The sequence below is a fragment of the Leptosomus discolor genome, chromosome 3, assembly GCF_034619465.1.
Source record: "Leptosomus discolor isolate bLepDis1 chromosome 3, bLepDis1.hap2, whole genome shotgun sequence".
Taxonomy (NCBI): Eukaryota; Metazoa; Chordata; class Aves; order Leptosomiformes; family Leptosomidae; genus Leptosomus; species Leptosomus discolor.
Window position 1 is genome coordinate 17,920,401 of NC_141393.1, and position 112,471 is coordinate 18,032,871.

Here is a 112,471-nt window from a genome sequence, read left to right on the forward strand (position 1 = left end):
CACCCGTATGTTTATCTTGCTAATGGGAATTATCTGAATAGAAAATGAGCACAAGCAACACTCATTTACCATGAAAAAAGCAAGCTGGAAAGCATCAGAGAGATGCAATGAATGAACTCCCCTTGGTAATGGCTGGCTGCCCTTGTTATTAATATAGATATAATGACGTTAAGCTTCTCTATTAAGTCAGCAGACCAGGGTTATTGGTTACACTTCATTTCTAAGAAACAGGCTCATTTTTCAATTACATTGTAATTCACGGTGTCTTTAAGTGCCTGGAAAATGCAAGAAGTTCAACAACATCTCACTGAGGATGCTGCAAATTTTCACTCAAACAAAAAACTCAGTACAGAAAGACCACATTTCCTGGCTTGTGATTCACTTCTTCCCTGTTCCCAGATGAAGGGAAGAAAGTGATTACACCCATGCAAATTGGGAACCAAAATTTGCAATAGATAAAACCAAAAGTAAGAGAAGGACATCCTGAGGACATGGCTAAAGTTCTCTGCTTAAAACCCTCTGCCAGAGCCCTCCAAACACTGAGTTGCCTGGGTGTGCTCAGCAGTCACACATGGGTGTGCAGCTGCAATTTTGCAGTGCCTGGTGAGGTGAGGTGAAAGATGTTAGAGCATCTTTATCTCTTCCTCATGCCTCTGTGCCCCTGATGCAAGCGCGGAGTCCATTTTCATTCCCACAGACCCATTGGAGTCCCTCCTGGGGCTTCTGGCCACCCATGGGGAGCAGGGCAGCAGCACCTTCATGTCCCTCAAATTTCTGCTTGTGCTGAGAAATAGTGTTACCCCAAGGATGCTCTTGGACAGCGATTAAAGCAAAATGCAGCCCATGCTGTTTGCAAGTGGTTCACTATAAATGCACACTGCACGCATCTGAAGACCCAGCCTGGCCCAGGCTGGTCTCAGCAGCGCTGTTGCCCTCCCTTGCTGTGTACACAGCTGCAGGAGGCTGGCTTTCAGGTACAGCCTATCTCACAAGGCCCGTTCAGGAGGGAAGCAGAGTCTTTTTCCCTCTCGGTGTCCTTGTTGTCGTCTGTTCAATTTAGTAGTGATGTTTTGGCATCTAGGAGCTGGGAGTTCCAGGGGACACTGTATTCTCTCAGCTGGAAATCTTGTGCAAAGGAGAGGGTTAATGGTTGCCCAGGAGGGTGAAGCATGACAGTGGAGGGAACAGTTGGCTCTGATTTAAGCAGTGAAGACAGATATAATGGTGGTTGGCAGGAGGAGAGCATTTCACTTGCCAGCACCCTCCCTTTGCCATTGCTTGGGGGCACCAGACCACACAAGAGGCCTTGCTGGGCCTCTTCAGACCTCTTGGATATGCGTATTACCAGGGTGTTAAGGGATGCCCTCCTCTCACTATTGCTGGCAGAAGAGCCTGGCCCAGATCCTCACAGTGACTGACTTACCCTCATTTAATTTCAGTAGCAGTAGCTCCCCATGTACCTTTCCTGTTTTCTCTCATCTGAAACCCAGGCCACATTAAACTGCTGCAAACCCCTTAAGTGCTTTTGGGGTTCCAGCGTCTAGGGCAACCCCCACAAAATACTTCTGCCTCTCCTGACACTTGCAATAGCGGTTTGCCTCTCCCTCATGCAGCAAAAGCGATGTCCTGTCCTGCTGCCCTTTGGCTGCTTCAGGGACCTTCATCTGGCAGAGCTACACTTGCAAAGGTGCCCTGGTCATGGGTTGCCATATTCTTGAGCAGGAGATCCCTGTTGCTGTCTGGTTATCATGGGTTATCTAGTTCAAGCCAGCTTTAAGTAAAATATAAATAAAAAATACACAACAAATTTACTGTGTTTGCAAAAGATGTAGGAGAAGAAGATAAAGTTAATTTCCTACCTAATTTAGATACGCTAATATTAAATCAAAATAGTTTCTTTCCATGGTATCAGTCTAGAGATATCAATCAATCTCTAATACAAATCACCCTGGCAAGGTGGTCTTGAGGGACAATACCCCCATGGCTGCCTCCTGCCCAAGCCCTTTCCTGCCCTTTCCCACACAGTATGGGTGGTGACACACCAGAGAGCAGCCAGCGTCCAAATGCACAGCAAAGGCAGATACTCTGCAGCCCAAATAGGAACATCTTCAGGACAACCTACAGGTTTCCACAGCTCAGCATTTACATTTTAACACCTGGGGCTCTTAGAAATATTGCAGATCAACCATGGTAGCTTGAAGTGACAGAAAATGGACATAAGCAGGAAAGATTTTTAAGGACTATGATCTGTGGGCTGAATCAGGGCAGGGCAGGGCAGCATACACACCTCTCTACCAGGGCTTGCACCAGTGCGGCAGTTTGGCTTCAGTTCAATGTGATAGAGGTTTATGGCTGCTGGTCACCTCTCTCCAGTCTCAGTTTGGGCTGGAGGAGGCTGCTCAGATGCAGAGCCCAGGGTGCTTTAGGTCAGAAGAGCTAATGATCTCCACGCTCTCCCTATTGCACACACTGCATTTGGATTTCCCATTTGAAATCCATTTGGATTTGGATTTCCTTTCTGCACAACTTCAGGCAATGGAGTTGAAGCAGGACAAGCTCTCAGCTGGACACAGGCTGCAGTGGCTCTAGACCGCAGCACTAGACCGCAGACCTGGCTGCCACGGACCCTGCCCGGCTCCCAGCCCATGCCCCAGCAGCCTCCTAGCTGTTGGGAGAGGAAAAGTGTGTCAAGCAGAGAAACTGCTCACACTTCACATGTGGGAAGCAGCTGTGTGTGATCAGTTCATCTGCATAAAATTCAGAACCTGGTGGTACTGCCAAGGTCAGGGATACCTGCTTGGCTGCCTTGGGCTGAGCAAGGGATGGTCAGGCAAATGAAAACTGCATCAGGGCACAGCTGAGTGCTGCACCTACTCTTTGCAAGATATAAAACAATACTAATAATACAACTAATAATATGCAAGAAAACTAATAATATGCAAGCAGTATGTGCTTTCTCTTGCTGAGGGAGGTCCACGTGATTTTCTGTTTGTGAGTTCTCCTGTGTGTGGCTGCGCATCGCCTGCTCTTCCAAGACACACGCTAGCCCCTGAGAGGGGAGAAGTTGCTTTTAGTCCCAGCCAGGAAACAACAAAGATCTATAACCTAGTTCCCGCTGGTATAAACCCTCTTCCAAGGGCCTATTGGAGGTGCTGAGCAATAGGGAATAATCCCCCTTGGAAACAGGGAATGCCCCCATGATAGCAGAGAGAGAACTCCAGTGTTTGAGCCAAACTGATCTGTGGAAGTTCCCAGCACTCAGAGTCTGAGGAGAAGAAAACAAACACGTTTTCCCTAATTCCCTTTTTCTGAGTCTCCTGAATCCCACTCCAGTTGCACAAGTAGGCTTTGTTCTTATACCTACCCCAATCTTTCCAAGACAGCCAAGTCCTTGCTAAAGCTAAAGCTAAAGCTAAAGCTGCAGTTACTCCCCCACAATGCGGGAGGAAGACACTGAACTTTGAGAAACTGTTGGACAAGCTGCAAATTTAAACTTGAAGTTGATCCACTTGCACAGCATGTCCATCAAGTACTTATTCTTTGCAAACATCCACTGCAAGTAGAAAAATTAAATATCTGCTCCACACTATTTGGGAGACCCAAGTGGTCAGTCTTTGTCAACCCTTGGCTGATGATCAAAGGTGATTCTGTTTCTCTCTGACTCTTTCTCGCTTGCTTTATATTGCTCCAGTGAGACAGCTCAGGTCCTGCCAGCAGGGCAGTAGTTATTTAATGATCGCATTGTGGGTCGGGACAGGGCCTGAGGTATGTCCGTTATTCCCCCATCTCTCGGTCTTTCAACTCCAGTGACTTGCACTACACTGCGGACATGAGCACACCTTTGCCTAGTGTCCAGCTCAGCAGGACTTCGGGTAAGAGATCTGGTCCCAGGCAGTGGGGGCTGTTGGTCAGCCAGTGATCCCCTTTCATTTAGGGGTGTGGGGTTCTCTGTGATAACACTGAGCATCTCTGACACTCTCAGAGCAAAGCACTGGATTCAGAGAACAGCCAGTGACATTTCACCTCCCAAATTAGGAAGAAGCAGCCTTTTGAATTTGAGAGTGACTGATATTCATGACCTTTTCCTCTTAGAAGTGAAGGATTGTCTTTAAAGCACGCTCTGCCTGCATCTGGGGATGTGCAGTTTGCTTAGCTGCTCTTGAAAACAGGACTTGAAAGGACTTCACTTCCCAGGGTCTTGGTCTGGGACCAAGAACTCAGCCTGCGAAGGGAGGAGAGCTGGGGATTTTCTCAGTGAGGGGCAGAAATAACACATGAGGGGTCACAGGTAGGCAGTTGCTCTTGCTATCTTGCTCAGCTGTGCCCCATGCTGGGGCACCCAGCAGCACAGGCTGGTGAAGCAAGAGGAATGACTGGCTGGAGGAGACCTGCCAGACACCGCATGCAGGTCCACGGGACTATAGGGCAGGACCTGTCCCAGTGCCAAAGAGCTGATGATAGCGTGTAGCTTGTTGTCCTCCCAGTGTGCCTTGTGCTGGCATTTTGTGGTGGGAAATGTTTCACCCACTGGGAAGGTTTGAGAGTTAATGCTGACATCAGCTTGTCCCACTAATGGACTGAAACTCCCATGAGGGTTTGGAAAGCTGAAGCCATGTTTTGCAGATCCACCAAACTGTTGCAGTCTGCAACCTGTGTCCTGCATGAGGAAGAACACGTGTGCTCAGTACTGGGGATGAAAATGCTTCCTTAGCACAGACAAAGAATGAGAAGAGGATATGTTATCTCCGTGCACAAACTTATAAAGACAGCATGCACATCTGAGCAAGGGGGTGGAGATGTTTCAGTTACAGCTACGGGGCTTTTTCTTGTTTCCTACATAGCTGTAAGTAGACAAATATCTGACAGACTGGGGTCTGATTCTGATTCCTTGTAGCAAATGGCAATGCCAGGATTGTGGCCTGCAGCCTTATCAAAATTACAGCAAGATAAAATTCTCTATTAAAGGATTAAAAAAAACCCAACCAAAACCCGACAAAAAATAAAACCAAAAAGTCAGAGAATATGATCATAGAAATCTCATGATCATAGTGAACCTTTTAAACTTCAAAAATATGATGCTATAGCAAAGTTATTGTTTTCTCTGCAACATAAAAATTCCTGCTCATTGCTACAGCATTATTATAATCATTATCACTAGTAATGCCTAAACCAAGGCAGAGTTTATTTCCTGTCTACATAGTGGAGGGGAAGTCCTGAGAATTGTAGAGCCATAGCTGAGAGTTAAATTAGGCTGAAGATATTTTTACAGCTTTTGGCTTCTTTTAGTGTACCTCCTTCTGTGTGGATGCTCTTTTCAAGCTGGAGCTCTGCAGCTGTAGGTAGGCACTGGGAAAAATCCAAGGAAACTTTCTCAAATACATGCATTAGCAGCTAGTCCTGAGGCTCATCTGAGGCTGTTGTACCTACTTAGGCCGTGTTTGAAGAGCTTTCAGATCATAATGAATTCATGTACCCTACTTCATTTAAATACACAGAGACACCATTTTTCAGTGCATAATCCTGAGCTCTCCCATTTCATTTTGCACATCAAACAGGAAGGTGTTGGGGATCAGCCTGACCCCATTCACACTGCCATTATGAGAGAATAAAAACTCCTACTCCAATGAACTCACGCGGGGGTGACACCTCAAGATGGGCTGTTTGGTGTAGCGAGCAGCATCTAAGGGATTAATCCAGGGACCCTGGTGCCCAGCCAGGTTGGGGGGCAGCACAGCAGAGGGGCAGGGCATGGCTCTGACTGCAAGCCCCCCACCCCAGTCTGTGCCACAGCTCCCCAAGGGCCCCAGCCCTGGAGTGGAGCAGGGTGGGGCTTTCTGAGCTGCATCTCTCACTCCCTTCCTTCATCCATCCACCAACCTTATGCAAACAGAGGAAGGGATGATGGACTGTTTAGTGTAGATAATATAGATAATACAAAACAATGGGATGGAGGAGGACTTTTGCAAACATGGAGGAAGTGTGTGTATTGATAGACACAGTTGCTGAGATTCACAGCAAATAATGGCCCTTACTTCCAACATCTTCCCATCTGGCTACTTTTTAATGTAAATAAGTCTTTCAGCATCATCACCTCCTCGTCCCAGAGGTGGACTTTAACATGTCCTCGTACAGCTTTTGGGCACATACTGCTTTATGGCTTACATGGCAAGAAAACTGTCCCTGCCTGTGCAGAGAAGCTGTATGTGAACACAGAAAGTTACACGCTATATACACATTCTGTGCTTACTTATACCTAGACCTAAGCTTTTTATCTCCCTTTAGTTAATACAAGGGAATGTCCACAGGCATGGCTTGATGCACACACCCAGCTTGCGACATAGGGCTCTCTGCGATATAATACTTGTCTCCTCCATGGCAGGTGCATGGAGTTTCCTGTAATGCCAGTGGCAGCAGCTTGGTTTGGTGCAAGAAGCTCTGACCACTAGTTATATGACCCCAGAGATCTTCCTTCCTCCCTTTACATCTGAACCTGGCTCAGTCCAAACCTCTGCTCAGTAAAGAAATGAAAGAAACACAGGAAGAAGAGATGCCTGGTCCAGAGGAGTTGCAGATGGCCATGGTGTATAGCAGAGAGCTGTCTGCAGATGTAGAATGAGCCTTGAACTGGCCTAACACTGCTCCCATCACTGGCTGGGAGTGGTGGGAGTTGGTGGCACCTAGTCCACCCTCAGACTCAGGTACCAAGCTCCCTACCTCCAAAACACTTTTGATGCTCAAAGTGCCTCTCACCAGACCTTACTGCTGTGACAACTGCAGGCACTTCAGACTCACTGTTGCCTCTTCACATCTGCCATGGCTGCTCTGGTATGCCAGCACACCCCAGACCATGGCCACCTCCTCTCCAGGACCCTATCTCCTGTGCTCTAGCCCTGCTCCTGCCTCGGCCAGGCTTGCCAGTTGCCAGTCTGGGGTCACAAGCTCTGTTCTGGGGTGCTTCAGAAAAGGGAAAAGGGGGCAAGCCTGCTGCACACTGTGCCAGAGGTACATGAGCAGGTCCAGCAGGCACCTCACTGGCTTTTTGTGGCCCTCTCTGTGCAGCAGCTAATTCACAATGCGGATAAAGTAGTTGTGGATGATGGAGAGCTGACAGTACTGCCCTCTCCTGTGCCAGGGGGATTGTGAATGGTGAACTGGCTGGAAGAGGTGGCTCTAGAGCAGCGTCAGCAGGGCCCGTGCACACTGCTGTCAGCAAGACCACTTCCGATCATATACGGCCTGTGGCTGTTTTGCAAGAGTAAGCACAATGGATGCAGCCTGGCTCATGAATCACAGAGTATGCCTTCCCGTGTGATTTTACCAGCTGTAAATCATGAGTCACAACCAGGTGTGCCAAGTACTGAGTTCTGTGCGAGCCCACAGGCAGTGCCCACACCTGGAAGACCCACGGTTTGGAGCGTTTTGAACATAGTCTCTAAGCCACATTGTCCACATCTTGTCTTTTAGCTTCGGCAACCTGCTTGAAGACGTCTTCTCAAGCACAGCAGATCTCTGTTCCTACACGTGCCCTATTGCTCTTCTTTTAAGCCAGTGGCATCCAAGCCTTACCAGTGTCTTTCAGAACCCTTTTTCCCATCACCAGGATGAAGAGAGTGCTATTTTTCTAGACATTAAGCAAAGCATGTGCATTCCTTAAACTCAGGCAGATTAGTCACCATGCGCTTCAGGTGCCACTGTCCATCTCAAAGGTGGACAGATCAAGCCTCACCCATGCAGTTGATGCTAACAACTGCCCTGTCATGTGAAGGGAGAACAAGGCCAGGAGATCTCCTGCAGCAGCAGCAGCAGGAGCTGGCAAAGTAGCAGCAAAACCAGCTTGCACAGAGGTCCGCTTGGTGGCAAGCTTGCCCCAGCAAGCTGGTTTAAGCCACCTTCAGTACCCCTACAGTACAGGGTGGGCAGGCATGCTAGGATCCTTCAGTCTCTTTTGAAAGTGCCGTGGCCTCAGCTTGCCCTTCAGCCCATGCTCTGGTTGCCTCCTATCTAAAGGAGAAAGTAATTTCGCAACCCCTGCTCCCCTCCCTGCCACCACCCCTTGCCTATAATTAAATAATAATGGACTAATGGAACATGGCATGATGATAAGTGCTTAAAAGATTTATCTTAGTGTCTTCACTTAAGACATTTTAGTATCAGCCAGCAGTTTCCAGCCATCATGGTAATTTATTTAAATTATTTATGTGGAAAAACTAGACATTCCACAATACCTCTAAGACGGCTCCTGGAGCGTGGCTGTTGCTGGCTAACACTGCCTCTGGGAGCCAAGGTACTCATTTACACCTTGTAGCTCACATCTCTGCAGGGGGGTGATTACCCCTGATAACAACATCCCTTGCCAGGGATTTTAAGCATTTCTGCTTGAACAAATATGAAGTTGCATGGAATAATTTAAAAAGCACAGTACACAGGAACAACATGGGAAAGAATTGTTTGAACAGTGCTCAACACTGCAAAATGAAATGACAAGAAACCCCAGAAAGAGATTTCCCCAAAGTAAAACCAAAACATATTTAGGGACTTTAGAACAGAAAGTGTGTGGAGAGGGGGACTGATTAATCCATGGGAACAGTCAGACACTAGACACTACCCCATTAAAGCTTTCAGAAGCATTGACTGAGAGCAGCTGCAGAAAGTACATTTTTATTCCATAAAACAGTGGTAAGCCATTCTACAAAAACAACTACCAATTTAAAGGATCGCCATTGCCTCTAGAGCTGCCTGGTTTATCCATTTGCACAGAAATATTGCCAGCTAAACAAGACTGCAGTGTACTGAAGGCTGATTTACCCCATTTTTGAAGCCCTTCAGTGAGAAGTGCCACCTGTTCCTCCCTACACTCAGAGTGATGCCTCTGCACGTTACGCCAATTTGCAGCCTGGGAGTCCAATCCCCATTACCTTCAGCTTTACTGCAAATGTCTTCCCAATACCAATGACATGATATATGCAGCCATGTGACTTCTTAGTCTACATGCATGGGGCTGAGGGGACTTTGAGACTCATCCTCCTGCCAGTCATGTGTTGCCCGGCTGTAATGAAAGCAGTGTTCGGCCATTTCTGCCTTGCAGAGACAGGGCGCAGGGGCGCAGGAGCACAGTGTGGCAGGCTAGCTTGCCTGCCTGAGCCTGAGCAGGGAGGGAGGCTGAGACGAGGCAAGGGACAGAGCCCATGGTCAGGATGCTCTGCTCACACCTAGGGCACTAGGGAGCTCTCCCATGCATCCTCAGATAAGTGAGCACATGAGCATGCTTCCAGTCTAGTTGTGTGACACCTCAAATACCACATCAGAGAACTTTGGACGGAGCTTGCTGAGCTCTCCTTTATGCATATGTGTTTTCTACCCTCATTTCATAGAGACAGTGAGTAAATTAAGACCTTCAGAAGGTGGCTGTGGCTTTGTTAGGGCCTTGAGCATGTGCTGTTACGGTAGAAAAGGGACAGAAGAGAGACACTCGTGCCTGCATGAGGCACTGTGCATCCCCACTGACCCTCTTTCCAGAGCATCAGTTGCCTGGCCACTGGCATACAATAGGTTGAGTAACAAGGCAGAAGAGAGCATTCAGCCTTGCTTTGCATTTGCAGTTGGAGGCAGCTAGCAGAGCAGAAGGACTAGTCGGAGATCTTCCAAGTATTCAAATGTATTTGCACTTATTAAAGAGGAGTATTTCCAAGATTAAATAGAAAGTTGTTTTCTCCCAGGGACCACAAGGCCTGTTAAGCACTACAGAGGGCACGGCATGTCAAGTAAATCGGCAGACACCATGTCTCGCTGCAAACTGTGCCCAAGCAGAGGATCTCCAGGCCAAGGACAGAGAGCAGAAGCCTGATGGGGGCCTGTCCTTGTTCTCCTGCTCTCTGCTGGTTTAATGGGACTGCTGAAGCTTTACTGCTACAACCTGAGCAAGCCCTGCTCATGCTGCCTAGGGGGTAATGTGCCCTGAAACTGCTGCAAGAGTTTGCCATGTGTCTGTCTGCGTGCCCCACTGTCCCAAATCCCATTTCTCCGTCTCTGAGAAATTTCAACAGAACCAGCAGCAGTAACCTTGCTAGATAGTATCTGCTTCCCAAGGCCGCTGCTGATGTGAGCACAGTTAAATAGCCTTCCTTCTGGCTGGGGACCCTGTCTCTGAAACGCTCAAGCTTCAGGCATTAGTTCTCATTACACTGCGTAACATATTCCACCAGTGCAGGCTTTCTCAAAAGCAGTAAGTTTTCATCAGACTCCCTGGCTTTGATGAAGCCGTGCGTTTTGATAAATAATAAAAAACTCAACTCAGAAATAGCTATTAATTATTCACTAGAATAGCAACTACAACCTCAGTCACCTCATGTCCCAAACCAATGTCCCTATCAAGGGGGAGAATGGGGCAGGGGAACAAAATAAAACAAAACAAAACAAATTTAAAACAAACAAACGAACAAACAAAAAAACCACAAACCACCAAACCAAATTTGTTTCACTCTTTGCTCCACAGTTCACTAAAGCTGTGGGCTCACAATACTACTTCAGCTTACTGGGAGCAGAGCTATGTGTTTACCTCTGTTACATCCCAAGGAAATGACCATGCTGTTACCAGGTAAATTAAACCAGTTTTGTCACCAGGTCAAGCCAGTGCAGGTCCTCCGTGATTAAAGAAGCCATGTCAAGGTGCATCTGTTGCAGTCCAGCCTATATTACTTATATTAGCTCTTGCAAGAAAGGAAAGCTCTGAATAAGCTCTAAATTCACTTGCAGGGACTCTAGGACTGCAGTCAGGCTGCAGTGTTACTCGAGACAAGTCAGCAGAGGACCATCAAAGCACACAAGATGAATTACTAAGACAGTAGAGGCACCTGACATTTCCGGACAATTCTCCTAATAATATCTCGATGCCCACCATAGGCATGAATGAGCAAGAAACCCCCACACCCTGTATCTAGTTAAGCTCATGCCCATAAAAGAAGTCAGGATTTGCCTTCAATTTATCAAACCATGGTAGTGACAGGTGACACCTGCCACCAGGCATTGATATTTTTCTTAATGACCTCTTCTGCATGAGCTGTTATCCCTAGTCTAGAAATAAGGAAATAAGCACTGTAAGGTGAAGTAATTTGTACAAATTAACTCAGCTATTATGGAAAGAAACAACAAATGAAAAACACACCATTTGGTTTCCAGGCTCAGTGTGCCGGTGAGTTTTGCTCTCTTACTCTCCTTTCTTCCAAGTACAGGAAAAATGAAGGTGGTTGAAGCAGGGAGACCTATATTCCCTTTTTTCATAAATTTGTTCTGATAAGAAGGAAAGTTTATCTTGGAAAGTAAACTTTATCACTGATTATTGATCAAAAAAAAATTGCAAGGTATATATTTGTTTTAACAAGTGTTGTGTGTTATTTACTAGTGCATGAAGAGGGGTGGGGGCGGGGTGGGGGAAGGCCTTTCTCTTTGCATACAAGGCTCCCATGCAAGCCATGGAGGAAGACTTATGATAATTAGGTCAGAGACAGCAGATAAAACTGTACCAGGGCTCTGATCATGTGGTTCCTGCAGAGGCAGCTGGCCAGCTACAGCAGCACCTTTGGTCTCCTCAGCTTCCTCCTACCTCCTATATATTATATGGAGTTATTTTCATGATATACTTGAAAGGACATTGGTGCCAACTTTCAAGTCTTCATACCCATAAGTCATTCCTCTTGACATAGGAGAGGGCTTTTGTTTCTTATTTAGGGCTTTGTGCTTAAGTTTTTATGAACTGGTGCTAGGAATATTAAAAACATATTTTTAGCACATGGGACCAAAACGTTGAGCTGTGTGGTTGAAAGCCAATAATAAAAGGAACCATGGAATGTAAATAAATACTTGTTGGGGGAAAAAAAAAAGCAAGGAGAAGAAAAACCCACTCAAAAGTCTACACACCACTGTACTTTCTTACAAGGAAATATACAAACCCATTTAGTGGCCTTTCTTTCTCTCTGAAATCTGATCCTCCTCTCATTTACACAGCTGTAAATCCAGACTAATTCCTTTAAGTCAGATGAGTTTGAGGAGTTCAAAACATATGAAATAAGAGAAGAATTGACCTCTCTATAAACAGAGACTCCCCAGCTGGACAGATCTTGATCCTGTTGATTTAGTGGGTATTTCCCATTTTGTTTAACAAGAGCAGGAGGAGCCATTTTATTCAGTTAAGTTATACTTGCAGCTAGATCTTGTAATGACTCCATGGAAGTTACCTTGGGCTCCAGTGCCAGAAAACTGGGGGTTTGATTTTGTGCATGCTGAGGTAACTCAGCAACAATCTGGATAAGTAGGTGGAGTGCAAGTTAGGTCCATTATTTGTAATGATAAATACCTGTGTTATTTGTCATCAAAACACTGGTTGCTGTTTTATAGCTTCATTTGGGCAAATCACTAGCAATAAAATATCATTAGGCCTCCAACTGAAAGTTTGATAGCTGATAGGCAGTTTGGAATATTAATTGGTGCAATTAAAAGTTAAAGAATACTTTGAGGATATGTGCTAAGGACAAGTCTGGCCAGACACCAGAATGAAGTTAATAAATAGGTGTCAAACCGATACTAATAAAAGGCAATGGGCCTTGCTATTAGCAGAGTATGTTGATTCAGATGCAGTAATAAAATGACACTGTCAAGAGGCTGGGTAAAAACCTAGAGTTCTGGAAAAGAGTATCTTAGGTATCAGAAGGGCCGTTGACTCCTCTAAGTATTATATTCATCTGTAAAATTGACTGTCTTTACATTGTAACTTTTTTAAGAAACACAAATGTTTTTTTACCTGTTTTAAACAGAATTAATCTTTTATCTTAAAGACTAATAGCTGGTGGAAACCTCAGTGATCTCTTGGAATAGGGCCTGTAGAAAAGGTGCAGAAGCTGGAACTAAAACCATGATTTATAGAGACGAAACTGTGAAGTGTTGTTCTTCTGTTTACACGCATGGCAGTAACTGACTTTATCTCCTTTTAACACACCCCAGCCTATAAGATACAGCACTTCCCTCTCACCATGCTATCTTCTGAATATAGACAATACTGGAAATGATGGCTCTTAAAAACTATTGACCTGGCCTAAATAATGTGTCATATTGTCTTTTTGTTGACCAAAGCAGGCAGAAAGTCAGGAACGAAGCAAGCTGGTGTGTCCGGCTGGGATGGGATGTTCCTGCTGATGGAGTCTGGACTGACACGGCCACTAAAAGGAAGCCCAACTAGGAGGCATATGGTAAATTCATACCCAGAAAATCATTATAAAATAACAGCAGCACTGCCATATTGTCCAGTTTGAAAGGAAACAATATAACCACAGATTTGACTGAGCTTCTGCTGGGAAGTCAGTGTAATCATCACCTTCAAAAACAGGTCTGTTGTCTGTAACATAGAGACAAATTGCTTATGATAGCTTTGAGCAGTTCAAATATTCTTACCTATAGCAAGATTGAAAAGAAATTTCTCAGGTGCTTTTTATCACTTTCCCTCCCTTTGTAGCACTACCAAGGGTGCTTGGCTTTAGCAGGTCTTTTGACTCCCCGAGTTGAGGAAATTACCCTTTCCAAACAGCTGGGTCCAGGGCTCATTGTATCTCATGTTGCTCTACAAGCATCTTTCGGACCTAGCCACAGGCAGACCAACATGAAGAAAGGTAGCAGAGATCTACAGGATGTCATTGGCTTCAGCTATTTTATCAGCACATATTACACAAAGCAGAACTTGCCCTTAATATTCTTTTGTTGTTCTCACATCAAAGGGCTAAATTATGCCCCCTAATATGTGTAAGAGGCTTTTCAGTTATCTTTCTGATGCAAATTATATCGTTTTGCATTATCCACTGATTATCTGCAGTTTGAAAAGTACAGCAGATGTTGAGCAAAGCCTATACGTCAGTTCTCTCCTCCTCTGAGAATAGCTTCCAAGTAAGCAAAGTGAAACAGCCCCGTGGTGAATTCAAGTTTAGCTGTAGCTCTAGGGTAGAATCAGTCTGGGCTTTAGAAAATTTGTCAGGTATTTGATGAAACTGAGATTAAAGGACCAGGTGTGCCCAGTTCAGCACCTGGATGTATACCTGGTCATCTCCAGCACATACATACCCTCCCCTTGCTAGATGCCTATATTTAGGACAAGTATGTCATTACATTTAACAGGCGCTTCAGGTCCATTAGACGACAGCCCAGTGTGAGATCTGCCCTCAGCTCTCATTGCACAACATGGAATAAACTGCATTTGATTGTGGCAACATGCCGACAATGCCAAGGTTAATGAATTAAAGATGTAAACCAAAGAATTCTTAATGAAGTCAAATTATGAGTGATTGTTTTACGAGGTGGCATTTAGTATTAAGAATAATCATTACAAAGTAAATTCTTTACCCACCTCTGGACTCTTGTAGATGTGCACAGCATTTAGAAACACAGTGAAGTTAAGAAAAAACAAATACTCGAAAGGTCTGCAAAGAAACATCAGTCAAATATGGTGTTACTTACTGGTTTTAAGGAGCAGTGATAGTAATGTACAGGGGCAAAGAAAGAACAATATTGTGACTCTTTGCCTTGTACATTTTATTATCATAATGTGGATAGACCATCTTTCTGGTTTTGCCTGTGTTGAATCTCAGCAAACTGGCTCCTTTGCAAGTTCAAGCTTTTGTATGTCTATACCATAGCCTGAGACTGTAGTCTACATTCATTAATTTAATGGTGGTTCTGAACTATATCTTATTATCTAGTCAGATATATTAAATTATGACAGAAGACCTCTCCAGAAGTACATGAAGGGCATTTCCTCAAAATGAGAACACTGCCAGATGGTCAAACATCTGAGACAGGAAGGATTGAGGAGCTTTTTCACCCGGTCCCATCTAGCCCTCTGGAAGTCTGAAGTTTTATCAAACTCAGCTAGTCCTTAACTCACGGAAGTTAAGGAAGGTGTGGCTCTGTAGAACTCTCCTTCATCCTATGCTGAACAATTTACAAGGTTGTAACAGGACCACAACATGCCTAAGACAGGCCTTGACCACATGTCAAAGGGCAGAGTATGAAAGGCAGCTACAAGAGCTGGAAGAATCAATGTTGACTCTTTCTCTTTGCCAAAAACACTATTGATCCTCTATACTTGCTCCTGTAACTTGGCTGACAGGTTCATAGGACAGCAAGAATCTCAGCTAACAACAGTGCTGCTTCAGCCAGTTGTTCTTAATAATGCTGCCAAGGAAAGATTTATAGACAGGAGCTGAACAAGGCAGGAGGATATATCTTTTTTTAATGTAAGAACATATCTCAGGACAGTTTTCTTGCATACCAGTTGTCTCATATTCTTTTCCACAAAGCTGCAAGAACACAGCCTCTCTGGAGTGTTTGATGGGTAAGAGGTGATATATGAAGCTGGGGTAAGAGGATATACATAAAGCTGGTTGCTCTATGTGTTCCCTCACACAGGAGCAGCAGTACAATAGCATGGGTTCTTAAATCGTGACCTTCTAGACTGTGGACTAACCCTTTCCCCCCTGAATTTAATTTAAAAACTCTTGTTGATCTATGTGGAGATTATATGCTTACCACAGTCGAGATCTGGCCCTCAGTGTGTCCTCTTTCCCTAAGGTGATCAGCTTGTTCAGCTGTTAGTGCCATGTGCACATATTCTTCTTAAAAATTAATAACCAGGCCCTTCCACACAAACTCTCTGCTTTGTCAGACATCTATACCATGACCTTCTGTTTGAGATACGCTACAAAATCTGGCACAATCCACTGGCAAATGAAGGGAATGCAATAAAAATGGGAATGAAGGTAATTGGCTAGATGCTTACTGCTGTGGTAGAATATACGTCAAAAGAAGGAATAAGCCATGCTAAATATAGGATAGCTCTGATTTACTATGCTTTCAAACCATACCTTAAATACCCTGTGTTTTTGAGCATGGTCTGTAATTTTTTTTCGTCTTGCCTTAATGCAGTCCTTTCTATCCCTTATCTTTATGTACTCCCTGTCCTTCAGAGAATATGGATGGAATTCTGGGTGGAAATACCAACGAACACAAAGCATCGTGCAGGCTGGCAATTTGGGCTTTACAAAGCTTTTATGGGAGCTATAAAGAAGACACCTAGCAAAAATTGGTTGATATCTGAGATAGTGTCTGCATATGACTGATATGTGACTGACTGGGACAATGCTATGAGATGGAAATAGATGTTTCTCAAGCTTCACTCATCAAAAAGAAGCAGAGAGACATGAGCTTCTTTTGTTCTGTTTTCTTTTTTGTAAATCACCTTTCAGTAAAATACATGGGTGAAAGTCATGTTTATTTTGAAATTTATGTCTTGGGTATTTTGTTAGGCAACATCAGGCAGGTAGTGTTTGTAGGACTTTTGAGGACTTAGAAACTCTCGCTTTGGTGTTCTATAGCATATATTTAATACTGGAACAAAAAGTCAGCATTCTTGACAACAAAACTTCTCAATCTTGTAAAAAACTTTAGTCCTTTTGGATTCTGGCAATGCAGTGAATGGGGAATGAGCTTTGAACTCTGACACTACAAGGAGTGCCTGGTTAGTTTTAGTGCCAGGGTGAGGAATTCCCCTGGAGACCAAGTATTGCAGGAGGAGAATTCAATCACTAAGGTGTTTCCAGGCTGGATTAGGCTGAAATACATTCACAGAATGTGCTGACAGGTTTCTTCCAAGCAGGAACCAATTATAAAAGAAAGGCCATTTGTTTCTGTAAGTGCAAATCTAATTTCTGGTTATTCTTCTGGATATACAATATAGAAATTATCCTACTTTAATAGATCGGGATGGGTCCTAAATCGTGCCTGAGCCTCCCAGTACTAAGCAATTATTTCTCCCTTTTACTCAACCAAAAGTCTTAGGCCAGTATGTTAAAAATAACAATACCATTCTAAAATATTTGACTGTCACTTTGCAGAACAATGGTTTCTGGCTAATAGGGCACGGTTCACATTCAACCTTAAGAGGCCTGTGGTAGAAACTATTAAATACCCCAATTAGGAATGAGATGGAGCTGTCCCCTAGGGACCTTTGCTCTCTGATGTTCTCACTGCCACTGGAAGAATAAATAAATGTGAAGCCTGTCATCTTAGCTAATAACTCCCAGAGACAGAGGTTATAGTTACGCAATGGAAGTTAGCCCATGTTTCAATGATGTTTTGCTATTAGATTTGCCTCTGTGAAAGGCTTTTTATGACTGTGAGAAAAAAAGAAGTGCCAGACTCAAAGCATATGACCCAGCAGTCTGGGTTTCATGAGAGCCAGCACTAATTAAGCACAGAAGATATCTTTTATCTATAATGTACCAGTACCTTTCCTTTGGAGGGGAATATGAATCAGAATTGACCAGTCTACAGGGAGTACAGATGTTCCTTGACCAGGCAATGTCCTGGAGTTCACAGGACCCTCCAGGGCGTCATCAGATCCCCAGTAACCACAGCAAGGAGGAACAAGGGGAAGGACGAGGATCCAGCATTGCAGTGCCCCGTGGCAGCAGACCTCACATGGGGCATTTGAACCTGTACTCCTTTTATTATTCTTCATGCCACAGTCTTGTACTGCTACAATTTTGATCACTGCTTTATGAACAGTCAGATTAAAATCTGATCTCTCATGATTAAAAAAATAAATTTGCATGCTTCAAACACCATGGTTAGATAAATGTGAACAAAACCCAATGCTCTGAAGATATTTTTTTAAGTGGAATTAAATTTTATATACATTACCAGAAGATAATGTGTGTAGCAATTTGACTTCAGAGATACAGAACATTTAAGGTGGAAATTTTGTGATGGGAAAGTCAGGAAAGGTAATTATAGCTGAAGCCTGCAAGGCTGGGAAGGGCAACATGTTAAAAATGTTTTATGCTTTTGAGGATTGTCTGTATATGGATGAATCAAAGTCAGCTAATAAGGCAGACGGTGTTAAAGTCACTAGAGCCAATTACTAGTTCAAGGAGTTAAGAAACAACAATGGAAATGAATGATTTAGGGCTTTTATAATGCAACAAGAATGAGTAAGCTACAGTGTTGGTTAGAGCAGCCAGTATGATGGATACACTGGGAGGCTGGTTTAGGCAAGAATGGAGAAACTGGTTTTCTTACAAAGATTTTCATTCTTTACCTCCACCATATGTCTTCTATTAACTTTCGGGTTAAAAAAAAAAAAAAAAAAGGAGCTGAATGTTTCTGTATGGATCAAACTGCAGCAGAAATAACTAGAGAGGCAGCTTTACGGTGTGTGGGGATCCCTGCTAACTGTGCTATGAGGGCAGATTTACAATCTCTTTGCAACACAGATGCAACCTAAAAAGGCCAAATCTGAGGATCTAACCCCTGCTTGAAAAAAGAATTAGAAATAAGTGAAGTTATAACACTTCTCTGGCACCTTTTCCATTTGCCACCGTCAAACTGTTTTGCAAACATTAACTTATTGCAGACCCCAGGAAAGCTTCATTACTTTTCCTCTGGTCTTTTTTTTTACAGGTGAAAAAGCAATGCAGAGGTGAAATGTCTTTCTCAAGGTCACATACCACCTGCCTTGTAACCACCAAATTGTACAGTCCTGCTCATACCACCAGATTAAACTGACAAGTTAATGTGCGCTATCCCAGTGTGGAATGGTCTCCTGGGAATAAAATCTGTAACCTGTTAAATATACAGCTTGCTTACATTTGTTTACGTTTAAAGAACATCTTTAAAGAACATATTTTCAGTGAGCAATTTGAACTTGAATTCATAATTTGAACAGTAAATCATGGTAAGGTGTTTTTTCAAACTCAAATCTAATGAAATGACTGTTAATTTCAAAAAAAGATGTTGAGCCTGTGATACATTGAAGGGTTTATCTCTGTCAGATTTGCAGTTACACATATTAAAAATTGATCCACTTATATTTATTTTGCTGTAGTTGAAGATATCAAGGTTATAAATTCTGAACAGTTCCCAAGTTTGTGGTGAGTAATACCAATTTCAGGATGACAATATTTAGAATAACCTCTCTTTTTGGACTAAAATGCATTTTTCTCTGCAACCTGCATCTTTAACCTCTGATATTTTGTCCTTCACAAAACACAACTATTTCTGTTTTACTTGGGTTTTAGAGATCACTGAGAAGTAGTATACTTTCTTTTTCTTTTCTTCAATGAATGATTACCTTTGAAATCACTTTAAGTGCAAGACATGAAATATTTCTTTATGAGTTTGCATACCACTTCCAAAAGCAGTGGAAATGCCAGGCCAACACACTCAAAACAGATTTGATTTGGAGTTGTTTCCATATTTAGGTGTCTCATTCGGGGTGTCTGAAAAGAGCCTGATTCAAAGGGTGGATTTTCAGCTTGATGCGTGTTCCAAAAGATCATGTATATTTATATACGCAGTATGTGCTCCTCTCTGAGCAGGTGACTCAAGTTTCTGCTGTGAATGTCCCCAGCCCCACTAAATGGAATCAAAAGCCCAGACTCCAAATCCTATATTTTGGTGGGAGGTCAGCTCAGGTGTCCCATCTCATCTAGCCATCACAGTGTCAAGCAGTACTGGATTACCTCCTAGGCCACAGCTTCTTCCATTCAGAAGAAACAGCGTCATCCACTTGAGCATCCTCCACGGGAGCTAAGATTTTTCTCTTGCTCCAAATTCCTCTCAGTCTTCTTTCTCCTAACTGTTCATCTCAAGCCTTCAGATTTTTCTCACTCTTGGATCTATTTTTAAAACCTTTTTTTCCCTACGATATATAATCAGCACTCACCTGACAGGAGAGTGTACTCAAGATTTATGAAAAAGCTGCTTTAAGACCACATGATAATAAATTCTCCTTAATCCCAAATATGTACGAGATACAGAGCAGGGCCCACAACAAGTTTTATAGAGAGCATTAGTGTCAGCAGTTTAAAGAGAATTAAAAGGAAAAATAACATTCCATCCCTGAGGAAAAATCCAAGTAATGCATAAGACTAGAAGGAACATTTCTATAGGGAATTGCTTACGAAATATATTTTTAGTTCAAAATAAGGAAATCACTAGGCACTGCAGAAGGATTATATCGATCAAAAATAGTCTTCTGAAATATCAGTATCCAAAGAAGAGCTCAAGTAAAAGACAGAAATGAAAGGAAAATAAGCAAGTCCAAATACACAAGAAACTCCATCTTTTGTTTGCAGCAAATGTTGTTTGTGATCAGCCTCCCAAATAAGACAGATGCTACATGCAGTTGGGAACATTTGAAAACTGACTTAGAGCTATGATCCATAACAGCGCTAGATTTATTGACCACTTGCTGTGAAAACAGACCTTTTCTTTGCAGCAAAACCTCAGTTTGCCATTTGTGAAGTATTTCCTGTGTCATTTTCACAATTTCCTAGAAGACATGATTAACCAAGATGCCAGTGCTGCTCCATTCCTGCACACTCACCAATCAGTGCAGTATTAATAAGATGCCAGGTGAGCACACTGAACCTCCTGTTGAGCTACTGAAAGGGAAGTGAGCATGCTAAAAATATTTAGAGAGATTTATTTGATTTCTCCACATGAAGTCCTCTAAAATTTATCACTTCAGCTCATACTCATTCTGTTTTCTACTTTGTTTTGTTTTCGAAGGGGGACTCTCTCTCCTGGCTCTTACTGTAAGTACATCAGAGGTTTGGATCTATGATGGTTATCAGTGCACTTCAGTCCCTGTGTTTAGCTATTTGTCCTAGCTGGTAATCTAGCAGACTTCTCCAGTTGTTCTGCTGAGCACAGAGAGGTTGAAATGATATGTATATGTATTGAGCAATAAGGTTACAGTATTCTCTTCTTTGCAAGTATGTATGGTGTCCGTAAATACCCAGAGATATGAATGGGCACGGTGATGGGGCAAGCAGGAGGTTGATTCTTATTGTTCTGAGCTGCAGAAGAAGCCTGCTCTGCTCTGCTATATCACAGTGAAACAACCCCCTCATATAATGGTTATTTAATTTAATCCAACAGGTCCCCTCGGAACAGGCAGGTTTTCTGTGAGAAGCTGAAAGCAAAATCAAACATGACATTTTGGGATATTCATCAAAAGCAGTTGAAAGAACGAATGTCTGAAAATAAACACCAGTTTTTATCCAATATTTCAATACCCAGGATTGGAGACATGACAAATTTTAGAAATAAAAAGATCGTCATGTTTCCATTGTAAACTGCTGACAAATGCAAGTCATCTGTTAAGTTTTTTTGAAAAGTTGTGTTTACTTTACTTTATAATGGAAAGTTTTCTAAGCATAGCAACAGCCCCATGGAGTTGTTGGATGCTGAGTATGCAGTAACAGCCGCTATTTTTTGCACGAAGATAGATCACAGTCAGTACAGACTGCAAAGTGCCAAAGCAAAATATATACATGAACATACAGGTGGTGGATGAAGCTGCCATTTTGGATGGCCCAGAACTGGGTCTCTTAAGCAATTTACTAAGCAAGGTAACAAGGCACATTTGTTTCTGACACTTCTAAATGGACACCAAAACTGATTACAGTACAAACACAAGGAATAGATTGGCTGATAATAGAGAATAAATTTAAGTTTTTACTATAAAGCAAGTCCAAAATGGCCAATCCTACCCAGATTGAGATGCCAATGTATATCTAGCTACTTCACAGGTGATAGTGAAATAGAGGAATGGGTAGATTCGTATGTGCTTGGGTGGAAAACTTTCTGAAAATGTAAGCAGTCAGGCTGGTACTGCCTTGATGTAATACAGAAGGCATAAATGATATTCACAAAAATGTTTTGGTGAATGGACTCATCACCGTTTTGAGATATATGCCAAAGATCTCAATGAAGTTGATGTTGTTGTCTTGGGTTGAGCACTCAACAACGCTTCTCAAAATCATTATCTATCATGTCTTTGGATATCTTGATCCTTGTATGTGAGGAGCCATTTGTGCGTGAGTGGGCTTTTTTAAAACAACAATGTCGATATATATCTATGTAAGTAAATGTATAAATGAATTAATTTATTCCATTCAAGAGAGGGCTGTGGACATGTTATATTTGTCTTCACTGAGCATAGAAAGCTTAAAAGCCTGTTCAAAGAAGTAAAGGGTGACTACTCCTGAAAGAGGGAGGCAGGCATTGCCTGTCCTGTGTATCTCTTACTGCCTTTCACCACTCAGTCCTAGTTTCACAGGACTTAACCCCAGACAGAGATTAAATGGCAACTTTTTTAAGAGTTTAGACAAAGTTTAGACTTGTTGAGCCCATTGCATGCAACAGGACATTTTCTTTCAAAGGTGATTTATCTCCTCTATGTGGCTGGAGAAATAAATACCCTGCAAATGAACCCCATACTCGCTCATAAAATAAATTCCACATTAATCTCAACTATCAGAGACAGCTATAAATTGAATGAAAGTGAAACATGGTAAAGAGGGTTTGGAAACAACAGCTCCATCACTGGCAACACAGCCCTGGGCAGACATCATGGCAATGCCGGCTGAGTTCAGCTGTCAAGAGGGCTCAGAGAACTGACTCTTGGGTCACCTTTGACAAGGTTGAACATGAAACTTCGGGTCTCCATGAGCTACATGCAAGTCCTGGAGACCACTGTGGGGAACAATTACCTCTGCTCCAGGAGGGAAATAAGTAGGAAAGCTGATTTTTTTTTGTCAACAGGAGGAGGAGCAAGTCATTGGAGAGAAGGAACAAGGATATGGAGAACGTAGCAGAGTCTTTAAATTTTAACACAAGACACTATCAGTCCTCACAGGTCAACCGAACCAAGCAAATTCACCTTGTCCAGCTGATGATGTGCCTGAGTCATGGCTGTGTATACACCTTGTCTGAGTTATCCTAGCTCTATCTTTCTGCAGTCAGCCTTCTGGGAGAATCACATTATTTAATCTTCTATAAAAAAATGGTTCTAAATGTCCTTTCTTGGGTTAAAGGTCAACAGTGTTGTTTTCGAGCTAGCTCTGAGGAACATCCCGTGTAACCAAACATACAAGATTCCCTACAAGCAGTGCCTCTGGCTGATGACAATGGAATGGAGCAGGGGTCATTCCAGATTTGAGAGCTAAAGTTAAAGAGGAGAGGGAAAGCAGAATATATTGCTAGTTCAGAATTTGGGAGCAGCTATTTTTACTGGATTATGAAATGTTGTGAAATTCCTATAGTTTTCTTAGCCTGAATAAATGTATTCATCAGGGCTTCTTTTCATCAAAGAACACTGTGTGCAAGTATCTGTAGGTGCATGGGCCCGTACATCCTATAGATGATGCACAGATTCAGTGTTAGATATACACTTTATAAAGCCTTCTGAACTGCCATCTAAACAAGCATCATTTGCTACCAGATTTCCAGCAATCTGATAGTCTTTGCTCCAAATCAGTCCTGGGCGAATTCCATCCCCGCAGCTCACCCATTTTTCTATTACAGCTAATCAAATTACCTCAGACTCTTATCTTCCTACCAGTGAGCACATATGTCATCTTCCTTATGCAAGTCATCCTGTCGAAAAGTTAATGAGCATATTCATGTGAGAGAAGTTATGGACCGAAGTGTTTATGGGCACAGGAGTCTATTATCTTTATGGTAAGCAACGCAATGTATTGATGGACAAGATGGATGAGTGTAATTTAAACAAATGAAAAGGAAGCATGAATGAGTATCTGAAAAAGGCTAAACCTGACCCCCACTTCTGACTGGAAATAGCACAAAGAGAAACGTTCTTGAAAGCAGATGGTTCACACTGGAGAAAACTTTTGGACACAAGTTTCCCCCTTTCCAGAAGGAAAGTATGTAGAGTGCCCATTGCTGATGGAGTTTCACACTCTGTAGGCGCCAGCAGGCTCTGACAGTGCTCACCAGAACTAGAACTCTCTGCTTGAATCAAGCTGAAGCTAAAACTTGCCTAAAATCTGGTTCTAGCAAAAACTGGTTGTGAAGAGAGGAGAATAAGTCCTTTCTTGCACTTGAGATAGTTACAGAAATTAGTTTGAACTGTGAGAGACAGAGGATGTTAGCAGAGCTGAAGGTGCCTGAAAGCCTCTATACGCAGGTGGCTCACTGCAGGCAGGCTACTACACTGAAACCGGCATGTGAAAATGTACCCAGAGAGTTTGTCAGCTTACCCCAAGTAATTCCAAACAAAATCATTCTAGTGCAATTATTCTTTTTCTGCAGCAGTGTGATGGATTATTTTACAGTCTGGCAGTGGCAAGTTCATCTTCCCAATTCAAACAGTGAAATGGGATAGAATAACTGCTCATATGAGATGCTTGCGAAGAAGCCTGATGACTGAGTTACATTTGAAAAGATGAGGAGGGTGAGACCTGTACTAGCTGAAAGTTGATCACCCTCCAGCACCATAAAATTGGAAAGAAAAGGACTAACACACACCTGAACAGTACTGCCAGACTCCACCAAGGGGGGCAGGGGTGAATGCCCTGGAACTCTGGAGTTGCACTCCAGAGAGTGCCTCTACATCACCACCACCAGCAGGGCTGAGGAAAGGGTGAAGTCAGCACTGGGTTAACCTGTAGGAGGAAGGAAGAAGGAAAAAAGGGGAAGAGAACCAGCCTGTTTGCTCTGGAACCCAAAACAGCTCTTAGCTGCTCTAAATAGCTCTGTGTAGGATTGTCAGCATAGCTGATGCTGGATTATTCCAGTAAAAATGAGCATTATAAGAATATATTCAAGTGCAAGAGAAGGATGGGGCAAAGGTTGGACTCGATGATCTTGACGGTCTCTTCCAACCAAAACTGTTCTATGATTCTGTAATTCTAAAACCATCATCTGGTAAAACAGGTTTGTGATGAGGCAATTCTTTTCCCAAGTAAATATTTGTTCCCCCAAGAAAGAAGTCATCCCAACTAAAATCCCACATAATGAAAGGAGCCATAGGATATACCATCTTCAGGACCCTATTTCCTCTCCCAATGGGAGGACACATTGCAAAGACTTCCAGTAGGACAGTAGGGGTTTGTTATGGAAAGCAGCATCGCAGGCCCAGGGCTTCTCCTGGCCAGGAAGGTCCTAACTCTGGTCAGGTCCCTTTCTGAAGGCAGCAAAGACAATAGGCTCCTGCCTGCAATATCCAGTATACGATGGCAGAATTACATTCCCATACATCTAGGACAAGTGTGTGGAGCTGGACTCTGGATTTCCAGTTCACTGGACAGTTCTCTACAGGCATGGGCACACCCAGGCTGCTGCAGGCATTTCAGCCCCTCTCCTACAGCTGGGACCCTGCAGGACAGCTGCTGTCACCTGGCCGATTTATTTAGGGGAAACCAGAAAATGGCAGCTAAGGAGCTGATTAGATAAATAGCATAGTGTTTCCATGAAAAATTAAGCTGTCCTTTGCAAACAAAAATACTTCAAAGACATGAGAATTACTTATCACTTTCCATTAATGCTTGCATTTTATACCTTTTCTTTGGCTGCCTATTCTGCTGTTTAAGACCATAAGTGCACTTATAGGCACCACTGCCTAATTCTTAGGACTTGACCAGGGCCTTATTAAGTGAAGCCCAAATATTAGCTCATCCCTTAGCACTGCAGTAGTGAGCACAAAGAAATAATATTTGTATTAGACAACCACTGTAGCTTTGGATATTAAAAAAACCAAAATGGATGCACTTGCTCATAAACAGAGAAATGTTTCCTCTGATTGTGGGTTTCCTCCCTGCTCATTACAAACAATTCTCAGCTATTCCTGCCTATATGTACATCAAGATTACTCGTCACCAAGTTAATAACAAGGCAATCCACAGTTGCTTCTGTAATTCAGGTTTAGAGTTATTACAGCAGCACGAGTCAGAAGGATTAAATGAGGAAGAGGGTATGCTGAATACAGGAAAATATTATATGCAAATTGTGATTATTCATGACTGAGTCACAAAAAATATGTATTCAAAATCTGACATGATTTAAAGTTTTAACAATACAATGCTTTGCATTTATGTAATGACTTTCATTGGACGATCTCAAAACGCTTCAGAGGCGCTGAGATGAATGCAAAATAATGTCAGTCTCACAGGGGGGCTTTGGGTGTGTTTCTTTTCAAATCAGCAGCTAGTCAGGGGTGATGCACTTGGGATTTGAAGCAGTGGATAAGGTAAAGGGCATAGGAAGCAGCAGCAGAGGCCTAACAGTCAGTTAAACGAGGTTGGACCTTCAAACACGGGGACAGACGAATCAGTGCGAGGGGCAGTCAGCAGCATGAGAAGTACCACACGTTAGCGTGTTACCTTCCAAGGAGCGAGTGTCCCCAGCCAACACTTCTGAGACTGTGTGCTTGTGTGCTTAGGAGGACGCAGTACCAGGGTAAGCTGAAATGTGTCATCATTAGCAAAGATCAGGTACTGTTGCCTCAATTATCTCCTCATAACACCTTGGGCCTTGCAGTTATCTCCCACCACTGCATCATAGAAATGAATGGCAAGGTTCCTCAAAACAGTGGCTCCCAGGGGTTTTCAAGACATCAGAATGTGAAAAAAACAAATCGCAAACTTAAAAAAAAAAAGCACACAGACTCTTCCCTCACCTCCTGCACAGACAAGTGTGACTAACAGGCAATAAAATGGAAAAAGGGAAAGCATCAACACTCAAAACCTAGCCCATTTTGAAATGAAAACCATTGTCAAAATATGGCACAGGGTGATACGTGTTGGTCCTGGGAACAAAAAGGGCTGACAAAGATAGATCCAATCTATCCTCTAGTCCCCAAACAGGTTCAGCCTCTGTTGATCCTTACCAATGCATTTCTAATCTCCTTTAAAATATCCAGTGATAGAGTACTTAAAATTATATCCAACCTCTTTTTTCTCTCTGATTATATCACAGTGCCTACAGGTAAGCAGCAAACAAATACGTTGCAAACACAATAATACCCCAAAAACATACTCGCTAGCTGAGTATTATTAGTGACAGTGAAAACATGGTGTGGTCGATCACGCGTCACAACAAGAAAACGCTTCCCAAAAGATAGCATAGGAATTTTGCAGCATATTCCTTCATCCCTTTTCACACAGGCTGAGCAGGGATGCTAGAAGTTTAAAGCAAGAGAGATCAAGGCACACCTCAATCTGTGTGGAACAGAGTGTGGGCACTGATGTTAAGAGACGTAGTGATGGAAACCTTAACCACCACCTTCCTGGGACCTCCTGAGAGCTCTCTCACTGTTTGGTGAGACAAAGCAGACTGCAAGATAAAGACTACTCCAGGATGGAAGTCTTCAGCTGGAGGAACTATATACTGCCAGGACGTATATAGAGAGCTTCCTTCTTCTTCCTAGTGCACATATTTGTTAAGATGAAGAAGGAAAAGTAACAGATCAAGGATTTGAATGTTTCCAATAATAATGAAAACGAGAACACTATAATCTTAGAACGCTAAAGATAGGAACTGAGATTTTATTGATAGGAGATAATTTTTTTAGAATGCAATAAAATCTAAATCCACTGTCTGATCCAGAGCAAAACCAACAGTGTGTTGAAACTGCAGAGTGATAAAAGCCTGCTGATATTGCTGCCCTTAGTAAGAGGACATACTAGCACCCACACATTTTGCATGAGATTCTGCCAGGGAAGCAATTTGGAGTTGCAATGACAACTTGTGACAGAAGAGTTACAGACAGTGCACTTTGTGTTTGATTTCATGAAAACACCCACAGCAGAGGCTCAAGGTAAAGTATTTCAGAGTAGCTGTAGGTTTGCATGTTTGCTGCAGCCTGAAGTGCCCTTGATGAGGGATCTCTGTGGAGGAGGCTACAAACCCCTCTGAAGGGACAAAGGTGGTACTGTAAGTGATGGAAAGGGGAGGGTGCTGACTGGTGGGGGGAGTTCTCTCGGGCGCACCATTTATGTGCACATTCAAACCATGGTTGTAACATGTACCACAGTGATTCAAACCTGAAACTCCTTTTACTGCAGCTGTCCACATAAGGACACACACCTGCTCTTCCTGAGTACAGGCTACACCTCACTTTGACATCCAAGCATCTCCAAGTCTTCCTGATGGGGCTTGTGGGGTAGGTAGGATGGGAAAAAGTGAATGAAAATATGGCACACGCATCTCAAAAAAACTCATAAATTTAAAGTCACTCTCTTTTCTCTTTTCAGTGACTGTCCGTGTGTGCACATAAACGTGGGTAACTCTCTCCTTCCTCCCTGCACATGGATATTCCTATCTCAGCCCCTTGCACTGTGGGGTAATTCTCAGGTGAGGGAGCGTGCCCGTGTGATTTTGCACAGGATTTTCACAGCCAATGCCCTCTCCAACAAGATGCAGGTCTGGTGTGCTCTAGCAGTAGAAGAACTGAGGGAGGCAGACCACCAAGAACAACTTTCCATCCTTTCATTCCTAAGTCTGTGTTTACACAGAAGTGAATGCAGTGGTGCTGTGTTGCTCAGTTCTTCAGTGAATACAGTCACTCCCTTCCTTCTGTCACCCCGTGTTAACTGCTTGCTTGCCAAGTCATCTGCTTGGCTTCCTGTGGCAGATTTCAATTTTTTCCCGCTCACCTGTAACAGAAACAGCTATTGCCCGTCAATAAGTTAATCCTTCACATCTATTCCCCCATACATTAATAGAGGCTAAATCAAAACAGAGGGACTGCTGCCATCGTGTTTCAAATGTATCCCACAGACCAAAATAATAAGGAAGGAGAAAAAGAATGGTGAGAAACTGTTTGCAAAGCTTACTTTCAATGGAGTGTTTCTGATTAGTTTTACTAATTATTGAATAATTTCACACATGATTCAAGCTTTTCCTGTAGTTTATATTATCATCACTCCATGGGCTGGCATCAACTGACCAGCACCTTGTGCTCCTGCTTCCTGTGTAAGTGGTGTGCTTGCATGCAGGTCGAGAAGGAACCTCTGTGCGCCAGTGCTTTGCTCTGCTGGCTGCTGTTTCTCCTGCTACCTTGTGTCTGAGAAGATCTTCTTGGATTATTTCCAGTCACTATCCTGACCCCACACAGCAGCACAACGATCTGCATTAAAATGCAGAAGATGTAGGTATAAATCAGCTCTGCTCTGCTCTCTTTCATCCTCTGAGGATTTTGTACTGAGTCCCTCATCCTCTCAACTGAGCACTCAGGTTGAAGCGTCCTCACAGCTTGGAACCCAGATATGAACCCAGGTGGTCTGTGTGCTCACAGCCACAAAGGCAGGTTGGACAACCCACACCTGAGATCTGCAGATCGACAGGTTTCTAAAATCTGGTTCCTAATTTTTCAGACTGGGTCACTTCTCATGAATGCGTAACACTTCAGAATCAGGTCGATTAGAAACAGAGGTAAGAAGCGAGGGAGAGAGAGGGCAGAAAGAGAAAGCCATGTTCTGTGAAATGGACCATCTTTCCAGCATTTTTTGATGAAACATTGTCAAATATACAAACCTACAGACAGTGGGTTTAGCCACCAATTCAATCATATTTTTGCTGGGCAAACTCTTGGACTTGTAGTTTTGGGGAAGATTCTGATACTTGGGATTCATTGAACTAACAATCAAAATTAGATCAGTCAGACCAAACAATTAGACCAAAATATGTGCAGTTTCTGCTTGCAGGGGCAGTTTAAAAAAGAAGTTATATTTTTTTTCTTAGAAATAGTGATTCTTCATCCTTGCCTTTCAGCTGGAACTACTTGCACTCTCATACGTTTACTCAGCCTTGTCCTTGCCATTTATCCATTTGGTCTGGGCAACCCTGGTTCTGGGCTTATTTCATTCTTCATCTGTATTAGCCTCAAAGATAGTAAAGAAACGCATCCTTAATAGCAGTATGGAATAAATGACGAGGTATCTTTTCAGGGTTTACTAAGGTTTGATGAACTTTTATCGCCTGCTCTGCCATTTTCCAGTGGAGCAACTACAGACCATAACATATTAAGCAATTGTACCAGATTTCCATGGTAAAGCATATGAGGAATTCCTCCTGGAAATGTGTAACCGGCCCTGCCTTTTACATCGGATCCACAAGGCAGCCAAACAGAGTCCAAGAGTAAATGTGAAGGCAGTGTTTTCTTACTGTCTTTTACACATTCAAATAACAAGTATTCAATCTTCTGTAAAGACAGATGAAACCCAAGCAGCAATGAACATTGAGTGTAAAAGTGATATAGCACTTAAGTGATTCCTGCAACTTGCAGTTCACTCAGGATGTAGGGACTTCGTTATAATAGCCACAAGGGACTGAGAATGTAATATCTGTAAGGAGAAGCAATGTGTTGTGTGAGCAATTGATAAACCTAAAAAACCCAGACATGTTTGGGACATGCAAGCCCTTCCTCACATCTGGGAGTTTCCTGGACACTTTAATAATGAATCCCACACATTTTACCTTTACATTTATAAACAAAGAACAGTGATACTGCTGAGCAAATCGATTGGCTGAAGAGAACAAATTGTGAGAAACTACTGAAAGTGAGTAAGCAGGAGGCCTGTTTAGCACTGAATGCAGAATTTCAGAGCTAGAAAACTGAAAAGGCAAGAACAGGCTTATATGATCTATAGCCATAGCTTTTCTGGCCATGAATACAAATCTGCTGTGTCCTCTAGTTTCAGGTGCTGGAGCACAAGCTAAAGATTGCATGATGCAACTTTCCATGTTGGTCCTATTCATTCCTCACTCAAATTGACATGGTTCCATTGATTTCAATGAAGGTATTACTGATCTATACCAAGGGAGAGGAGACACCCTGCCTTTGTTTTCCAGATGCAGTGCAATAGCTCATATATATCTGGGTGAAAACTTGAAAAGCATTTCCTGAAATTTGTACACTTTTAAAACCTAAAACCAACACCAAATATTTGATTCACTATTAATTTAATATAATGAAAATGAAAGAATCAGTTGTTATAACAACTTATTCTAGGTGTGCTCAAAGTTGGGAATCTTTTCCCTCAAGCTGGAATTATCCAACAATTGAATGATCAAGTCTTCCAAAAATCAAATCTGTAACTTGTATGTGTAAATACAATTAAGGATCCTAGTGTTGTTCTGTATTCTTTAAAATAACTGGGATCATCAAGAAGAACCATCTCCCCTCCCTGAGAACTGATGACAGTGTTTGGAGAACTGCAAATTCCTCCACTGTTTCTGCTGCTATGACTTTTATTAATTTGTGATCTCCTAAAAACTTCCCAATAAGGTGTGGATTCCTGGGTAGAGACTTTAAATCCATAACCAATAAATTTGCTTTCCACATGTTGAAAGCACTGCTTTAGATATATGGAGCAATAAAAATATCTTTAAAAGAACAGCAACAAAAATATTTTCTGTGCAAGCCAAAGTGATGCTGTACAGTCACCAGCCTGTTGATTGTATTCCAGACTCAAACCTAAAAATTAATCTGACAGAGATGGCGCTTTCGGGCTGCAGAAGGCTTTGAAATCTCACTGCTGAAATGTTTTCTGTTTATGTTTTGGCTAGCATTTCCCAGGTCGGACACTGTTATTGAGTTCATTGACTCACATCCAGAAATGTCATTAGCAAAAAAAAAGCTTAAGTGGATTCTTCCTAGGCCCGACTGACCACGAAGCCTAAGAAGTGGTCTGCTTCGCTTCCTCTGCTGCTGGCTCCAGCTAAAAGCCCACTCGAATGTATGTGAAGACATAGGGACAAATTCTGCCTGGAGTCAGATAGGTGAATATCTATTGTTTTTAATGAAGTTTTGACAAGTCAACCTGGAAGAGAACCTTCTCCTGTGCCCTTTGAACACTTGAATACATGTTGTAAACTCAATCTATACTGACAAAATAAATAGCCTCTTAGAGTCCATTATAAGCATTATGGCTACTTAGACTGAAGGAGTACAACAATATTTGTTTGTACAGCTAATCAGCATTGCAGTTCTTACTAAATTTTCCTGAGTAGTTGCTGTATCGGAGTGTTAATCATGATTGTTCTGATCACCAGTAATTGTTTTAAAAAAAGACAAAACCAAAACAAACAAGATAAATACCTTTCTCTGCTAGTCAAACCAAAGGTGAAAGAGAAAATGAGTAATGGTCATCATTTTATTGAGTGTTAATATTCGTCTTAAATTTTTGCTAGATTGCTTAAATGATGTGAATGATGCTCTTTGTGCAGTCTTTTTCTGAAAACAAACAAAAAGCCTTTTCAAATAGCTTAAGTTATTATTTTGAGCTGTGACACTGACTTGTAAAGCACTTTTCATTTCCAGAGCACTAAGCCAGAGCATGGACCTGTATTGCTCACACCAGTGAAGGGTCTGGGCTTGCTTCTGATTTCTGCAATGTGCTAAACACATCTTGGAGGACAGGACCCCGCTACTGCCTCCACCACCAAACACACCTTGCGGCCTTCAGGTAGCTGGATTCAGCCACGGTGTTTTGACAGGCAGGGAACCTGGTGCAGGTAATTTTTAAAATGTGCCCAAGTTAGCAGAGGAGGTTGTGGCTAGTAGTAAGACTACAACCCAGGGAATCCTGGTTCTGGTGCAGGGATCGTAGCACTAGTCAATATCCATCTCAACACTTCAGTGGTGCGACTGCTGCAGACAAATCATCATGTTCTTCCTCACACCAGTCCTGGTGCTACTTAATGTGTTATTAAGCAAAACATATTCCAAGCCTGCCATTGATTCAGGGCCTGCAGTCTTACAAGCACTATATCATTTATCTTCCTTATAAGTAGAAAAAATTCCTGGGCTCTATTTTCTCTCCATAGAAACTACAGAATAGAAGCCAATGCGACTAATGAAAAGCGCTGGTATCATGTGGACAAAAATAGGGCACATATTCAGCCCTTTCTTCAGCCATTCAGTCTAATGGGAAATATGCCTGTGTGCGGACTGCACAACTGGGGCCAAAGACTGGATTTAATATATCTGCAGTCCAATCATTTCCCCAAGGGAACTGTCAATTACCAGTGCAAAACAGAAAAGATGCTGATTACCTGGGCCAAACTCTGCTCTTGTTTGTGTCAGAACAATATCCCTGATTGCACTTGCTTCCGTGCGACTGTGGGTCGAGTTTGGCTCTGTGTCCTCAGTTCCCTGGGTTGTCTTTGAACCACAGGAACAACGCTTCGAGACAGCTACTTGGACAATTGCTAATGGCAGGAAAATCCACAGTTCTTCTGACATTAAGGCATTGTAAATACTGAAAGAAAAGAAATCTGTGTTGTATTTTTTTTGGTGTACAACGCCTAAAGCCTTAGCTCTCATTCTGTCAGGAACCAAGAACTATGTACACAGATGGTGCAATTTATTATGTTCTGTACTGTGACCAAGTGCTGAAATACCTTCAGGAAATCACCAGAAAGCCTGAAAAGCTTTGCTGTCTCTTGTGACTCTGGCTCACTAAAACTATAATTGAATGAGCACAATATATTAAGCACTGCATGTTATACAGTAGACTTACAGAAAAGGACGCCATCTTTTTCAGCATCATTACAGAAAATATATTTGCTGCACAATTATTTCCTATACCCAAGGTCGTAACGTCTCTGTCTCTGTATTCTGCCCTTACAGACCCACAAGATGAGGATTTACAAATAAATGTCTAGGCTCAAAGAGTCTACCTCAACTCAGGTGTAACTCCATTAATTTCCGCTATACTGTTCTCATTTGCAAGATGTTGCTGGGCCTGGTAGTCCCGGCATCTAAACCAGTGTCTGTTGGGGTGGAAATCAATGGAGACATGTTGGTGTAACAGTGGTATGAAGAGACTTTCAGCCCTGTATCAGCTGAGAGATTAATTTATTTCCATTCCTGCTTCACTGAGCAGATTTTTATGAAACTGATTATTAAACTTGGCTCAGTGGGTGCCAGAAATACAAAGAAAAAACCAAAGTCGGTATCCTCAATCTCATTCATCTCTGGGCATGAAATGTAAACCCTAGGCCCAACATTTTGTTCAAACCCATTTGCTTACTGCATTTGAAACACTGAAAACACGACCCCTGTGCTGTTGACCCAACAACAGATGTTTGTGGTCATCCTGATACACACTACGCACAACTTGCAGCAACAGCCGTCATTCAGAGAGCAGCTGTTTTGCTTATTAGCTGCTTCACTGGAAGCAAAACCATCTTCATCTTTGATTTTCTACTGTTTCCTTTGGGGGGGGGGGGGGGCAGGTCACGACGTCTTTGATATTGGAGATGCTTTATCCTCTTCCCCACAAGCACTGTTAAACATTTCTGTGTGTTTTGTTATTACATAGAAACACGAATGCTACGAAGCATCTTCCTTACTGCATCCCTGAGATACCGGGCTGGGGACGCAGACCCGGTAACTCCCGCCTGCCACAGGACAAGCCCTCGCATCGCTCTGGGGAAAAAAACAAAACAAAACAAAACAACAAAAAAAACCCCAAACAATCAACCAACCCAAAAACCCCAAAACCACCAACCCAAAAACCACCTGGCTGAAATTTGGCATGAGGCTCCTCCAGGACACGGGGGTGCCGGTAGATCCCTCGCCCCCTCCTTGGCGCTGTCCTGCTCTCGGACGCGGGGAGGGCGCGGGGGGCGGGTGAGGCACCTCCCGGGCCCGCCGGAGCGCCCCGAGCCGCCCCGGGGGCCGCCCCCGCCCTGGGCCAGCCTCGCCGGGGCCGAGCGGAGGGAAGCAGCCGCCGGGAGGAGCTCGGGCGGGGAGGGAGAGACGATGGGAGCCGAGCGCGCAAGGGACTGCCTCGATGGGCTTGAAAAATCACTGCAGCAGCGGCGGGCAGGGGGGAGATGCAATCCCCGGGCTGCGCTGCCACGCCGCTCTCCCCGCCTCTCCCCGCCGGCTCGGGCTCCGGCTCCGGCTCCGGCAGCGCCCCCGGCAGCGCCCGGCCCCTCTGCCCCCCGCGCCCGGCTCCAAACTTTTTCCGCCGCCCGCTCCCCCCGCCCCGGGGTGTGAGGGAGCCCCGGGCTCAGCGGTGAGCGCCGGCCGGGGAGCCCCCGGCGCCGGCAGGCTGCCGGCGGCGGCCGGCGGAGCATCCCGGGGAGGGGAAGCCGGCGGGGCGGGCAGGGAGGTAGGCGGGCAGGGCGGGGGTGGAGGCATGTCTCCCTGTTGAGGGAGCCGGGACTTGCAGGGCGCTGGGTTTTCCCGACCACCCTTTCCCCTCCCCACCCGCCCATCTCCCTGCCTCCCTCCCCCACCCCCACCCCCCCTCCTTCCCTCCCTCCCCTCCAGAATTAAAGTTGGGACAGTCGCGCTCCGGGGATGGGTGCGAGCCAACGCCTCTGCTGCCGGCTCGCTCTGCTCCCTCCCCAGGTCGCCCGGAGCCCGCGCCCCCGCCCGCCCGCCCAGGAGGGATGCTGCTCCGGGAGCTGCTGGGGCTGCTCCGCTGCTGCTGGCCCTCCCTGCTGCTGCACTGTGCCCTCCACCCGCTCTGGGGCTCCGTCCAGGTAGGGCCGCCCGCGCCTGCCCGGAGCCGCAGGCGGGGAGCGGGGGGCGGCGGGGCCGGGGCGGGGGGCTCGGGGGGCGGCGGGCAGCGCCCCCGCGGCGGGCAGCGCCCCCCGGCCGGCAGCCCCGGCAGCGCGGGGCGGGCGCTGGCGCAGGCGGGCGGTGGCGGGGCGGTGGTCGCGCAGGCGGCCCCCGGCGCGGGGAGAGCTGTTGCTCTGCCGGGCGCCGTCCCCGCCTTGTCGGCTGCGGCGGGACGGCCGGGCGGGCGGCGGCGGCGGGCCCCCGGCGGCGCTGAACTCGGTGTGGCCGGGCTGAGCGAGACGTAGTTGACTTTCTTCGGTTCGTAAGCGCGTTTTGCCGTCGGTGGCAAGATGCGCGGAAAGAAGCGATGCCCGGAGCGAAACATGTTTTGCCGTGGGTTTTTTTGCGAATGGAGGATTCTCTGGGCAAAGGGCTGAATCAGCTTTTGCCAACTCCGACGCTGTGATGTTGCGTGACCTTGATTGTAATGTGGGGCGACCAGCAAGATGGATTGGGAGAAATCGGTGTGCGGTGAGGGAGAGCGCCCATCCGGTTCGGAGAATCAGAACGGCAGCAAAGCTCAACTCAAATGCGTCACTTTGGTATTTTAAAGTTTATTTATAATATATGTCTTCAGAGGAGTGATTGATGAGCCAGCCAAGTGCTGCTCAAGAACAGAACAATTACAGTTTCTTTCTTGGAGAAAACACAGTGGAGACTCCACGTCTTTTACTCCCTGTTCTAAACTTAGTGACTCCCAAGAGACTAAAGAGAGATGTTGTTTGGTTTAGCATCTTGTCTCTTGTCGTGAATGACAAAGAGGATTTGCGCTCCTTACAGATTAAAATGAGCAGAAATACAACAAAACCAACCTCCTTTAAACCAATGCCCCTGACATAAAAATCTCTGCCAGCACCACCTTCCTGCTGTCCTGCTCAAGTACTCAGGTCGCTAAGCTTAATCTAATGTAACTGCATTTTTAAGGGAAGCACAATTCTGTAAAAAGAGATGCCTTCTGCAACCTCTCTCCTGTAATCCGTCAGTCAATCAAGCAGACCAAAAAAAAACTTGCATAAACATCTTTCTGGCAAACTACTCAGATGATCTAAGCCAATCTTTCAAAAATAATTACATTTATAAGAATTGAAACAAGCTCTGAGAAATGCAAAAGCCAAGGGGCCCAGCCTTTCCTTGCAATAATTTGGAAGTTTTGTTGTCCCATTCATCACCTGTACTTGTGCTATTGTCTGCTGTTCCATGGAAAAGCAATCAATGAATCTGCTCATACTCAGGCTTTTTTCCAGCTCTGCCAAAACCTCATGTGTCTAAAGCTCCTATCAGCAGGTACCAATGGGAAGGGCAGGTGTGGAGCGCTCACCAGCACGCCGGCCTTCCTGTGACCAAAACTCCCTCATCTTTGAGTCCCTCCCATGGCTCTCTTCCCCCTGTTGAGTCATAATCCTTGCTCTTATCTTCAAAGTCTCTCAAGCCGTACTCTCCTGGACTAATTCAGTAATGTTGCATCATGTCGCTCCCCTGCCCCTGCTCCATCTATAGCAGCCATCGTGTTTTCTCATGTCTCTTCTCCTAGCCCCTCTTCACTCATTCATCCATGCGATGACTTATGTGTGTCATGGCCTTCCCTCCCACATCTTTACATTCCCTCCTTAGGCCCTGCCTTGAGGCACTTAAGAGAATCAGTCAGATGCTAATCAGAGAAGAAGCATTTATCTTATTAAAAAGAAAAATAAAACCAAAACTAACCCCAAACCCACAATCTTTTCTTATTAGCGTCGTAGCCAGCATTGTGATGAGAAGGAAGGGACGATTCTGTCTGAGGCTTTTGACATAATTAAAAAAAAGAGCAGTAAGCTTTGTGATAAATAGCAGGGTCACGTTTTTTCTGGTTTCATAAACATGGATCTGGATTAACTCTGATGTGAATTATGCAGAGCCATCCTGGGATTTACGCAGCAGTGTTGAGACCTCATCTCTGTAGACTGCTTCCAAGAGACAAAGCTCTTGCCACATCAGCAAGCTTTTAGAGGTTTCTCTGCCTTTTCAGTCAACTGCACTTTTCTTTTCAAGCTTTCCTTCTTTTACCTGGTTCAAAAATTCACAAGAGGGCCACCCTCCGGGGACTGTATTAATCCTCTTTTCCCATCCCACTCTGTAGAGCATGCTCATGGACTGCTGCAACCCCATGGGACTCTACTGACATACTAAACAGCTCTGACCACATGCAGATTTATGCTTCCACTCAATGCAAAGCAGAAGTAGGACCACTGTTTCTGAAGGAAATCTCGGATTAAAAAGAACTACGTCACAGGGATGAATTTCAACAGAAAGGCTGCAAAAGGAAACTACCAGTTACCACTTTCTGCTTGATTTTCCCTGGACATTTGTGGATCAGATTTTCATTTCTATGAATATTTAAAAACATTTATCCTTTTGCAAAGCATGTTCCTATGAAATGCACAGATCCATAAAGTCAACTCTATGTATTTTCAGAGCAGAGCAATAAATGCATCAGCTTGAAGTCGAGGCAACATATATGTCTAAACTGGCCAACTGCTGAATGTGTTGAGAAAGACTCATGCTAAACAAGCAACCAAGTTTTAGACAGGCTGAGGAGACACATGTTCATGGCACCTCCAGCACCTGGAGCAATCACTGGAAAGTGCAGAAGCAACAACTAGGGAGCAAGCCCCTGTGTGGTCCGTCTCTGGAGATGACCCCTTGCCAAGGCAACCTCTGTGCTACGAACTGCCTGGCAACCTGGTGGGTGTCTGGTTAGTCATTATCTGCGAAATGCTTCCGAAGCCGTTCTGGGGCCATGGTAGTGTCCAGCAGAACAAACAAGCAATAAAGTTTGAGGTTGGACTCAAATTAGCAGACCTGGCCAGAGAAAGATTAGGCTCTTTCAACATGCCTTTTTTTTTTCTTCTGCCTTCTCCTGTAAAGGCAGCTTACCTTGAATTGTGGACAGTAAGAAAGAAACATGGAGTAATTTATTTCATCATCCTCTGCCAGCGCAAGATTGTTCCCTAAAGCATATTTTCTACTGATTTGTTCTGCTTACCATTAGAAGACACAAGTAATAGCCTTCATTCCTTTCATAAGAAGACTAACAGACATCAACAGTGGGATTTTTTTTTCTTGAAAAGAAGCCAAATGTATTTTCTTTTTCTCTTAATTATATCTTGCTACTGTTAGTTAATCTTCTTGCAGCAGTCCTTGCCTATTTCTCTCCTTGTTGAGGCCCTCGGCCTCCATTCAGGTCTTTCCTTCTCCTGCCGGATTTCAGCCAACTTATGGTATCTTTTTCATTTTAAACTAACCCTCTAAGACCTGGCAAGGTTATATCTGTGTTCCTACAGGTATCTTCTAACAACCAGATATTTTACTGAGTGACAAGAGAAGGGAAACAAATAGGTGATAAAGCCTGTGCTTTTAAATGTCAGTTCTTTCCCAACCATTTAAAAATTATCATGGGGAACTTTGATAAAGGTTCAGACTAAGGTATTGAGAGACAACTTTTTTTTTTTTTCTCCCCAGAAATAATATTTTTAAAGTACACAGGAGCAGGGAGTGGCTGGGCATGTATAGGGTTAATCTTGTCTGCAAAGTAATTGAGAAAATCCACTGGTTTCTGAGGACACTCTATTACTAGCCTCAGGTAAGAGAGCCTCCAGGGATTTAAAAGCAGTCAATAGCTCTAAAAAAAGACACAGCAAGCCTTTGGTTCTGGTTGATATTAAGTTAAAGCAGTAAGTCAGTGTAGCTTTTCCATACCAGCACTGTCTTTGGACTTAAATACACAAAGCTGCTTCTGGTCTGAGAAGCTGGCTCCTACTCTGCTCAGTATTATTCTTCTCTGTCTCTATCCCCACCCATTGCACTGACTCCTGCAAGACTGTAGTGAGCCATAGGACTCAGCAGCCTGGGAACTAGGCTGGGGACAGTAATTGTAGCTAAGAGTTAATAGTTGCTTCCTAATCATCTGTTGGGGCCAGTGGAGAGATGTTACTCTACCTCCCCTGTCAACACAGTAAATGTTACACCAGTACAACGAAGAGGTACCCCAGGTGTGCCACTGCCACGGCATGCAGCAGGCACTTTTCCTACAGGCTTCTCTTGGGAGAGTCCCTAACACCCCAGCCCAGCGTGTGAACAGCGTTGGAAGAGCTGAAGCAGTATGGAGGATATTCTGCTGCCTATGATCACTTACTTTAGAAATAAATAAGCCTGCTTAGCAGAGAGATTTATTACGAGCCATAAGGGATTATGAAGCCGAGTCACTTTGATTCATTAGAGCATTCAGGGAGTTTGTGTAAGTTCCTGGAAACTGTCTGGGGTGGTCTTTAACCACACTTTTACTGTTACCTGATGGTGAAGGGGAAAATTGGAACGCACTTGTGCTGAATTTGTTTTTCCCTACGTTTGGTAATAGATTTTGACAAGCTGTTTAAAGGACTGAGCCTTCTTACTTGTGCTGTGCCGAGCCATCCTTCCAACTCAGCTACACGTAGCCTCTTCTATTCTTTCCTCCCTCTCTATAATATTTAATCAACAAAGCCCTACCTCCATTTCCCTGAGGCCAGAGTAATGCATCTTTCTGCATTTAGAAACCTCCTACGCATGTGAACATGTCCTTTGTGCAGTGATGTTGTTTTAATTAGCCACATCTCTCTTTTTGGCCAGAAATCCATGACATGACTGTGTACAGCTTTCCTGCAGACAAGAGGCAGCACAGCACCCTTGGTGCCTAGCTGTGGGTGGTGGGCTGGGGGCTAGGGTTGAAAGGGGAGAGGAGACAGGCTGTGTGCCTGGGGCTGGCAGGAGAGAGGGGGTGAGAGAAGGCAAACCTGGTGACCCTGGGGATAAGCAGGGAGGCAGAAGAGCCCTGTGTAAAACAGATCGGAAAGCATGGCATGAGACATCCTCTTTGTAATGACCAATGTGTTGTGGAAAACAGCTAATTAGAGAAGATGATATTAGGCCAAAACTATTAAGACAATAACCCTCCCAAGACCAAACTACACAAGGCAACAGTTGAATGCTAGCATAACTATCCTTAGCTGCAGCAAGCCACAAGTCTGTCCCAGATGGTCTCATCTCGCATTCAAAGTGCTTGTTAGATAACATGCTTATTTGTATTTTAGGCTTTCTGTCCTTAAAATTGTGTCCAGTATTTTCCACGTGAGTATCAGTCCATTCAAAAAGAGCTGGCTTAGAGACCTCTAAAGTTAACGCCTTTCAGAAGGTCCTGCAATGTTCAGCAAGTTTCATTTTCATTAGGGACTTAACTCCTCTTAATTCCATAGCGTCAGATTAGGAATTTTACTGAATATTCCTTAAATCCCTAGTCATGTAAATATTACCAATGGTAGGAAAAATATGCTGTTAATAGATGGTCCTTGTCGTGTCTAGATCAAGCTATGGAATATATTGTATAGCAATACTGGCTAAATCAATGTCCATAGCCAAGCAATGCCTACACTTGGGTTCTCAAATGCCTCAGCTTCAGCTTTATTACTAGCCAACACCGCATGTTAGGGAGGCTACAAGCCACAGTTTATGGCATTTCCATTTTGACCCTGTCATTGCTGTGGTCTGCAGATGAGTAAAATGTGGGCTGCCTCTCCTCTTGGTGGGAAGTAAAACACTCCGTGAAATGCTCTCTGAACATCAAAGCAAGGCTGGCAAAGCAGAGGAAAGATCTCTTCTGGTTTTCAGTTCTGCCATAAGGAAAATGAACATAATCCTGACCCTAACTGTCTTGTAATTTTTATTAGCTCGCTTTGGCTTGCAGCAATGACCCGGTGAATAATGCATGCTGCTAGATGGCTTTCCTAAGGAAAGAAGGCTTACGCAATCGTATTGTCTGCCACTACCCGCTTTCTCCTTACCCCATAATAACTCAGAAACCAACTGGCCAATTTCAACCAAATTTGACAAGGGAAAGAGGTCTTGAAGATATTGTGTTAAGTAAAAAAAAAAAAAAAAGGGGGGACCACATAGGGAAGAGACCTCCTTGTAGTGGCGTTACTGAGGGATGTGAGCTCAGTTTTCACTACAGGTCTGAGGTGCTACTCGGCAACTCAGGTCCAAGAAACACGTTCATGGAAAACCAGATTTCACTGTTTGTGCTGCTCATGCAATGACTTGTTTCTTTACAGGTCACTCAGGGTGAGCCCCAGAAGTCATGTTCCAAGCCTGTAGCAGAGAAAGTCACAGAGAGCTGCCAGCAAATTTGCCAGTGCAGGCCACCTCCACCATTACCACCGCCTCCTCCACCTCCACCGCCCCCGAGGTTGCTAGCGGTGCCAAGTAAGTAGCTGCTGGTATGATTGTGGTACGCTAAGGGAGGGTGAAGCAATGGGGACACCTGGACAGACGGAAGGAGAAAGGATGTGGGAGAGGGCACAGCTAGCTCATTTGTCATTTTCCACTTAGCAAATGGAGGAAAAAAATGTTCTCAGTAGAGACGGAGATCTGTTTTCTGATCAATGAATAATGCTTGGCTTTTGGAAGAAAGCCAGAGAAATTCCCTCCTTTCATTGTATTATATATGATTCCCCAGCTTTAAATGGTTCCCTAACACTCTGGCCTTGGGAAATACTTTCCTACGGAGACATAGCACTGTGCTTCCCCTTGCATTATGCGACCTCCTGTCTTGCCAGGTGTGCAGCTTGGATGTCTGGGTGCTCCAAGGCAAATTCATTTATAAACAGACAAAAATTCAAGCACTCTGCCTAGACCATCTTGCAGGTTTGGCTGACTTCAAGACACCAGAGCTCTACTGGTTTACCATAGCAGTGAGTCAGGCTCACTGGTTTTAAATTGCTTACAACTGTAAAAAAAGTGAGAGGTATGTCAGGCGTCAATGGCAAGTAAGCAGTTTTCTCACTAATGCACATACAAGCTAAGATTCATGCATTTCTTTTCATACAAATCGGTGCTCCCAAACCTTATCCAGTCCATCCAAGCTCCTCCTCATTTCCAACCGTGCATCCCCATGTCGGGCACACCTCGTGCCTGCAGTTCCTGCTGACTCGCTCTGCCAGCTTCCTTCCACATCAGTATTCCTGTGATCCCTGCTGCACAGATCCTTTCTGGAGAGTGATAGCCCTGCCAGTGGTCCCCAGAGAGGTAGTCCCTCTGCAGTGGGACAGAGCTCACCAGCTCTGCCTGTGATGGCTGGGTGCAGGGACATGGGCTGGACCCTGCGCAGACACTTTTAGGTCCCATGTGTTTGGTGTTCCAGCAAATGCTTCTGTATTTTCACAAATTTGTCTCTCCCTGAAAGGCTGCCTATTAATTCTTCTCGCTGCTTACATAAACTCCCCTGGGAACAGTGTTGCAAAGTATATCTAGTATCCTCAGTGCTTCGCCCAAGGGAAAAGAAATCATTGGGTAGCATCATTTGGCTGTTTGTCTTTATCACCACTATCTCCAGATGTGCAGAAGACACAAAGACAGTTTCTACGCAGCTTTTAGCCAGGTAGAGGACAGGCAGAATTTTGCAGTGTGTTTTCTGCCAGGAGCATGCTTCGTATTTGTGCCACACTGCAGAAATTTAAGGCGAAGGCAGGAAAAAACCAACAGTGAAACACTTGGGAAAGGAAGTACAAAGACAGCTTGGAAAGCAGACATGAAGGGTTTTTATAGCAGGAAAAATCTCTTTCAATGTTCAGGAAAATGTCATGGACGGTAATATTGCAAATTCCCTTGATCATTTTCTCACAGTCAGAAAATAAAGTACTTTGCCACTCTGTTTTGTTGGACCTGGGGTACCTCATTGCCCTAAGGGAGCTACTCTTGCCCACGCAAGATGTGGCAGAGCAGTGTCAGCACAGAGACCAGTGCTGCTGCTCTCCTCTGCCAGGGGGAGGGCACCGCTGCTTGCCCTCCCCAGTCTGTGTTAGGCAGCTGCTCTGAGTACATGGATTTGTCTCCTGTGAAGTGGGAAGGAAATCATACCAGGAAAAAATAAATGTCACACATTGCAAAAAGAGGAAAGAGGAATCAAATGGGCCTGCGACTGGGATAGCCTGATGCTTGCTTAGGCTGGATTGCCAGATGCTAACCCAGTTCTAAAAATGAGCTATATAAATCCAGATGACTAATATTTAAACAAGTTAATTTCAAATGCAATGAAAAAAAAATAGATTACACATTCCTTTCACCAGTAAGCTTTAGAGTAGCAATCAAGTGCCTTATCTTGAAAGATGCTTTCATTATTGTCAGCTGTCTAGGCACTGTGATTTAGCCCACGTGTAGAGCAATCCCCATCCTTGTGAGAATGAGCAAGCCTTGTGGTTAAATATTGATGTTATAGACACTGCCTTTAAACAGCATTCAGATGAGAGGGCAGTAAAGGGACAAGACAAGCTACTGTTAAGTGGTTGATGCTAGACTTACACTTTATACTGTTTAAGTGATTAAAGTTAAGTACTGGAAAGACCTCTGCAAAAAAGCAGCAGCCCAGGAGCTGCAAGTTTTTTCCCTTTGCAAGGTACAATGTCTGTGCCATGAGGCACTTCAGAAAGATGCTGGCATTGCTCTCAGAGCTTTGTGAGCCACAAAAGGCTGAAGCCTGCTAGGCACTGTCCTTAAAAGCTCTTTTTTGCGATCAAACTGCATGTTGTTGGAGATTTAGATCATCTCTACATCCTTCTAAAACAGCTGCTGTGGTTTGGGCCGCCTGATGATTAAAGCCAACAGATAGAGAATTCCTGTCTATCCAGTTACTGCAGACACCGACAGCTCAGTTATCTGCTAAATGAAGCCATCTAGTGCTCTTTGACATGTCCTGTCTGGTCTCCAGCTGCTGCTATGGAAAAGAAGGGGACCATCTTTGTGTCCTCTCTATCAATCCTACCTGAACGTTTTGCAAATCCTACTTGGATGTATGGAGTGACACTGGGTAACTGTTTGTGAGCAGCTGAATCACTCCCTGAAAGGTTTGTATTGTGCTTGAGGACATCTGAGGAGTTTCAGGAACAATTACAGTGCATTTAGTGTCTCTTTAGACATTTCCATATTGACAGGTTGATCCAGTGACAAATTTTTAGCTCTGCTTCCTGCAGATAGATTTATACAAAATCTGTTATATGTTGTGAATTCCAGAATTGACGTATAACAACTGGCAAATGTTGTGTTTGCTCTGAGGGAAAATAAGCCAATTCCCTCCACAGAAGATTAGTAGAATCACACACAACTTAGCAGTCAGTCTAAATACATAAGTCATGATAGAAACACCAACTTTCCAGGCTTTAGGAGACACCTCACTTGTTATAGTCATGTATTTACAACAAGAATGTGTGGGGTGTGTTTCAGTGCACCCTGAGGAGGCATATAATTTGTTCAATAACGTGAATATGTGAAATTAAATTGGATCATGGGGACCATATATTTCCAAATATGGACAACAAAATTATGGACTAGTGAATTCAGAGAATGCCTCTGCTGCCAGAACTCCAGGGTCCAGGGAAGAAAACATAGACTGCTTTTGTCCTCCTTCAGCCATGACCCCAGCCCTCCTTTTCCCACGTTTCTAACTCCTTCACACCTGTGTGATGTCCCTTCCAACCCCTGTTCCTGCCTTCACTGCATCTGCTCTGAAGCTGTCATGAGACATTCCCTCATGGCAGCATATCCATGTGCTTCTTCCTTGCTAAGCAGAGGACTCCTAGTCTGCCCCAGTGAATCCATCTGTTTTACGGTATCTACATGAAGGCGAGCGTCAGCCATGCTGATCCCTGTGGATGCTGGTTCTCTCAATATTGCTAGTTCAGCCTTGCCTCTTTCTGTAAAGTGGGACACACGGAGCATTTCAGATTTGAGTTTCCTAAGCTTTATTTCAGATGCAGTTTGTTGGTGTCCCACTGAGATACTGCTGTCCTGTTCGGGATAGATGTGTACCTTACTGAGGGTCTTCAAGGAGAGGGACTCCAACCTGTGTTAGAAGTAACTAAGATGGCAGGGACTGTGTGACGAATTGGTGGGGAACTGTCAGGAGATGTGGTTGCTGAGCCAATTGCAGTTCCTCCACATGGTCTGGCATATTGATATTTCCACAGTAACTCTCCTTATGCAAGCAGCAGCCTGCTCTTTAACCTGTGCCTAGAAAACTGCTCATTGATGAAGTGAAGGGAAAGCTCCTGAGGCTCTGAGGGGCCTAAGGCCAACTAAGCTTAGATGCTGACAGCAAAGGAGGAGGAACTTTCAATGAAATTGAATGTGTTCCCTAGACGTGGCTGTAATGACCTGAAGGAGATAGAGATGTTCAGAACTTGGACTTGGCCTTTAATTAACTGTTTCTTTTTCCCCCCACATCTGCTTTTCTCCTTGTCTCTGGATTTCAGCCAGGACTAAGGCAAGGTGGATGGAGTACTTGTTCAGACGGCATTTCTAACCCAACTTCACAGACCCATGAGATTAAGCTAGTTTGAATGATGTTGACCCTTCAAACTCTGAAATACTGCTGTTGTCAACCCTTAAATACTTTGCGAGCGTGCAGGTTTCTCCAGACGCATTGTGAAGAAGAAAGGACTTTGGAAGTAGAAGCTAGGCTTTCAAAACAGGAAAGGGCTAAAGCTAGACGTACACTGCAGTCAGTATCAGTTTTCACCTGTGTAAGGTTTGAGGAAAAAACATTTCAGAAGTGACTTCTTCAAAATGGTACAAGGAACAGAAAGAATGTTCAGCATGAACTCCTCACTTCCTGGTTAGCAACATTTGCTGTCTCTGCTCTACCCATCCTCCACGTTGGGTGAGGAGTCCACAGTGCTGCCACCACCTCTCTGGATGATAGAAATGTCCAGTCAAACATTGCTTCAGTCGAAATTTAGAGGAGGAAACTTAAATAATTTTTTAAAAATCTGAAATCATTACAAGCTGTAATAGTACAGCTGAGTCTGGATACTTGAATGAACCAGCCTCTGACTCGTTGGATGCTTGCAGATAGGAACCCAGTGAAGTCTTTACAGCTCCTGATCCCAGTGAAGGTTTGCCCTGAGCTATCAGTTGAGATAAAGCATAATCAAGTCAGTGCAAAGCTGAAGTGAATGACATCACTGCAGAGAAGCTGAAGTGAATGACATCACTGCAGAGGACTCTAATCTCCAGGCTGTAATTGTATGATTTTGTTTTTCAAGGTGAAATCTTTTCCTTTATCGTTGGAGATAGTGCATCTAATTAGCTAATTATTTGGGCTAGTGAAAATGCCAAAATAAAAATGACCAACTGCAGGAAGGGTGCAACTTTCTGGCAACTATATGAGCACAGATGTATAGCTTAATTTCAGAAAGTGTGCACAATCCCTTCAGTGCAAGTAGGAAAGCTAAGGGCATTTGGATCTTTTAGGACAGATGGTCACAATGTGTGTATATAGGCAGGAATCTGAAGTACAGGAACAGTCTGGAACTTCTTAAACTTTGAGTAGGTTTTAAAACAACTAAAATTCGCAAATTTGGCTTGCTGACCGTTAGCAACCTAGCCTTTCACAGCAGGACCTTGCTATAGAAATAAAAAACATATGGCTCTACGACACAAAAGAACAAGAAGTGTTTTTTTTCCTTGGGCTTTTCTACAACCTAAATTCTTGTGGTAAAATGGACAGGGTGACCCTTTGGGGATCCAGAGAATGAGTCTGAGCCTCATGCTGGGCACTGTCTCTGCATGGCCATTCAAGCAGGGGAGCTGAGCATGGTGCTGATGCTCACCGCATCACTTCTTGCACTGCGTGGGTACAGGTGCTGCTGTGCTTGCTTACACGATGCCAAAAAGACTTTTGTCCTTGGCAGAGGTCTATGATTATCCCCCTGGAGCTGAGGGGAAGGTGTGACTGCAAACTGAATTGAAATCCTCCTGGAGGCCACCGCATGTTTTAAAACATGAGGTGCCAAAGAATTTGCTGCAGGCAGTCTGGTGTAGCTGCTGCGATATGGATTGAGCATCTCAGAGAGCTCTGACTTTAAGTTTTCCTTTGGGTAAGCCTTTTGTCTTGTGAGAGCTTTCACCTTTCCAAACAGCCACTGCAAATGCAATTCTGACCCTAAGGGCTCAGCTGGCAGGATCAGCCTTTACCTACCACCTTTCTGCCAGAAGGACCAGTTCTGAATAGTTTTGAGATATTTGGGCACTCGAGGACTCTTGGATTAACTTTTCCCAAGTGCTGATGCTCAAAGGAATTGTTATCAAACAGGTGGGGGTGTTCTTGTTTTATAATATGGGGAAGATGTTTCCCTCCATACTTCACACAGCATAGCAACTACCAAAACGGAACAGTAATGGAAGAGAACTACAGTAGCACCAAAATGGCAGGGGGCACATCGTCTCCTATTCATGGTAATGACAGCTACTGTGAGCGAATATTGTTTTCCAACAAGTCTGGTCTAGACAGTGATTTTTTTAAATGCAAGCAGAATGCTGAAACAGGGAAGCCCTTTCAGTTTTGGTAACACAGCTGTCATACTGTGAATTACAGTCTTGTGTGACAGCATTGTTTAGAATTTACAAAGCAAAACCAAAATTCAATTCTTGTCTTCTCCCACATACACTTTCATTTTGCTGGAGGATTGTGACTCTAAGAACTGGCAGTAGGATTTTGAGACTTTCATATCTAAATTGAAATCCAGCCCCGCAGCCCGGAGTCATGGATGATGGCACATGCAGAGTCTAGTCTAGGTCCCCATTGTGTTGTTTTCACATCACAGACACTACCTTCTCTGTTAGCACAGTGAACCAAATCATTAAGCATCCAAGATGGGATTTAGGCAGAATTCACCCACCTAAATCAGAAATGCAATGATTAGATTTTCTGCCTTGAACGGCAGGCACATCTGATTTTATCACTAAAGACATAAAAACTTCTAAATCATGAGATTTTTTTCACTTAGCGTGGTTATTTCTGGTGTAGGAACAGAAGTCCTCACCCCCCAGTCAAAATGAAAAAATTATTTAGGGTGAGGAGATTTCTTAAGCGACAATCAAATATCAAGTTTGAAATAGTTTGGACATCTGGGATGTTATATTAAGTCTGAAGAGCTGGATTAGTGACTAGAAAGCAGGTAAGACTGAAAAGGTTCATGCTAGGATTCTGCTATCATGCGTGCACCTAACATCTTCTCATATTGGGCTGTTGTAAACTCTCTGTCTATCTTTGTAAAACACTGGTTAGATCAGACTATCAATTACAGTTTCCATTGCCTTCCCAATTCAGTTTTTCACCAAAATAAATACTGAAATATTTTGTCAAGTCTAATTTTTGTTTAGGCAAGTGATGAATCTTCCCTCTGCTCTGGGACCTTGCAGATTTGTTTTGAATTTTTCATGCAGTAATAAATCCATATTATGGAAAAATCCACTCTCTTGAAAATGCACTCATACATACATTTTGAAGTATTTAAAAGTAAGAGCCTCAGGCCAGATTTTGCAGTGCGGGAATCAGTGGGAGTTCTGTTATCTATAGATTAAAAGCATTGTCTAATTTTGAAAGAAGAAGCATCAGCTATTAAACTGATTCTGCAGTAGAACAGTCCTTTCTACTCTGAGATGCATACTCCAACAGATTGATTTTTTTTTTAAGCCAAAGGAGTTGGCTAAGCTGAAGACATTAATTCCCTGTGTGGATGGCAGTCCATTTGTACATGCCTACCACTTCACTGATTAAGAAGATAACAAATCTTCGGTGAAGTTACTGATGAGTCAGAGGCTGCTGATTTACAAGTAATTGTGGGTACCCCTGCCCGTGGCAGAAGGAGTTGTGCCTCATCTGACAAGTCAGAAGAAAACTCTTAATTGGCACAAGCTGTTATAACAGGAAGGGCTAAGCAGCTGACCTTGGTAAAGCAGATCCACAGAAATGTATGTTCTCGTAATGGTTTTGTGCATTGTCTTCGCTGTAAACATGATACAAAGGTGTTGCACTGCCTGTGTAATTGCAATTTACGGGTAATTTTTAAGTCAACGTAGCAGATCAAGGAAGCAGCAGTCTGGACATTTGGGCTGTTATCCCAAAATGACTACATAGTGTCCATTAGTATAGTACAAGCATAGGTTAATAACTGATGCCACTGCCAAAAACTGTCATTAATAATTACGCAAGTTAATTTAACACTTCCACTAGTAAATCATATCACATTATAACCAGATACATATAGTTGTTACTACTATAGTGTATTCCTAACTGTTACTAAAATTAATCATTTTATAATTTTGAAGTGTCTTTTAAATGGGGCTGATATTTCATCAGTTCATTGGTTAGAAATATTTTACACAAAAATCTCTTCCTTGACAAATGCTGCTATTAAACTGGACTTTTACCAATGGAGCAGATTCTACTGAATCATCTGGACATTTTCCTTTCCTCTTGGAAGCAGTGCATAATCTTATTTCATAGTCACTATCAAAGGGAAATGACTATCAGTGGAGCAAAGGGAGAGTTTGGTTTAACCCTGGCGAGCTGCAGGTGCTCTGCCTCAGCTTTACGGGGCATCACTGCAGCACTGGCTGCCTACTGCAGTAGGCTTCAGTACAGAGTGACAGTGATCAGCAGCTCTGCAAAAGCTCACCTTCATGTGCAGGTGCAGACATCTGTGTAAATTCTGAGGAAAGTGCAGACAGCAACCAGGAACCAGTTTGCTTGCTTTTGTCACTGTAAGGTAGCCCATGCCTTGTCTTTTAGGTTTCAGAGAGTCACAAATGTACTCTAAGTGGTGACTGAGGTCTTCATGTTGGGCATTTGTCATGGTGAAATGACTTCATCTGTTAATGTGATGAAATTGCCATTTTAAGTATTCTATATTTTATGGACACTGAATGAAAAATTACCAGTTGATAAATGTAATTTTATTTTTATTAGAATTAAATTTACCCCTGGTTTGGAAGGCATTTCACACTTCAGTTCCATTTTACTCTGTATGGGTCATCAATTTTATTTCCCTTAAGTTGAACCTGAATACAATTTGGAAAAGGAACTTGAGTGCACTCGGTATCAGAATTATTAATTGGTCTCCTCAGGGACATTTTTAAGTGATAGCTGTAGCCCTTACTTCCAGCAATAACTGAGCCATTGAAATGATGCAAGGAATAAACTATGTAATACCAAACAGGAGGATTGTTTATATAGATGCCGTACACTAACAGAAGTATCTGCTACATAGTCAGCCGGCTGTTCCCTAAAATTCAGACATATGACTTGTAATATGGCTTTCTCTGTAAAGTGAACTCTTTAAAGCCATCTGTACTTATCAATCTAAAGCATATGTCTATTATAGGCACTCTGTCCATATAGTATCTGAATGCCCAACAGGCAAACCATTAATTTTTCAGAGATGGACACAAACCAGCACCTTGGAAACTGCTGCTGCTATCACAGTAGGAAAATAATCCAAGCATTTCCAAGTCTTCCACAACCTGTGTTAGGAAATTCAATCTGTAGTTGGCTGAAGCTGGTTTTGTGTCTGCCTTCCCTGAAGACACCAAATTTGAAAAAGTTTCAGCTCTAAGATGTGAGGCTTGTCCAATATTTGCTATTATCTGGAGGTTCCTGAGCTCATTAAAAAAACACCAGGGATCTAAGAGATAATATATTAATCATACTAGCAGCACTGAATTTTACTCACATTTCATACCTTGTGACTTTGATGGCACCACTTGTGTGAATACCATTCGGCCTGAAGAAGTTGTGCAGATCTGGACCTTAATTCGATTTATATATAGAACATCATACCAAGAAAATCTGTCATCTTCCTGTGGGATTGAATTTGCCAGCCCTGAGGTATCTTCTTAATCATTTACTGGCAAAAGACTGGTCATCAATGTAGGAGCTTAGACTTAACTCCCATCAAGCATCCTAAGACATGGCCCACTCCACCCGGTTTGGAGAGGACAGGTTCTTTCTAAGTGTGTTTACTAAGCACTTCCTTGCCGTTGATCTGAGACGATTGGTGGCCAGCATATCACGAGAGAGGACACAGGGAGGATGAGGCCAATTTTCTATGCCTGTCTTTGCTCCTTGGCACTCACTTCTTCATGAGATGCCCTCTGCAGCTGCACTGCCCCATGCAGGAGCCTGTCTTTCCCTGAAATACCTGGTAGCTGGTGATGAGCCCATCTTCTGCCCTAAAACAGCCTCTGAAACAGCCTGAAAGAAAGTGAACTTGACTCGAGGAGGCAACTGTCCAGAAGACTCGTTTCTCTTGGTACCTATCTTACTGCAGTGGATCCGGGAGGTGATATTGGCTACGTGATGGAAAAGGAAACCTCTGTGGGAAAAGGCATCTCCTGTCCCCAGTGAGTTCCAGTTTGGAAGTGATCCTTTACTTCTTTCACTGGTCCCTACTTTTGTCTGATGTCAAATGCCTCAGGGCCCAGTGCCATAAGCCTGCAAGCAAAGGTAGCCCTTTTCCCAAGAAGATTGAAGAGGTCTCCACATATTCAACTCATAGCAGCAGACCTCCTCCTGCCTGTGTTGAAGTTGCTTACACGTGTACTGCGCTCTGTGGATCTCAGCAGGCACGGGGCCCACCACAGCAAACACCAGAACAGAAGCTTCTGATTTTTTTTCAACCTTTGTTGTGAGATGCAGTGAGGAAGCCAGAGCCTCGCACAGCAATGCGGCCGACCAACTCTGTGCCGAAGCAGCCACAGGACAGGCGTACCTGGGGCATACTGTCAGGGGATGGGCTGCAGTACTCACTTGGTCTGGAAGGCTGATTACAGCCTATTACAGGACTTGAGTTCATCCTTAAAACTTGTGGGGAGTTCACTCACCTCTGTGTATCCCACTCACTCTAGACCCTCTCTAGGAAATCTGCGCCAGCTAAAGCAGAATGGGAGAGGGACATATATAGATATCTGTATGTATGTGTGTATGCATGTGTGTGTGCTTGTTGAATACTGATGGAAATAAGCTAATATGCTTTCAGGTATCAGAGCACTGAAATGGCAAAGGCAGACTTAGCATGAAGATTCAGTATTTTCAGGCCTCTTTCCTCCAGGATACTCTTTTCACTGCTGTAATGTGATGAGGTCCCACAGTTTGCTGGGGCAAATAGATGATCCTCAGCACTGATTTTTCTCTGCTGAAGAGTAGCCAGTGCTCTCTGTGCATGTCACTCACTGCTGGAAAGCCAGACTGTGTGTTTGTGCAATGAAGTGGATGGTACTGTGCTGGCACATCTCTGTGCCTCTCAGTGGTGCCTCTGTTCAAAAGAACTGAGAATTACTGTCCCCTGGTCAGTGCTGTGCTGCTGTTGTTCTGCCGTAGACCATGGCCTCGCTGCTGTGTTTGCTTAAAAAGGTAGTTGATGGGAAGGTCAGGGAAATACAGCTAGTTCTTGTAGAAATACAGATGAAGTATTTACAAATTTACCTGTTTACCCTATTAGAGAACTGGGAAAGGAATGACAACAGTGCTGACATGCAGCCTCATGTTGCACTTTTATCCCCACATCTTGCAACAGTTTGGAAAGCTGGGACTAGTGTCCCTATCCTGACAAAAGAGAAAAAGAGGCTGGGGGTGAAGATCTTTCCAAAACCACCCAACAAACAAAGGAGAGAGCTGAGGCTGGAACCCATGTCCTGAGAGGAATTTCTGTCTTCTACCTATGGTGACACTCTGCCTAAGAAAGAGATGATAAAGCCTGTATCATAAAACTCAGAAGATTAAACTTAAGGTTGTATATTTATGTAGTCAAGTTAAAGCATCCTGTCTTTCTGAGTGCTCAGAACCGCTGGAAATCATGTCACCTTCTAAAATAAATTCCAGGGTACTAATTTAACAGCAATTTTTCAGGCACTTTTGACCTGTTTCATAGGGGCACCAGATACCCACTATCTGATTGACAACTTCGTTTTGGAAAGCAGGCCACCAAGCATGGCAGGGTTCGCCTGAGCAGCAACTCCCATAGTGAGGCAGCGCTTAGGACTATCTGGGGGTGTCACTAGCACTATCTCAGTGCTGCCCAGCCTGGCACTGATCCAGGTTGTGGAGAGGAGGGAGATGTGACGGTACCCACGAGGCTTTCCAGAATGACCGTGTTGCTGCAAGGAGGAGGCTGCCTTGCAAGGCACAGGCTTCAATTCTCATTTGCTTGGGACAGAAGCCGATAGTGTGTGACTTAATCGGGGTAAAAACAATTCAGTCCTTTTTGCTGAGGGAGAATCAGATGGCGAGGGAGAAACAGCATCTCATCGGGAGACTGCTGGTTAGAAAAACATGTGACATAGTCAGATCAGAGGGCAGTGGCTGACGTGAACATCCATTGTAAAGATAAATGCCAGAGCCGAGTGTTAACACAGAAACTAGCTATGATGTAATCTCCTTAAAAGCCTTTTTTCCACAGGGCTTTTAAATACTACCGCTTCCTCAGATCATGCTTTAGAGAACAGACTCTCCCTCTGTGCTCACTAACCCTGCTCTCCTCCAAAAGACCTTGGCAGCTGAAACCATGTTTTGCTCCTATTTGCAGGCTCGTACCTCAGTTCTGGCGGGTTCCATCAGCTTCAGCAACAACCTAATAGGATTAAGGCTGGCAGCTCTGGCCCTCAGCCTGTCGATCATTTGGAATGCAGACTTTCCCTCCTTACTTTTTTTGATAGTCCTTTGACTGCTCTGCTGTATGCATCATCATCCCTCCATAAGCATGTAGGAGTCTGAACTGAAATAGTGATTTTCCTCTGCAGCTGTGCAAAACCATGCAAGTTATGCCAGAAGCTTAGCATCAGCCCTTCCTGGGCACTTTATGGGATCCCACCTTGCTTCTGTCCATAGGTCTTGGCCGCACAGAGCTCCCAGGCACAGCATCAGCATACTGGCTTGGGGCAGAGATCTGGCACCTGCCCAGGAAGTCAACAAGGGAGTTTGCTGCTTCCACCCCTGTAATGTAGTTATGGCCAAATCCAGTGTTTGCATCTACTCCCAGGGAGGACGCAACATGATCCAGAGGGCAGGACTGGCCGGGAGTCAAAAGACATTCTGTTTCCTGGCTTTTTCACTTAGCTATGGTGACTTTGCGCAAGCCGCTTCCTCACAGTGTGCTTCACTTATGCCTGGGCGACTGATACTTTCATCTGCTATTATTTTTATTTTGGTCCTTATGATATGTTCGTTTTCTAAAGGACTCTCAAATCTGCCAGGGAAAAGCAGCTACACAAGACCTACCAAGACAGCACAGCAACATGAGGCTTTAGTGAAATGCACTGCGAAACCCAAACCTAAATGCGTGCAGGTTCAATAACCTCTGAAGCTCAAATCTTAAGCACCACACTTAAAACACTTCCACTCAGCTCCTCTCTTTTTCACTGGCAGTATCCAGGCTGAGGGTTTTTTCACCAGCGGTTCAGCCCTATTTCTTACAATGAGCCATGAACTCCTCTGTCGCCCGTGACCTTCAGAGGACTCCTGCAGAACTGTCCCTTTCCTGCACCTCCTGCAAACTCCAGTCTCCAAAACGAAGCACAAAACTGAGCATGTTCCTTGTTTCAGAAGGGAAGTATTTTTAGAAAGGGGGAGAAAACTAAGGAGGTGAAGGAATCGAGAGTGTAGAATAACAGTGTCTACAGTGTAAAAGCTGCGGGGGAGGGAATTTCTCCAGCATCATCCCACACATGTTTTTATTATAGCAGAAGTTCCCGTTGCATAGTGATTGCAGTATCTCCCTTAAAAGTGTAGTAGGAACATATGCACAGAGCAGCTGCATGATATAAACTTGTCTGCAACATAATGTGATAAACAGAAGTATCATCTGCTACAGGAATAGCTGATTTCCACCAATATTATTTAACCTAGCTACTCCAGGGAGGCAGTAAATCAGGACAGGCTTTCTGCTGCACACACTGCTATTGCCTGGTAGTAGCTCTTTACCTGACTAGCTTGTGGCGCTCTACAAATGGCCCTAAGTTTACAACAGGAAGAGCACAGATCTATAAGAAAGTTAAAAAAAAAAAAAAAAGAAAGAAAGAAAGAAAGAAAACCAGCACAGATTTTTTTTTTCTGGATCAAGATTTCCTCCAAAAGTAGGTGATTCTTGTTTTCTTTAAGTCTATCGCACATTGTGTACAGTTAAAGCTATGCTCTGGAGGTGAGGGTGGTGGGATAGCATATTGCTGGTGTAAAGCAGTTCTTTGAAATTTCCTTACTGGGTAGTCTCTTCCTCCTGTGCCTGTTCTCTGTGCCAGGATCTCAGGGAACAGGTCCAGCAGACCAGCTTTCTGGGTCACTGTTCTTTGGGGACTGTGGTAATCCAAATCCTTTCCATCATGTTTGGATTTACTGGAGATGAACTTGCCCCAAGTGGACTTCATCTGTTATTTGAGCTGTCATCCATTCCTGCTTTACATTCCTGCTGCGTTGGCCCAGTCCCTTGAGTTAATGATGGCTGTGAATAGATCTGGCTTTCTGTGCTGCCCGTGCTGCGCCCTTTTTCCCCCTGACAGGTAACAGTGTGTCCATCACTTTGAGCAGAACAGTCCTGGGAAGCCACGGTGCTGTGGGAATCTCATATTTTATTGTATTTGTTGGATTTAATCCACTCAATGCTGCTTTTGTGTTTGGAGCAGTCCTTTGGAGCTTGCTTTGTTTCTGCTTCTCAGGGGGAAGCAATGGTGAAGCAGCAGTAGGGCCGGGGCCATGTCCCAACCATGTGCCCAGAAGCTGCAGTGCCAAAGTACTTCCATGCTGGACACTTAAACATCATAGAGTCACAGAATGGTTTGGGTCAGAAGGGACATTTAGAGCTCATCTAGTCCAACGCCCCTGCCATGGACAGGGACATTTCTCATGAGATCAGGTTGCTCAAAGCCCCATTCAACCAAGCCTGAAACATTTCCAAGGACAGGGCATCCACAACCTCTCTGGGCAAATATGTGCAATCATACAGCAGTGCCTGTGACACCATCTTGCTCCTCTAAGGTGGTCTGCTCCCAGTATCTCCTGTATGTCATTTCATATCTCCCAGGGGCTCGAGATTGTAGCTGCCAGGGGTGCCAGGAGGGGGGCAATCTGTGCCCAAAGCCCTCCAGCTAGCAGCTGGATGGGTTTGGTTATGACCGTGGCTTACCATGGGGCAAAGAGGTTGCCTCATTGCAGTTGTGGCCAAATGCAGTTTGTATTTCTTCAATGTTTAGTTGTGTGTACATGCTGCTGGCAACGGTGGTGGTGCCACTGCCAGCTCATGTGGTTGAGGCTGGACCTGCTCAGACTCCTCCTGTCTTGGATCCACCATAGCTGAAATCTGGGAAAGCCTCTTCCTTCCCCTTCCTGAGTCTGCTCGCAGTCTTTGCTCTGGGTTTGCTCTGCAGTCTGGAGGCAGTGCAGAGGAGGATTATGGTCTCTTGAAGGCTGTGTTCGAGGCTGTGGCTGGCCAGCACCCCCAGGGCTCCTGTTGATACCAGCATTGCCTTTGGCCTTTGACGTGATGTGCTCCTGCATCTACCCTTCAGCAGTTCAAGCACGACCAGGTGTGTTGTCTGCAGGCAACAACTGTGAAGGGAGGTTGATGAGGTGATTTTTGGACCTGCCAGGGAGACAGCAAAGTGCATCCATTCATACCTTATAGATCCTATATCTACAAAATTAATCATTTCAGACACAAGCAGAGGTGCCCCAAATGTGAATGCCTTTATGTATTCAGCCGATGTAAGGAGTCTCAAGTGCAAGGAAGAGGGAGAAGAAAACAAATGGTAGAGTTTCTCACGTACTCTGTCACCAACACTTACTAATTAATCCTGAGGAGCCACTCAGAATGCAAACACATTTAACAAAACTATTGGCAGCAGTTTAATTTATATGGATGCATATGTATAACCCTTTATAGACATACATTAAATATATATATATATCTCATATATATATCCTTCCTAGATAGATATGTGAGTTTATACCCATACATATACATGTATGTTTTCACATATACGTCTATACTATATGTATGCTATATATTGTGTGTAGATAGATAGGCAAACACATACACACAAACACCAGGGAGTTCCTCTCACAGCACACAGAAAGCTGACACAAGGACAGTGGAAAATGGCAGTCCTTCCTTCTGTGAGCCCATCTTTGTACTTGATCACCAGCCTGAGCGTTGTCTTCTGCAGGCAGCTGTGGTTGCAGCATGAAGGTGAGCTCAGGTCTCCCTCTGGCCATGCACAAGTCCCAGGGTCTGTGTGTCCAGGCAAGTGTGAGGCACCCCATGGCTTTCTGCCCCGGGAGGAGGCACCAAGGGCCCCCATCTCCTGGTCAGACTCCTCTCCCCCATCCTTCCAGGAAATTTTCCCCTCAAATCCGAGAGTGTTGATGGATATGGTTCAAAGGGAACACGTGCCTTGCGTATTCCTGAAATGCCTTTTAGAATAAAAGATGAAGATCTATATTTGTATCAAGGACTAGTAGAACCACAAACTTCATCAGAAGGCTCTTTTAAAGGATTTGTCTTTCCCATGCTGGCTGCCTGTAGCTGTTAGCAGCCCTAGGTATACAGAGAATGTTCCTACCATGTGGATTATCCAAACACATCTGTAGCGGTTCTTACATGACAGTACAGCAAACAAAGAGGGGACACTTGAGGTGACACTGACTCACAGATCTCTCTGCATTGCCCTGAAGTAGGTGACAAAACCTGCACCCGGACAGCCCACAGCCTCCAGGGCTCTGGGGGCTGAGCACCTGAACTTCGGCAAAATCTGAAGCAGCGCTTATGAGCATCCTCATGCAGATGCTGGGATGAGATCCTCAGCTGGCATCAGCTTCACAGCTGGATGGACTTCCACTAGTTTACATCACTTGAGCTCTTGGCCCATTTTTATTAGTTGCCTAAGGCTTCATTCTGGTGTACAATTAAGTTAATCAGCATTAAGTTAATCAACACTCACTTTCCAGCGAATTTACACTGCTGGGGTGAGTGAAGGGCTTTACATGAAAGCAGACAAGAGACCTCAGGCTCAGCACTGAAATCAGCATTCTCAAAAAAGATGCGGGCATGTGATGGAGGCTCTCCTTGTTTCTTATCTTTTACACAACACAATACTTATAGAATAAGTGTCAGAGCCTTTGTGAGTGTGCGTGTGTGTGTGTAACTGTTCCTCTGCAGGGTTCCTCCTCCCAGAACCCAAGTTATTTCACATTAAGCAGGGTATTCATTGAACTCCTCTATTCCACGTGGGGTTGGATGTGATACCTTGATGTGAAGAGACCCAAACTGCAATAGATTCAAAATCCCTCTCCATATTTAACTGGGCATGGAGCGTCCTGGGAATCTTTTCATATACCTCGACATCTGAAATCACATCTAAACCTCTCCACGTTTTCTGGGCTTGTTCCTACATCCCAGTGTGGTAACCTAGTGACTTCTCTCTGTCTTGCAAATGGAGATGCCAACATGCAAATTATATGAATATATAAAAATAATAAGGCAAATAAAAGTGAAGATGAGACTAGAACCGCAAACCTTGCCTTAGCCGGCAGATCAACAGGTCTCTAAAATATGTGACATACATAGAGGTTGCTAGAATACACATTGCCTGCACCTCCAAGGCCTTTTAAGTTCCAACCAAGACCGATAAAATACTTGAGGCCCTTGAAATATGAACCTGCCTTCAAAATAAAATCCAGTCTTGCTTCCTAGCATGCTAATTAAAAGTGCATGGCTGATTCAGGCAGCCCTACAATAGTGAGAGGAGTGCTGCGGTCATAGAGATGGCAGGGTTTAGCCTGTTGTGAGTATACAATATTAAAAATGGGCAGATGTCTCATAAAGATGATTACACCAGCACTCTTGACCTCTCTGCAAGAACAGGAATAAGAGCAGGAGGAAAAACAATAATCAGTTTTGATATATCTTGAAAGCACTCTTCCTTTTTTAGTCATGAAGTTACTGTTGTTGTAGAGAGGTGAGAGGGGTCACTGTCATCCTTCCACATCCCATCAATGCATGCTCACCAGCTGCTTGGGACTGAGCCTGTGAGCAGATTGACACACTCAGACCTCGGCCAGAGACACCTCCGCTGGGATTGCACATGGGAGCATGGGTCACTGCCTCCCTTAGCTATTTTCCGGCTCAGCCCTGCATTTGTTTTGGGTTTGTTTTGTTTTGCTTTGCTTTGCTTTGTTTTATGTTGTTTTGCTTTGCTTTGTTTTGCTTTGTTGGGCTGGCTGATGGGCAAGAGCCAGTGGAAAGGGATGCCCTGATGCAGGCTCCCTGCCTCAGCATCACTGCTGAGGGCTGCGCAGAGGCACCAACTCAGCCCAGCCTAACCCCCATGATGGAGCACATAGTCTCTCCTGACAGACTTAGTGGTGTTACTTTTTAATGTCCCAGCATTCCCAAGCAAAGAGCGATTAGCCTGCCACCCATATTGCAATGGAAAGTAATAACCCTAATAAAAATAAATGATGGGAGTACTAGATTTCCAAAATTGGAGCTTTATAAAGTACAGCCTTGTACACGCTGTAGCATACATGACCACTAAAGATAACCTGAGGGCGTATCCAAGGATTCCGAGTCTCATTTCTATATTCTGTCACAGGCAGTACAAGTATGTGTCGCTTTTATAACATATACAAAATGATTTAATGCTTAATCCAGAAGTTTAAAACAGCTTCATCGCTGTTTTTTTGGCTTTGGTAGCTGAGGGCAATTTTGAGAGTGACCCACTCTGAGATTTGCTAAAAAGAAATCAGAGACTTCTTCGTAATTTTATGGAAACTTCCTTTCTAGTGACACAACCTTTATTTTTGTGCTTGGACATTGAGGGAAACCCTCTGTAGCTGAGCTAATCTCTCCTGGTATGTGCATTTCTGGCTAAAGCCATGTGTGTACAGATACCTGCTAACATTAGAACCGGAGCTGGCTTTTTGCTGAGGCTTCAAAACAAATTTAGTCAAAGAAAGCAAGTGTGTAAGATTTTTGTGGTGCTGAAATAGTTTGCAGGATGCCTTTGCTCTAAAAGTACTTTTTCATGAATTTGTTTTCAATAAGCTGGATCCAGCCATCCACTGTAGGTCTGAAATGACTGTGTTTATTATTCATTGTATTTATTTAGGGCTGGTGCTGTTGGGAGTAGGAGAAGGTGTTGGCTCTCTAAGAGTAAACCTAACCAACGTTTGTACTTTATAAATTTTAAGGCCAAGAGGGAAAAGGCATTGTGCTCATGTGGACTTTCCAGAGACAGAACATTTTCTTTACTTATGTGATCCTTATTCTGAGTCAAATCTCTTTAGCTGAATTTAGACTTCTTTTAGGAAAAATGAAAAGTCTACCTTAAATTTTTCAGTGAAATTTTCCACCAGAGCTGATAGACTGTTGTAATGAATAATTATGCTTATTGATAATAATTACCCTATTTCTAATGTAAGAAAATCTTACATTAATCTCCACTTGTAGTGGAGTACATTCCTGAGTCATTTACAAGCTCTACCAGTATCCACCACCCAGTTTTGAGGGGGAAGGGGGAGGCACTGTTAGAAAACACATTCTCTCAGCAGTGACCTTCCATTTATTGTTAGATTTTGAGACATACCAATTATCTGGCTTTTAACTCAATTTAATGTGTGCCACACTTACTGTGTAGCTTTACAGTTTCATAACTCAAACATCATGGGGAATTAAGTTGAATGTCATACCAAACTCTAAAGGTATCACCTTAGCAATAACGCATCTATTTATCAAACCAGTATTCTCCTCAGAAAATATCTAGTTAGCTTGACAAGATGTGTTTTCCTAAACCTATGCTGTTTAACATCAATTATTTATTTTAATATTTTATTAATTGAGTGAGATCTTCATTATTTTGGCAGGATTTCTGTCAGGATGACAGGCTGTGATTTCTTAGCTCACCCTGCTAAAGTTTATCTTCTTTAAAATGTCATCGCTTTCCTACCATTTTCCACCCAATGGTGTGTTCAGCATGCAGAAAGTCACTTCGGGACTTACAAGAAAAATCACATTTTCCCCGAGTTGTTTTGCACTGTGAAAATCACTTTCTCCATTCAGCTGATTTTGAGACCAGTGAAGAGCAGCCAGGAATGAGTCGAATCAGGAGGCAATCATGCTCTGAGCAGGTGAAGCTGCTCACATGAGACCGGTCATAGGTGCTGAGGGAGCAAATACCATGGCCTGGCTGGCCAGCCCTTAGCTCTTGGTAGGCCTGCAGGGATAACAAAGGGACTCCCTGTGCCCAGCGATGTCCTCCACTCCCCAGATGCACGGCTGTGAATGACAGCAGTACTTGTGGCTTGTTTTTTCTTTACATGGCAGGGAAAAGGGCACAATTTGGTTCTGAACCTGTACATCTTTTGGGGGTTTATAATGGATTTGAAAGAGGTGATGCAAAGGAGGAGGTGACCATGAGAATTGTTTTCCTGCATTTTGCCAAAGGTTTTTGCAAGGCAATGAAACAACTGGACATTGTCATTTTGATAGGTAGTGTGGACATCTTCTGCTCAGTGTTTTTTATAATAATTTTAGAGGAAGGCTTGGGACCCACGTCTTCGTTCCTCCAGAGAATGCCCAAGAAATGTATTAGCAGCTATTCCATGCAAAGTAGCACAGTGGCAAGAGAGTGCTGCAGGCGTCCTCAACCCAGGATAATTTCTGATCGTTGAGGGCATGACACATGTGGGCTTAGCCCCTCCCAGGTGCAACCTGTGTTTTCAACACTGCAGGTGATGAGCTGGGGTCTGGGACCCAGACACATGGTGGAGAGCCTCCCCAGCCCTGGGCTGCTCCAGGGAGCAGAGCTGTGAGCCTCAGCTGAAGAGGATGGAGACATCAATGCCCCCTTAACATCAGGAGCTCAATGTAGGGCTCACCAAGAGGCACCTCTCCGAGAACATGGCACTTCCCAGGCACCTTGCTGGCTCTTTGGGAAGTTCCCCTCTCAGCTGACTTTCCCAGCTGCACCCAGAGGCATCCATGTGGGTCAGGCTTGGGCTTCCCATCAGCACAAGGGGATTAAAAGCAGTTCTGCTCTTCCTCAGAGGATAATTGTGAGGAGAAATGCATTAAGGACATAGAAATGCTACGGTAATGAGGGCTATGTGAATGCATACTGAGAAAGGCAGAAAAGAGCACGCAAATAGGAACTTATTGGACAAACAGTGGACATTTATAAGGAAAACAAGATTACCTAGCACTGCAATAATAAGAAGTAGAAATAGAAAAGAATTTTTAAAGCTGTATAAAGCCACCAGCCACTAAGAAACAGGCTTTGATAGATTCCATTGTGATGCTTCTTTCTGGGTGCCTGGTCTGGACAAGTACAGAAAGGAACTGAGCCAAGTGGATTAGAGGTCACCTCGACATGAGTAATGCTTATTTTCCTGTCATTAGTAACTACATATAGGCTGTCAGTAGTCATATTCACTATTCAGTCCAACATAAATCTGTTTATTCTTCATGTAAACATGCTGTGACAAGCCATCAAGGAGCACATGGTGCATAGGCATGTGACAAGCCTTGCTTTATACCCTGTCTCTGCCATTTGTTATTCTCATTTGTTGTGCCAAGGAGCAACCCAGTCTCACCATCTTGTTTTGCTTTATGACTAGTTTGGTTAACCTTGCCTTTGAGGAAGAACAAGGACTAGATAAGGCTATCTGTACTTAACCCATTTTTTATGTTCTCATCTAATTTGACATGGCATCTGCTGATAGATGTGTTTCCTTTCATTTCAGTGCAACCTTTTGTGTTTGTCAGGACAACACCAGCAGGGTAGAGTTGGCCCTGAGACTGTGCTCCTTCATACAAACATTGTGTCATCTTTGAAATGCCTTCTGTTCTGAAATCTTAGAATTGAACAATATTGAAAACTTTCAGAGAATATTAAAAACATTTGCTTTACTGAGACACAATAAATAGTTCCATCACTCACTGAAAACTGATTTCTGAAGCTGACATAGTAATAAAGTAGAAACTCAGTTGGTGAATGGACACATTGTCAAATGAGGAGCCAGGAACCACTAGCGCTGCAAATCGCTTAATTTTTCAGCCTTATTTTTCTCTGTTGTAGGAAAAAAAAACCCACAACCAAACATGAAAACACACGTACACAGAGTCAATATATGTACAATAAATTGAAGGCAATAATTGCTAGACAAGAATGGTCATAGTGGTAGCAAGTGTTGAAGGCTGATGCATGTGAGAAAGAAGGACCTTTTATGTGGCACCAAATGCTGAACAGCCCATACATTATCAAGCTGTTGGCTTTATTATTTTGATTTCTTCTTATAGTTCTTTACCTAGTCTTTTTCTAATGTGCTCCTGCAGATTTCTCGGGGTGAATATTGCCAATTCTTCTATAGATTGTGCAACTGGAAAACAACCTTTTCTCAGTAATTGTGTACTTCAGGATTTAACCTAATGAGTGTTAACCTAAGAGTATGTGTATGTCTTTTGCTAATCAAACACAGGAGGCACAGGAGATCATAGAACAGAATCATAGAATCATTTTGGTAGGAAAAGACCTTTAAGACCATCAAGTCCAACCATTATCCTCACTCTACCAAGCCCACCACTAAACCATGTCCCTAAGCACCACATCTATACGTCTTTTGAACACCTCCAGGGTTGGTGACCCCACCATCTCCCTGGGCAGCTTGTTCTGAGTTGTCGGCTCATAATAAATGACGAGGGGGTGATGACATATTTTAACTTGTGCAGCTATTTGTGATGTGTATAAGAGGAAGTTCAGAATACAGGATATATCAGATCAAACAATTAGACTAAAAAAAAACAAAACCTTTTTGCTATATTTAATTCTCTCCCCTACTTAACTGAACATGTAGATTTAGACAATCCCATTGATTGACTCATTATTAAACTTCGCTTGGAGTCTATGTGGTTGTGCACACTGCATTAAGGGTCTCTTCCCCCTCTGCAATACACTGGTACTGCTCATGGCATTGTCTGTTGCTCACTGTCCTTCAGGAAATAAATGTCCCCTTAAAGCATGAGAAAAGGAATATGGCCCTGAAGGAAAATTTTTTAACTAAATGCCACCAGAATTGTTTCTGATGCAAAATATTGCTTGTTTTGAGTGATACTTACATAGACAATTCCAGCCCTAAATTGAATGAGAAAAATGTAATAATAATCGCTTATATTTTCATGAGTTAACATTTGTTAATGGTAATGTTTCTTAACTATTGGACTTAGAATTCAATGACAATGTAATGGGAAAGAAGCTTGTCAAAGTGTAGTCCTCTAAAAGCAATTAATAAATGTAATAAAGTTCCTGTTCCTTTAAAACAAATCCCCCTCCAAGGTTACAATGACAGCAGCTGCAATACTGATTGGTAGGCACTGCTGCAGCTCCCTGATAAAACTCCCCTAATGGGGTCTGAAAGCCTACCCTTATCAGTGTAACATCTCTCTCTAAAACTAAATCTGATGCAGCAGGCAGTGGCAAATGCAGTGGGAGAAGAGGTTTCCCACGGGGAGCAGAGCTGAGCCTTTCTCCTTCACGCCAAGCACCAAATTGTGAACAAGACTAACACAGAGAACTTGGTCATCTGGGGGACCATGACAAGAAATATCTATTACCAAACAGAGGAGTTGATTCCTTGTGAAAAAAAAACAACAGCTCCTAAATGTGAAATAACCTCTTTACATGTATCTATGGCCTTGGCATAGTGCTATTGCATGGGTGACTGAAGCATATCTGATTATACACTGTTCATTTGGGAGAACTCATGCATTTTTCCACACTCTTTTTACAGCTCCCAAATCTACCTTTTGTCCCACTGAAGAGACCTGGTGGCCAGGCCTGGTTATTATCATTGCAGTATGCTGCGCCACACTAGTGTTCCTCTTCGTAGTTGTCATCATTTGCTACAAAGCCATAAAAAGGTAAGACTCCAGATGCTTTTACTGTGCTTAGGACAATGCAACCCCACAAATGTTGACCCAAGACTTGGCTGACACCTTGTTTTGTTTAAAGGCATCCTAAAGGCAAAATGCATCCTGTAGTCAATGTGTGTTTTCATTAGAAAGTCACTTTATGTACCATATCCTGCCTGTGTAAAGGGTGAAGTTCAATGCACAGTCATGAGCATGAGGAGGAGAAAAACTAGAAATGGGACAAAGCCACAATGTTCAGATTAATAAGATCTTCCCTGAAGTCAGATTGTTGCAGGTTGCCAGGGAATGTCAATAGCTTTGGCTTGGCCAAGTGCAGAGGTAGTAAACACTGTCCTATCCACTTCTGGTAGTATTCAAAATTTACATGTGGGATGTGAGATTTTTGGCCCAGGCCCATCACTAGTTGTAGCATTTCAAATGAATGCAAGCTCTTTTAACTCAAACTCTTGGGTAATTTGTGTAGTTTTAATTTCAAGACTTTACTTCTAATTTAGTCTAGCTTCAAAATTATAGTCTACAGAATCAAATTCAAAACCTGTCTCTTTTAATGTAAAAGCATGTGTGAAGCATGTGTACAACATGGTGTGTAGTAACCATTTCAGCTCATTATCTTTGCAATAGATGTGCTTGCATAGACCTCCGGTAGTTAGAAAGTATTGACTTCAATTACATAGGAAAATGGGAGTGGTAATTATTTCTTCACATAAATGATATTTCCTATTTCTGGTGGAATAAGTCAAAACTTGAACATTTCTGTAGGAAAGCTCCAACTGCAATTACAAATCATTGATTTAGAGAAGAAAGTAGCTGGTGGGAAATGTAGCCTGGACAGATGGAGTTTCTCTTCTACTGTATTGGTTTCAGTATGGATGTGACAACACCCTGCAGTCATGGCTTTGTGGTGTCACTATTTTATACCATGGGGGTCTTGGGCAGGAGGTGTTACTACAGCCAGGTGACCCAGCCTGCAGTAGAGAATGCAATATGCAATCCATAATTCTCATGAGATACTGCAGTGACATCTGAATTGCAACTTGGATTAAATGTGGGTTTTTTCAACTGTGGTTTTTGAGTAATATTTTTGTAAAAAAAGGAAAATAATTGAAAATACCTTTCATGAAAAATACTATCTGCATGCAAAGCAATTGCAAGATTTCTGATGAACCTCAGCAGGGATATCACAATGGTGGAGCACATGCTTCATGGTTGTCTGAAAAATTTATGCAGGATTTGAAGGATAGTGTATCCAAGAGCATCAAAAAGGGAGAATTCAAACAAGAAGACAGAACTCTGTATTTAATTTCTTATTAAATTTACATAAGTATATTTGCTATTCTGGTTTAGCTTAAATGAATGCTTATTAGTTTTGAGGAGTTGTAAAGCTTTCACTGTAGCAACTAAACTTTTAAAAAATCATCTATGGAGGGCTGAAATTGGAGTCCAATTGGATTGGTACCACAATGCAAAATCTCTTACTTGTAGTTCCTAATCTACCATTGGCTGCTCATAGGGGATTAGTCTAATTCCATGTGGAAAGTTGTATTAGTTTCAAAAACAACTATTGTATTTGTCTGCCTAGTGCCAAATTGTGAATGATTTCTGCCAAGGCTATCAAATATACCTATTGGAGCCGTAACTCTCCAGGGCAACTTGTGCCTAGTGAGGCATTGTTTTTCAAATCTGCTGTGATGCTGGTAGATGGGAGGAACAGAAAAGAAATTTAAACAGAGAAATTTAGAGCTGCCTTGAAAAGGCTTTGAGAGTTCACATAACAGTCTCATGCTTCATGTCGGTGAAGAATAATACATGATGCAGACACCCATTATTTGTCAACAGTGTGAATATCAATGTGTAAGTCAACTGCTTGAACAAGCATTAGGCTCAGAGAAAAATGAAAATTCCCCTTAGATCTTCTTATTGTTGACATTCACACTGCTGACAAACGCTAAGCTGAAAACTGCTCAGATGTGGGATGGACAACTATAAAAGAAAATCTTATTAATTGTATTTTTACAGAGTAACTAGAGCATTTCTTTTCATCAATGAGTCCTTCCTAAAACAGCTCAGCTAAAAGGATGCCCTAAAGTGCCTGGCAGCATTCCACAGTAGTTCAGATTCCTTGATCCACTGTAAAAGATATCTATTGATAAATGCTGGGAAATAAGATACTTCACAAGAGAAGCATCTCTGCCTTCAACATAGAGTATTATCACATATTGTTCAGCTGAATTGGCTTTAGCTACTGTGAGAGATCTTTCATTCTGTTTTTTGCTGGGAGGTAGGGTTGTCTAGAGAAAGAGTAAGGGGATTAATCTGGGTGATGCTGAAGCCAAGAGTCCCTCCAGTGTGTTCCGAGCCTCTGGCTCCATAACCATGCCCTGCCCTGTCCTTTCTCAGACCCCCATCCCACCAGCTCTCCTCTGAACTCCTCCTCCCAGGCCCTCGTTCCTTCACATCTCCTGGAATTGGGACTTCTGTCATTGCAGCATCTCTGACAAATCTGTCTCCCACCTCCACCGAAGAGATGCTGAAGAGTGAAATAACAGCAGTCACCTGGTTGTAGGGTATAGAAAGAGTTAAATGTTTTAGTAGGAAAGTGCAGGCAGAGATTTATTTGCACAGAGCTTGGATCTGTTGTATTAATCTCTCATTTTCATAAGAATCAAATTTGAAGCAGTAAGAAAAAGAAAAATCCTATTTTGCTTAACTTAAAATCTCATTTACTGGTTTCAAAGGGCCAGACCCAATCAAACACTCTCATGGCTGCTTTTCTGTAGCAGGGAGAGGGAGTGACTGTCCTCGAGGTATCGTAAGTCAACTGTATTTTTATTCAGTCCGTATAAAAACGGTTTCTCCTGGGGTGGTTTGTTTTCCCTTGTAAAAGCGAAAACTTCAGCATATCCTGGTCCATGCAGGAACTAATACCAAAATGTGTCAGTCAGCTTTAGCACTCGGAGAACTGCTGGACAGGTTAAACTCTTGGGAAGATACATATGGGGCAATTCTTCAAAGGCTCTTAAAGCAGCCTCTAAATTTCCTGTGTGATGCTGGTGTGTGCAGTGTTGGACGCTGCATGACTGCACACGGAGTATATGCTGCTGCATAGATGAAGTACCAGAGGAGACTGCACGTGATACTCTGTCGTACTGTGGCATGGTTACACACACGGTGACAGCACCCTCAGTTTGGCTGTAGAGGAACAGCTATTTTCTCTGGTCTTGATGACAGAGGGGTATTTCCTCTTTTTAAAAAAATGTAAATTTTCCCTCAAGAAACTTTTCCATGGCAGATAAGAAAAAATTTAAGGGTTGACTCTTAGCACTGGCAGCAATCACAGTCTATGTAGGTTTCTAGGACAGGCTTGATCACTTGGTAGGGCTCAGACCCACTGTAAGCAGTGGGACTTTTCTACTCATTTCGTGGATAAGGAAAGTGATCTCGCAACCAGCGATTTCTGTAACATATAGCAAGAGCAGACAAATAGGCTACAAAGATGATGAGGGGACTGGAGCATCTCTCTTATGAGGAAAAAGGCTGAGAGACCTGGGGCTTTTTAGCCTGAAGAAGAGAAGACTGAGAGGGGACCTCATGAACACTTACAAATATCTAAAGGGTGGGTATCAAGAGGATGAGGCCAGGCTCTTTCAGTGGTACCCAGCGACAGGACAAACTGGAGCACAGGAAGTTCCACCTGAACATCAGGAAAATTTTCTTTATGTTGAGTTGTCAGAGCAATGGAAGAGGCTGCCCAGAGAGGTTGTGGAGTCTCCTTCCCTGGACATATTCAAAACCCACCTGGGCACGTTCCTGTGTAACCTGCTGTAGGTGAACTTGCTTTAGCAGGGGGGTTGGACTAGATGATCTCCAGAGGTCCCTTCCAACCCCCGCCATTCCGTGATTCTGTGAATAACTGGTTCAAAATCTGAAACACCTCCAAGTGTTTCTTTACCATGTCTCTGTCTGTAAAAACCTGCCATTCTTTCCCTTTCCCTGGAAAACTGTCACCAGGCATTAAAAGCAGGAGGTCCAAGGACAATTCATAAACTAGCACAGGCTGGAGGAACCTGGATCATTTCAGTATTACATGGTTTGTGGACTTGGGCAAGTGCACTGTGAATGCCAGAAGCTCTAACAAATCTTCATCTGGTGTAAATCAGTGCAGATTCAAAAACATAAGTGGAGCTCGATTCATTTTAAACAGCTCTGGAGGTGGCTGTCTCTTAAGCCTCTTTTTAACATCTCCAAGCACCTGAATAATAGTAAGACAGTAAGACTGTGGAGGGAAGCGGGAAGTAAACACAGTAAAGAGGATTACTGAGAGTTGTTTGGTAAATAAGCAACTGAGATGGGGGAGAGAGGGACCTGCAGTATGTAATCCTATTTCTGCAGCTCACTGGTGTGTCAGTGTCTGTGAGGGGAGTAAGATACTTACATAAAAGGGAAAAATAAATCCCTGGCTCCCTGTATAAAATTAAGATACTGGAGCCGTTTCTCAGACCTCGAAGGGGAAAGCAAAGCTGAGCATCCTGGTCTCTGTGCCAGCTGATGCACCAGCTATGCAACCTGGCAGGACGTGTTTCAAATGGTTCTCCAACATGTGAAAAACCTATACTTAGTATTTCCAGAACATCAATACACTCTGAGCTGACCCGTGAGCAGCCCGTTGTGCCCAGCAATGTGACTCCTTGGTTCTGCTGGATTTTAGGTAGGAGGAATACCTCTGCTGTCAGATGTAACACAAGGTTTGCTGCCAAAGAGACCCATTGCTAAGTCAGCAGAGAAAGCAGGCTGATGATAGTAAAGTTTTACATGATATACCTTTTACTCAGTATTCTAACTTTGTCAAGCAACTGTTTTATATGTGTCCCATAATGTGAGAGCAAGGTACCATAAATGCTTACATATGCTTTTCCTTAAATAGGCACCAAGTTCACCTTCAAATAATAATTAAATGGAAGAAAACATTGTACTGAAATAAAATGTCATATTCAAACTGTCTTAAAATTCATTGCTCAGGTATTTTCTATGGTAATTAGCATTAGTATGATTTATGGGCCCTGTATACTGCAAGGTCTCATTTCGTAGCGGGAGAAACGTTCTGAAAGTTGGTTTTGTTTAACAAAATGAGGCAGGTGCTTGCAAGGGAAAACACGGAGGCTTTCTTAAGGGGGGCAAAAAGTGAGAGTGGGGGTTGTGGTGAGTATGTCCCATGGTGCAGGGATGTATGTCCCACTAAGCAGGCCATGGCGCTGCACTTCTACCCCAGCCCATTTTTGAACCACTGCCCCAAAGAGCAAGGATTGTGTAGTCCTCCAAGTGGCCATCTCCTAGTGGCCACTGAGGTCAAGCACAATCTAGTTCAAAATCATTATTAATTGCAACAAAATAATGCTTTCCAATGTCAAGAAAGAAGACAGAACAGTGTCCTAAACTTACTTAATCGCTTTGAAGTGATATTCACGGCATGGCTGATGACAGACAGGTCAAGATGAATTGAGATTGTTAATCTCTTGTGTTCTCTCTGACACATTAGAAGGGTTTGTACTGAAATGATGGCTTAATTCTCAGCAGGTGCCTGGAAAGACGGTAATTACTCAGAAGATAAAGTGACATAGTTGGTGGAAAAGCTGGGTTAAAAAATACTGTTTGTGTGGGAAACACTCAAAGGGAAGAAGAAAGTCTGTGGGGGCAGATCTGTGTGTCTGATGCAGTTTGTTAATGTCAAACCAGTTCAGCTCTGCTAAACAGGTCAACCCATAAGAAGTGCTATTCAGAAGGGAATATGGTCTTCATCAGGAAGATGTGGGAATGTCACTGAGGGCAGTTGAAAGAAAGACAAACTTCAAAATGTTGGAAAAGCAAAGAAAAGACAGTCACATTGTAGCCTGATTATCTTTTCCACTGGCTGAATGTTGATGCGTATCAACAACAGGATCAACATCTACTGCTGAGCACTGCTGTCTCATATCACCTCTAACAAAAGCCCAATGTCCCCATGTGTTGCATAGCCTCTATGCCTAATCATCTCCCAGTGGTGAATTTACTCCCATCCTTGGAATGAGGTTGCAGATGATCTACTAATGACAATTTAAATACCCTGAGCAACCAATCTTTCTGCAGGAGATACCATTTTTTAACCATCAAGAAAGAAGCTCATAGAATCACAGAATGGGTGAGGTTGGAAGGGACAGCTTGAGATCATCTAGTCCAAACTTCTGCTCTAACAGAGTCAGCTAGAGCAGGTTTGTGTCCATCTGGGCTTTGAATAGCTCCACAGATGGAAAGTCCACAGCCTTTCTGAGTTTTTGTTGGTTTTCAAAGCTGTCACTATTTATTAAACTAAATTAAACTAAATGTAGCCCTGCTTGATGAAAACTGAGTGCTAGAAAATCAGTTGTTCTTCCAAAGAGTATTGAAGTCTGGCTTTCAGTTGTGCAACAATTTCCAGGGTAGTATATGTGAGACAAGCTGTTCAACAGCTTTACAGCTTGAACCAAGCCCACTGGACATGCCAGAGTTCTGCTGTATTCATTCTGCTGATTCAATGGCATCATTGGGGACTTTGGACAGGGGACTAATAGTTGGCACTGCCCAATGTTTTTGGGTGCATCAAGATGAAGAAGGGTTGGCCTTTTTTAAGTAGAGCAGCAAAATTATTGCTACTACTTGTTAGCAAGTTCATCTGGCAGATAAAGGGCTCTTGAGTAAAGTGGATAAAATAGACTTTCATTCAGAGAGATGGCTGAGCCAATCTGCATGGGCAGTGCTGTGCAAGAAAGTTTGGTTTGCTGTTGCCTGTGCAGTATGTGTTGGTCAGATAAGTAGGAGGATCTGCTCTTCAGTGCTGTCAGTCTGGGATTTTTATGAGCTCTACGTGTTTGCATAACTATTGTAGGGAGGATTTCTCTGTCTCTTAATTAAGTTATACCAAAGTCACATTCTGCTACGGATAAAGTTTGCTGTCATAAATGGATAGAATGCCCTGCTGTTTCTCATAACCAGAAACACTGGAAGCCTTCAAGAGGCTTTAGTCTTTAGTATAAAACAAGTGGTCCAAGTGTTTCACAGAACACTCTTCTATGGATCATTTTTCATTTGTTCACTCCTCATTTGTGATGTGTTGACAAAGACGCCAACAGAAATCTGTACAGCATTATGGTCTATGCTGTGATCAATCAACTTTTCACTGTGACCAGAAACAAACTTGCCATTTTTTCTGTTTTCTACTGCTGATGAGGTTACCACATTAAATGGGCAGAAGTCTTGCAATAGGTTCAAGTATTGTACAGTTACTGCCTCAGTGCAACTCTGTAATAGCCATGGGTGGATTTTACAGGCTTGTGCCAGAATATAATGCTTATGCTGATCTAATTGTATTGGTTGAAATATTCCTGATTTACCCCAGTGCAATTGGAAGATACAAGTGGATACTAGAGCTTTGAAACACACAGAAGAGTTGCCACATTTACAATGAGTTTTTTATTACATTTTTTCCTGAAGCCAGAACTTCTGAAGTAATCTGAATAAATATGAGTTCAGGGTTCTCTTCACCTACTGGTCTAAAAACTGACTTTAAACTCAAGACTCTTACAGATTCAAAATCCTACAAGACAAATAAATAAAGTTTTCTTAGAAATTAATTTAATTTTTAAGCCAATCGTAGTTTTTACAAGCTGACACAACGACATTTGCGGCTGACACTGCTGGTGAAAAGCCATAGCTGTGGCTGAGATGTAGCTAGCACAGTGTGCAAGGGACAGTTGAAAGTTTTTGGCTTGATTATCTGGGATATCTGAGCTCAGGATTGTGTTTGTTACAGCCTGCAGGAACCCAGCAGCAGCACCCTGGGGTGCCTGGGACAATATTTTTCATGACTCAGAGGAAATTGTACCCGTGGTAGTAGGATGGTGGTGTAGATCGGTTCCTCCAGCTCTGTATCACCTAGAAATGCCCTCTACACAGCAAGAATCCCATAGGAACCTGCTGGGTGTCTTTATTGCCCCTTTTTGCTTTCCATGAAGGATTTGCAGTGCATCTGGAGTAAAAGTTGTAAAGCCTGATTTCTCCAGTGGCTGAACAACTGCAGCTCTTGGTGGGTTCAGCGGACACAGTGGATTTGCAGGACCTCTAAAACCCCAAAAGTTAGAATGAGAAAGCCAGAAAAGTATGAAAATGCCCCAGCAGTTCCCACACATGCCCCACGCTGGCCCAAGCAGGCTCTACCCAGGCTTGTTCTGCTCTGCCTCAGGGTAACAAGAAGCCAGACCTGACCATGGTGCAGCTAAGCACCAGTTGGTCTCCTACCCATCACACACATCCAACCATCTTCAAGATGATCAGGACTGTTCAGCACACCTCTCATCCCTGTGTACATGCCCCATTCCCCCCCCAGTCTCTGCCCTTTCTTGTTTTCTGCAGAGCTTTTTTTCCTGCATCACCCCCACATTGCCCCAAATTTGACCACAGGGAAGATACCCTCTTCCTGCCTGACCTCTTGGCATATTTCTGGCCAGCAGCCTTGGCATGGTGCCACCCTTGGCTCCTCTAACTCATGGCTTCTGCTGACTTTGATTTTGATACCTGACTCTAACCTGGACTTCGGTGCACAGAGACCCTAGGGAAATGTAGAGCTCAGGGAATGGCAGCAGCAGCACTTAGACACGCTTCCGCGCTTCCTCCTGTGCAGGGAATCTCAGCCAGAGGTAATGAGGCATCTGACCACGGCAGTGTTCTTTCCCACTGTAATTTATGTGCATTACTTTCACAACTTTGTCTAATTATCACAACTTGGCATGCAAACAAGATCTCAGCTTTTCCATGCCCTATCTGAGAGCAGATGTTGATAAAGGAAGGCTCAGGGGTGCTTGTCCACATGAGCTGGTTTCGGTTGTCCCCACTGCTCTGAAGGGAGGTCACACCACATACACCCCTGCCTTGCTGTGCTGTTTGCTGCCGTGCAGCCACACTGCCCGTAGGGAAAAGCATGCAAACAGGGTCCCCCTTTGCAGAGCTGCGGTGCTCCTTGGGCGCACACTGGTAGCTTGCAACTGCCCTCGAGCCCCTAGCAGCTGTGCTGCCACCACTTGTGTGGCTGCATGGTCTGATTTCTGCTACCTCTGTCCTTCCTTCTCTGCACCCCCCGGTACTTACTGCTAAATATTTATCATGCTCCGGGGTTGCTAAGCAGCACGCAGCTCCCTGCTCAGGAGAGCCTTGCTGCAAAAGCGAGACATGCAGTAGGTTAGCGTGGGCAGAGCCGGGGGTGGGAGAAGATGGCATCTGCTGGGGTGGTCCTGCTCCCCCACGCACTTACCTCGCTCTGACTCCGGTGTCCCCTCTGTCAGCAGGCACATGGCCATCCCCTCCTGTATGGCTGGGCTGGAGAACGATGCTCCTGGCTTCTCTCTCTCAGAGAGTTGTTGGCTAAATAGCCATGTCGGAGAACATTTGTGGAGATGAGCATCGCAGCATCCGTTCCCCAAGCTAATGCCAGCTGCTGGAATGAAGTGCTAACAGGGGGGTCTAATGTAAAGGGTCTGATCCCAGCTGTGTGCAAGGCAAGAGTGGGAAAATAGGGTCATTCCTCATTCTGGCCTTTGAAAAGAGGCCAAGCAAAGAGGGCCCATATGGAGAAATGGTGTGTTCTTTTGTGTCTGTTTTTTGAGGCAGTAGCATGAAACCTTATGAAAGATGTTAATACTCCTAAGCAGCAGGAACTGCAGGCTAACCTGGTTCTTCCCTTCAGTTGCTCTGAGCACTGGAAAGCCAGTATGGAGACTGACTGAACTCAAAACCTTCCTCAGAAACTATCTGCAGTTACAACTGTCTAAAGCCACTTGACTCCCAAAATTCACAAAACCAAATCTTTGTGTAGACATCAAGGCGTGCAGGACTTGCTGGTTGTTCTGCCTCAGCATGGACTTGCCCTGTTGCACACCTAGAGCATGGGGAGGCTGGGACCACCCTGTGCAGTCTGCTTACAGCGAGTTTGCATTTATCCTGCAAAAAGCAGGGTCTGGCTCTGCAGACTCTTCTTTGTGAGTGGAGAAAGTCAGAAGCAGCTGCTTGGAAATCAGTGGTCTTACTCTAGCTGGTGGCAGAGACAGATTGCCTCAAATGGAAAGTGATCTAGATAGTTGCAAAGGTCAGTTCATTTTACAAGTTTTAATTTTCTTCTCAGCTCCTTGCATTTATTTGTTTTGCAGACTCTCTTCTATTAAAGACATTTCTATAACAGATTTTTGGTTCATCTGCACAAAAACTAATCATTGCTATTTAAATAATTTTGTGAAATTCTATTTAAATGATTCTGTGAAATAACAGTAGCCTTGTTCTTCTGTATGGATTAAGTCCATCACTCAAATTGTTGCTTACGTTTGCAAGCGATCAAGTAACAAGGTAGTTATCTATATTCAGCAAAAAATCTGGGCACAAAGTAGCACAGAAGATCAACTTTGTTCTGGGGATGGAAAAGTCCATTGCCTAAAATGGCAATATCTACAGTCACTTGGCTGGTGAGAGACATACTGTCCTTCAGAGACAGTGAGAGCAGTGAAGAGCAGCCCTTGCTCGTCTCCTCTCTCTGCCCCTTATTATTCCAACCCCATGTTTTTCCAGTACTGATGCCCACCCTGACCCAGAGCACAGGGCATGAACAGCCAGCCAGTTTGCAGACAGGGTAGGGAATTCCTGCACCTTTTCCCTCCTCCACTTTTCCCTCCAATATAGATATCTTTTTGTAAGGACAACTTCTTATTAGGACCCCAGCTAAATAACAGTTTATAAATGTCTTTTACTGGCCTCACTGTAGCTGAGCAGAAGCAGTTAGGTAGTTGTCATGTCTTGTTCAATGTGTGGTCTACATAAAAAAAAAAGCAAGGTATTGATCAGGGTTGGTATAGCTGGGCACTTGAAAAACACCTTTCTCCAGATTTCCTAATTAATATTTGTTAAGGACTTTGAAGATAGAAAGCACTGAACAGCAATAGGTGTTGTTCAGTCTGTTCCAGAAAGACTGGAGAATTTTAAAGGACTAAGAGAAAGATCTCAGTTTGGGCTCCCACTGGTGTTTTTGTATTACTGAGTGGCAGATAAGCAGAGGAGAGTTTGTTGCCTTTGTGCCAGCACCTGTGAGAACGTGCATGTCATGGTTCTGTGTGGGTCACAGACAGCTCTCCCAGATGTATGCAGAAATGAAGGATCAAACCCGCATGTGCATTCAGCTTGTGGGCACAAAAGCCCAGAAAGTGTGCACAGTCCAGTTTGGGGACAGCCTTAAATTTTTGTCCAGCATTACACAAGCTCCATGACTTTGATTTTAGTGAGACACCATTGTAATGTCACTACTGCAGTAATGCATCCAGTCTGTGCTAGTCTGGAGAATATTCACAGCAGGGCTCTGGGAAATGCTACTCTCTTCCCCTTCTGATCTGCATGAAATGGGGAAAAACCAAAGTAGGAGAGTGTACTGCCATCATTATTAGCTGTTACCTATTCCCAGCCATCGCCCAGGCCCAGGTGCCAATGTAGAGCACCTCACCCTGTGTCTAGCTGTGACCATAGGTATTGCCTTGATCACTGAGAATCAACCCCAGGGAAACTGCGGCTGCACCTGAAGTTCAGCAAATGATTTCTCCTGTTGCACTGGTTGTTTCAGTTCCCTGAAGCAGTCAGCGTTCCTTCTTTGATACTTCAAGGTGGCCATCTAGACACCTTAGTAATGTGGGACTAGAATAAGACCCTTGAGTCACCCTGTCTGTCCCCAATACTGTGGTCACTGTGGCATTTGATCTTTTTTCATAAGCATATCAGTCTCCTTCTTGAAGCTGTGTAGTTTTCCTTCTCTCTCTGCTCCCTCCTTCAGCAGTCCCAGTTCAAACCGTTGCTCTTCTAAGAGTAGAAGAATCTTTTTTTGCATCTCCAGCCTAAGTTTACCCATGGCTTCTTCCCATTTCTCCCTTTCAAATGCCCTTTTGCTTTTCTGGTATTCCCTGAGACCAATCCCACCCCCTCTTTCTTTTCATTACACTAGATTGTTCAAGCTTCTGTATTGTCTTCTATAAGAAATTAGGACAGAAATTTAAGCTGGCTACTCTCTGTAAATTATAGGCTTGTTAGGGCAGATCATGCTTAATGCAATAGAATTACATATAATCCTGGTTACCTGGGTGCTACATATATGTTGACAATTCCAGATTGTTTCTGCATTGCTTGGCAGAGTGTGGTGTGCCATGAACCTAGCTCCATGAATGTACCTTAGCTGCCTATGCTGCTTGAGGAGCAGAAGTGTGCCCAGTTCATCCCTAAAGGGCACTGCCAGTGCTAGCACACTGCCAGGCAGAGCCATAGCCATGGCCATCCTCCAGACATGTGTTGGCTTTGTTCAAAGCAGGGTGCCTTCATTCCATACATTTAATGTCTTTCTTTTTTTTTTTTCCTTTCCTTTTTTTTTTTTTTTTTTTAATTTCATTAGTGGCTTTTTGCCAGGCTGGAAGGCTGGCAAAGTGGGCTCATTTTTTTATATTGGGCCCATTCATTTTTTCCTTTTATCATCAAAATATATCGACAATGTATTCCACACTCAGAACACCCAAGGGATAACGTCAGCTGTAATATGCCTCCAGTCAATAAAACCTTTTAAAGATCATTATAGGAAATGCAAAGAATGGGTTGTAACATGAGAGGTCACTGAAAGTACTTTTATCAATTATGTCAGTTAATAGTCCAATATCCTACTAATAAAGCTCCTTCTCTTCCCTAAGACTGGTTTTGTGTAGGAGCGTAATTCCGAAGTTAGCTTAATTGAAGACCTAGTAGGAAATGTGATTGCATCACCTTGGTCTCCCAGGGACAGATCTTCCTCTGTAACATCAGAACAAATCCTCCCAAAGTCCAACAAAGTCTGTGGAATTACTCTGACTTTGCACTGCTGAAAATAAATGAAGACTAAACTCCACTTCTTAAATTTCACATGTGGCTCAGCAACCTACAGCAATTACTTGCAATCTGAACAGGCCAAACCCTCCCTTCAGATATACTCAGAGCAACTTCATCAGGCTGGGATAGATGCACTTCTGCAGAAAGAGATCTGCCCGCCACATTTTGCAGCCCAAGCGCACCAGCTCAGGGAACCTCTAAGTGCTGATGAATGGCTGCGGAGTGGCTCCGTATGGATTTTATTTTTCCCCTGAGAGAAGCGTTCAGCAAAGACCAGATCTTCAATCTGTGCACAGTGAGGGGGATTTGAAGCGTGAACCACCCCAAAACAGGAACTGCCCACGTGCTTTCGGGGCCTGCTTAAATATACTCCAGAAACTGGTCAGATAAAAATGGCTGTGAGGGAGAGCTGAATTAGCTGTAAATTACAGGCTTGAAAATGCCTATGTCAACAGTCAGAAAAGAAGAAACTCTCCTTAGGAGATGGTATCTTGGTGACATGACTTGCAGTGCTGTGAAAGAGACTTTCCCCTTTTGCATAATGGTCCTAGCACTGTGTGCTTGTAGAGATCTTCTCCCCTTCTTCATACACGAGAAACAGACAGAAAAAGTCTGAAGATATTAAAATTGTATGCTTACTTTCACTTGTAAATCTTATTTATCAGCTGACCACTACTTTTATTTGGCTAAGACTGAAGTACTCAAGGGTCTCTAGGGAAAGAATGGCCTTTTCTGATTCATAAAACAACCCCCTTTTTTTTTTTTCATAAGGACAAAGGGGTAATGCAGCTTAAGGAAGGAGACCTCCGTCAGATGTCCAAAACTGAAAGTAACTCAATATACGTAGTCCTTCTAAATGGTGCAGGTAATACCATCCAGGTTACCTATAAAACTTTCTAGTTTCAAAGAGTAAGTCAAAAACATCACTTGTTGGGGTAATAAGTAATAAACACTGAGGCAAGACAGTTTGTTTGTCTTTTACATGCTGGACTATCTAATTTAACAGACTAGGGGTGGAAATACAGGGAATACATGGGAGACTGGGAGTATTGAACATTGGTCCTCGACAAACATTGAGCAGTAGTGAGTGCATTGCTGAAAGTTGTCCAGATGGAGCTGCTTTTTATGGTAACTGTAAAACATTTGCTTTGTATGTGGGAGGTAGTTGAGCCAGTAACCTCTTCCTACGAGTCATGTATAGTATGCTGCTCGCTTTCTGGACAGATAGATGGTCCACATATGGCTGTTAACTAATTTAATAGAGGAAAAACTAAGGTTTCAGAGAGTTTTCAACATTAGGGTTTCTTCTTTGATTTCTGTCTTTACATCGTCAAATAAGAAATATCCAGACTGAATTTTTCTAGTCCCTCTGAGACAGTTAAAGGGACAGATCAGCACATGACTCTCTTTCCATGGCTCTGAAAATTCTCTCCAAAGAAGCGTCCTTCTTTAACATGAGCCGAATATATCTGGGCCATAGCACCAGGCTGGCCAGCCCAGGTTAGTCATTAAGCAAGGCTCATTATGGGTGGCTGCACACAAATTTGATGGCTGTGTGCCAGAAAGCAACTGTTGTCAGTGTGCTTAGCCCCTCAAGCAGGGGTCCCATTCACAAACTAGTCTTAGAAAGCAAGTTCACTTCTCCCACCAGTTGCTATCGCGGGAACTGATTCACTGCTGATGGCTGATGGCTGGCATGAATCAAACGGCTGTTTGATGAACGCCTCCAGCACTGAGGTGTAAACAGCCTCCATTCATGTTCTTTATGTTCTTATAAACATTCAGGTTATTCAGAGAGATGGTCTAGTAATTGAACAACATTACAAAATTTATTCTTCCATTCCTGTCCTGTATCTGCTAAATAAGGATGTTTTTGAAGCGTGACTGTAGCCCACACATCGTCTTGTCTGGGCTTCCAGCAGTGAAGTCTAGCCAAGAGCTCTAAACATAGCTGCCATCGGTACTGCTGGCATCCTAGTCCCAGAGATGAAACTGAATGAAAATACACTTACCAGATATTTACCCTGTTTCTTGGTCGACTTTTGTAACCCAGGAAGATGCTGCTGCGGTTGGATCTCCACTGGTATATAGGTAGCTTGGATATTTCTGGTGAGCACTGGGGGTACCTCAGGATAGACCAATCCTATGAAGCAAATGGGTATGTCATATAAGACCCAATTTTATTGAAAATCATTACATTTTATGTGTTCATAGCTAATGAAATATTCATCAGTGTGGAGAAGAGCTTTGAAGTCACTGCACGTATAAGCAATACATCTTCAGCTCTCTGATTTGCCTCTTCCCTTCTGCTGCTTTGCCCTGGGGACTGGCAGGCACACACGCGACCCAGCACATGCCACCACCAACACAGGAGGGGTGGACGAGCCGTGGCGATGCTCACCAGTAAAGCAGCTCACCGGCTCCTTGTGTTTCCCCATAGCACAGCCCTGTGCTGTGACATGCAAAAGTGGGGCTGCCCACTGAGCTTAGTTGCAGCTTTGTTCATTGTAGGAGCCACATCAAGGTGAAACTGCTTTGAGAGCAGAGGCAAGTTCTTTATATGTTATTAAAAGCAACTTCATGAGAGGAACTGAAAACGCAGAAGGATTTTTGGCACAGGTACCTTGTACATTGGCACAGGTATAACCGTGCAGAGGCAGTACGGAGATGCCTCATCACTTTCACTGTTGGTAAAATTGCTATCAGTTGATACCGACACCCATACAATGTGATCTTTTTTTAACATATATTTTTGCGGGTGCCTTTTATGTACGATTTACAATTTTGTACCAATGCTCAGGAAAGAGTGGAGTTGCACTCTGGTCTTCTGAGCATTCGACATTTCCTCCAACAATGCACAGCAGGAAGAGCAAAGCAGCCTTTCCTCCTCTAACTGCATTTTAAAAGAAGAATGACACTCTGTTCCCGTTTTGTAAGAAACAGTATAGGTGTTTCCCTCGGAGGATACTCCAGGGCAGCAAATCCTAGGTGGACGCAGGCGTCTTCTGACAGTGCTCAGTCGGGAATGGGAGCCCCAGAAGGAAGTGAATTTAAGATCCCTTCATTTATCTGCTACCAGCCCAAGGTCACCCCCTCCTAGCTTGGCTCGGTTTCGCCAGGGCTCAACCTTCCCAAATGCTACCCATGGTGCACTGACACTCAACAGAGACGTTGCTATGGAGGTAGGCAGTAGGAAACAGTTTTGCAAGGCTCGGACTTATCTTATGACATAAGGTTTTATTCTTAACTCTCATCCCTTCCAAGCATGAAGCACCTTGAAGAGTATGAGCATGTGGATAGTGTTGCATCTTTTGAGTTCTGTTGCAGTTTTCTCTTCTGGATGAAACTTCTATTTCTATTTCTAGGCTATCTTATTCTCCTCAAAGCTTCAATAAACCTATAAGTAATGAGACATAATAAAGTCCTAATTAAATAGGACTTTATTAATAGTCTGCTCAGCTTTTGCTTGATTTTATCTGAAGTCATATATAGAGAGATTTTCTTAAGTGTGTACAAGTGAGACATGAGGTGAAACCCTCCCCTAGTACTCTACCCCACAACAGCCTTACAGACAGTAGGTCTATGCCACACTTACACCAGTAGCCAAAGCTGGCAGGGAGAGTTTTGTCAAATATACCAATTGGGTTTGTGACTAGACATGATAGAGGGCCAACTGTTTCCTCTAGGAAATTTTCTAAAGATGGAACATACAAAGTATGTTTGAATGTGCATCATTACGTTGACCTTTACACATCTGCAGAGATGGTACAAGCCAATACGACACGCCACTATGAATTTCTTTGAGAAGTAAGGTTTATTTGATCAGAACCTCATCTGAAATTTAAGCTTGACATATGAAATACACTATTAAATGGTTGTTTGATGCTTTCTTGATTTTAGGACTCATGCAAATTAATGCATGCGTGGTGGAGAGGTCATTATGGACTCTGACGCATCATTTCAGGCGTGTACTAAGCTGTACAGAGTTGCATGTCCCTTCCATTCGCAGATGTTTGGCATGAAGAATGCGCCAATTTGTTTGCTAAATATCAAAGAACAGTGTGTAGCAAATCATACTGTAAAGCAATGCAAACCACTTGTTAGTGAAACAGCCCGTTTCACCTGCCACCAAGTGAGTATGTCACAGATATGAATAGTTCCCTACTCATTCTCTCACTAATTTGTAACATCCCTTTTAACAATGAAGAGCAACCCTGGAATGGAAATGCATAAATACATGGCCGTAGCACTTCATTTGAGAGGGGGCTTGGAATATTACACATAGGAAGAGCAAGCATAATCTATCTTATCAGGCAGAAAATAGGATAAAAGCGTTCTCCTTGGTGTCTAAGAGGAAAACTTACTTGCATGCTGTGATCTCAACAGCCAATTAAATTAAAGGTAAGAAATAGCTAGTGACACACAAAGATCTGGTGGTAGAACAAAGCTGGTGCCCTAATGAAAAAGGGCGGTTGAAAACCAACAACAGGCTAAAATTACTTTGCATCTCTAAATACATAGGTCAATTTTAATCACTGTGACAAGTGCATATGAGTCTGCCAAGCCAGCGATTCAAATGGTGTAACTGAGGCAAGTTTGACCCCGAATCCATGTCTGACATGCATTTGGAAACAAATCAAATGAAGGAGTTAAACAGAGCCATCTCCAAGCCTGAACTTTTGTGCCTGCCAAAACCAAATAAAGTAATGCCTCAAATAGCCATTCGTTGAGACCCACGTAGATGCTCTGTTTTGCTAGCACTAACCCTGAGCGGTTGATAAGGCAGAAGCAGAACCTTGATAAAATCTCCATTCTACTATTTGCAGGCTCTGAAAAAATACACTTCCGATGCATGCTAGTGCCAGGGGTGTAGTGTCACCAGCAACCTCTCCAGCCATGTCTGTAGAGAGGTCTCACCATCAGAGAACAGTCTCCAAATCACCCAGGTCTGTGCTGGGAGACAGCCCTGGGGAGGGAAAAGAGCAAACAGCAGCTCTCAGGGAAGAGAAACTGAAGGAAAAAAAGGGTGAGGAAAGAAAAAAGAGTTTCAGGAGGACTGAAGAAGTCAGTCTTGAAATCACTTCTAGAAAAAAGAAAAGTGTAGATAAAAATGAGAGGAAGACATTTTTAACATGAAGGAAGAAGAGGAAGCCTAGACAGGAAAAGAAAATAGAACTGGAGAGGTGCAGAACCTCACAGGAGACCAGAATAAAGAATGAAGGGGTAAACAGGAGACAAACATAGCAAGTAGAAGTGTCCAAAATGTCTTCATTTTTTGACCATTCATAGAGGTGATTGTTAGGGTTGGAACTTGGAGCGGGGGGAGGAATTTTTGAAAGCAGCAGAGAAGTATAGACAGCCACATAATTTTCCCTGCCCAGGAAAAAATGGGAGAAGTATTGCCTTCAGGTTCTCCGTTCCTCTTGTCAGGAATGTGGCAAGGTGAATGGGTGTTTTACAATGTTATGCAAAACAGAGCCACAGATACAGATTGTGTCAGATGCAGACAGGCACAGCATGTTAATGGCTGGAAAACGGTTCAACAAACCCTTAGTCTCAACAACTCTTAGTCTCCCCTTCCCTTCCATTTCCATTCTCTAACAGCTGGAATCGTAGCTGATACTAACAAGCCTTAACTCTTACCAGCTAGAGAGGCATAAAATAGCACAATCAGAAGTATTTTCATTGAGATTACAGGCAAAACAAATTTGTCTTCTTGTAATCGTTCTCCATAAATCTTTCATTAATACTTTACTGAAATTAAATGTCATTAACCATTTTTTATTAATTGTTGTTTGTTTTGTTAGACAATGACAAGAGCAATAGCACAGACTGACTGTTGTATTACATTTGTCTGGTCCTCTTTTTGCCCTCAGAAGCACCTTAAACTCAAGGCACTGGTGTCTGAAATATCTGTGTGGAAAGCGCAAAGCTTTTTCCTCCTACTATGTTTAAAGCTTCAGCTTTAAATAAAGGTCACACCACTTTTGAGAAGAGAAGTTGTAGGGGAAACATATGATGTAACGTGTTCTGTTATGGGACTTATGCTTAGGTCTCCCTTTTCAGAGTCACTTTAAAATCCCAAATGAGATGATTTTGCTCCATAACGTACAGATGCTTGTTAGTTTTCTGCACTTGCTGGGCATTTCCTGAATTGCCTCACAATTAGTATTGGTGGTCCAGGACTGTGTTACCGAATGGTACCAGTGACCACCAAACAAAATTAAAAGGGTGGCTGGTGCTGGAAGGCTGGTAGATAACAGCAGGTACCATGTTTCAGTCACTAACTCGGACACCTAGCACATGGACCTCTGTGTCTGGGCTACCAAACTAGCCTTCCTTCACAGACAATGCAGAGAAACATGAATGCCTTGGGCACAAGCATGTGACTTACTTTGGGTCTTCACTTTAAGCTGTTCTGAACTGTGTTTTAAAACTCTCTGTTTCTCTCCATTGACTGTGAAGGTAGTCTGGGGTGGTTACCACAGATGTACATATCTACACTTGTCAGATGAGTCCTCTCCTAGTGATCAAAGATGGTGGTTTTATGATGACTGGGGAGTGAGTTGGGTCATCAGTGGACATGATTCATCATCATCCCACTTTGAATGATGTAGCACTTTGAGGAGAAAGGCCAAGGACTGCCCCAAGGCAGAGCCTGACCCAGCACCCCAGCCTCTGTTCCAGGGATGAGGGTCGTGGTGGAGGACTCTCCTTCCAGCAGCCTTTGTGTCATGCAACATGCACGCCTCTATCTGTACACAGACTAGAATGGGGAGACCAACAGCCCATCATGAGGCCTTAGGACCAGACCTCTCACCTTCCAGATGGATCATGAGGCTTGACAATATTTAACTGCTGGTTTGGCCTGTGTTCAGAAAGGGGAAAACAGACAGGAAAAGTTCAGTATTATGATGCAACTTACATGTCTTTGCTTTTAATCTGTATTGACAAAGAAGATGTTTATTTCTGCCCTTTCTTCTCCCCCCACTCTGCCTGTACATCACCGAACCTGGGATCACCCAAGGAAACCAATGAGAAAAGAAGAGAATGGAACCAGTCGGGCCGAATATGCAATGACCTCCTCCCAAAACAACAAAACAGTTGATAACAATGCGGTCGTATAATCCCCAAAACCCCACCGAGGCACAGGAGGTGGTAAACTTTCAAAGCACACACACGGAGTATGCAAGGTGGGTGAAATAAGGCAACGAAAGGAGCTCTGTGGCCAAGGACTTCATTTCAGAAATAGCGCACGCATCAGTGATTCAGAAGAGAAAAGCAGGCTGCTCTTCAGGTTCGCTGCTTCTCCAGGGGAGGATAAACTCGCCCACCCGGGCTGCCCGGAGAAAAGGCCTCACAAAGGCATAAGCATTGCATGCTGCATCTCGTGAAAGCAATGTTGCGATGCCTCCCGCTTCTTCTTCCTCTCTTCCCCCCCATTTTTCAGTTTGAATCAAGTGTCCACAAAAAGCTGCTGAAATAGGATATTTGAGGAGAAGGTGATCTGCCAGAGTATCAGCAGCTTATTATAAATGGGTCTGAGGGTCAAGGGCGGGAGATGTCACCCACGTGCTTCTCCAGCCTGCACAGTTTTGTACACTTATACTTCATTCTTATCATTCTTATTATTTCATTGTTAAAAAGGGAACAAAGGTTTCTGTTAAGCCATTAAGCAACCAAAAACTGCATGAACTTGTGACTTATCCCAGGAAATTCATCTGCAGTCTGGTGACTATGCAATTTCCGTGGCTGAAGACTTTTCAGGCAAAAGAAATCAAAATGTAAGATTTTAGCAGTTACCATTGCTATTGAAAAAGAGCTGTTATTAAGAGGTGCTTTGAACGTTATTACTTCATAATCAGGCTCCTTTTTTGCATCACACTTTATTTTTTTTATCTTTAAAGAAGTTCTTCCTCTGTGAAATTCTACATGTTTCTCTGTGTTTGCATCACACTGATTCCCCAGGGAAGCCCCTACAGGAAAGATGTTGTTTACATCTTGGAGTGAGTAGTTAGATGGGATTGTGTTGAAAGGACTAGCAGCCCTTTGAAGTCCTCTTCATTCACTGATTAGTGTTGTTTCCTGAAAGTGTCGAGTCTCCTGAACTGACCCACCAAGGACATTGTAGGTCTGGCTTGGAGGACCGCTTTTGAGGGTCTGGTAAGCTGGTTGTGCCCACGTTAACTCAGTCTCTGCCTCTCCTGGGTAGAGACTGCTGATCGTGCCAAATTCAGCGTAACAGCTTAGTGTTGTACTTTCCATAATGTGGATTGCAGACTACTTAAAGCAAAGCTGAATCCACCCAAATTCATTTCTCATAGCATCTCAGGTTAGATTCAGTCAGTAACCCTTACGATAAAGGCGATAAGACTAGCTGAGACACTAGTCTTTCCCCACCTCCTGAAAACTTTCCTTCATGTCACACCTCCACGTATATGTCTCCATTTACCTCTGTGCTGAAAGTAGTGGTGCAGTGAAAGACAAATTTCCACCCTGGCTTCTTGTCTGGACATCCAGCTTCAATACTAATTGGTCTCCGTGTCTGTGATTAACTCCCAGGCACCTACCCAGTCTTGCTCTGGGATGTGGCTGCACCCCAGCCGTCCTGTCCCTCAGTACTGCAACACACAGATGCTTTCAGTTTTATATAAGGATGTGCCTGAGCTGCAGAAATCAGACCTTGATTTTGAACACATTCCTGTCTGCGGGTGGTCTATCACCAGGATGTAGAGTTTGGCCTGATGGTAGAGGAAGACGATGTTCTGCAGATCTTCCAAAAAAACCCTCTGGGATGTTCAAATAGGCAGTTTCAGCTCAGGCCCATCTGTAGTTTTCTATTACCTATTGAACAATAGGGTTTATGTAAATATAAGTATCTTTTCAATGATAACATGAAATGCTGCTATATACTGCTGTTGAGGAATTTATTGAGTATTCTTTTAGCTTTTCAGCCTGTCATCACTATGTAGAAGTTTAGCTACATAAATTTATTTTTTAAAGGCTAGACTTTCTTGAGAAGTGAATGCAATTACACAAATGAAAGGGAATAAGTAACCCTTTGCCCAAGAGTATGGTCATCCCCTGCCATATTCATGTTGTGTGCTTGCACAAGACACGGTGATATGTTCTTAGATCCAAAGTGGGATTAAAATGACAGAATTTACACTTTGAGTCTAGTATCCCAAATGTTGATTGCCTAAAGCACTTAGCCCCTAAATACTATAATAAAAATATTGCAAGTATATTTCTAGAATATTTTTTAAGCTATAACATTTATTTTCGTGTAGTTACCTCTGTTTGCCTTTCTTTTTTTACTCCGGTTGTTTCTGCCTAAACGTGGCATAGTTTGAGACTGGTTGCATGTTTAGCTGAGAGTATAAAGTATGAATGCAGATGAGTTTAGCATGATATGGGCTCAGGATTAGCACTTTCTCCTAAAGGTTGTTGATTTTATTTATTTCCTAATACAGCTTTAAAGGCATGTTCCGTAAGGCCAAAATTACAAAAGGGATTTGTAGCTCATTATGTCCATCAAAATGTGTCTGTTTTTGCAAGAAAAAGTCTATAAAGAGATGGTCACCGGACACTGTCTGATTTTCAGTGATGTCAATGGTAGAATGTCCTCACTAGAAAAAACCCTGGTGCATGACATAACCACAAGCAAACCCACCCATCCCAGGTCCCCTGAGGTCTCCTCAGGAGAACATGAACATTAAAAACTTAATGGAGGGCAGGGAGGCAGGGCATTTCAAGGAGCAGCACATGAGAACTAGGATTTATTTTCAACTCCGCCACTGATCTGTTGATTACTAGCAAGTAATTTTGCCTCTCTGTGCCTCAATTTACCCATCTGTATAATCAAGATGAAAATACTTACCAGCTCTGCAGCAGTATTTTGAGAGATATAACTGTATCTTATTTGCATAGGCAGATATACACTGTCATTATATCCAACATGCTGATATTCAATAAATGTATTTGGGCACATCATTGCCATAATATTTCTTAAACAAACATTTCCCAGTGTGCTTTTATAATCCATTGGCCACAGAAAAGCAGCAGCAGACAGGCTGAGAGCTGCTCCTCTGCTCGTCCAGAGCCTTTACTCTCAGCACTCACACAGCTGCCCGGCGGGGAGAGATGAGAAATCTTGCACAGGGTATTTTTGCCTTTAGATTCCTGGCTAAGTACAGTTGACCACCAAATTTTAAGGTGCTCTTCAAAAAGGCACTTGGAAAAGTATACTGGAAGCAGATGTAGGTCTTCAGAAAAGAGAGGCTAGAAAGGCAGTGTCATTGAGGAACGACTTCTGAAGTTTGCTGTGTTTAAGGTTGTGTTTAACACTCTACAGACTACTTGCAAAGCTTTTATAAAAGAGGCTTCTATGCTTCCTTACTGCGCTATAATTAAATACAAAGGGAAGAGAACAGGCTTGATGGATAAGGGCTTCACTAAGCAGTGACCCTAGTTCTGGGGAACTGGCAATCCAAAATGCAGCTTTACAAGCATTACGAGTTTGGTTTTAGCCATCAAAATATCAGGCAATGAAAAGTTCTGCGTGGCTGTGTTCACAAAATAGCCAGATCCCTGGTAGGTGCAAAGGTGGCCAATTTCTATGCAGAAGTTAGCTGCTCTGCTCTGAGCGCCACCAGACAGACTCAGAAAACTGCTGTGTTCAGTCTGAAGGAGGGCATCAACTCAAATTTTCTTTTCAAGGATCACCACTAGCAGACACAAGCAGGGAATGCACTTGAAGGGCCTGAGCTGCAAAGTGTCGAGTTTCCTCAGTCCTCGGCAGCACCAGGAAGCTGAAACCCCAGCCCTGCCACCATTCCTGGCTCAGACCCAGCACAGTGCTGTGCCCAGGAAAACATCTCTGCAAAAACAGACATGAAAGGAAAGCAGAAAGTTCTACTAAGTATAAGATATAAATATATTGATATATATCTATACAGAGACCTAATTGTCCAGTCTTGCATGCCATATGGTCACAGCATGTGAAGAGAGTGTGGGCCTCCTGCTCCAACCAGGTCATGACCATAGATGTTGCCAAGCAATGGAGAATCAGGCCTATGGTAGATATGTATTTACAATACTCCCTGCACCTGTACAAACAAAAATATATTATTTTAAACTGCAAAATAGTGTGTTTAAATCAATGCATGAATGTAAATATTCTAAGACCTGCCTTCTTGACTGTGTACCACATGTACAGATGAAAACAAATATTGTTTATAGGAAATCTGTATCAGTGGTTAAATGACTAAAGAGAAGAAAATATCGGAATTAATGTTGTCATGTCTCTCAAACAAGCCATTAATGTATATTTAGTATTTAAGGATATTGCTCAATAAGTATGTTCCGTACCAAAAACTGTGTTGCATATACAGACTGTGCAGTACCCTATTTTAAAAAGGCACCATAATTAATTTTTATTTTAAATAAAAATGTACTTGTAAAAAGTTTTCCGTGTCCTGTCAGTTATGTAGCTGAGAACAGAGTCTACACGTTGAAGAGAAACGCAGAAGTGAGGAATGGCTGCAGTGCCTCTCCAGGCACTTCTCTTACTGCCCAAATTAACCCTGCGTGCTTGAATACTTTCTGTTCTGGTTTTGGAGAAGCTCGTGGCTGCTGCTGGTGCCTGTGTCCAGCTGGGTTCTGGTTCTGTCTCGCCAAACCCTGCAGTTTTTGTCCCAGGTGTGCACTGCTGGTGCTTTATAGATGAAGGAATTACACTTGTACTTTCCTGCAGCCCCCCAGAGGTCAAGAAGCCCCTTCTCTCTATGCCTGAGGTGCTGCAAGTTTCCCTAACAACATACTATAGTTTTAGAGTGATTTCTTTATCTTTTGCATAGTACTCCATACCTTTGCTTATTTTGGCAGAAGAGATAATGTGCACCATTTTATATTCTAACTCCCTGTGTGGACTTCACCCTCCCTTTTTCACGGAAGAACAGAAGAAAATTATGGAGCAGTCCTTCAGCAGATCAACACTGACTTACAGTTGCTAAACCGAGATCCTTTGGCCGGGATTTGCCCCTCACAGTTTTATGCCTTTACCAGATGGGGTGAAAAGCACAGTCTGTGTGAGCTCCTCTGAAACCAAGGGGCCATCACAGCAGGGCTCTTCCCTCCCCAGACACAGAAGGAGCATAAAGTAATCCCCAGGGACCGCCAAGTGCCTAAGTGAGGTCAGCTGAATACCAGCCAGGGGGTGGGAGGATTTTATATTAAATGGGAAGGCATCTTGGTTGCCTTTAATTCCCAAGAGAGTATTCCCTAACAGTTTTCATTGGTCCCTCAGGAATGATTTCATACCCCAGTTTGAAGAAGCCCTTAAAAAGGACAGACCAACACTAATGCGAAGTGATCAGGTGGCAGTTTAATGAATTACAGCAATAACCATTATGCCATATACTATGATATCCAGCAGACTTAAATATCAGATACGTTTTGAAAAAGAAAACTTCCACGTTAAAATCTCCCTGTGACCACTGAGAAAGAAAATGCCTCTGGAAGGCATTGGCCCCTGCTTCAGGCATCAAAGCTGCTGGGTCAACATCCATACCTCCAGTCTGCAGCAGAGGAAGAAGGATGTGGCTTTGAAGAGGAGACTGCCACGACTGGGAATAGACCGCTGGGAAACCAGTCAGCACAGAAAGGTAGGGCACAGCCCTGGTGAAATTCAGGTGAGGTCCCTCAAGTCCTACTAACAGTAAAAATATCAGCCCAGAATTCGCTGCCATTTGGCTGAGCTCTCATCACGCTTTAGTCACAGTGAGATGGTCTCAGGGATCAGTGCATGAGCATGTTAAAAAAATAAGCCAAGTACTGAGGCTCTTCAGCAACAGGAGTATCGGGTGCAAATCTGATTAGACTAGAGCAAAGCAGAAGAGCTCCTAACGTAAAACCAGGGTTATGTCTTGAGCATAGCTGAAAACATAGCTAAATAATACGAGACACAGCAACTTGCCATGCTCAGAGCCTGGTGTTGCCTGGTGCTCTCTTCCTCCACTGCACCATCACTGGGAACCAGCATTGTGATACTAAGAGAGAAATTAGATTACTGGGTTTTAATATTATTTGGAGAGGGAGCAAGAGATTTGTCATGAGAGAGATGCAGTATATTCTGTGATTTTGGTAATATACAATCATTATCAAGTGCATTTCACTGGTTTCATCTGGACGTGTGCATTGCCAAGGTCTACATCGTCTTAATAGATGTCTGGTATAATTAGTTTCAAATTACAGCTTTCTCCATTTCTGAAAGATGCCCTAATTTGGGCATGCTTGATTCATGGAGGTGTAATCTTTGCCCCCAAAACAATCAGATGTTTAAAAAAACCCATAACTGATGTTTTAGGATGTATTAGTATTCAGTTACTAAAGTGTTAACTTTCTTAATATTAATAGATATTTCTTTTCTATCAAAAATACTCCTTCAGAGTTGATCTTCCATTTAATAAAGATTTTATCTAAGCCGTTTCCTTAAGGTCCTTTCATAACTATTATGTCTTCAGCCATTTTTATAGCACAGAAACAATTGTCTAATTGCAAGCTAACAGAGAAGTTGACCTTGAAAGTGGCCTGAATCCAATTTTTTTTTTTAGTATTCAGGAAAAAATACTGGGAATATTAATAGCAAGATTCCTGGCATGTTTTGAACTTGTTTTATTTTTGGTTCTAATTAAAACAAAAACACTCATTGACGCATTTAAACACTTGTCCTGCTGCTCCTGTCTTGCTCCATGGCACAGTTTGGTATGTCCGTGGGTATTGGCAAGTCTCCTGCTTAGACTGAGCATCTGAGCAGTGCCTGTGCCATGCCAGTGTCCTCCTGGCCCAGCCTGTCCCACAGTGAGCATCCATGCAGTGCTGCAAGCCTTGCAAAGGCTCCTTACCTGAGCAGGTAACGTATAGCACATGGGATGTCCTGGCAGCCACAGAGGGAGGCACCAATGCCTGGATGAAGTGTGCGGCCCCTGAAGAGGTATTTTCTGGGGAAAGGGAGGGATGGGGCAGTTGCTGGGCACAGCGTGCAGCACCAACACCCCTTTTGTGTCCCCAGTACAGAGAGTCACTGAACAAGTTAAGTTATAGCAGCAAAATTGAGGCTGGAGGGAGGTGGTCAAACCCCCTTTATCATATATTATAAAATGCCATAAAAATATTATATCCATGAAGGAAGCATTATTGCACTGATCATCCTCCGGTGCTGCTGAAGAGGGGGCTGGACAGGGTGAATGTGATGCATTGAGACCCAGCTCTGCCTCTCTTAACAACTTATAAAAGAAAATCCTATGAGCTTTAATTTCTGCCTTACTGTATAAATGGCAAGGCTTTAAGAAGCTGATTTTATCATGAATGCTGGCTAGATAATCAAATCTTCTTTCTAGCTCATTGGTTTCCTTAATCTGTGAGCTCTCGTTAAAAAAAAAACCACAGTTAAATGGTATTTATATAGATCTGCCTGAAAGTATTTTATATTATGTATCACTATGGCTGAAAGAGAAAGGAAGTTTCTTTGTCAATAGCAGCTGGCTGTTTTGCTTTCCTATGCATTGATATAAATTTCATGAACTCATTTTCGTGCAGCACAAAAAGAACTTGGAGACAGAATGTGAATAAATTTCCCTTTACGTTCAGCATTGCTTCCCCCTGCACACGCAAACAGAACTGCTTTCAGTATTTAAGGTTTCATTTAACACAGTCGTTGTCGGAAGCAGAAAAGAAAATAAAAAGAAAAGCAGCCGTATGGCAGACACATCCCAGTGAACGAGCCTGTGAGCCAGAGACAGCCTTTCCTATTTTGATTTGTAATTTGAGGATAATTCAATTAGACATTTCAAGCAATTTAAACATTCGTGCATTGTCCAGCACCAAAGCATGAACTGTTCAGTAGCAAACTAGACCTGACAGCCTTAGCAGGCCAAGTAAAAATCCCAATGTTTAAAATGAAAAGCCCTCACCTAATTGATGCCTACCGGAAAATTAAAAAAAAAGGAGGGTGTAAGGGGGGACAAGGGGGGTGAGAGAAGTAGAAATGGCAGAATGAGGCGTATATCCTGGCTGGGGTTTTCACACCTCATTTGCAGTCATTTGCTTAACAGAGTATTTCAAGGCCTGTATGTTCCTTTTAGAGAGAGATTAAATACAAATGCACCTGATCTCCCATCTGCTCTACCTCTCCCGTGGTGGCTAAAAGGCAGGCAGGCATTTAGGAGCAAAATGGAAGGGAGCTGCAGCTGCTTATGAAAGCTGGATCCCTCCTGCCCGCGTTCAATAGCAGTGAGGTACCAGAACACCTCATTGTCTGATGCCAAGGCCCCGACATGTACCCACGCAGCAGGAGAAAGTCCTGCCCGGACCCGTGGTCCGCTCAGAAATGGTAGGAAGAAGTCAGAGAGCCAGAAAACCCATCACCATGCCCATTTCACACAAAGCAAGGCATTGCACAGCCCCTTGCCCGACATCACGTACGGAGCCTGCAAGGGGTCAGGGGCCAAGCCCAGCGCCCACTGCCCTGCTCTCCTCGGCTGGCCACCAGTAGCCAAATCCCTACGGGGGGCAACCACGGGGTGCATGGCTCTGTGCCCACAAAATGGAGATACTGGCTGCTTGCGTGATAGCTTAGTGATGTTAAAACACTGTATATAATAATAATGCAAGAATTTCAGGGAGAATTTCAAACAAGGATGTTTCATAGCCTTGTTTGCTTTAAATGCGTTGTCCCTTGTGACCTCTGAATCCAGAGGAAGGAAAGCTATTTGTCTTTTCCCCAACAAGCTGCCCTGGAAGCAGAAGGTCATGCTAACCTATCGACTGGCTGGCTCTTAGGCAAGACTGCTTTGATGGACACAGATTTGGGCTGCTCAAAGTCATTCTTTTGGTAATAGCTTTTAGAGGCAGGTGATGAAAGCATCAAGAATTGTCAAGTAAAACTTTTCTGGCAGACTACATGCCTTTGGTGTCCCTTCAATGGCTCCTCAGAGAGTCTTGGAAGCAGAAAACTCACCTGCAAAACTTTCCAGGAATGTATCACACCTATCCCATCTTCATTTTAAGCATGATGCGGGAGCAAGTTTGGATAGTAAAAACCCCAAAAGTACATACAGTACAGGTGGATGCCAGATACAGTAGTAATTTTCCTTGAGCCTTTCTATTTGAAGACCCAGTGTCCAGTGTGCTTATAACCTATTCAAGCATGAATATGTTGTGCTGAAATTTTCCATGCTGACTGTCTGCTGCAAGCTGACCTCTGTATTTGTCTAGGAGTTGCAGAACAAGTCTGTTGCTTCCAAGAATGATATATGGGGAAAAGATAATAAACCAAAACCCAACAGTAACTTCTGACTGTTTTATTGAAAATCTCTAATTCCTCAAGTCTTTGGAGAAAGGATTAAATTTGACAAGCAGATCAATGCTTTTATTGCCAGTCACAAGCCTCTGGAAATTTATGGTTTCCCTTCTTCACAGGATGCTTGAACTGGATAGGTAAATCCTCTGAAAAGTCTGTCTGTGGTGAGGTTGCTCCATCTCTAACATTCCTACTAAAATTAATCATAGAATCATAGAATCATTTCAGTTGGGAAAGACCTTTAAGACCATCAGGTCCAACCATTATCCTCACATTACCAAGCCCACCACTAAACCATGTTCCTAAGCACCACATCTACACATCTTTTGAACACCTCCAGGGATGGTGACTTCACCACGTCCCTGGGCAGCCTGTTCCAATGTCCAACTACTCTTTCAGCAAAGAAATTCTTCCTAATATCCAATCTAAATCTCCCCTGGCACAACTTGAGGCCATTACCTCTTGCCCTGTCATTAGTTACTTGGGAGAAGAGACCAACATCGGCCTTACTACAACCTCCTTTCAGGTAGCTGTAGAGAGCAATAAGGTCTCCTCTCAGCCTCCTCTTCACTAGGCTAAACTATCCCAGTTCCCTCAGGTGCTCCTCATAAGACATGTTTTCCAAACCCCTCACCAGCTTCATTGCCCTTCTCTGGACCCTCTCCAAGACCTCAATGTCTTTCCTATACTGTGGCACCCAAAATTAAGACACTGAATTTCAGTCAGTTTTTGTCCAAGAATTAATCAATTCAATATCTGTGCATAAAGTCAAGGGTTGACCTGAATAAAAGCAATTAAACTCATTTGTTTTAAAAACTATAGTTTCAGAGGATCAAAACTATTTGCAAATTCAGTTCAAAATTAGCAGTGAGCTTTACCCAAAATATTTGCAATAGTTAGAAAGTTAGATGCTCTCATCTTTGGATATCTTGGTAGAAACAGACAGTAGAATAGAAAAACCACTTTGCAGAAATAGTCTCAACAAAGAAGAGTCTTCCCACTGACTGGGTCAGTGGGAATGAAGGATACTTTCAACATCTCCTTGAAACAGGTGGTACTGATCACACACGCAGGTAGGGACCCTCCACATGAGAAATCCCTCAGGTGAATGACGACATGAATCTGGTCCACCCTCCTTTTTCCTGGTACCTTGGGCAGTGCTTAGACAAAGCTACAATTCAACAGCTATTCAAACATGCCTCCTGCATGTGAGCACACTGGCGCACACAGAGATATACAGAGGTATACCCAGCCACACGGTCCCTGTCTAGAAGTGGGCAGCAACTATTTGCAATTTTTCATGACAACACAGCTCAAACTGTTTCAGGGCATCTTTTGAAGCAAGCTTTTCCCCCTGCCCCAGTCACTAAGACAAAATTATTATAACCTGATTCTCCTTTGAAAAATGACAGGTGTGAAACAGAGTGGAAGATATCTCTGGGTTTACCATTTTTCCTAACTTTTTTAAGTACTGATGGTGCCCATCTGAAGTTACTGAGGCTTTACAGGGACAGAGGAATGTACCTTAATGAAGAAATTACTGATTCAGCAGCTATGTTGTTTTTTTTTCTCATGCCTCACCACCTGCAATATGAATTCAGGTCTCCAAACTGGGTTTTCAGTTTCATTTGAGTGACATCATTTTCAGATTATGATCTTTCTGACCCACGGCTGTATTCAAGGAGGTTGTCCAGGAAGAAAAAAAATGCAAATTCAGCAAGCAGTTCCCAAGCTGAGGCATCAGACTGTATGCATCCACAAGGTCACCTGCCAGCTTCACTGGCCCTACTAAAAGCAGTAGAACTACTCCATAGCAATAGGCATAGGAAAAAGCACCAGAAGTTTACTTTCATAGTTGTCATTTAATGTAGGAATTGTGTTGTTAAGATACCACAGAAGATGGAGGCAAACACTTTTAGAATTAAAATTCACCATTACTGAAGAAAAAAAAAAAGTCTTCTCTGAAATGCTATATACCATGCAAACAGGAAACTGATCCACCGTAAGTTTGAGGGATGCTCTGAATTCAACATTCCCTTTAAAAGAGTTTTAGCTGACCAAGATGAGTCTTGTGATGAAATCCCATTCGGGATTTCTACTGTGCTGGCTGCTGAGAGACATTCTCTGCCCGGCACTGTGTAGTCTGAACAGGATCAACTTTTTCTGTCAGGACCTTGAGAACTATCAATAATATTGCAATTTCATTTGTCATATGGGAGAAGAGGCTTATTCTCAACACCTATGATTTATGAAGCCTGACTTATGAAGCTACTGAATACCTGAGACAGGATTCCTCTCACCTAGTTTTAACCAAACTGAAAATGTGGTGCTTAATATATCCTAAATTATCTAGAATCTTCTTATTGATGGAGAAAGATGACACCTTCGGATGTCAGCCCATCTTCCCCTGAAATAAGTACTTATGCCTGGGGGGCTGAACAGCCCCAGCCTGCTTGTTTGTGTAGGGACAACTGCTGTAACATGGGATTTGGCTCCCAGGGTCTGAGTTTATTGATGGTGAGAGGGCAGATGTTGCTGCATGCAGGCATTTCAGCAGGACTTATCATCCAGTCCAGTGATGTCAGACACCCATCCTAGTGGGAAATAATGCAAAATTAAGTAATAATAATAATCAATAATAACAGTAGAAACAGTCCATCAAAAAGTGGACATATTCATACAAACTTGTACAGAAAATCCAACCTCATTCTGGAAAACACAGTGGATTAATTAATACAAAAGAAGACTTTAGAAAATTTGAAGAAAAATACTCTGTGTGTGCATGTGCATGTATGTGTGCACATGTATGTAATTCAGTTCAGCCTGAGTAGAAAAATGTTTTTCTGAAAATAATAATTCTTGGGCAGACAACACCTTTGAGGTTACTTGCACAATCTGGTCAGGCATCCAATGAACGGGACAACTAAAAGCCTGCAGTGCATCCTCCTCACTCCCAGTTATCAGAAGCACACACAGCCCAGGCTTCCGCAGCAACTGTGGGGTTGTGGCTGCTCAGAGGCTCATCTTCCTTCTCTGGAGACAGAAACCCAAAGTGGGGCCTCACAGGGAACTGGAGAGCACACAGGAGAGGAGGCCAGGGTCCCAGACCAGCATTCTGGCAAGGCCACCTCACCAGTGTTGAAGTGAACACGGAAATGCAGATTACAAACGTACTAAAACATGAAACCCCCCTCCTCACAACCAATTTTCTGCAGCATCCATACGACACCTCCTTCAAATCTGTTTTTCCTCCTGGTTTTGGGCAGTTTCTCATATCGGGGAAAACTACTCAGATGTATGAGGAAGCAAATGCCCTTTGAACTATCTCGGCTCTAAGGTGAGGGGCTGCATCATTTGTCCAAGCTGGCTGGTCACACGCCATCGACCAGAATGACTAGAGGTGCCCGAAAAGCCAACTCATTCCTTCTGATGGCTGCAGTCTGTCACCATTGCCTGAATTCAGCATGCATTGCACAGACGTGACCTTTCTCCAAGGGAACCAAGCAGCTGAAAGCAACATGACAATCCAACAGCTTAGGAAAACAATCTGCACTGGGTTTGTCTATGGGTTTTCAGGGATTTTCTGCCTTGACTTACTTTTAATCAGCAGAAATAAGAAAAAAAATTCTAAAAAAAAAGAGAATCTAAAATATACCAGCTACCAATCCACCTTTCCTAAACATTTCAAGGTCTCAAGTCCCGTTTACTCCAGGAAAACACACCTTTAGTCCAAGAATGTTCCTGGTGACGTTATTTGTAGCATAAACAGAATTTTTTTTAATAGCCATTTCACAATTGTTTTTGAAACCTGGTAACTGCTCTCCTGTTTACACAAACAACTTGTCTGTACAGGGCAAGATATGCTTCAGAGCAATTTCTCTCGGTCAGATTATGCATCAGTTCCTCTAGAGTTTGCCTGGAAAATGATCATAATTTAAAATCTCACTTTGACCTGCATTAATTTTCAACTGTAGTTGAATTAAGACAGTGACATGTAAATAATGTGTATGAATGAGACAGACCATCAGTTGAGGCTGCAAACCCTTGATGCTAGACTGGAGAAGGGGATCCCAACTATCAAAGGCACTGCAGAAAGTACGATGCCCAGCGGATGATCCTGGCTGCTAACAATTACAGACCTGCTGATGCTGCCAGATCTGAAGAACTGAGGAGGGGAAGCAGAGTTGTGTGGTTAACCTTTTTTATAGGGTGGTGTACTATGTGTACTAACTTCAGTGGCTGGGTTCCCATGGACTTGGCTGGTGTAGGATCCGACTGCTGGTGGGTTCATATTCAGGCTTTCAAGACAAAAGAGCATGCTGTTACATTTCATGCAGTCCTGGGGCTTGAAGTAGGTAAGAAGATGTCTGTTGAAACCAAAGCATAAAAGATTTGTCTGAAATTTCCTTTTGCCAAAAGGAACACATCTTAAAATTACAGTGTAGATGAAAACAGTTGCTCCACATTAGATTCTGCATATTTTTTTCCATACTTAATACACCAGGATTCGGACTAAGGAGATGGACACATGACGAGATTCTTATTTGCAGGGGAGGGGAAAAAAAACCTTCAGTAACAAGGACAGAATTCACCCACACATCATACGATAGTGATAACTAAACTAATATAAATTAGACATGACATTTGGATGCTGAAGAATAACCTACATTCCACATTTGTTGTGATAATTCACAGCAATGAACTTGACCCAAAAAATGCTACATAAGTGCTCAGTGTTATTAATAATAATCATTATTCAGAGAATTCCCAGATGGATTAATTCAACTTTCTTTCTGCAACAGCTCTGGTCTCCCTTTATTCAGCATGTTCATTTTATTCCCTTCTAATTAAATGTGATTTTCTCAGCAGATGCCTTTATTTTTTTATTTGAGTATTTGACTCAGCAGAGCTGAGCAACGGGCATCCCATCCCACTTGCCGACACTTGCCGGCTCTGCCTCGCATCCCCATACACCGCCTGGAGCCATCCTCAGAGAAAGTCATAGCTCTGGAAATGCACTGAGGGGAAAAACTGTCACGTTTTGATGCAGCCCATGGTGCAGATCATGTCCTTCTCTCTGGATTGACGTCAAATGAGAATCACAAGGCCAGCCTGTGCTTTCTTGATACAACTTTTAGGAAATCAGTCTTACTGGTATGATAAATGACACAGGCTACTGGGTCCTTGAAAACATAATCTGAAACTATTCTGGAAAAGGAAGGTGTTGGGTTTTTCCTGCTTCTACATCTTTATCATTCAAAATAACTCATAAAAAGGACAGCTTTTTAGCTAAGAGACGCATTTTCAAGACAAATTTAAAACTCCCCCCTCTGCTGTTATGAATGTAACTGTACCCTGGTGGACTCCACCTGCATCCACAAACAAGCTGTAGAGGTTGCCCAGTGGTTCAGGGAGCATTACCAGATGTATGGAAACCGAATTTCCAGAATTAAGGGCTGTGGCAGGAGCTTTACTTCGTGACCCCCAGCAGGCTTGAGCGACCTGTGCGAGGCTGTAGAGATGCACTCTCCTGTACCCACCTGGTGGCACAAGAGCCTGGGGACATTGTCAGGCTCTGATAGGATGCATGTACCCAGACACTCATCTCCAAATACAACACTGTAGCTCACGCAAGCATTTGCTTCTTTGCTAGTTGCCTACCTGGCTCTCATCTCATAGAGGGCTGTGGGTGGTTTTGTTGGTTGCTTTTTTAAGGATAAATGCTTTCTGGATTTAGCTTGTACTTTAAAGCTTTGGACAAAGGAAGAATTAAAGCCTCAGTTTCTTCCTGAACAGTGTGTGTGAAAGAGGCACCAAGCAAATCACCACATGCTGAGCTTGCATTAGCCTTTATGGCACACAGAGAGTATGATTGGTTTCTCTGTTAGCCAACATCAGTGAATATAGGCTCAAAGTAGAGGTAAACTGGGGCAAGTAATTTGGAGACATCAATGTAGGGCCTGCAAAGACCATTTTTTTTCCAGTGCCCTGGGGAACCAGAGGTAATTATGTCCATATGCACCCATCACTTCCCTGAAGGCAAACATGACTCCTCAGACAGAGCCCCTTCAACTCCCCAATGGGGACATAATCCCTACATTTGCTGGCAGTGGGTGCCGTAGGGAAAGATGAACTAGGCAAAAAGGTCATTTGTCTGATCCCATGTCCTGGTCACTAAGTTCAAATGATGGAGGTAACAGAACTGACACTGCTCTTCAAAATTTTCTTCTTTTTTGTTTTCTCTTTTCTCTCTTTTGTTCAGTATTCTAATTATTTACTAGTTGATTCTGTTTTCATGAGTGGGTTTTTTTTTCCCCATTACATTTTTTTTCCTAGTCTCCTGGATGCTACCATGATTTATAGCATTTTTTTTCTTCACAAAACCCAAGATACTGAAAGAAAGAACTGTCTTATAGTTAACTTAGCAATTTCTGATAAAGTAGTCACCCAAGAACAGAAATAATCCACAGTCTTGCCCCACTAATGATTGCATGCTACAGTCTGTCCCTCCCATAAACTACAGTATTTCACGCAAAACAGAGCAGCTGCCATAAATGTGCTCCATTCATAGAAATTAGCCAAGATCTTCATCTGCTAAATAGTCATGTAGTCCCACTGGAGTCAAAGAACTTCAGTATTATTGAAAGCAAAGATCCAACCCCTTTGCTCCCTTCACCAAGCTGCCAGAAAAAAAAAAAAAAAGGTCCTGTTGTGGGACAATATCTGCCTTACTCCCTCTCCCCATCTGTGTTGACTGTGGTTGCTCCTGCACAGCACTATGCCCTCTGCCTGAAGCTTGAGGATGGCTTCCAGCCTCCCAGAGCTTTTCATTACCTTATCTCCATTATTTAGACAAATGCAGAACACTTCTCCAGACAGGTTGCAGGGCGCCAGTTTATCTGCATTATTATAATAATGAGCCTGTACCCACAGTATCCAGCCTCTCCTTAAAAATCAATCACTGCCTGATTAATGTTCTGTAAACAGGGGGATCTCTGTGCTACAGTACTAGACGTACTGCCCTCCTCTTTTGATCCCACTCTGCTGTTTCACTGCTGGCTTCTTGTTTTGCTCTTCTGACATCACCTGGCCACTTGCCATTTTAATGTTTATTGTTAAATAACCAGTTTGAAGAACATCACGATCTGTTTAATGGGACCTGTGTCACACATTCAAAGGAGTTTAGCTTTAATGCATTTACCTAGCTGGTCAGGGGTAAACTGTAGCCGAGGTGTCCTGAAGCTGTGACATGTTAATCATAACTGTTATCTTTGTCTCTGTACTGCCCATGAAATCTTGCCATGGTCAGGATGTCCCAGGGCTAAGCATGATACCACGTAATTACATGGAAAGAGGGAGTCCGTATCATTTATTTTATCCTGACAATTACATTAAGCTATCCTGTAGCAAACCAGGCAAATGATACAGAGCTTTTTGGGTGACATACTTACTTTACATGTTTTTTTGAGGACCACTTATTTCTTTTAAATGCCAGGTTACAAAAAAACTATCAGAGAAAGACAAAGGTCTATATTTTCCTTATGCTCTGTCTTCCTACAATTTTATAAATTATAGGAGGGCTTCTAAGAAACATAATGTTGTAAATGTAGCCATATGTGCAAACAGCACTTCAAATGTCTTCTTCTAGGGGCTCTAGCTGTGCCACTTAGGAGAACATATGCTTTTATGCTACCTAGAAGCCCTGGCAAGAAGAAGAAAAGAACAATGTCTTTCAAAAATGAGGCAGGTCACCATGTTTCACTTAAAACAGGTAGGGATGATATACTAAGATATACAAACCTAATATAGAGCGTGAAATAAGATGGAACATGGCTTCTCTTTGAGCCAAAGACAGGAAAAGGGACTTGTAAGAGTCAGTCCCAATTTTCTGACTTGTCTATTGGAATAGAAGTTCCATTCATTGCAGAAGGATAATTATCTTCTATTGGCTCCATGTATAAATTTCCATCCAACTATGCCTCATCACAGATGAGCATATCATGAGAGAGGTCCAGTTATGCTGGGCACTGTGCGTACATGTAACAAGAGATATTTTGTCTCCAAAGAACTGAAGAGATAGCAAAAACTAGGAGAAATTGAGAAATTTTACTCCTGTTTGAAAATGGGATGGTTGTGGGACCCAGTGACCTGCACAAAAAAGAAAGCTTACAAGGAATAGCCCCAAAAGCCCACACTTCTTGGGTTACCTGTAGCATCCAGTGAACTGGGGAGGCCTCAGCAAGATTGAGGGAAGCTGTCTCTGTGTTCAGAGTCTAACCATGCCAGCGTGGCCCTAAACACCCAGTAATCACCTTTGGTGACAGCTACACTCTGAGCCACAACAACCCATATTCTGTCACTCTCTGTGGTGGAAATTACTGTCTTTTGATGCTGCTTTTTCCTTGATGTTTTCCTTTTGGAAGAAATGCATTTTTCTTTCAATGGAGAAAGCAGTTCAAAGGCAGGGTATCTTTCCCTAACTTTCCTAAAGAGAAAAAGAAGGTCATATATGCTGGCATTTTCTTGAAACCACATTAAACATCTGCAGACCCTCCCAGTTTGCTTGCCCAAACCAGTTAGGACTGGAAGGTTTCTATTTTTCTTTCTAGCTGGGGGAGAAAGTTCATAAAACAAAAGGAACATGCCTCAGAGCAGCATTTCAAACAGAAAATTATCTACCCTGAAGATGTGAAAACCCATTTTGCTATATTTATCAGTTTCATAGCAGAGAAAGGTCAAAATGTGAGTTTATCCAGCAAAATCAGCAAAGCCTCTTAGGCTTCCACTGTCCCAACCGGCATAAAACTAAAACTGCATCTTATGGTTTAACATTAGCAGGGCTTGGCTTTTTGTTGCATCTGAAAATGTTCTATAGAAGGTTTGGGGTACTGAGACAATACAGAGCCAGAAAAATCAGATTAAAACTAGCAGTCCACAAATGTGGAATTAAAACAAAAACAACAACAACAAAAAAAAAGACCACCAGGAAAAATGGTGCAGAACCACTTCTGCTCTAGAAAGCGCCAAATCCATTAAGCTAATTAGTTAAGCAGCTGACTTTCTGACCCGACATTTTTTCTTCATTTAGGTTCTTTCATTCTTCATGCAAGAAGATCTCTCATTATTTCTTATCTAAACAAACCCCAATATACAGGCATTCTTCTGCAAACAGTTTGCTGATAAAATTTTCCTCTAAACAGTCAAAGTCTGAAATTTGAACAGTGTGACCTACGTGACCTATTACATAAATTGTTTTCTCTTCTCTTGTGAACCAGTGATGCAGACTTTATAAACAACTGCCTTTATTCCTCCATCAACAACCAGTTTCACTCCAAAACATGTTTCGTTTTAAGACTTTTATTTTTAAAAAAACAACAGGGAGATGGATGACAGGACACTTCAATGTAAATCCCCGTTCTGTCACGTACTTCTCGTAAGACACAGACACGACAAACAAAGCCAGTTTCCCAGAAGACATCTGACAGAGCAATCCAAAATGCAGAGCTTTTGAGCACCTCTTCAGCTGCTGCCTGGCTTGAGAGGGGCTTAAATTCACAGGCTGCTGGGATTCCTCAAGTAGAGTATCTCCTGTTCTGGGCACAGAGATGACTCCATCTGTCCAAGCAGCACTGAGTGCTAAAACTCATCAGGAATCCCAAACAGGTTGTTTCTTCTGCCCTGATCCAACCAGAACGCACAGGGAGACCCTGGCTTTACAGCCTGGGCTTAGGGCACTGACCAGAGGTGGGAGGGGGTTGTAATCAGTGCCGTGGTCCAGTCAATATTGTGCAAAGTGGGAAAAGAGGGAAGAAAAGAAAGAAATCCCAACCCAACAACGCTGGGAAAGGCCACAGACTGGAGTCAAGAGCCAGATTCAAATCACAGTATAAATAAAATCAGCAAAGCAGCTGCTTTATCTGCCAGCGGAGTGGGAAACATTGCATCTCCCCATGGCCCACCATTGGTGGCTGTACTGCATGCAAGTAGAACTAAAATGAGTTAGGTCTTTAACTAAAATGAGCTAGGTGTTTAAATACAGTTTTCACAAATGCTACCTCTGCACCGATGAAGGCAGATACCTGCAGGAATCATTTAGGCACTGAAGCCCATGAGCCAGACCAGCGGTGGCCAGTCATTTCTGTTTTGTCGGCTCCTGTGAAAAGCCTCATCTAGAAATGTCAAACACAAAGATTACTGCAGGCATATATAAGCTCTCTTGTCTTCATGAGCTTCCACAGCTTCCCAAGAAGTATTCCATATGCTCCCAGGGGCCCAGCATGCTGAAAAGCATTAAGTCAGAGAGTGAAGACATGTCTGTGCTCTGAGTGCAGCAGTATACAGGGGTACCTTAGCTAACACTGAGTGAATCATCATTGAAAGTGAACACCTCCATTTTCATGACACAGTACAAGTGGGCATGAAGAGAAGCTCACATCTCGACTCCATTCCCTCGCAATAACTCATTCATGCTTCCACATTGTCTATAAATATTCATATCTTGCATTAGCACAACCATTATCCCTCTTCTCTACCCCGTATGAAGAGCCGCCATCAAAGCCGATGGATACTGACCCACTTTATACAACACCAAGGAAACAAATAGCTGTCCTTTGGGATGGCTCTTCCACGCCGCACCTGTAGCGCAGCAAGCAGGCAAGTGAGGCAGGCCCACGCCGCGCACCGGACTCACACACCATCAACCCATGAAGAGGGAGAAGAAAGCTGAGGAGCAGGGCAGGCCAGCAGCCTGCACTGGGGTAGCATCGTCTCTATCCCTGAGACAGTCACCGTGCTAGACCTTAAAAGGCTTTGCTGTCTCTTCAGTACATTTCTGCTGCTTCCTTCCCCCAGGGAAGTTTCAGAGATTAAAAGCTTAGGAAGTCTTCTAGTCATGGCAGAAAAAAAGTGTATATGTTTCATAGGGTCCCTTTAGCCTTTCTGTCAGGATCAGAGGAAAGGAGACTGCTCACATCCAGCCCCGAGCTTCCCCTCGGTGAAGTGCACAGCATCCTCAACAAAGCTTCTGGGATGGGTAATTAAATTGTTCCAGCACAGGCTTGCACACCTCCCAGGACTGGCACAGAGGGTGTTTAAGCAAGTAACCAGAAGCGCAATGGGGAGCCAGTCTTCCAAGTCCAGAGAGCTTGTTTCCTCATGCTTTTCTTACTCCACCTTGCTCTCTAGAAAACGACTGACCAAGCTTGACTTTTAACAATTTAATTTTCTGGGTGTGTTTTGGCATCGATCAAGAAGTTGTCTGTTTCAGACTTTAAGCAATTGTCTCTGATTCGTTACTCTATATACATGCCTGCAAGTGAGACAGCCTGTGACATTTTTGCTAAGCTAATCGGTTCCTTTCACTGAAGCTTAATAAATGTTACTCCTCTGCCATGCAAGGCCTGAGGTTGTTCTGATGAGGAAAAGAAGGGTAGAAATTGCATTTGAGGATAAAAAATTTTCTGCAGAATCAGAATTTGATATAAGCTTTAAACCTTGAATATTTCCTACCAAAATACCTCATCAAAACTAAGAAAATGAAAACATCTACTTTTGTAAGCAGCAATATTTTTTTCCCCAGAAAATTGATTTACTTACTTGTCTGGAGGAAAAAAATACAGACTGGATTGCCTGTATGTGCCAGATTCTGCCATCCCTCCTACCTTGAACCCAACCCAAAGTTGAATTACCACTGATGATAATTGTAAAAGGATAGCACCGGATTTTGGTGTGGTATTTGCAGAGTTCCCTCTTTTCAGTCTTTTGAGGTGTTTGATGACTACATTTTAACCTTTGAAGGAGTGAAGAAGTTTGGATTTTTAGCAGAAGTTTCCTGTAACAGCAAATCCTGCACCACAAACAGGATTGCAAACACGGCTCCGGGAAAAAACGGGCCACAGCTCCCCTGCGCGGAAGAAGCAATTTAACGTATCCCTCTTGTACCACAGGCAGGTGTCCTACATATAGCAAGGAGCTACTTCAGGGATATAAATTACCTTAAAGAGCTCAGATATGTACTGTGTCGTGTATGCCCTCAGAGCCCAGAACTTTAGTGATACAAAGCACTGAACGGATCAGACATTCAGAAAATTAAGAGCTATGTCTCCAGAGAAAATGCAAATTATTCCAACAGCCTGTCATGCTATTGCTCATCTCTTTCTCCTTCTGCCTTTTTATTGCTAAGACTTTTTTTTCCCAATGTCTCCCTTTGTTTAAATTTAAGAAAATCTCTGCTTCTTAGAGGAAAGAAATATTTCATCCCGGAAACGTTTATGGGTCACTGACAATGATGCACAATTTGTGTTTTGATCATTAAGGACTTCCCAGCCAAACTTTGGCTCTTCCCTGTCTATTGCTTCAACTAATCTTCCATTTGGCATTTGGCTGCCAATTAATGCTAACAAAATATTGTTATGAAAACATATCAAGTTGCCCTTTTTAGGCTATAATCAGGCTTTCTGGCATGAAGTACAGCCAGGTTCAATCTGCACTTTAAATTCACTTCTAAATTTCAAAACACGATGCAATCTGTAGAAGTTCAATAAATTAAACTCTTTCTGCTCCATCTGATATGCAAGCTAATCTACTTTTTCATTTAATTTTGATATGCCCTCAAAGCCAGGTATCACATCCAGAATATGTTGCATCTGAAATGTTTGCTGAGTGGGGTAATTTCCCCTCTATGAGGACTGGAAGCTACTAAAAATCATCAAACAAACTTTTGGTTTGGCTTTATTTGTTTTGCTTACAGGTCCATGTGGAATTTACTCCACCGGCCCATTGAGACCCCATAGTTACCTCAGATCTCCATCTCTTGGGCCTTTCAAATTATTTTTGAACCTGCTCATCATCTTCTGTGCACAGAAGATCTTTACACAGAGACACTGGGTGTGGGCAAGTTCCTTTTACATTTCTCAGAAGGCTCCACAAATACAAACCTCATTTCCATAAAAATGCTCTGAGGGAGGTCAGTCTTACCTCCTTCACAGTATGATGAAGAAACTGAGACATGGATGCTCTGTCTAAGAGTGGTCCCACTCTGAGACCGAGAGGATGGAAGGCAGACCACTCTTCTCCACATCCAGTCCCAGGGCATTCCCATGCAGGCTCATTTGATTGTTGACAAGTACTCAAGTCAATGTAATCACTGTATCTCACTTAATGGATAGGACAGATTAAACAAAGGTTTTTTTCCTATATGTATATTAGGTAGCAGATCTCTGCAAGTCCCAGATTCAGTTTGCCTCACAAAAGCATAAAACAGTTGTTTCAGTGCTTCAGGGACAACTTCAAGCTGTATATGCCAGAATTTAATGTAGTATCAAAGTATATACATTTGAAAATACGACTCTCCATGATGACAAAGGAGATCAGGTGATTCGAGGACAAACAAATTTAATTATGTAAATATTATTTCTTTTATTCCAAATGTTTTGTTCCTAAGCTTTAATTTAGAGAGGATTTTAGCTTGGCCAATCCAATAAAGAGGAATGACTTGGAATAAAACCAGCAATAATTACTCCAAGTCCTCTGCTTTCTCTTGTAGCAAGCAGCCTGTCCCATCACCAGCTTTTAAGCTTTCAGACACATCCTTTCAATGTCACCCGCTGCTCACACTTCCCAAATGAACCGCCTCCGTGGACAGCAGTGTTTCAGCACTCATTCTCTCCTGCCACAGGATATCCTACAGCTGTGTTATCCAGAGAACCTAATCAACCTGCTGGGGAGAGCTGAATCAGGACCAATGTAAGACTGATTGAAATTAGTGATGCCATCCACTTAATCCCAATGTGAGAAAATGAGACTTCGCATACATAAATATCAAGTTATCTCAAGCAAGTATGGAGCAATAACAACCTGAAATACCTGTGTTGTGCTGTCAGTACTGCAGGAATCACTGAAATATTTGGTAAACCGATTGAGTGCTGAGTCTAAGTTTGTTTCAGATTGTCATCCTGGGTATAGCTTTGTAAATAAATGAGTCATAACAATTACAACTTATTAGATTTCTTAGGGAGGATCTCAAGGCTCTAGCCCAAATCATCCACATCTCATATGAAGAAGTCTTAAATCAGCTTTTGCAGACCTGGCCAAGAGCCTTTTTGTGTATCTTTGTGACTGCAGCTGATGCTGAAAGAAGAGTCTGCAGGGACAAAAGCATCACAGATTCCCAGCCTTGGACATGCCACCCTGGATCAGGAATAGAGTAGAGTAGAATAGAATAAAATAGAATAGAACGCAATACAGTATTTCAGCTGGAAGGGACCGTAGTGGTACAATTCCCTCCCCCTCCTTGGCCGCTTGGCACTTGATGTGATGCCCCTCCCTGTGACACGTACCAACCGAGGGCAAGTCAGGCACAGACTGCAAAAGGCAGCGAACCGGAGAGTTAAGGCTGCCCCTGCCCGTCCTGTTCTCTGGGGAGCGGTGACACCTGACAGCCCCGTACATCCGTACCCAGGTCATGCACAGCGAACCGGAGCATTAAGGCACCCCTCAACATACCTGGCTCCTGCTTCCCCCATTGTCTGAAGAACAACAGCGACAGGCAGCCCTGGTACACCTGTACCTGGTTGTGGCTCAAAAGGAGAGATACCAGAACTCCGAGATCCAGCGAGTTCTGGGCCTGTGCAACTGTTGGAAAGTACCAGAACATTGCATCATCCCAGTTGGGCCAAAATGGAAAAGTACCTGATGGAAGTAAATTATCTCAGACCCTATATATAACGACCCCAAGTGAGACCCTTTGAGCTCTCCTGGATCACAGTGGGATGTGACCAGCACATCCCCCGAGTTGGGGCACCTCTCGGGTACCACTGACGACTGGTCAGGGGCGAGAAATCACCCTTCTCGAGACTTAATCATCGCCCACTGAGGAATGCCAATGCAGCGTAATGACTCCAAAACTCGAAAAGAGAAGTTCAAACTATAGACTAGCCTCTTATCTTCACCTCCCTTCCTATCTACATGTTTATCTGTCTGTATGTGTTTGTGTTACATATATAATTTAGGATACCTTGTAGTAAGTTAGTGTGAACATCTTCATTCTGGAAACTGTAATTAAGTCGCTGTTTTAATCGTAACATAGTCTACTAAATTGCCTTATTTAAACTTTAAATCAGTTAATGATTAAGAGCTGCTAAGATTCAACCTTTTGATCTATTTCACATCACTAATAAACTTCCAATTGTTGCTAAATCATAACCATGTTAAAATACTTCACCTGTGTCAAATTGGCACAGTCGGCAGGATCCTAATTCAGGATTCTGCAACAAAAGTTTTAGGTGGTTTAAAACATTCACTTGCAACAGAGACCTACAATGATCACCTAGACCGACTGCCTGACTACTTCACTTGATCACAAGTTAAAGCACGTTTGCCATGGCGAAGGGAAAAGTACTATAGAAGTCAAGGAAGACTGCAGACTTCAGAACAAGTCTGACACCACCGTATTAGTCAGGAAAGGAAACTGCCCAGCCTGTCTGAATGAACAACTCAAATCCGTGGCAGAGACGAGACTCCACCAGAAGTACCACTCAGTCTAAAATTGTTCTGCTGGAGCAGTACTACTGCTGGCCACAGATGCCTTATATATAGGTGCCCGCTAGCAATAAAGATTACTTCCCTTCCCACGTAGGATGAACAACCCTCTGTAAATGAGCCCACACCAGCACAGCTAGGACATGGTTGGCTGTTTCAGACAGGCAAGCCTGTAGATGTCCCCAAGATGGAAGATCATGGTCCCAGCCAGTGTCCTGAGGGCTACAGGGATACTGCTGTTTACAGGAGCCAAGTCCTCTGAAAGTACCGTGTATGTTTAGCAGGTGTTTTTTTTAAAAAAAATCATAAAGACCTTGCTTTTTCACCATGGGCTTATACTCAGAGAATACTCCTCCTTATGGATTCTAGCCCCTGTAGGCCAGATAGTGAAACTCTGCTGCTGAGAGGGTTTCCTGAACCATGAAACCAGTGGAGGACCATACTCCAATCACCCTATTTGCTCCAAGCAGTGCCTTATATCACAAGAGACTGTAATGAAGCCATTACGCCTACTGGAGGAGAAAAGAGTTAAAGTAGATCTAGCACCAGAACTGGACTGAAGTGGAATTTTCCATCTTATACATATGAAAGATCAGGCTGAGACTGCACCATGCTGCTGCAGAAGTAGCCATGGATCCAGTTATGACTCTTCTCCCTTCAGCCTTGTAAAGCTCCCTTTCTGAATTCACAGTCAGCAATAAAGCAGTCAACGTTTATCTAAAATGCTTATAATGCTTCCCTCCCCCTTGTGCTCCTTGTCAGTTTGTCCTTAGATTGCAAGAAAACATACTGTTTATCACCCTGGAAGCATTTCCCAGATGTCTAGGGAAGACCTTCACACATACCAGGTGCTGCTTTTCATGAGTAAGGCTTTTAACTTTCATAACTGTGGTGCCACTACCAGCAGTGCTATTTGCTGCCTGCTGTGATTTAAGGGTAAAAAAAACCCAAAACAACACAACAACAAAAAACACTGACAAGAGTGTCAGCTCAGCATACAGCCTCTCCCTTTCCTGGACTATCGCAGAGCACAAGCCCTCTGAAGGTTACTCCTCCGCCAGTTTCAAATATTGACCTTGATGTCCTGTCCCTTACAATATTCTTTAAAATCCATCATCTGCAAACTAAGTTTAAGTCAGAAAACCTAATTAGTAACAGAGACAATGAATAACAAGCTTAAGGGAGGGAGGAGAGAACCTCTTGCAGGTGGCCAGCTCTTAGCTGAGTAATTCTTTGTGCAATGGTCATGCTTCAAAAATTTAATTCTCTGTAATTTCATTTAGGATGGGGAAAACAAAACAAAATGAGCAAAGGGATATAGGATTTCATTTATATTCTGACAGGTACATTCATCTAAAGTTTACCTATAATAGCTGCAGTTACTGTACCTTTCTTCCAAAGCATTTAATGGTGTGAAACAAGCAGCAATAAAAAACACTAAAAAATACAGGACCTACCAGGCACTGCCATTTGCTATTTTTATACCAAATAAAAGAAGTCTCCCTACTGCACCCTGATTGTCTTAATCTGAGATTCCTACAGTCCTTCAGACTTGATTGCTTTTTGATTCCTGCTTAGTAGAAGTGGCGATAAAGAAGCTGAAATCATAATTCCTATTTCGAAGGCAAAGGGGAGGCCACTTCAGTTCTGTGGTGAGCAGCACATTTTGTTGCTTTAATTAAAAAGTTGTTCTGAGAAGCTTAACTGCTTCTGCAGTGTTTGGAGCACAAAAAGGATGATATTCACAGAGACACTTTGGGGATCACCCTTGCAATTTTTCTGAGCTATGTTGCTGTTGTTGCTTAAGCATACTAAGACAAAGAAGCAGTCACTGAATTTGAAATATTTTTTTTAATCTTGAAAAAAATAAATCAATCCTTTCAATGATGGAAATATATTTTCCTTTTTGTAGTTCTTAAAGTGCTATTCATCTCTATTAAGGCTCCTAGAGGGAGATTTTCAGCAACAGAACAGCCTCTAAAAACAAAAGACTTAAGTATGAAGCAGTAATTGAAGGCCTTTAATCCAGAACTGCAATGATTTTCAAGTGCCTGCTTGCTTTGAAAGGAACGCCCAGAAACCTCTAAGGGTCAAGGTTTTTATTCCCTAGAGTGAGCCAAAGGTGAGCATCACTGTACAACCATGAGCTACCATTCTTTTCTGGAGGCAGCAATGGCTGACGGATTCATCAGTGTATTATGCAATCCTCCAAGCTAGCCAGACTCCCTTGAGACTCAATTTTCACTTTTAAAAAATCAATACACTTCATTGGTACTTTCAGCTTTTCGTATGACAACAGCATTGAGAATTAATATTTTACTGAGATTAATAACAGTGGACTGAAGAGGGCATGTAAGATTTGGCCCACTTCAGAATCATGTGGGAGCTCAGGTAAGATGC

The 112,471-nt window shown here is 43.3% G+C and overlaps 1 protein-coding gene across 1 annotated transcript; it reads left to right on the forward strand.

The window, feature by feature from the left end:
* The first annotated feature begins 35,253 nt into the window (after positions 1 to 35,253).
* On the forward strand, positions 35,254 to 85,301 carry PRIMA1 (proline rich membrane anchor 1). The gene is made up of 4 exons (XM_086463306.1): positions 35,254 to 35,346; positions 41,548 to 41,698; positions 65,097 to 65,226; positions 85,202 to 85,301. The coding sequence occupies exons 1-4, from the start codon at positions 35,254 to 35,256 to the stop codon at positions 85,299 to 85,301; spliced, it is 474 nt and encodes a 157-aa protein (XP_086319432.1).
* The last annotated feature ends 27,170 nt before the right edge of the window (positions 85,302 to 112,471 follow it).

What these genes read in the sequence shown, in the direction of transcription:
- PRIMA1 (XM_086463306.1), top strand. Translation starts at nt 35,254, where the DNA reads ATGCTGCTCCGGGAGCTGCTGGGGCTGCTCCGCTGCTGCTGGCCCTCC. An exon ending in GAGGTTGCTAGCGGTGCCAA is followed by an intron (nt 41,699 to 65,096) that starts GTAAGTAGCTGC and finishes CTCTTTTTACAG; the next exon opens with CTCCCAAATCTACCTTTTGT. An exon ending in TGCTACAAAGCCATAAAAAG is followed by an intron (nt 65,227 to 85,201) that starts GTAAGACTCCAG and finishes GGATCACCCAAG; the next exon opens with GAAACCAATGAGAAAAGAAG.